The sequence below is a fragment of the Argentina anserina genome, chromosome 5 (genome assembly GCF_933775445.1).
Source record: "Argentina anserina chromosome 5, drPotAnse1.1, whole genome shotgun sequence".
Taxonomy (NCBI): Eukaryota; Viridiplantae; Streptophyta; class Magnoliopsida; order Rosales; family Rosaceae; genus Argentina; species Argentina anserina.
In genome coordinates this window covers 22,513,146-22,631,998 of record NC_065876.1, presented here as the reverse complement: position 1 = coordinate 22,631,998, position 118,853 = coordinate 22,513,146, and the positions used below count along the sequence as shown (strand labels likewise).

At 36.9% G+C, this 118,853-nt stretch overlaps 11 protein-coding genes, 2 long non-coding RNA genes and 2 pseudogenes across 29 annotated transcripts in view; 10 read left to right on the top strand and 5 right to left on the bottom strand.

Moving 5' to 3' along the window:
• Window positions 1–8,413: 8,413 nt before the first annotated feature.
• On the top strand, window positions 8,414–11,939 carry LOC126793321 (F-box only protein 8-like). Of its 2 annotated transcripts, none has more exons than XM_050519809.1 (2): window positions 8,414–8,633; window positions 10,312–11,939. In XM_050519809.1, exon 2 carries the CDS (start codon window positions 10,337–10,339, stop codon window positions 11,597–11,599), a length of 1,263 nt encoding a protein of 420 aa, XP_050375766.1. In that variant the 5' UTR covers window positions 8,414–8,633; window positions 10,312–10,336; the 3' UTR covers window positions 11,600–11,939. The 2 variants fall into 2 exon arrangements, with proteins under 2 accessions (XP_050375766.1, XP_050375765.1); XM_050519808.1 differs by having other exon boundaries at window positions 8,414–8,758.
• Window positions 11,940–20,959: 9,020 nt separating this feature from the next.
• Window positions 20,960–21,661, top strand: LOC126793332 (putative disease resistance protein RGA4). Its single transcript, XM_050519822.1, has 2 exons — window positions 20,960–21,295; window positions 21,383–21,661. Exons 1-2 carry the CDS (start codon window positions 20,993–20,995, stop codon window positions 21,473–21,475), a joined length of 396 nt encoding a protein of 131 aa, XP_050375779.1. The 5' UTR covers window positions 20,960–20,992; the 3' UTR covers window positions 21,476–21,661.
• Window positions 21,655–22,432, top strand: LOC126795752 (putative disease resistance protein RGA3; annotated as a pseudogene).
• Window positions 22,433–22,939: 507 nt separating this feature from the next.
• Window positions 22,940–25,561, top strand: LOC126793335 (uncharacterized). Of its 2 annotated transcripts, none has more exons than XR_007672052.1 (4): window positions 22,940–23,883; window positions 24,678–24,793; window positions 24,967–25,043; window positions 25,401–25,561. It is a non-coding gene; the product is annotated as an uncharacterized LOC126793335 (long non-coding RNA). The 2 variants fall into 2 exon arrangements; XR_007672051.1 differs by having other exon boundaries at window positions 24,678–24,797.
• A 7,920-nt stretch (window positions 25,562–33,481) lies between these two features.
• Window positions 33,482–38,130, top strand: LOC126793327 (probable RNA helicase SDE3). 4 transcript variants are annotated; one of them, XR_007672047.1, is made up of 6 exons: window positions 33,482–33,586; window positions 33,672–33,876; window positions 34,018–34,114; window positions 35,179–36,029; window positions 36,131–36,319; window positions 37,044–38,130. XR_007672047.1 is itself a non-coding variant. In XM_050519816.1 (5 exons), exons 4-5 carry the CDS (start codon window positions 36,149–36,151, stop codon window positions 37,656–37,658), a joined length of 786 nt encoding a protein of 261 aa, XP_050375773.1. In that variant the 5' UTR covers window positions 33,482–33,586; window positions 33,672–33,876; window positions 35,179–36,029; window positions 36,131–36,148; the 3' UTR covers window positions 37,659–38,130. The 4 variants fall into 4 exon arrangements, 3 of the variants coding, with proteins under 3 accessions (XP_050375773.1, XP_050375774.1, XP_050375772.1); XM_050519816.1 differs by lacking the exon at window positions 34,018–34,114; XM_050519815.1 differs by lacking the exons at window positions 33,482–33,586; window positions 33,672–33,876 and having other exon boundaries at window positions 33,889–34,114.
• A 504-nt stretch (window positions 38,131–38,634) lies between these two features.
• LOC126793315 (probable RNA helicase SDE3) lies at window positions 38,635–42,343 on the top strand. Of its 11 annotated transcripts, none has more exons than XM_050519790.1 (5): window positions 38,635–39,045; window positions 39,166–39,922; window positions 40,022–40,468; window positions 40,598–40,792; window positions 41,075–42,343. In XM_050519790.1, exons 2-5 carry the CDS (start codon window positions 39,203–39,205, stop codon window positions 42,056–42,058), a joined length of 2,346 nt encoding a protein of 781 aa, XP_050375747.1. In that variant the 5' UTR covers window positions 38,635–39,045; window positions 39,166–39,202; the 3' UTR covers window positions 42,059–42,343. The 11 variants fall into 11 exon arrangements, with proteins under 11 accessions (XP_050375747.1, XP_050375751.1, XP_050375749.1 ...); XM_050519794.1 differs by having other exon boundaries at window positions 38,635–39,670; window positions 39,797–39,922; XM_050519792.1 differs by having other exon boundaries at window positions 38,635–39,670; window positions 39,734–39,922.
• A 650-nt stretch (window positions 42,344–42,993) lies between these two features.
• LOC126793319 (probable alkaline/neutral invertase D) lies at window positions 42,994–48,797 on the bottom strand. Of its 2 annotated transcripts, none has more exons than XM_050519805.1 (5): window positions 48,650–48,797; window positions 47,850–48,271; window positions 47,113–47,544; window positions 45,493–46,051; window positions 42,994–43,506 (listed from the first exon to the last, which is right to left on the bottom strand). In XM_050519805.1, the coding sequence occupies exons 2-5, from the start codon at window positions 48,219–48,221 to the stop codon at window positions 43,211–43,213; spliced, it is 1,659 nt and encodes a 552-aa protein (XP_050375762.1). In that variant the 5' UTR covers window positions 48,222–48,271; window positions 48,650–48,797; the 3' UTR covers window positions 42,994–43,210. The 2 variants fall into 2 exon arrangements, with proteins under 2 accessions (XP_050375762.1, XP_050375761.1); XM_050519804.1 differs by having other exon boundaries at window positions 47,850–48,263; window positions 48,650–48,763.
• LOC126793336 (uncharacterized) lies at window positions 43,515–45,163 on the top strand. The gene is made up of 2 exons (XR_007672053.1): window positions 43,515–44,374; window positions 44,585–45,163. It is a non-coding gene; the product is annotated as an uncharacterized LOC126793336 (long non-coding RNA).
• Window positions 48,798–74,846: 26,049 nt separating the features above from the next.
• LOC126793325 (ankyrin repeat domain-containing protein EMB506, chloroplastic) lies at window positions 74,847–77,899 on the top strand. The gene is made up of 8 exons (XM_050519813.1): window positions 74,847–75,023; window positions 75,501–75,980; window positions 76,300–76,379; window positions 76,572–76,670; window positions 76,767–76,865; window positions 76,947–77,045; window positions 77,128–77,226; window positions 77,305–77,899. The coding sequence occupies exons 2-8, from the start codon at window positions 75,551–75,553 to the stop codon at window positions 77,407–77,409; spliced, it is 1,011 nt and encodes a 336-aa protein (XP_050375770.1). The 5' UTR covers window positions 74,847–75,023; window positions 75,501–75,550; the 3' UTR covers window positions 77,410–77,899.
• A 2,508-nt stretch (window positions 77,900–80,407) lies between these two features.
• Window positions 80,408–85,715, bottom strand: LOC126793323 (alpha-(1,4)-fucosyltransferase). The gene is given in 4 exon segments (XM_050519810.1): window positions 80,408–81,134; window positions 81,258–81,431; window positions 85,188–85,486; window positions 85,489–85,715. Coding segments are annotated over 4 exon segments (1,236 nt in total). The 5' UTR covers window positions 85,682–85,715; the 3' UTR covers window positions 80,408–80,564.
• Window positions 85,716–104,386: 18,671 nt separating this feature from the next.
• On the top strand, window positions 104,387–107,595 carry LOC126795751 (isoflavone 3'-hydroxylase-like; annotated as a pseudogene).
• Window positions 107,596–108,004: 409 nt separating this feature from the next.
• LOC126793331 (uncharacterized) lies at window positions 108,005–109,134 on the bottom strand. The gene is made up of 4 exons (XM_050519821.1): window positions 108,860–109,134; window positions 108,685–108,786; window positions 108,405–108,560; window positions 108,005–108,260 (listed from the first exon to the last, which is right to left on the bottom strand). Exons 1-4 carry the CDS (start codon window positions 109,091–109,093, stop codon window positions 108,222–108,224), a joined length of 531 nt encoding a protein of 176 aa, XP_050375778.1. The 5' UTR covers window positions 109,094–109,134; the 3' UTR covers window positions 108,005–108,221.
• A 476-nt stretch (window positions 109,135–109,610) lies between these two features.
• LOC126793320 (cytochrome P450 81Q32-like) lies at window positions 109,611–111,904 on the top strand. The gene is made up of 2 exons (XM_050519806.1): window positions 109,611–110,571; window positions 111,106–111,904. Exons 1-2 carry the CDS (start codon window positions 109,618–109,620, stop codon window positions 111,712–111,714), a joined length of 1,563 nt encoding a protein of 520 aa, XP_050375763.1. The 5' UTR covers window positions 109,611–109,617; the 3' UTR covers window positions 111,715–111,904.
• Window positions 111,905–114,924: 3,020 nt separating this feature from the next.
• On the bottom strand, window positions 114,925–116,162 carry LOC126795749 (protein ALP1-like). The gene is made up of 3 exons (XM_050522516.1): window positions 115,875–116,162; window positions 115,556–115,781; window positions 114,925–115,469 (listed from the first exon to the last, which is right to left on the bottom strand). Exons 1-3 carry the CDS (start codon window positions 116,160–116,162, stop codon window positions 114,925–114,927), a joined length of 1,059 nt encoding a protein of 352 aa, XP_050378473.1.
• Window positions 116,163–116,283: 121 nt separating this feature from the next.
• The window catches only part of LOC126795748 (uncharacterized), a 6,242-nt gene continuing 3,672 nt past the window's right edge, over window positions 116,284–118,853 (bottom strand). The window contains exons 2-6 of the mRNA XM_050522515.1: window positions 118,645–118,812; window positions 118,487–118,566; window positions 117,525–117,552; window positions 116,644–116,737; window positions 116,284–116,387 (exon numbers count right to left, since the gene is read on the bottom strand). Of these exons, the coding sequence (XP_050378472.1) occupies window positions 116,384–116,387; window positions 116,644–116,737; window positions 117,525–117,552; window positions 118,487–118,566; window positions 118,645–118,812 (374 nt within the window). The 3' untranslated portion in view covers window positions 116,284–116,383. The remainder of the gene's footprint in view (window positions 116,388–116,643; window positions 116,738–117,524; window positions 117,553–118,486; window positions 118,567–118,644; window positions 118,813–118,853) is intronic.

The following is a 118,853-nucleotide window of genomic DNA, read 5'->3' as shown; positions in this document are numbered from 1 at the left end:
AATACAAGAGCCTAGTTTAGCAATATCGCAATATTGTTTTAGGTTATAATATACAGTAACTATCTTCGGAAGCAAAGGTGGTGATGTTGTGAGGAGGCCATCTGCCATACCCAGCGGCGGCGGAGGTGAAGGATTAATGTCTTGGGTGTCCAAAAAGTAGTTGGGCTTGAGCTCCATATTGGTTATAGGCTAAAGCACGAATAATCAAGGGAAGCTATGGGGTTGGATGAAAAGAGTACAGGTTAGCCTCTTGTAAATTCTCAAGAGTTTGGCCGCGTTGGTGTTGGTGCTAGTCTTTGGCCGTGTCGGCACTTTCTTGGGGTGGTTGGACAAGAGTTTCTAGTAGGTTATTGATTTTGGTGGACTGAAAGGGGAATATTTCTTCTTGGATGTAATTTCGAACAGATACGAAACTAGTTTGCGTTTGCTGCTATGCATACTAGATAGGTCAAGAGCAGAGCTTGTCGTTCATGATTATTAACATGTTCTAGAGGCGGTGTGCAATGTGAAAGGGAGAGTGTGGCAAGTTGGCAGCAGTGGCATGCCTCAGATCAACTTCTTCTGAGTCAGGGCTTCCTGCCTTGTTTTGTCATAATTTTGAAGGATTGTGACTACCTCTTCGTGGTGGAACGATGGTATCATGGTAATGTGTTTGAAAGGTGACCGACGCTAGCGGTTGTTGGGCATAGATATGACCAAAGGCTTTATATATTTGGACTGGATCTAGGTGGCATGTCCGTGGAGGTTCGTTTGTGCCTAAGTTTGTTATTAATGTGCATGAAAACATATAGTAAATATACATATGCTATGTGTCATTATGAGTATGCTCACAAACCTCTTGCCTACTTGGAAATTATAGCGGAGGGATATGTAATAGTTATTTTGGTCATTGTCTCTCATTTTAATAAATCAAGTGGTCTTATTAAAGTATCATTTGTTCTAGCGGCATATTTTTCCTTCCATACTTTGGAGGTTATGAGTTGTATATCTAATAAAATAATGAATTTTTTTAAAGAAAAACCATATCAGAAAGTAATACCAAGGTATTGTCGGATATGCATTAACTTTTTTCAGAACTAGAAACGCCCGTCTTTTCACAATTAATTTGTCTTTTAAAAGATACAAAATCAGTCCATTTTCCAGATATACTTTTTTCTAGAATATGCCTATAAATTGAATACTACATACTCATTGCAGTGTCAAGAACCGAATACCAGAAGGGTTTGATAACGTATCAAAACCCCATCTAATCCACAATTTGGCAAGAAAATTGCAAGTTATTACTCTATTTTCAAAATATTGAGATGATTGTTGTTAGCTTAAATTTTATATATTTATCAAAATTTGGTAATTCAGTTAGATCGAGAATGGTGATAGTTTAGGACACGCTTGAAAGCCAAAATGAAGAGGATTTGCATAACATCAATGAAAGAAGAAATGAGGCTTCTCAAAAATTGGATCAATGATCTACCATAGTATGATTATATGTATTGGTAATCCTTGGTATACTATTTATAATCATTGTTCCTCTAATCAATAATAATTTCTTTAGAAAAACTTAGATCTCTCTCTCTCCACAACTCTAGCTTTAGTGCCAACAATAACATGGCAATAGTCCTCCAATAGAGACATCCGATACTTGAATTTACACTGTAATGCATTGGGTTTTGATACAGATTTGATCCATATCTTTCTTTTTACAAGAAATAGTTCCATTAACCAACTAGAAGACACGTACATCATAAGTTGTCTTGCACCTAGATAAAGAAATGTGGTAACAAAGCCACCGATACAAATCCAACCCTATGACATGCACCTTCATTATAGATTACACACATAAATCTAAACTCCCAATGATGAATCAAGCGTTCTATTAAACCCTTATAGAAGATATTACCGTTACCTATGAGCTCAATTAGTGTGCAACAAGTAATATTCAGAGTAAAATAAATGGACTCACCCCCGCATAGCTTAGGTGAGAAACACTAAGATTTACGCGACCCCTTTACCCTTGTCAGGGCTAACCTTCTTACCAACCGACCCGGAGAAGAGCTATACCCACGGGGCCAAAGGGCCCGGTTTCATACTTGGTTTGGACACTTTGTTCTTACTCCCCAACAAACACCAACTTTTCTTCTTCTGCATGTCTTGTTCATTTTTGGATTTTGGATGGATTATCAGCTCAGAAGCATTTGAATGAATAAAGTTATGTCGCTAATGTGTTTGTGTTTGACCACATAATTAGAACCAACGAATTAAAATTAAACCCAAATTTTCTCGATTTTCATCATCTTACATAATCTTTCGTTTGCTTTTGAATTTACTAGTTTTTTTAAAAGTCGATTTATATCATCTTATTCAAGCAAATGTTTCATTTTCCTACATGGGTTGTTTTGCAATTAGGACGGAGCAAAAAAACTATAGTTGCTCCTTGAAGAAGTTGGTATTTCATCCCAAATGGACGTGAACAAACCAGAGATGTCATTACAACAGCTCAGACGTTCAGTGGTATGTCAATTTCATTGCAATCTGTACACCCCACATCCACAAGCCGGCATAACTTAATATTGTTACAACAACCTAGGGATATTACATGAATGATGACTATTGTATGTACTAGAGTCCAATATTCTGATCTCTATATTTGCTCGTCTATCTTACAGGACCAATGTTTAGTAGAATATAAGTTTTGCTTGAATTGCTAGATGATTAGATGGAACATGCAAGGTTTGAAGATAAAAAAAATTTCTATATACATGTTACAATTCCAATTGTATGTATATATCAACTCCAACAAAATTGATTTACTAGAATATGTTTTGCTACATAGATGGAACAGAGTGTTTGATGGTTATAAACATGTGTTTACAATTCAGTTTTATGTAACAACTCCAGTTTACCAGTTATGTTTTACCTTGTCCAAAAAATGAAACTCCAATTATGTTCATTGATGCTTCAATCTAATTAGTGACAGTTGGAATGCATGTACACTTATCAAACGTAAAATTGTAATTATACTACAGTTTTGAAAAGACTAAAGTCTTTCTTTCTACATCGATCCATGATACTAGAAAAAAAAAACTTTTAACAACATGCAATGTTATAAAATGTAATTGACAACATTCAACACATGTTTTAGATGTTAAAGTCGTCGTTAAAAGTTTAAAAGGTTTTAACAACGTGCATTGTACGTTGTAGAAATTAAGTCATGCACGTTATTGTAGTTTTTTTTACAACACACACTCTTCATTGTAGTAAGTTTTCAACCACGTGCGTTGTACTTTTTAACAACATAATCTGCATATTGTTTAAAAAAATTGACAACATGCACCATGTAGCTAGGTTGTGTTTTTTAACGAATATTCGTGTATGCCTTGTCAGCTACCGTCCTCTAAAAGAAGATGATGCGGTGAATATATATTCTTGCCCTCCAAGCCACAATGTGCCATGATTCAATATGATTCTATGACACCTGATTCTTAGTTCTGAAACCAAAAATAATAATTTTATGTTAGCAAAGATTAGTTAATTATCTAGCACAAAAAAAGAAGTAAAGAATGCTTATATATTACTCAGTGTGTCTATCATTTCATCTTCATCCCACACTGGATAACCCTAATGATAGAGTAATCTCTGTAATATGCAAGGACCTTCTGGTTTTACACTCCACGGACACAAATTTTTATTCCAATAACATGTGAGATCCATTTTGTAAATGTAGATATCAAAATAGTGAAAGTGTGACGGCTAGGCCATAGAGCAGTAAAACTGTGTTGTCCCCCAAATGTTGGGGTAGAAACGGAATTCAAAACAATTGTGGTACAAGAGTACTTAGGTTGCAAGATCGCTGTCTGATCCCTTGATTTTACAATGAAGGGTTAGGTTCATATTGTTTGACAACTCGTTAGTGATGCGAATATGTGTTTTTACTTCAGACATGGTTAGAACCATCAAAACAAACACCACTGGTAGGAAGCATATGTACTTCTGAGAAGAACGAAGCCATGTCTACTGCAACATGTTGTTTAAAGTGGAGGAGTTTAGATATACATGCTTTTACATAAAGAGTGCTTGTAGATTTACCTCATAGGAGATTAATTAAGTAGACCACTTTCTCAAGATAAAAAGAGTGTTTACCTATTAGTCTCATGGAGGTTAATTAAGTAGACCACTTTCTTAGTGTAATCTTCGAGCTTGGTACTCTTACTTTTCACAATTTATATTTCTATCAAATTCTTTATATAGAATTTCTATTGGAGTGTAAATATCAATCTCTCATCGAGATTTCTAGTACTATACTCTCTACCGTAATTATCCATGTAGTACTGCAAAGAGGTGACCCTATGTTTCTCAACTTGATATTCTCGGATAAGAACATTTTTAAAATAAGAAATAAATATATATTAAATATAAATACTACTTTTCTAAGTTAAAGAAATTATTGATTACGTTTTTTTAATATTACTGCGAAGTATATTCCACCATAATACAAATTAATAATTGAAAAGTAAGTCAGGGTTTTGAATCCTAAATCAATTGCCTCCGGATGAAGCATGACTCGTTGTTCTCCCTATGCGCCTCGGTGTTTCCTAACATATAACACATGATAACTTAACAATTCATGCTTAATTGACTTTTTTTTTGCTTTTATCCAATATATAACTAAGTAGAAAACCCAAAGTAGAAAACAGTCTTCTATTGGCTTACCCCATTTTTTTAATACCATATTTGCAAAGTCAGCTCCCAATCCTAGTGTCTCTGCATTGTCTAGCAACCTCCAATAGACTATGGGGTGCTGGAGCCATATAACATGTTTAACAATATGTTTTTTGTAGTGCTTTTAAAATATAACAACTAGATGCGTTGTTAAGTACTTTTATCTTCTAAAAGTATTTAAAAATGCAACATACGTTTTGATGATAATTGAATAAGCACAAAAAAATAGGATAAGAACACACAAGATATATGACTAAAGTGCAAAAACTTTAATGAGGAAAAAAAAAAGGCAATGTGGCTTGTAAGTGAATGTCACTTCCTTCAATAACAAAAACAATTTACTGGCATTCAACACAACAAGTTCGTCTAACAACATAATAGGTTATAACACAATTATCATGATTGGGACTAACAAGAATAGTTGGGACAACAAACATCCATCTCGTTCGATATCCGTATAAGTGGATAACCATCGAAGATTGTTGAAGTGACTAAAACCTGCAAAATTTAGAGCGTTGAAGACAAAGAAATCGTTGGGGTTGCCCTTTTTTTATATAATATAATGCCAGCATACTTGATGTTAAGGAAATATATTTTACAAGAAGATTTGCTAGAGATTTCTTGTAAAAACACTAGCCTCGCTCAGTTTATAATGAGACTCTTTCAATATTTTTTTAGTCCATGTCTTTTTTTCATTATGCACATAAAAGAGGAGCCGCATAAGGTGAAAATCTCATGTACGGTTCTGGAACGGAGATTCTTTGAATTGAATGACGACCGTAACATATGTCAGCTCAATCCGAAGGAAATTATGTGGAAGCTTTACAAAATTATTATGTAGCTATGCGACTGAAAATTTATCATTATAATCGAAGTTAACACAACTAGATTACAAGAAGTAATGACCTAATACTATACACACAACAAGATTTGATTATGGCTCTTCATCACAACCTCAACCTCTTTGCTTGATCTTTTGACAATTGACACATGTTGTTCTCTCCAAGACTCAATCACTCTTCATCTCTTTGTGATATCATAGATGTCAACACTCTCACAAGCAAGACTGGATACAAATGAGTATGATGCAAATGTACATAACACAAACTCAGATATGTGGAATACATTCAATTGTCAAGAACCCTAGAACACTTAGCTATATATATATATATTCCCTATCAAGAGTGAAGCTTTACTCTGAAATTATATAGTGAAGTTCCAATTTTGGCACCCTTTTCGGTCAAACTTTTTCACCATAAGCAATTCAATATTTAGGTATGTTATTCAAGATCATCTTTACAAAATTTCATCTAATTCGGACATCGCTAAGGTATTGAAATTAGATTAAATCAATCAATAAATTATAATTGTTCAACGTGAACCGTTCATATAAATCTCAATTTTAAAAACTCAAACAATTGTCAAATTAGATGAAACTTTATAGAGATGATCTTGAATAACATATCTAAATATTAAATCACTTATAGTGAAAAAATTTGACCGAAAAGTGTGCCAAAATTGGAAGTTCACTATGTATCAGAGTGAACAAGATCCACCCATCTCGGACTCCCCCATAATAGGAAATCTAATCACACTAAACTTTTTTGAAAACATTTGTCAATAAAAAAGAATTAGTACAAATCTTGTTTAATCAAAGAAAAAGACTAACATAAATCCAAACAGCTAACACTTTAGTGTCAATCAAACCTTATCATACCAAAATTGAACTCAATCAAATAACTTATTTAAGGACTAGATAATATTTGAAAAACTTTCCAACAAACTTATCTTTACCTAAACAAGTCTTAAGCTGACTCCTAAATGATATTAACTACATGAATGCAAGTGAGAATATACCTTTCCTAGAAAGAGTGACACGCATGGCATCTGAGCTCCTTGAGTTTTGCAGGTAACTTAGGACTCCTGAGTTGACTATGAATGCATGCCAAATACCTTTATCTTCTCTCTTAGAGCATAGTTTTAGACAACAGTATTCAACTGTAATTCCCTAGAACACTAAAACAGTGCACTTCATCTCACAACTTAGAGCATAGTTTACAAATATGATATTTCTATGACCGTACCTTTTGATTTACAAGATGGCTTTCTTTATGATATAGATTACAGACCAAGAAATGAAGATTGTCATGCATGCACCAACTTCCTATTTGATATCAAAACTGTTGTTCTTCACAGCTAAAGGTGGTTTAACTACTAAAGTTGGAGTTCATCCAATCTGATGTACATTAGCACATCTTACGGGTATGGGGATATAGATATTCATGAGTAGGTTGAATGTAAAGGTATATAGAAGTTACATTTTGTTATATTGTAATGTTTCAAGATTAAGCAATTGTATGCTAAAATGTCAAATTAGAGTAGTAAACTGTAAACGAATCGAAAAGCCAAATAACTTAATTTGAAGGGTATTTGAAGGGCACCTACAGGTATTCTTTCTAATTCACAATTTTTATATCTCATGAAGTCATGTTATTATTTTTCTCCGAGGAGTTAGTTGTTAATTTGTTAGGTAATATATGATTTTGTTAATTTGTCCAGGTGGCATGGAGAAATGATATCTGATTTGAATTTGTGTTCATCATTTGTAGGACGGAATATATATCAGCGTGATTTTTCACCACAGGAAATTTGATATGCATTTGACTGATTGAAATAGCCTCAACCAATCCAATGTGTGCACAGTTTGGGATCAAAATATGATTACTATTTATTCATCGTATTTCTTACTTTGTGGTTTCAAAGGCTATATATTCAAAATTTCATATTCCATTTGTAATTTCATGCTGACAGCAATTTGATTAATTGGGGTTTAGAAGCATTTTATGTCATCTAAACTTACGTTGGGCTCCTTGAAGGTAAATATGGTGCAAATCCAAAGTTAAACTCATCGTTTCATAGCTTGGTGCTTTGATCGAACTATATTGCTTGGAATTGGAAATTATATTGTTGCATGTATATTTTACTTTGCATTTATTAAAATTTTAGAATATGAGACTTGACAAATGTATTCAGTGGGATTCACAGGATTCAAATGCTAGTGGCTTGTCATTCATCTAACTAGGCCTATATAGACAATTAATTAGACATGCATGGCTATATAGGCCTATCTAAACTCTTCTTTCCACATCCCTCCCGGCCCTCTCTTTAATTTGTGTCATTGTTTCCATGTTTGGCCACAGAGAAGTGCAATAAATATGTAATGCAGTATTCAAGAAAGTATATCGAATCTGTGTAACTCTTTCAAAAGGAATAAAACACACCATTAATCAAATCCGAGCTAGTAATAAAAGTTCTCCTTAAAGGAGTAAATTTTGTAGCTGTAGGTAATTAAGTAGGGAGGGGTAAATTGAATGGGTTGAAAAATGGAATTAGTTTACTCATCTTATTACACTATGATAATTACATCGTGATTATGATGACAATGATAATTAAATAATACCCGATAACTATTGAATGTTAATTATTTAATCACCTCTTATATGTTGGAAACTCATAACGTGTTTTTTTCAACAATATATAGTTTCTTTGATAGAAATAAACTTACAAACACACACATACATACAACTACAAACAAAACTCACCAAACTGATCAAACTAGGAGGAATAGAATATGCCATATTGCCCTACAAATCAAAACTCAGGTATACCATACATGAGAGAAAGAGACCAAGGCAACTCCAGGGTTATGTTTGTCAAACCAAAAAGAGAGAGAGAGAGAACTGGAGAAAGAGGTGAAAATGGAGTCAGGTCAATCGTCAACCATTTTTCGCGATTGAGATGAAGATAAAGATAATGGCTTTGGATACAACGGAGCCGGAGCCGGCCTTCATTTGTTGTTATTGGGATTCCAAAAAGGAGCTAACTTTCTACTCTCCGAGTTGTCTCATCATCACCAGGTTCAATCTTTACTCTCCAGCTTGCTTTCTTCCTCATTTCAGTTTCATCTTTAGCGTTCAAAAAGGCCTCGATCAGTGCTTCATATCAATCACTCCGTCGGTCGTTGTGTTCTTCTATCAGCTGGGTAAATTTTCAATCTCTCATCCAATTTTTGGTTACGATGATGATGATGATTCCGTTTCAAAATTTCTCTCGGGCCTATCGAAATTGCTTCAGCTCCGTGGCTACAATTTTAGAGATACCCTCGTTTCTTTGCTTTAGGTCAGGCCATAATATTCGAGCTGAAGCAATTTGAATTCTGAGTTGATATGTGAGGTCATATATAGTATACTGAATTCGTATTAGTTTTGTGTTCAGCTCTGTCTTATGTGTTATTGATCTTTTGGTGTGGAACAACACTGACGTGTTTTCTGTTGTTTTTGGATTCAACTAGTAAATCTATGTAATAAGCTATATAAAAAATGGCATGAATTAGTCTTAAAATTAGATTTAAGGGGCCAAATTCATAATTGGTGGTAGTGGCTTGGTTGAAAGAAGGCTGATTATAGTCACGTTACACACATCTTCTCAACACTAGTTGTTTAACAACAAATGAACCTGATACATTTTACTAAACACAGAAAGTTAATGCCTAGCTCATTTATGTGATATAATTGTTACGAAATATTACATTAGGTAACAGAGTATCTAATGTTCTGTAACTACCTTTTAATTGTTTAGTCTTCGTTGTTCATATGAAGGAAATGCTCTGTATACATTGCCTTAGATGAAAAAAAAAATTGTGTTTGTGGACAATTGTGTTATTTTGCCAGCTCCAGGGGGAAAGTATCGGCTGTGTTTATGTACTTGCTTAAGTTGAAATATTCGTAAGCATTTGTGCATGGAGTGATAGTTGGATTTACAACTGTCCCTAATTTTTTTATTATATGTGCATGCGATAAATTTTGTCGAGAGCAGAGGAATTTCTTTCTTTTGAGGTGGTCCTATTGGAGTACATTTCTACTAACTTGGTACATAACATGGAAAGTCATAGACTGTTTTAGGTGTTACCCATCTACTCTTTTTGTTGTACCTGCTGAATGCATTTCAAGTTTCAAGGATTTCAGTTATTGTATCATCCGACTGTTCTCTTGATATCTTTTAGTTTGATAACTCAGGTTCAATATTGGTTATTAAGTCATGTGTCCAATGTCTTATTTATATGAAATGGAACTCAGAGTGACTGACAAGGTTTATGCCATTCTGTTATTCCTTGACGAAATTAAAGTGTTATTGCTATGCCACCCTTGTACGGTTGTACCAAATCAGAACTTTTTGATCCTACCAGTTCAGTGGTCCTTTACTAAAAAATGATAGATCAGTTTATATATGGGTTAAGAACTTGATTTAGAGCTAAATGATGCAAAGTTTTTGATATTTTAAGTTATGTTAAAATCAGTGAGGGGCTTTTTGTGACCACTCAAACTTGGTCACTAACTACATTTAGTGGCCATATATCCTACTTTTAGTGACCACTGACATGGTCACTAATGACCATACTTGTTGTAGATTCAATGATACTTTTGTGAAGTAGAATTAACTCTTGTGTATCATTTCCCCGTATTTAGGCTTCTGTATCCCTATTTCTCTCTTCACCTGAAAACCGGAAGGTTTGTAACGTCATCAATTTATCTGCAGGTTTTAAGACCTTAAGCTGAACTTGATGATGGCTAAATCAATAGATGGTGAGAAGGGACGCTTGTTGAGGCTAGTGGAGGAAAGATTATTGAGCAGGAAAACAGAGAATGAGAAAAAACTACCCCAAGAAACACATATCCCTTATCTCCCTAAAGATTGCATTTCAAGCATCCTTGTACGACTTCCTATTGAATCTCTTCAGAGGTCAAGTTTTGTGTGCAAGCCTTGGTATAGCATAATTAAAAACCCCAAATTCATTGATGCTCATTTCCAGCGGTCTGAATCTGTTTTGATTTTTCTATTGCCAATATGGGAAAGGTCATATTCTTTTTCCATGGCATCTGCTCCAGAACAGAATCCAAACACTGTCTTAGTTGAATCAAAACTTCTACCACCAAATTGTATCCCTACTTTCAGCAACCTGTCCCTAAACTCTACAAAATTTTCTGTTCAGTTTCTTGCAATAAAAAATGGTAAGGCTGAGATAGGAGGGTACAGTTTAAGTTGCTTGGGAAGTATCAGAGCCACATGCAATGGTCTAATTTTGCTTGATAATAAAGTTAAGACGGGTGGACTTGTGGTGATGAATCCTGTGACCAGGAAGCTGATTGCACTCCCTCTAGGTACCTTACATCGTCCATATAATGAATCTTATGGTTTTGCATTGAGTGATGTAACGGGTGAATATAAAATAGTCCATTTGTTTCGGGATGATTTGGGGTTTGTCAGCTGTGAGATTTTGAGTCTTTGGGAAAAAGTATGGAAAGAGGTGAATGGCCCTTCATTTGGGCTCTTTGGTTGGTTTGGATATGCACCTATTTCGGCAATCGGAGCTTTGCACTGGATTCCTCAGGTTGATCGGAGCGATTACATTGTTTCTGTGGAAGTACACAAGGAACTGTTTCACCAAATACCACTCCCCAGAAGTTGCAGAACTCATGACAGGATTATTGAAATGGCAGGTGCATTGGGTTTTGTCATTCATCAGGATATAAACTGCATTGACATCTGGATGTTGAAGGGTCTCTACGGGGAAGTCTGGACAAAGTATCACAGTATCACAGTGGGTTCTGTTATAGACATGATTCCTTATTTCACTTTGAGGATCAAGGGAGATATTATTTTTAAGAGAGACGAAGATGGCTCGCTATATGCTTATGACTTTCAGCAGCAAGACTTGACAAAGGTTGAGATAGTAAGGAATTGCATGCTAACCTCTTCTGCATGCCTACCTCATGTCAACAGCCTCATATCTTGGATGGATGAAAGTTCGGACATGCACGAATGACTTTGACTTTGTCAGCTGCATTTGGACAGATTGTATGCGACAGATCTCAAGCTATTATTCCTTTTCTAATTTTACACTGTCAATAGGTGATAGATAAGATAGTAGACATTAATCCTAATGCTTCATTTTAGATGGATTTGGCTATAGGCTCTTTGATGATGAATTGATAGGCTTCAATAAGTGATATATTGTCCCTCAGGAATTGAAGAAGCAAACTCTGCTATATTTTCTGTGAGATAGCTAGGAGTTTTTTTAGTTGTAAATAGGTTCCTGCCTGTTTTTTTTTTTAATTTGCTATGCATAAATAAATGTGTGCTCCCTTTATCCAGGCTTTTTTATTTATTCTTTTCTTGTATTATTTTATTTACACAGAAAGAAATGGATGAAATAGAGCATAGATAGGTTAGACTTTAAAGTTTAAACAATGCTTGATCTGTACAGAAAGTGCTGAACGGTCTTGATACGAGTCATACGACTTTGTTATAAAAATAAGGAAATAGTGTTTGGACTAATGTGAATAAAAGTTAGAGAATTTATTTGATTAATGTGCAGTGAAAGTAACGTAAATCATGGTGTCCTTAATTACCAGATTGTCGTGTTTTATTATCATGCAGTGAAGTCAAGAAAATTGAGCTAATTATATTTTTCTCAAGTTAAAAGATTGTTGCCATGGATAGCTTTTTTTAACAGAATTGCCTCAGGGTCTATAGACTTGAATAAGGTGATTATATTGCTTGATATTGATATTTGATCTTGATACAAGTCTAGCTATTTATAGGAAATGAATTGGATAATTGCATTGTTGTTAGCACTATCTCTAATGATGAATCTAGCTGTTCTACCACCATGAGTAACATGTTTGTTGCTTTACACAGCTCACACACAGCTCACTCATGCTAACACTCCCCCTCAAGTTGGTGCATATACATCAACCATGCCCAACTTGCAAAGTAAGTCATAAAAACCCTTCTTGGACACTAATTTGGTGAGTATATCCGCAAGTTGCTCTTCTGTAGGAAAAATGGAAAGCAAATGATCTTAGCGTCTAACTTCTCTTTTATAAAGTGACGATCAATCTCTACATGTTTTGTACGATCATGCTGCACAGGATTCTGTGAAATATCAATAGCTGCATTGTTGTCACAGTACAACTGTATAGCACACTTAGGTTTAACACCCAAATTTTGTAGCAAATTCCTAAGCCACAACAACTCGCACACTCTTTGAGCCATACCTCTGTATTCTGCTTCAGCACTAGATCGAGTTACCACATTTTGTTTCTTACTCCTCCACGTAACAAGATTACCTCCAAAAAGGTAAAATACCCTGATGTGGACCTCCGATCTGTAATATTTCCAGCCCAGTCTGCATCTGTGAAGCCACAAACCTCAAAGATATTGTTGTGATTAGAAAACATTACTCCTCTCTCCGGAGCTGACTTCAAGTACCTCAAGATCCTTACAACAACATCCATGTGGTCCTCACTGGGATTATGCATGAACTGACTTACTACACTTACTACATACGCAATATCTGGTCTGGTATGTGATAGATAAATCAGGCGTCCAACTAGTCTCTGATAACGAGGTTTGTCAGTAGGGACTTGATCTGGATACTCTGCTAACCGATAGTTCTGCTCAATAGGAGTATCAATGGGAGTGCAGTCCAACATACATGTCTCTGTTAGTAGATTAAGGATGTACTTCTTCTGACACAGATAGATACCATTACTTCCCTGGGCTACTTCAATGCCTAAGAAGTACTTGAGTGTACCTAGGTCCTTCATCTCAAACTTTGTGGCAAGCTGTTTCTGTAATCTATCCACCTCAACAGTATCATTCCCAGTAACTACCATATCATCAACATATATAATTAGGGTTGTTACATTCCCTTGTTGATGTTTGAGAAACAACGTGTGGTATGAATTACTTTGTCTGTAGCCAATTTTCTTCATGAATTGTGAGAATCTTTTAAGACCATACAAAGACTTTCTCAATCTGCATACGGAGTTACTTGAGGAAGCGGCCATATATCCAGGCGGAAGATCCATGTATACTTCCTCTGTTAGTTCTCTATGAAGGAATGCATTCTTAACATCAAACTGCCTAAGTGGCCAGTTCAAGTTAGCAGCGACAGAGAGCAATACCCGGATAGTGTTCATCTTTGCAACATGTGCAAATGTCTCATCATAGTCTATATCATATGTTTGGGTGAACCCCTTCGCTACTAAGCGTGCTTTATACCGGCTTACTGACCCATCTAGATTATGTTTCACTGTAAACACCCAACGACATCCTACAGTCTTCTTGCCATATGGTGGAGGTACAAGCTCCCAAGTATTGTTCTTTTGTAATGTTTCAATCTCTTCCTCCATTGCTTTCCTCCATTTTGGATCTCTCAATGCATCCTGCACTTTATTAGGTACTGATACAGTAGATATTTGATTCACAAATGACTCATATGACTTAGATAATCTTTTGGTAGATATAAAATTTACCACCGGATACTTGGCTTTAGTCTGAAGGGTAGGTTCATATTTTTTTGTTGGTTGTCCCCGAGTAAACCTATTTGGCAAAACATATTTTCTACTATTAGCCCTAATAGAATGACTAACCTCAGATGAGTGATCTTCTGGACCAGGAGAGCATTGATCAGGGGTATAAACAGTGGTACGGGAGACATGAGGGGCAGTTGTGTTGTCACCTTCTGGTGCCTCAATCTCTTGAGTGACGACCTCCGGTGGTGCCTGTGTGGCTGACACATTGGTAATCTCAACGGAACCTGTTACCGTATCGACTGGCTCACTTGTCTCCCCCTCTCCATGATACAGCTCTTCAAAATATGAATTCTCCCCCTGAAGAGCAGTATCAGAAGAGGAAAAATAACTCATGTCCTCAAAAAAGGTAATATCCATAGTGACATAGTACTTCCGAGTAAGGGGATGATAGCACCGGTACCCTTTCTGATGTCCTCTGTACCCAACAAACACACATTTAACTGCCTAGGCATCCAACTTAGAACGCTGATATTGTGGAAGATGAACAAAATCAACACAACCGAAAACACGGGCATGAAGATTATGAAAAGAGGGTAATGAGACATGAGATGCAAGCACCTCATAGGGAATTTTCTCCTGAAGGACACGAGATGGAAGACGATTAATAAGGTGGGCGAAAGTAATGACAGCATCACCCCAAAGGTATTTAGGCATGTGTGCACCAAAAAGAATACATCGAGCCATATCAAGTAAATGACTATTTTTTCTTTCAGAAACCCCATTTTGCTCAGGTGTGTAAGGACATGTTGTTTGATGACCAATCCCGTGTGTGTTAAAGAACTCTTGAAAGACATGATTCACATATTCCCCCCCCCCCCATTATCAAAACGAAAAACTCGAATTGTGCCATTATATTGTGTTTGGACAGAGGTATGGAAGGCACGAAAACCTGGAAAAACCTCATCTTTATTTTTAAGAAGAAAAATCCATGAAAGACGTGTGCAATCATCAATAAATGACACAAAATATCGCATTCCTGATACAGTAGACTCTTTAGAGGGTCCCCAAACATCATAATGGATTAATTCAAAAAGAAGAAAACTTTTAGTAGAAGTACTAGGGGAATAAGTAGATCGATGACTCTTGCCCAAAACACATGTCTCACAACATAAACAAGACTCGTCCACACTAATAAATAAAGTAGGCATGGATTTTTTCATAATACTAAAAGATGGATGCCCTAAGCAACGATGTCATAACCAAACTTCACTTAGCTTGTCAGAAGTGGAGAGTAAAGCGGTATGAGACTGTCCCCCTAGTTTTTCCCCTGCGTATATCAGATCCAGATGAAATAACCGGCCCCTCAGATACCCCCGACCAATTACCCGTCCGGTGAGAAGATCCTGAAATATCACATACATAGGAAAAAAGGTCACAGACCAATGAGCGTCAGCGTTCAATTGGGGAACAGATATCAAATGATGAGATAAAGCAGGTACATAGAGTACATTGTGAAGCTCTATGGTGGGAGTAATACGAACAGACCATGTCCCTAACAAGGGGAATGCCTCACCATTAGCATTAGTAACATAGGGTACGGGTGGAGGGGACAGTACGGTAAAATAAGATTTGTCATAAGTCATATGATCAGATGCACCAGAATCAATAATCCATGTATCAAAACTAACAGAGTGAGAAATATTGAAAGTCATACCAATTTGACCACGGCCAACGACCGAGGCTATAGGTGCTCCTCCAGCAGTATGATGATCATGCCCAACCACACCAAAGATATCGGGTTCTGGAACTAATTCAAGAGCTGCTTTTGCCCGGGGAAGATAATTAGGCCTCTTAGGCCTAAGGTGTGGATATAATTTCCAACAGGTCGCATGAGCATAGTTAGTATCATGGCAATAAGAGCAAGGAGGACGAGGTTGATTCCCGAAACCTGGTGGTGGTCCTCGTCAGTGAAGGGGAGCAGAAGTTGCTTATGGAAGGGGTGGTGCCGGAGATCGAGCATGAACAGTGAAACTGGAAACGACAGCTGGTGCCTGAAGAATTCTCTCCTGCTGAGACTCATCCCTTCGGATATAGGTGAAAGCGATGAGTAGGCTAGGTGGTTCGGTCATTCGGAGTAATTCGCCTTTCGCACTGGTATGCTTTGCATCAAGACCCTTTAGGAAATGGTGAACTCGTTCAAGCTCCTTCTCTTTTTGGTACCAAACAATATCCTCTTGATTTTTTATCATGCAAGGACGTTTCACATCAATCTCAGCCCAAATATTCTTTAGTTTGGTGAAATAGTGCGCCACCGGTTGCCCATCCTGGTGTATTGTCAAAGCTGTGCACATTAATTCATGAACCTGTATGAAATCAGAATCATTAGTATATAAGCCGGCCAGTGTCTCCCATAATGCCTGCGCAGTGGTACATGCCTCCACCAGATCAACTATCTCATCATTCATAGCTTTCCACAAGACAGACATAACAAGTCCATCATCGTCGTCCCATTTATTATAGGCAACAATATCCTCAGGACTAGGAGCCTTAGTGACGCTGGTGACATGTCCCATCTTGTGCATGCCTCGAAGATGAGCAGCCATAAGTCGTTTTCATTTACGGAAATTGGTTCCGTTGAGTTTGGCGCCTTCAAATGAACCACTGTCAGAACCTTTGACAGATACTTCAAAGGTCGGAACATCAGGGAGCTGAGAACCCTTCGCTTCGTGTCCATAACCCATTGAAAATGAAACAATGTAAAAAATCAGGGAGTAGACAGCAAAAAACACACAAGAAATGGAGAACAATCTGTCGCCAGTGCACTTGCACTGTCGGTGAGTATGCACTGATTGAAGCTAGCCGACCGGGTCGGGTTGGGTTGACCGGGTCGGGTTGAGTTGACCGGGTTGGGTCGGATCTAGACGGGTCGGGTCGGATCCGGGTTAAATTTGTCCGGGTCGAAATGGTCAAATCGGGCCGGGTCGAAATGTTTCTGGGCCGGGTCGGGTTGAAATTTGACCCGGGTGGTATTTAAGGTTGAATCTCCGACAAAATTCCCACACCCTTCCGAAAAATTCCTAAACCCCTCTTGCTTCTGTAGCAGCGGTGGAACGGCGACGTCGGGTTGACTGCGGATCGATGAGCGCCGGTGTGAGCAGCGGTGACGGAGCAGCGGTGTGAGCAGCGGTGATGGCGACTTCGGGCCGAGTGCGGAGGGCAGCGACTTCAAGCCGAGCGCGGAGGGCAGCGACTTCGGGCCGAGCGTGGAGGGCAGCGACTGAAGGTCGATGAGCGAGGGGCAGCGGAAGGTTGACGGCGACGTCGAGAGGCGCCGGAGTGCGGCGGTGAGCACGAGAGGACGACGGCCGGGAGAAAAAAAAAAAAAAAAAGGAAAAGAACAGAGCGTTCTTGCTCTGATACCAACTTGAATAAGATGATTATATTGCTTGATATTGATATTTGATATTGATACAAGTCTAGCTATTTATAGGAAATGAATTGGACAATTGCATTGCTGTCAGGGCCGGCCCTGAGATTTCCAGGGCTCGAAGCGACGAGGAAAATTGGGGCCTCTTGTCAAAAAAAATTGAAACAATAAAACATAGCAATAAAAATTTCAATAATAATAAAATGCTATAATATTTGAAACAAAAATATAAAAGTTACAAATATCAGTACATTTTTACTCAAAAATTGCCCTTGCATTTTTAGAAGCAAAAGTGTCAATTAAGTACGAACACTCAAGCTTTTCCGCCAACTCCTTTTCAATCGATAACATAGCCAAATCATTCAGTCTTTCTTGAGACATAGTTGATCGAAGATAAGATTTGATCAACTTTAACTTCGAAAAACTCCTCTTAGCACATGCAACAGTAACAAGTATGGTTAATAAAAGTTTGTAAGCAATCCAAGCATGTAATAACTGCTATCTTTACTCATTTCAAAGTGCTTACAAATTGTTGTTCTACATAATGTAAGATGTAGTTGCATCATAACTGTTAGTAAAGTAATATAACAACAAATATAAATACAAGTAATTATTGTATTATATTGTAAAATTGCTCAGGTAATACATTGTCTCAACCAATAAGGTTTTGTATTGACTTACATTGTCAATATCTTTTGTCCACAAAGTCAAAAGATATTGACTTACTGATATCCTTGAAAGATCAATACATTCTTAGAGGGGTCTCACACATAGAAGATTGTTAAATTTTCCTACTGATGCTAAAGAAAATCAGCACTAGATACATACAAGAAAGATAGAAATGACAGTTACGACACACATTACATTACCCAAGACACAGTCTGATCTTCACTCAAGCCAATGGTCCTCTTGTAGTTGCTCCAAAACTCCAATAACTGAAACAAAATCACCATTTTCTTTGTATACATATATAAATCAGCAAAGCATATTCATAATCAAGCTAAGCTATATACTTGATGAAATGAGCCAATTCAGATCTACTTTCTTAAATCAAGATCTAAATTGATACCGCAAAGAAAATTAGATCCTAAACTATTACAAGCACGCACTAACCTTTTGTTTTGGGGACTTGGCGTGGCTATCCAGCAACGAGACTTGGGTACCATGACAATTTCTCTCCAATCTCACATAGATAAAAACTGTCAACAATTACTAGTGATCTAAATTAAAATTAATAAATAGAAACCCTAACCCCCAATTTCACATTCTAATAACTCAGACCCAAATTAAATATCTCAACTCTTAAAGTTTTTATTATCTAACGAAATTGAAATTAGACTAAAATTGAGAGGATGGATAAATAGACTGTCGCTGAGGTAGAGAAGACTCATAATAAGACATAGGTTTCTAACACTAAGATTGGGAGTATAAACTGTGAAAGCTAGATGATAGATAAGAGAAAGTTTGAAAAAGCAAGAGAACTCACCTAGAGGAATGCTTGGATGAAGAACGAAGACTGATGAGAAAAGATCTAGGAGACTGAATGGATCCTAAAAAATAGTTTTGATTTACAAAGGTGAGAGAAGTGGCGCTCTAAATTTGAAATCTCGTTCTTTATTGTGGTATTTTGAAGTCCGGCCCTTCTTTTTTTTCATAGCGTTTACCGTAAAAAACGTTGTCACAGTTTATTTTTCTGACCCAATTTTTTTTTTTAATTATGTGTATATGATTAAGGGGGCCCTTAAAATCAGGGGCCTAAAGTTGTTGCTTTAGTGGCTTTAGCCCAAAGCCGGCCTTGATGGCTATTAGCATCATCTTTATTGATGAATCTAGTTGTTCTAGCACCATGAGTAACATGTTTGTTGCTTTACACAGCTCACTCACAGCTCACTCACGCTAACATACAATTGCTCTCACTTATGTACATTGCATTCCTCTTCTGTAGCAGTTTACGGGAACCAATCACTCCTGGAAATGCAATCACCCATTCCAATATAGTATTTATGCGACTGTTGTTTTGCTAAAGTATTTATGTGTTAATCGCTTTAAATGGTTTCATCGGTAACTCTAGTTGGGGAGATGCCAGGATCCTCTGAAGGCCTGAAAACCAAAGAGGCAAAGAATCATAACTCCCCATTTCGTTGTGTGCATGGAAGAAATGAGGAGGGAGCAAAAACCTGTATTCTGCCCTCTTCTATATAAATTAGTCAAAGCATTTAGCACTTCAGAGACAACTAAATTACCTTCACCCCTACTTAGCTATGAAACTGAGTTCAGGGTTATTGGTGAACCGCTTGCTAGTTTACAATGTCTGGAAGGGCACTTATTGAGCTGAAGGGTACAGGGATTGGTTGTTATATTTTCTTCGGTACTGTCATCTTTTGTTTATTTTTCCAGGTGGGGAAAAGATTCTGATTCTGATTAACACATTCTATGCAAGACGGATAATGTATCAGACAGGCTTTCACCGTAACGGAAATTTGGTATGCATTTGAATGAACTGGCCCTTAATTCAATTCGTTATCAGCATCTTAAGCAATTCAATGTGTATGTAATACTCGAGCTTGAAATTATGCTCCTTCTAGTGAAACTAAATTTGACTAGGTTTGGTACCTAAATGGGATTTCTAAGCAGATTATACAACTGCATCCTAACAAAAACATATGGAGCCCAATAACTGCTGTTACTGTGGCTCTAATTAGACTGTGGTCAAGGTCCATTGTATTAAGCTACAACTGTGTTGTCAGGTTCATGTTGAAATCTCAGTATCTCAAGCTTGATAAGTGTTTTACTGGGATAAGGGGCGTGAAGATGCAAAATCAGTTGACGTTAAATTGTGGTTCAGTAACTGGAGCACAAGACTTTGGTTAGTGTCGACTGGTCTTTGTTCCTTATAACTGAGTGGTGACTGGTGAACTACTCAGTTATAAATTACCAAGGAATGTGACATTATATGCAGACGACTTTTCATGTGGGAGAGCTAATATTCATTTGAACAAAGAATGAAAAACTCAAATCATATAAGTGAATTCTGATGCACAAAATTGGCTATTCTTTACTGGCATACTCTGAGATTATGTTCTTTCATTTATTCTTTTAAACAATGAAATTCAAATGCTTCCATGCATTATTGCAATGCATTTGCAACAGTTGCAGATGCATGATTGGATTGTAAGGTCGATCACCTGTAAAGAGTGTAGATAACTAAGATAAGAAGTTTGTATCCATCTTTCTTTCTTTCGGTGCTGAGTGGTGCTTTCTTTCTTCATGATCGCAATAATTATATGGCCATACTCGTAATGCTTTTTTGGAACAAATAATTTATGCACTTTCATAAGTCCCTACCTCATCTTTAATATAAAATTGGACACCATATATCATTGTTAGAAGAGGTCAGCGCACACGCATCCAGAAATTTCATATTCAGCTCTCTTCTCTTTCAGTTATAACTAAGCTCTAACAGTGGAAAATGGCCGAGGCACTCATCTATGTGCTTTTGGAGCAATTGGCTTCAGTAGTGTATCAACACACAAATGAAGCAGTGAAGCTGGTCTTGAATGCTGACCAAGATGTCAAAAGTTTCAGCAGCAACCTCAAAACCATCCAGGCAGTGCTCGAGGATGCAGAGAAGAAACAAGTGATGGAGGCTAAGGTGGCAGACTGGTTGGAGAAGATTAAAGATGTATCGTATGAAATGGACGATGTGCTAGATGAGTGGAACACTGAGCTTCTCAAACAACAAGTGAAGGAGGAAGCAGATACCAAGAAGAAGGTATGTCTCCCCATGCCCTCCAGTTGCTTCTGTTTTGGCCAAGTCAATAAGGTCATTCATAATCATACTTTTGCGAAAAGTATAAAGGAACTGAATGAGAAGTTAACTTCGATAGCGGCTGACAGAGAATTATATAGCTTTCATCATTCCGCTATAGTTGGCCTGATGATCAACAACTAATTCAACGACAGAAGACTTCATCTTTGGTCGATATATCTAAGATATTTGGCCGAGATGAAGAAAAATAGATGTTCTTGAGCAAGTTGTTGAGAGAGAGTAACTAAGATGAGGGAAGATTCCTTGTCATCCCTATTGTAGGGATGAGGGGATGGGGAAAACAACTTTTGCCCAATTAGCCTTTAACCAACGAAAAAGTTAGAGCACATTTTGATAAAAAAGTATGGGTTTGTGTCTCAGATCCATTTGATGAGATTAAGATTGCCAAAGCGATCTTTGAGAGTTTAGGTGGAGTCCAAAGCAGTTCAAATGAACTAGAAACTCTACTTCTTTGTATAAGGTCAAATGTTGAGCATAAGAAATTTCTCCTTGTCCCAGATGATGTGTGGACTGAAGACCAAAGAAAGTGGGAAAATTTGAAACTACCAGAAATAATGCAAAGTTGTGCAAACAATACTAGTAACCACACAAAAACAAGGGGTTGCTAAAATGATGAGAGCAACCAATAGCATAGTCCATTTAGACAAGTTGAGTGATAGGGATTCTTTAGCATTGTTCAAGAACATTGTATTTTGGGATGGAGAAGAAGGCGACACTATTGGGTTAGAAGCTATTAGTGAGGACCTTGTGAAAAAAGTGTAAAGGTTTGCCTCTTGCTGTAAAGACTCTAGGTAGTCTATTGTGATTTAAAAAAAAACAATAGGGGAATGGCAGGGTGTTCTAAATAGTGAGATATGGGAATTAGAAGAATTAGAGGAAAAGGTTTTCCAACCACTATTACTAAGTTATTATGATTTAACGCCTCCAGATAGAAGATGTCTTTTGTATTGTGCAATATTTCCCAAAGATTATAAGTTACAAAAAGATAATCTGATTGAGCTTTGGATGTCACAAGATTATCTCAATTTAAGGGGGAAAAAGAAAAGAGAAGTGTTGGTGAGAATTATTTTAAGAGCCTAGCGTTGCGGTCTTTCTTTCAAGATTTTAAGAGAGCTGAGATGTGATATGCTTATGATTGCTCATATCAAAATGATGTTTATAGTTGCAAAATGCATGATATTGTGCATGATTTTGTACAATTCCTCAGTAAAAGAGAATGCATACACTACTATTTTTCTCAAAAAAAAAAAAAAAGAAGAGAGAATGCATTACTATGGGTGGCAATCGAAGAATGGAGGAATGGAATGATAAGGTTCGTCATTTGTCCTTAACAAATGTACAATATGGGCCACTTTCATTTCATGCATCAGTCAATTGCAAACATATGCGTACCCTCACAGTCCTTGATTCAAGATTTACAACCATAAGTTCAGGTACAATTTTGCAAATGAAATGTCTGAGCACATTAAATTTGAAGGGTAACAAACTCGTGGGACTTCTAGAAGAGATTGGTGAACTGATTCATTTGAGATATCTGGATTTGTCTAATAGTCGGGTTCTCGAAGTATTACCGGAAGCTGTGTGTGATTGTATAATCTACAAACTTTTGATCTTAGACTGTGCTCAAAACTTGAGATACTACCCCAAGCAATGGGAAAGTTGATCAACTTGAAGCATCTCTATGTTTTGGGTTGTAATGAGCTGAGGTACATACCGAAAAGGATTGAGAGTTTGAAAAGTCTGCAAGCACTAGACTGGTTTGATACATATGGAAGGGAGGATGGTGAAGCACTGAAATTAGGAGATCTGGGAATCATCGACCACCTTCAGGGGAGCCTTAAAATAGCAGGATTGGGGAATAAAAATGATGATGCGAGTGAGATGGAGAAAGCACAGCTGGAGAATAAGGAGCACCTCTCTGAATTGGTAGCAATTTTCAAGAGAGATGAATATGGAGATCAGAGACATCTTGATTCAGAAATAGTGAAAGCAATGCAACCTCATTCAAATTTGGAATCTTATCCTTTGTGAATTGCCAAATTGGCACCACTGACTCTCTATATTGGATAAACTCTTTACACAGTTTGAGACTAGTTGATCTCCATGGGTGGAGGTTTTCTGAAGTTTTGCCTCCTCTTGGAAAGTTGGTATCACTTGAAGTTCTAAAGATAGGGGACATGTCGAAAGTGAAAAATGCGGGAGTTGAATTTCTAGGAAGACAAGAATGAATTATATTCCCAAGTTGAAGCGACTCTCTTTTAGTGGCATGTACAAGTGGGAAGAGTGGGAAGGAATTACAAAGGTGGATTCTTCTGAGATCACAATCATGCCACGCCTTTCTGAGTTGGAAATTGATTGTTGTCCAAAGCTCAAGGCATTGCCAGACTTCCTCTACAAGATAACAGCACTGCATACTTTGACGATCTTATTTTCTCCAATTCTGGAAAGAAAATACAAAAATGAAGTTGGGAAGGAGTGGCACAACATATCTCACATCTCAAACCTCATAATTAGATGACTCAATTGAACAGGTATCCAACATGATGAACACATCCTCTGCAGGAGGCATCTTCATCCTTGCATGTATTTCTGCTTCTCCTTATTTAGCTTGGAATTTTGATTATCTCTGTTTGTTTGCGGCATATTATTTTTCCTTCCACTTTTCCTTTCTTGAGCATTGATCTGCTCCATGTCGTTATTTGGCCTACTTACTTTGGCAATGTCCGTAAGAAATATGAATCTCTTATTTGAAAAGGCATCCTGTGCTCTCACTTAAAGGGTGTCTTTAGGTTCTTCGTCAAGAACTTTCAAAATGGAGTTTTGGAGGGCTTCTTCATTAAATATTTATAATGGCATGAAACAGGAGCATCTTACATATGCAAAGGGTGTCTTTAGGTTCTTCGTCAAGAACTTTCAAAATGGAGTTTTGGAGGGCTTCTTAATTAAATATTTATAATGGCATGAAACAGGAGCATCTTACATATGCAAAGAGTTAAGGATTATGTGGTAGGCTGGTAGCTAGAAAGTGGAGTAGACCTCTTACATATATACCATGTGTAGAATCCAATTTGGCTGCTATCTGAAATTTCGATTGATATATTGGATATTCATTCAGTAAAAGACTGCTACTATCTGTGCACAGATCATAAGTCATGTCCAATTTGTAACTAGTCAATGAAGCACTACATTGTGTAGTCTTCGCATCTCCTTGACCTTTTTTTAAGTTTCAATACATCTCCTGGAACCAGTGTTAATGTGTGTTTTTATCTTTTGTATTCTTTTACTTATAAATGTTCTTATGTTCCTTCTTATATCATATCTTCAGCCGGAAATCAATTTATCCGACAGAGAATCACGCTAAGTGAGTTACACTTAAGGATCCGATTGAAGCTCCGAGGACTAGAAATGTCATTCGAGTTTTCAAGCTGATGACATCTCTAAGTAGGTATATATGCTTGCTAGATAAACCTCAATATCATTCTTCTGCTTTCCATCTCCATTAGATCAAATCTTTATTTATATCTTGTACTAATTCCTAATAGAGAGATGAAATTCAAAATTTTAACCATATACTGTTCCAGCTGATTGATATTGAGATTGTTTGTTCTTCTCAGCGAATACCTGACTGATTAAACTAGTGAAGAAGTTCATCCAATCTGATGTTCTATTGCAACATCTTGAGGATATGGAGGTACGTACGGACTATTCTTCAGTACCTCAAATTTTTCAAGGATATATGTAGCTGTGGCATTGTTTTATATTGTTATGTTTTGAGATTGAACAAGGCATTGCATGCTGAAAGGTCAAATAAATTAATGCAGTAAACGAACGGAAAGGCTAGGCTATATAACTTGGTTGAAAGCCACCTACAGTCTTGGGTGAACTACTTGCTAATAATTCACAAACTTTATATCTCATACTTTCATTAATTTTATCGGCCTCTTGCTGTACAGGAGGAGGTTGTACGCCAATAATATTATCTGGTATTTTTATTTTGTTCAGGTGGAAAAATGAATCTGATATTGATGAACACGTACATTTGACGCAGGATGGAATATGTATCAGGCAGACTTTCACCACGTACAGAGGAAATTTGATATTTATTTGACTAAATGAAGTGGTCTTAACTCAATATGTTATCAGTATCTTAAGGTATTCATACTTTTGAATTTCTACTCCATTTTTTAAGTTAATATTGTTTGCACGTACAGTTTGCGACTATAATATGATTAATTATTTAGTCACTGTATCTTCTTACTTTATGGTTTTTGAGGCCTACATATTCAAATTACAGATTATATTTAAACTTTGGGGCCTGAAGCTTTTGTGTAATGCATGCTGACAGGAATTTGACTAGTAATTGGGGATTTGAAGCATTTTCTGCCATTTGTATCTTAACAAAACCCTGGGATTTGGTGCTTGTCCAACTAGACAGTTCAAAGCCTGCCCCCTCAACTTTGATGGCTTACTTGAAGGTAAATACATAGTTCAGAACCAAAGGACTCTGTTGTGTTAAGCTACACCCGAACACAGTTCGGTGCTTTGATTGAACTACATTGCTTATAATGGAAGTTATATTGCTGCATATAGATATTAATTAGCAAGATATGTTTAAAATTTAGTGTATGAAGCTTTACACATGTATTTTAGTGGGATCGGCAGGATTCTATTGGACCAGGGAGTTGTTTCCTTGTTAAACTTCGAAATCAATAGCTTTTCATTCCTCTAGCAAGACCTAAATATTTATATGCCTGTTAATTATGGAAAGAAAGGCATGTAAGAAATTATTTATATTTAGTCCTTGGTTGCCAGTTTACAAAGTTTTGTACCTTAGTTTGTACAGTAGATACATATATAAGATATCATATCAACTGTAAGCCTTTGGTAATATGTAGGCCTGGTTTTCATACCATCTGGTGTCTTTAAACAAGAAAAAAGAAAATCATGGCCTAATTATGTTTTGTAATCTCGTTTTTTGCCGCTCCTTCCCATTCCAGCTCTGACATAATCATTACTTGAAAAGAATAACAGTGTCTCGAAAGATTTGTTAAGATTTTTAATGCCGCTGCATATTTGGTTTGGATTATTGTCTCTTCGTTTCACTTTATCTTCTTAGTTCAGTTGGGGAAATGAATGTTATTATGATGAACACGAATTATGCAGGGTTATGTATAACATGGTCTTTTACCATAAAGGAAATTTGAAATAATGAAGTAGCCATTAATTAGCTAAACTAGGTACATGTTACTGGTTGCACCACATTCTGTAGTCTTAGCATTTCAATGAAATTCAATACGTCTCCTTGAAATGGGGTCTTAGCATCTTATTTTAGGCTTTTTGTCTTATCTCTCTTATAACTAATCTTCCTTGTGTCATATCTGAACCTCGAAATGCAGATATCCGACAGAGAATTGCGCTAATTGAGTTGCACTTAAAAACCCCATTGAAGATTTGAGGACTACAAGTCTCATTCTGGTTTTCTAGCTGATGGATCTCCCTGAATTGGTATATATATATATATATGCTTGTGATAGGGTCAATCCCTCCCTATTGGAGGTGTGAAAACTATGTGATGTTCACATGAGTAAATCAAGCACACCTATTACTTTGGTGACCTATTAATTGGTGGAGTTGGTTTTGTTGAAACTTAGAGCAACCTTTGTTGAAGGTAAGAAACAAATCTACAACCTTATGGTGGTAGGTGGTTGATTTGTTTGACAAAGAAAGAAGAATGCATTGATGAGCATGTCAACATTGAGCATGGATCAAGGAAGAATATTGACTTTGCTTCCATGCATGTTACATGCAAATGCATGAATTGCACAAAGATGTTTGCCTATATAAAGGCATGAGAAGTGGTGCAATAAATATAGAAGAACAATAAGGGAGAGATCATCTTGTGTGTGATCAAGAGTGAGAGATAGAGAGAAAACTCCAAGTAGAGAGTTTTGTGTGTGTAGCAAAATAAAGTGTGTGAGAGTGTATCCCTTCAAGTGTGAGTCTTGAAGTAGTATTTCTCTCGGTGTAACCTTTCTTCGTATAGTAGAGGTTCTTTATTGTTGTTACCCGTAGACGTAGGTAATTTTCCGAACCACGTTAAATCCCAGTGTTCTCTTTCATTTTATTTTCGCTTGTGGTTGTGAGTTATTTCGATTTCCATTCTTCAGTTCATTCTTCCGCATTCCCTAACAGTGGTATCAGAGCTTCTGGTTCTGACTGGGAGCTGCTAGAATGGAAGGATCACGGAGTACCATGATCAGACTCAACCACTCCAACTGGATTACCTGGAAGCCGAGAATGGAGGATATTCTCTATTGCAAAGATTTGCATGAGCCGATCGAGGGAGACGATGCCAAGCCAAGTGAGATCTCACCAGCAATTTGGACGAAGATGAACCGCAAAGCCATCGGTCATATTCGTGAATGGGTGGACGATAGTGTGTTTCACCATGTTGCCAATGAAACCAATGCGCATGAGCTTTGGTTGAAGCTGGAGTCCTTATTTGAGAAAAAGACTACTGCCAAGAAAGCTTTTCTCATTAAAGAGCTCGTCAACATGAAGTATCGGGGAGGCGTTCGAGTGACCGAGCACCTCAACAACTTTCAAAGTGTACTCAATCAATTAGCCACGATGAGCATGAAGATTGATGATGAGTTACAAGCGTTGCTGCTGCTCGGGTCGTTACCAGATAGCTGGGAGACATTTGTTGTCACTGTAAGTAACTCTGCTCCAAATGGTGTATTATCTATGGAAAATATTAAAGATAATATGTTGAACGAAGAAACAAGGAGTTCTTCATCAAGTTCAGAAAATGGTCAATTCTTCATTGCGGAGAGGAGAGGAAGGAGCAAGAGCAAAGGACCCAGAGGTCACGAAAGGAGTATGAGCAAATCTAGAACAAGGTTCAACGGAAAGTGTCATCATTGTGGTCTTCCAGGCCACATGAAGAAAAATTGTAACAAATTGAAGCGGGAATTCAAAGAAGCTAGAGAAGACGCTACTCATCAACAAAAGGAGGACACAAACAATGTTGCTGCTGCGGTGTCTCATGATGAGTGTGAGTTCTTGTCACTTGGAGGTGAATGTCTACTAGTTGATAATCCTGGAGTTCAATGGATCATTGATTCCGGAGCCTCGTTTCATGTCACCTCTCACGTAGAGTTCTTCACTACGTACAAAGCAGGTGACTTTGGTAAAGTGAAGATGGGCAATGACAGCTACTTCAATATTGCTGGGATTGGAGATATTTGCTTACAGACAAATGTGGGCTGTCAATTATTGTTGAAAGATGTGAGACATGTTCCTGGTCTACGTCTCAATCTTATGTCAACTGGTGTACTTGATCGACAAGGCTTTCATCATCATGGTGGTGATGGAAAGTGGAAGCTTACCAAGGGATCTCTTGTAGTTGCCAAAGGAAAAATGTGTTGCACACTCTACAAGACCTATGGAAAGATATGCAAGAGTGAGTTGAATGCAGTTGAGGAATCTTCTCCAAGTTTGTGGCATAGACGTCTTGGCCACATGAGTGAGAAATGACTGCAGTTGTTGGCAAAGAAGTCACTAATTCCTGTTACCAAAGGTAACTCACTAGACTCTTGTGATTATTGTTTATATGGCAAGCATAAGAAAATTAGTTTTTCAAAGACTTTCACTAGGAAAGAAAATATTCTAGATCTTGTACATTCAGATGTGTGTGGCCCGATAGAAGAAGAATCATTAGGTATGCATAAGTATTTTGTTACTTATATTGATGATGCTTCACGAAAGGTTTGGGTGTATTTGTTGGAATCCAAAGACCAGGTGTTCCAGACATTTACAATTTTCCACACTATGGTGGAAAGGGAGACTGGAAGAAAATTGAAGTGTCTTCGTAGTGATAATGGCGGAGAGTACATAGCGCACGAATTTAGAGATTATTGTGCAAAGCATGGCATCAGACATGAGAAGACAGTTCCTGGCACCCCTCAACATAATGGCGTAGCAGAGCGGATGAATCGTACCATTATGGAGAAAGTCAGATGCATGTTGAAGATGGCAAAATTATCAAAAGAATTTTGGGGAGAAGCTGTGAAGACTGCGTGCTACCTAATCAACAGAGCACCGTGTGTACCTTTGGAATTTAAGACTCCAAATGAAGTCTGGACCGGGAAAGATGCATCCTACTCACATTTAAGAGTATTTGGATGTAAAGCATTCGCACATGTATCCAAGGAGCATAGAAAAAAGCTGGATGACAAGGCGTCACCATGCATATTTGTCGGCTATGGTGAAGAAGAGTTTGGCTACCGGTTGTGGAATCCAAAGACGAAGAAATTCATAAGAAGCAGAGATGTGGTGTTCCATGAAGACCAATCTATTGCAGATTTCGACAAAGAGGTACTACCAAATGCAACAAGTGATAGTCGCATTTATGATTCACCATTACAGCATGAATACAACGTTGGGCTGCAAGGTGATAGAATTGAAAATGTACCTAACACGGGAGATGTTGAAGTCGAAGATGAAGGGGAGTTTGATCAGGGGGAGCAACATGTGAATAATCAAGTAGCTGTTCGTAGAAGCACCAGGAGGCAAATTCCATCCACCAAGTATCCATCATCTCAATATATTTTGGTGACTAATGATGGAGATGATCCTTATGCAAATTACATCCTTTTGACCAGTGACGGAGAGCCTGAAAGTTACATGGAAGCAAAGATTCATCAAGACCACGACAAATGGAGGCTAGCCATGGAGTTTGAGATGGAGTCTTTACTAAAGAACGGCACCTATGAGTTGATGAAGCTTCCTAAAGGCCGAAAAGCACTCAAGAACAAGTGGGTGTTCAAGTTAAAGCGAGATGAGAATGAGAAACTGACAAAATTCAAGGCTCGCTTAGTTGTCAAAGGATTCAGCCAGAAAGAAGGAATTGATTTTGATGAGATTTTCTCACCTGTTGTCAAGATGACTTCGATTAGAGTCATTTTGGGCATGGCTGCGAGCATGGATCTAGAGGTGGAGCAGATGGATGTGAAGACTGCATTTGTTCATGGTGATTTAGATGAAGAAATATATATGGAGCAACCAGAAGGCTTCGAAGTCAATGGAAAGGAGCATATGGTTTGCAAGTTGAAGAAAAGCCTATACGGATTGAAGCAAGCACCAAGACAATGGTATAAGAAGTTTGACTCTTTTATGGTGAGTCATGGGTGCAAAAGAACGTCAGCAGATCCGTGTGTTTATATTCAACAACCCGCTGGAGGTAATTTTATCATCTTACTACTTTATGTAGATGATATGTTAATTGTTGGCAAAGATATTGCTATGATTCAGCAGTTAAAGGCAGATTTATCAAAGTCCTTTGATATGAAGGATTTAGGACCAGCCAAGCAGATTTTGGGCATGGAGATTGCCCGTGATCGTGGGAACAAGAAATTGTGGTTATCACAAGAAAAGTACATTGAGAAGGTACTAGAGCGTTTCCACATGGAGAAAGCAAAACCAGTTGCTACTCCACTTGCTAGTCACATGAAGCTCAGCTCAAAGCAGAGTCCTACGAGTCAGAAGGAGGAGAAAGAAATGGCAACAATGCCATATGCCTCAGCAGTAGGGAGCTTGATGTACGCGATGGTTTGTACTAGACCAGACATAACACATGCAGTTGGTGTTGTTAGCAGATTCTTATCTAATCCAGGCAAGGAGCACTGGAATGCTGTCAAGTGGATTCTGAGATACTTGCGAGGAACCTCAAAGATGAGTCTATGCTTTGGAAGTAGCAAGTCTGAACTAGTTGGCTACACAGATGCAGACATGGCCGGGGATATTGACACGAGAAAGTCCACATCCGGATACCTGATCACGTTTTCAGGGGGAGCTGTCTCGTGGCAGTCAAAGCTACAAAAATGTGTTGCTTTGTCAACTACAGAAGCAGAGTATATTGCAGCTACGGAAGCGTGCAAAGATATTTTGTGGTTAAAGAGATTCCTACAGGAATTGGGTCATACACAACAAGAGTTTGTCTTGCATTGTGACAGTCAAAGCGCGATTCACTTGAGCAAGAATTCGAGTTTTCACTCGAGGTCAAAACACATTGATGTGAGGTATCACTGGATACGTGATGTGCTGGAAGCTAAGGAAATGTTGCTGAAGAAAATTCATACAGACAAGAACAGTTCAGATATGATGACGAAGTCTCTACCGAAGGAGAAGTTCGAGTTCTGCAGAAGCGCGTCTGGAATGGCGCATCCCTCCATCTAAGTCGGGAGGGGGAGATTGATAGGGTCAATCCCTCCCTAATGGAGGTGTGAAAACTATGTGATGTTCACATGAGTAAATCAAGCACACCTATTACTTTGGTGACCTATTAATTGGTGGAGTTGGTTTTGTTGAAACTTAGAGCAACCTTTGTTGAAGGTAAGAAACAAATCTACAACCTTATGGTGGTAGGTGGTTGATTTGTTTGACAAAGAAAGAAGAATGCATTGATGAGCATGCCAACATTGAGCATGGATCAAGGAAGAAGATTGACTTTGCTTCCATGCATGTTACATGAAAATGCATGAATTGCACAAAGATGTTTGCCTATATAAAGGCATGAGAAGTGGTGCAATAAATATAGAAGAACAATAAGGGAGAGATCATCTTGTGTGTGATCAAGAGTGAGAGATAGAGAGAACTCCAAGTAGAGAGTTTTGTGTGTGTAGCAAAATAAAGTGTGTGAGAGTGTATCCCTTCAAGTGTGAGTCTTGAAGTAGTATTTCTCTCAGTGTAACCTTTCTTCGTATAGTGGAGGATCTTTATTGTTGTTACCCGTGGACGTAGGCACTTTGCCGAACCACGTTAAATCCCGGTGTTCTCTTTCATTTTATTTTCGCTTGTGGTTGTGAGTTATTTCGATTTCCATTCTTCAGTTCATTCTTCCGCATTCCCTAACAGCTTGCTGGATACACCTCTATCATTCGTCTGCTTTCTCTCCATTAGATCAGATCTTTGTTCATATCTCGTATATACTTCTTATGCCGATCAGCCCTTCTTTCATTTCTGCTGCTTACAGTGATGAATGATTGGAATCAACAGACACATTACTTAACCAATATAATGTACAAAAGATCTACAATGCATGTAAATTGACTCGGTAGTCCTGAACTGATACAAGTTCAAAGATTTCCATCCCCTCAAATCAGAGAGTAAAAGATACATAATAATGTATCTGGAGACTGGAATTACAAGATTTCATATACCATATTAGAGTTTCAACATTTCATAATCAATCACCTAAAATTGCTGCTTCATTCCAGTGACAACTAAATCAGAAAAAACCAATAATAGGAGTATGAATAAACTGTGCACTCTGAAATGATATATATTACTGCACTTAAAATCAACAAAGGGAAAACCCCATAACTTTTTCATCAACATTTTGGATATCTAGAAAGTGTTTGAATTCTTCATGAGAAACCAAGCCACAGTGAGATTATGTAAAAAAAAAAGTGGCAATAGATGTTGCCAAACAAAAGCTGTTTACGCAATGAAGCCATAAAGTTACAAAAACACAATTGTGAAGGAGGATAAAAAAGAAGAGGGATATGATGATATAAATGATCAAAAAATGCATATAACACAAGCAAAGCCGGGAAGATTTAAGAAGGACACAAAGCTTGAGGTACCTAATGAGAAAGCTTGGGAGTCTTAAAATACTGAAAAGAGTGAGTCAATGATCGGTTCTCATTCATTTCCCAGAAGAAGGTGCAATCTGCTAGCTTTGCAGCCAAATGGAGCTAGTTTCTTTTGTCTTTTCTTATATATACATGGTCATCAACAAATGTATATATATTCTGGTTCGATTATGTATGTATGCATCTACGTACAGAACCCATCAGCCATCTTCAGGAATTGATAATTAAGCAGTAGCTGTGAATAAGGACATAAGTGAATCTTCTTCTTAACCTTATTATACTCCCGTGGAGCCCTGCACTCAAATTAAAGATTAAAGTTTCATCAACTCGTCCTCCTTGTTATTATTACATCTTGTGACTGCTTACCACCCACAATACAACAAAAGAGGTGAGCCAACTCCACTCTGGTACTTCTTTCCTTCGTTTCTTATAGATTTTTGTAATTATCGCTTTGGACCCTTTTCATATATCACTCTTTCGGTGCGAATGTGCTGCACTGGATCATTGAACCAGCAGGGTTTCTGTTTCCTATCATTCTAGCAATTAAGGACATGAGAATGATAAGATGAGTCATACTGTATGTTTTTTCTATCTTAAATTCTCAGTCTCTAGTACTGTTACTGTTCTACAATAAATTATACGTTTGTCAATGATCATTACAGAGAATTTCAAGGAATCAGTTATACGTATAACAAGAGTCCTCTCAAAGTCTTCTTAAACAGTGACTTTGCGTTTATATATCAATTATCAAGTCATGGTCTTTGTTCACTGTTTGGGAAGGGAGATGGAACCATCAGCATAATTTATATCAGCATATGACTCTACCTATCTCTCAATAATGATCGCTCATTGGCTCAACAATCTCAGGTACATTCTTGTTTATCTTGATCTCCTTCTAAATTCCCCTTTGTTAATTTTCCTTTGCTTTTGTGGTCATGAACTTCATATTTTTGATCTATTTGCATGCAGTCAACTTACTTTTTTTTTTATGCTATTGCTTTGTTTGAGGACTGATGAATGGTTGGTACTTAGTGAAATGATCGAGGCGCAGATTTCTTTTGTTATAAGCTTGAAAACTAATCGGCGACAGCACACATCAGTTTAGGTACTAGCTCATTCTCTCATTTCTAGGGAACTCTGGCTTGAAATTTCTCTTCAATCAAACAAAAAAATATCAAATAAAAGTAAAGACTGGATCGTTTGTTAACTTTTTCTGATCAATTGTGTATTCAACAGCTAAAAGAGTTTGTTTTCCTTAACTAGCTTGATTTGTCTCATCATATGCATGTAATTACTTTGACATCAGATAGAGCTTAACTGTCGAATAATGAGTATAATTAATCTCTGTGCATTGCAAATCTAAGTTTAGTTTTTCCTTTTTTTGTAAATCCTTAATTTACTTGACTTATAACCTGTGTATGTATGTGATGTAATATAGATAAGCAATATAGAATATTGGATCCTCAGAATGAGGTTTTCTTACAACTTTGTTTTCAATTCATCTCCCTTTCATTGAATGTGTGTTCATGTTGGAGATTTTGTGAATATAGGTATGTGGGTAGTGATCATTTGAAAGAGTTTAATGCTTCAAGGCACGTTGTAGCAACGCTATCTTTCAGACTATATTTGCCCCTACTACTTGTGTGCAAAGGGGTTGATGCAAATAAGCCTTGTGGATACAATGAAACCTAGCAACTGGCTAATGTTGATCAGCGTCTTGCACTTACAAAGATCAACCTAACACTCGATTGAAGATTTTACAAGGGGCTCAAGGTTGCTAGAAACTATATCTGCAGATGTATAGTTTCCAGATTTTGTTTTGAGAAAAGAGATTGAAATAGACTATCAGAAGGAGAGTAAAAGAAAGGAACACGGTGTTATTTTTTTGTTCTCATATGCAAAGAAGTATCCCTATATATATATAGGATTAGTCATACATTTTCAAACAACTAACAGACTTGTACTTTCAGTCATAACTCTTCACCAAGAGTCATCTATAATTAAATTGAATTTGCATTCAAAATAATTGACATACAATTGCAACAGGTTTGAGAAACATATCAAATATACAAGACACCTCTTGATTGAATAGATGTCTATCCACCGTTTCAATACTTCCCCTCTTTTCTTTTATATTTTTAAAATCTTTCTAACAGTTCATTCATACAGGAACAAGCACCACCTGAAGTGTCAATTAAACCCCCAACATCTTCATCTAAACCACCTAAATCCTCTCTTTTTTTTTCCCAAATTGAAACCACCTTCATCAGCTTCCTCCCCTAAGGGAAACAATCAAAAGGGGAAGGCAATTTTTGTTTGGATTGAAAAGCGCGCAGGTTTCATCTGAATCATCTGCATCCCCATCATTTACTTCTAGGCCACCCCCATCTCCCTCTCCCCTTGAGCTCCCATAGTCCTTGGAACCCTGTCTTTCTGCTTCTTCCTCAAAGTTAAAGAGAAGAAACCGACGCAAAAGGAAAAAAACTTGAGTGTTGAGAAGGTCTTACCTACTTATCCATCCCCAGCATTCCTAGAACCCCAACTGGTAATTCACTCTCCACCACCTCCATTTTCCCCATCTTCATCAGAATCACCACCATTGTCACCTAAGCTGCCTTCAGCCTCATCTCACTCGTATATAAGTGATCAACATGTGAAGACAAATTATTCATGGATTGAAAAGGGCTCATCTAATCCATCTCCATCATCACTGCCATCTGCATTGGTGAGTATTTCTGTGCTGCCTCAGTCTTCCCCTAGTCAGCATTCTTCGTTTTCATCATCTGGATCACCTCCATCATCAACTAAGCTGCCTCCAACCTTTAAGGCATGATCGGCGGGGGAAGTCACACTATTCTTTGGTTCAAAAGAGCTCATTACCTATATACAAGGTTCCCAAAGACATTAAAGCTTTGATCAAGAAAGATATCGTGCCTAAAGTTCTTAACCAGCCACTGTCTCCCTTAACCTATAAGAACTACTTTGCTGCTCTCTTATATGCTGAGAAGGTCTACTTGGAGGTATGCTTTAATTGTTCCCTTCCCTTTTTGAGTTGGTGCCTTCAGAAAGGAGCCGGTGTTCCAAGTCGATCTCTTGATTCTGCTGATTTTATTTGGTTCAGAAATGGAAAAATTATCAAATGTTGCATGTGACATTGAGTTTGGAAGAAGCAATTATAAAGGTCAAAAAGAAGAATAAAAAAAACTTTGTAATGTTAGAATTGGATTCCGTTCCTCAGAGACGCCCATTTCTTTTGTCAAGGGACTTTGTTTATGCACGACCTTCGGGTAGTGATGTTCAACCATTTGAGGTAAGCTCTGTAAAATTCATGCATTTATATGAGGTACTGGGTAATTGATTATATATTGTACCATGCTCTATCATTATGCTACAATTTCCTCTTATATCATACATACTTCTATATGGTATGTAAGTCCAGGTAAGAAGGCGCATGTAGTAAGCTTTCATGTGTAATGCTGCTGCAACAATATTTCCCTTCATATATTCAGTAAAACGTAGCAATGTTTTAAAATGCGAAAACGTACCCCAATGCGTTTTTTTAAGAGTCTTAAAACTTGAGGCACATAAAACGTAAGCCTTATGTTATAAAAAAATTAGTAGTAAAATGTGTAAATATATAATTATACACATACAAAAAGAACAAATATACATAAAAACTTACTAATTTATTGCATTTAGATATAATGAAATTCATAATCCAAACGTTTTAGATAGTTTTCATCAAATTAAACACAGTATATAAATAAATATAAAAATATACCTAAAAATATTATTTTCTAAAACGTAGTAAAATACCTGAAAAATGTAGCATAAAGCGTAAAAAGCTTAAGCGTTTTAAGCCTTAGTGCCCAGATCAGAAAACATAAGCGTTATGTAAGTAACCTTAAGTTTTTTAAGCCTCATACGAACCTTGAGGTGAGTTTTTTAAAACATTGGTACGTAGTACGTGTTTATGTAGAAGGATCTAGTTGTTTCCTGTTATAAGCAATACTATGCTGCTGTATTTTACTCAGGGAATTCTCTACCGTGTGGTGAGGGGCAGTCATGTATTAGTTGATTTTGGACATGAATTTCATTATCAGCGTGATGCGAAACACAGATATGACATCAGCTTCTCATATTACAGGCTCTGCTTTAAAAGAGCTCATGCTGCTATCCTAGCTGCATCATATCCTTTGTCCCAGAACTACCTCTTTCCTGATTGTGTTCCAGAAAAGACCATCATTCCCAAAGGTTCATCATCCACGTCGGAAAAGCGTTCCACCAATCATGAACTTGATGCAGTTCAAAAGGCTGCAGTTAGACAGATTTTAGGCCGGTCTGGTTCGCCACCCTACATTATACAGGGCCAAGGCTGCGTGAATTATGCGAGAAAGACTGAACGTAACAGGTATAAACTATCAAGCACAGGAGAGGTTGTTCGAGAAGCAGCATTGCAAATCTATAGAAGTTCCCCAGATGATCGTATTCTCATATGTGCCCCCTTAAACAGCACATGTGATGGGTTTATGATTAGTTTAAAGAATGTAATTCCAGAGTGTGACATGTATCGAACCAATGCTGCATTTAGAGAGGTAAATGAGGCTGATCTTCTCCACGTTTGTTACCAGCTTTCGGCTACAGAGTGAAGGCCTATCTTGTGGACATTTCAGCCATATTTTTCTAGTGGATGCTGCCTTGGCTACTGAGCCAGAGACGATGATACCTCTTGCTAATTTCGCTAATGAAAGCACGGCTGTTATAGTAACAGGTGCAACCTATCATCCAACAAATCGGATGCAATCTGGTATGGCCAGGACCAAAGGACTGAAGATATCATACTTTCAAAGGCTCAGCAAGATGACAATAAAATGAGATGACACCTTCATTTCCAGTTGTGCATGTGTTATGGGCCTTATGGCAACATCAACGTATATGGAGCTTACTGTGCTGCTCCAATCCTGATTGCTCTTTGAACTTTTGAGTTGCGTAAACATTATTGGTCTTGTTTAATTCGCCAACATTTTCTATCTTGGGATTGTGTAAATATGAAATTCAACACAAGTGAAGGAAACTAAACTCTGCGTGATTATAAATTCGACTGTGATCTTTTTTGTGATGCATGATGTGTTGTTCCAAGTCACAGAAAGGGCATATTTTCCACGTAGCTAGATTCATCATCGGCCATAGACAGCTGATCTAGTACCCTACAGCATGTGTAGTCCTAGTGATTTGTTCTGCCTTTTAGTCCTCTTAACTCTTAAGAGTTAAGAAAAGGACCCTGTTTCTCGTTCTCCCTTTACTACTTTACCAGTCACTACTCACTACTCACTGTGCATGTAGTTGCATTCTAAATTTCTAATAAACTGTTGTAAGTACACAGACTATCAAACAAAATCATACCGATTGCATTCAATAAACACATAACAAAAAACAATTAATATTAGAAAAGAACAATCATCGTTGCATACTTATCTTCTGTGATTCTCTCTAAATTTTTTATCTATAGGGCAAGATTATGAATAGCTCGTGTCTTAGAGAGGTCACAGGGATCACGTATATATATAGAGCAGAAGTAATAGAGCCCTCCTCATAAGAGGTTGATGAATCCAATTACAACTGGTTCACTATATCTTTATCAGACGTTTATTCTTAGTTGTTAAGTAAATAGATTTCCTATCATGTAAGTGAGATTCTATCACAAACATAATTAACAAGGATAAGGAGTCATACTTTATCTCGACTACTCATTCTGTGAGCAATAACAAGTTGTAGTATGTAGATGAATTGTCATGTTCAAACTCAATCTTACAAAAACACCCTACTGTGGTTTTTCTTTTTTTTCTTGAAAAGCAAGCATTACTTATTAGAGCGAGTAGTAGTCCACTAGCGAGTAGAAAAGCTTAGTTGGTGAACAGTCGTTGGCGCTAGTCAACGAGGTCTTGGTCTTCTCTGTTCCTCTCTTCATCTTTTTATCAATTTGTTGTGTCACCCTTCGACACTGATCGATCTGTCTGGTCCTCCTCTGCAATCATCGTTAGATTCTTGAGTTCCATTTCTACTAAATTTTGCAACAGTTTACCCGATCTGCTTTGAACTAGAAACAGTAGAAAGGGTTTGGATTGATTAGCTTGTTTGTTCTGAATTTGATCACAGTCACAGGAGAGAGCAGACTCAGTAGAGTGATCAAGAAATGTCGGGCTGTTTTGAATTTCTGAGATGCCTTCTTTGCTGTGCCGATGAGCCTGATTGTATACGATCTTCGTCCCATTATACAAGAAAGCATGTTCATATTGATACCGCTGATGATGAAGAAGCTTCATTTGCCCCTTCCCGTTATTATACGGACAGTCCTAGGATCAGCCATTTGCCTACTTCATCAACTTCAACTTCAACTTCAACTTCATTTCAGCCTCACTACCACTATGGTGATTTTTTTCCTTCTCTGCTTCGTTCACCTTATTCATCTCTCGCCTCCACTTATAAACCCCCACCAGTATCTCAACATTTTCCATCTTATACTACATCATCTACTATTAAACCATCTTCATCATCCCCTAAGAAGGCACCACAATCTTCGTCTCTATCTTCTCCGAAGGTTACACCATCTTCACCATCCCCTAAGAAGCCACCACTATCTTCGTCTCTATCTTCTCCGAAGGTTACACCATCTTCATCATCCCCTAAGAAGGCACCACAATCTTCGTCTCTATCTTCTCCGAAGGTTACACCATCTTCACCATCCCCTAAGAAGCCACCACTATCTTCGTCTCTATCTTCTCCGAAGGTTACACCATCTTCATCATCCCCTAAGAAGCCACCACAATTTTCGTCTCTATCTTCTCCGAAGATTACACCATCTTCATCATCCCCTAAGAAGCCACCACTATCTTCGTCTCTATCTTCTCTGAAGGTTACACCATCTTCATCATCCCTTAAGAAGCCACCACAATCTTCGTCTTCATCATCCCTTAAGAAGCCACCACAATCTTCGTCTCTATCTTCTCCGAAGGTTACACCATCTTCATCATCCCCTAAGAAACCACCACAATCTTCGTCTCTATCTTCTCCGAAGGTTACACCATCTTCATCATCCCCTAAGAAGCCACCACAATCTTCGTCTCTATCTTCTCCGAAGGTTACACCATCTTCATCATCCCCTAAGAAACCACCACAATCTTCGTCTCTATCTTCTCCGAAGGTCCCTCCTGTCTATAAGTCAATCTTATCCCCAGCCTCCTCCTCCTCAAATGTTACAACTCAACACCAACGAGACGGCAAGAAAACAGCTTATGTGTGTGTTGAAGAGGATTCCTTACCTGTATTCATGATTCCGGAGGATATCAAAGCCTTGATCAAGGACGAAATTGTGCCCAAAGTTCTCAATAACCCTTTGTCTCCCAAAACATACAAGGATTACTTTGCTGCTCTCTTATATACTGAAGATTTCTATACGGAGGTACCCTGATTACTAGATGCATAAATCACCTTGACAATAGCTACATTGTCTTGATCTGGTTATTATGTGATTCTATGCATGTTGTTTGCTGTCTTAACTAATTTAGTGCTGCATTTTTTTCGCCTTCAGAAATGGAGTGATTTCCTATTGGAAGATGTGACATTGGAGTTGGATGAAACTGCAATTTATAAGAATAAGAAAAAGGAAGACAAAACCTTTGTAGCATTTGAGCTTGAGTCTGTTCGTGAGAAACGGCCGTACCTCTTATCACGGGACTTGGTCTTTGCACGACCAGTTGGTAAGAGTACTGCGGAGCCCTTTCAGGTAAACTCTGAACATCTATTTATGCCCCTTAGTATATTTTTGCTGGATTCTGTTGATCGATCACTATAGTTCTACTTCACGAGTTCTACTTCACCAAGTCCTGTCATTTCTAATTTATCATTCAGATTATCAAGTAGAATGATAATCATGAATTAGCTGCACCTACTCTAGATTTTCAACAACAACAGAAATGGGTTATGGCCTTATAGGCTTCAAGTAGTGTACTAATTGAAATCAGTTATATAACCACATTATCATCATAATGATCTTATTTTCATGCAGGGTTTCATTTATCGGAGTGTTAGGAGCAAACGCGTTTTAGTAGAATTTGAAGATGGCTTTTATTCTAAACATCATTCCAACACAAAATACGATGTCAGCTTCTCATTCAATAGAGTTTGTTTGAAACGTGCCCACCAAGCTGTTAAAGATGCATCGGATGCCTTGTTTCAGAACTTCCTCTTCCCTGACTGTGACTCACGAGCGAGCATTTCTACTGCACCACCTCTGCTTTCTACTACTTGTCATGAGCTGGATCAAGATCAACGTTCTGCGGTCGGACATATCTTAAGGAGTCATGGCTCACCACCTTATGTAGTAACTGGTCCAGTCTGCGTACCTGAAGGCAAATCTTTTGCATACTTGGGAGAACCTTCGAGAACTGGAGTGGTTGTTAGTGAAGCAGTATACCAGTTATATCTGAAGTCATCAAAGCATCGGATTATTATCTGTGCGCCTACTAACAGTTGCTGTGATGTGTTGATGAGAAGCTTGGTGAAGGTGATTCCAGAGTCTACTATGTTCCGTGCCAATTCTGCATTCCGTGAGAAAGATGAGGTACCTGAGGATACTCTCCGCTCATCTCTTTACAAACAGTCTTGTTTTTCTTGTCCTCCCATAAAGAAACTCAAGAAATACAGGGTGATTTTCTCAACTTTCATGAGTAGTTTTCGACTACATGATAAAGGCATAGCAGCTGGGCATTTTAGCCATATCTTTCTAGTGGATGCTTCATCTGCTATTGAACCAGAAACATTGGTAGCTCTGACCAACTTTGCAGACAAGACTACTAGTGTTGTAGTTACTGGTAGACCTGGATATAGTCCGCGCAGAGTTCGGTCTGACATTGCAAGGAAGAAGGGACTCCAGGTTTCGTACTTTGAAAGAATTTGTAAGCGCAGCCCCTATAGAAGCCTCAGCCCAATGTTCATCACACAATTAGACCTGAAAAAGTCAGACTCAGAGTACCAAGCAAGAACTTCCTGAAATTCTGTTGGTTGCTCATGAATACACGCAAGAATAATCAGCTTTGAAGTGCTGCAGATGGTTTTCATGTAAACGATATCTGTAGATATCTTGTGTGCAAAACAAACAAACAAACAAAAACTCCTTTTGCAAAAACACAATGGCAATGAGCTGTTTCCTGTTTGTATCACTTGGTTGATGATCTGAATAGACTGCTTATGAAACACACGAGACCACAATATTCCCTTATAGATTTTTCTATATCATAACAAGTAAAGCTCAACAATTGAAGCTAGAAAAAGCAAATTGTAAATCGAAAGTAGTTCGGCAATCCGTTTAGTAACAGCAAACTTGACACTGAAAGTTATGCAGCAAACCCTGCAAGACTCACCCCAAGTCCCAACACAAGTTTTGCTTCTGGCAGCCATCAATAGATAAATATTTGTGAGCATCAGTACTTGCTCCCCAACCTTATATTTATTACAACTAAAACAAGCTTCTAAACTAAGAGCATCCCAGATAGCTTCAATTTATATCGGTCAAGGGAAATGAGTTTTTTATTTTCAACTCTTCCAAAACCTGCCCCCACTTTAGAGATGGTTGAGATTTGAGAACTCAGAAAAGAGAAACAATCCCACTACACAAATTGCTGGAAGTTAGACCTTTCCATTTGAAACATAACAAAGTTCTACAATATTAGGTCTTGTTTTAACATTACCACTTTCCAATTCAAGGATTCTAGACGATGACAAATAGCATGTCACCTGACAAAGTAGCCAAGATAATAAGAAAACTACTTGAAATCACTGAAACTGACTATATGACATAGATAATATCAATCCAGACTGCTCATATGTAAAGCAAAAGATAAGCTTCATTTCAGCCTGTGTAGGGCTCATTACCTGTGAGCACATAGAAGTGGCGTAGGCCATCGCAATCAAAATTTGAATTAGAAATAGACCAAATGTATCTTTTATTTGAAAGTAAAAAACTAGTCTCAGCAAATGCTATTGTACACAAAACCATATTGTCAATCAAGCCTACAAGGATTGAAACCTCCAAAGAATGTGTGGCGTTTGCAATGAAATAACAAGTATCTCTCACCTTTTACCTTTCCTCTATTCTTTTCTTTTTCTTGGCTACTTTCCTCTCTAGCTTTATTTGATGAACTTTTCAGCATGTCCACGATGATGATCTCCTAATTACAGGTTTCATTTGCTTGTCCTCTTCCAGTGAGATCATACCCAAATGCGATGGATCTTCTAGCATCATCTTTGCAACCAAATATCCAGCTATTGACCATGTCTGGTACTTCCTTGCCTGTTTGCCAATATATCTCCCTAGCTTCCCATCATAATATTCTGGCCAAGAATCTTTTAGCAGACGACTCTCAGCAAGCTCAATTGCTTTCCTTGCGATTTGTGGTCGTCCCGTCTTAATGCAGGCAGCCGTTAGCATCCATAAAAGCACTGCACGAATGTGAAAGGGAAAAAAAAAGTTCCAACAAAGAAAAAACCAGCAGTCAAGAAATATTTAATGAAAACCTTCCAAAATGAGGAGCAAAACAATCAAAACACCCAAAGAAATAAGATTGTAATGCCAGGAACTTGCATGATGTTTACATGGAAAGATATGAGATAAAACAAATAGGGGAAGAGATTACAGAATTAAAGAACATTGGTTTTTTTTTTTCTAAAGAAAAACTCCTGAGGTTGAAAGAAAGTTCCCTGCCGCCAAGCTGAGCTAAAAAAGAGGGTATACATCGTATGACTAAACTATGACCAAGTGGTTCAACTAGAAGGATGCAGTTTTACTGAACATGACTATTATATACATGCTTAACAGTAGACACTAGAAAGCTAACCCATACACTATCTGAAAAGGGGAGAATGTGAGATCATCTCTTAGTACACTAGCAAAGATATGATGTTGATAATTGAAACAATATATGGTTTTACTGTTGTCAAACAAATATAACCAGTAAATTAGCAACGATCAAACCAGGTTTCTGATTCTTAGCATGTATCCAACAAGGAAAGCTCTAACGAACATATTTAGAAAGGATCTGGTACCCATATAGAAATAAAATTTGAACAATCACAATGCAACCCTGCTTGGAAAAGAAATTCAACTTTTTTTAACTATGAGAAATCAACTAATAGTCTGGCTGTTTCATTTGCAAATAAATATTTTCCTTATCAAAATCACAAAAACAGAAGTGATTTTCAGACTTCAAATGTGAAATTTTGAGCATATGTTTTAACAACAACTCTTAAAGACTAGCTTCAAAATGAAATATTAATATTATCAACTTACTTGTGAACCAGTTTACTGTAGGTGTATCAACAACCCATACGAAAAGATGGTGGATCACTAATGTTTTATACTAAATAATTGCATTTAAAAGCATTTTGCCTAAATCAACATTAAGTATCACCAAGGCCATAATTATACTGCTTCAGATAATGCCAAAAAAAAAGGCTTAAAGACTAGCTTCAAAATGAAATATTAATATTATCAACTTACTTGTGAACCAGTTTACTGTAGGTATATCAACAACCCATACGAAAAGATGGTGGATCACTAATGTTTTATACTAAATAATTGCATTTAAAAGCATTTTGCCTAAATCAACATTAAGTATCACCAAGGCCATAATTATACTGCTTCAGATAATGCCAAAAAAAAAGGCTGGGTCCCAATATCAATCCTTCTTAAATAATAATAAATAAATAAATAACCTAAAATAAAAACACTAGACCCCAATATTAATCCATCATGAAAAACAAAACCTTAAAAAAAATTCACCCCAGGAAATAAGCTAGCAGGAGATGATGAAAACCAACACTTTATGTCAAGTCAGCTACAAGCAACACTTCAAAAGTTCAAATGCATCGAGTAAAAGTAAAAAGCAGAAAAGCATAAACTGGCAGAGGAAGGGTACAAGGAGGAGAAAATCATGTTTAGAAAAGATTTACACTTTTACAGGCACCAAATTAGTAGATTTTTTCTCATTCCTGAATCTTAGGCAAGCAATCTTTTAATTATGATTTGTGACAACAAGAAAGGTCGTGTAAAACTCCAGAAAGAAGGAAAAAAGTTTTAAAAAAAAACATGATTAATTTTTTTTTTTTAAATCTGATCATATGCAACTCAAAGATTCAGAGTAGACAACAAAAAAAATTATTTGATGCTAAAAGTCAAAATCTTTAAACAGACAAACTTCTATAATCTGAACCAGACAGAAAGCCCACATGGGATTTCTTGGTTGCATACAGCTTTTACTGGCAATGTTAATTCATATATCACTTATTTTTTCCTCCATATAGGTTTTACAGGCAATACTTATTCACATATCAGTTCTTTTCCACCCTTAGAATAAGGTCACATTCTTTCTATGCATCATCCATATTAAGTTTATACAAATGATATGTCAAGAGAAGAGGGGAACAAACCTGGCCAAGACCCTCCATTATGGTAACTCCATCTGGTATTCTTAGGATCACAACCAGTAACAATTCGCCACTCATGACTTTCAATTGCTGGATAAGCAATTTTCAGAGGCATTTCTCCCACCAACTCTTCCCAGCGAGCTTCAATAAGATCCATTATAGCTATTGATTGCTCTGGGGTCGCGAGAGAAGATAGAATTGCAATACAATTACCCAGAGCAAACCATCTAAAATCCATCCTTGCAGGACTCACATTGCCAATAAAGTAGCCACCCCGTGTGGGCATAAAATCAAATACCCAGTCTGGGATGGAATCAGGAATGACATTGAACTTATTTACTGCAGTATGTGAGTACTCTTCAGTCTTATAACGGTATATGTCATTTAATTGTTGGAAATCTAGCCAGAAGTAACCTCGCATGTGGTAACTCAAGGCATGCAAACGCTTTGAAATTCGGTCTATAAATTCTTTTCCTTCTGTATCTGGTTTTAGCAATGCACAAGCACATCTGAGCGCCATAAAGAACAGAGCTTGAATCTCAATAGGATAACCATATATTCCCTGTAAAAATAATCCATTAATTAGAACATTTAGATGAGAAAGTATATCAAAATTACACTGACGAATAAAGTCCTCTGGCGGAGAGCAGAAATAAAATAACTATGTACCACACAAAAGTAAAGAGTAAAAGACATATATACATGAACGGTGCAAAGATTTATACAACTCAATATTTTTATTCAGTAATTCCTTATTAGCTTTTGTATCTTTCTATATATGTCCATTATAAATGTCAACCTAATTAATGTCCAGGAATTGCAAGTTTATGTTTTTAACAGACAGTTCCACCAATTTCTATATACAAGATACTCCATGAACTAAAAGATTAAGCACAATTTTTTTAATCTCATTTCTACATAAATGCTGGTCCCAAAGATACTAATCACATATTGGTCTTCACTTTGATCTGTAAAGCTATTGTATCTTAGCTAATGCACCAAGTTGGTTAAGCACTTCTATCAACCAACCTATGGCCTACAACTTTAGAATCATGCCCAAAATCATTCTGGGATGAGGTTTCTGGAGGTATCATTGTAGTGAGTTTAATGTTTTTTTTCATGTTTACAGTAGAAAGGAAGGTGTGAATTCAGGGACTCCATTTCTAAAGCATTTGTGGTAACACTGCAGTTATTACCTTACATAGTAATAGAACTGACAATATCAAATTATAAAATTAGATGTGTGCTTGAACATTGAAAAGTAAATGAAACTTTAAGTTGGCATAAATGTGGATATCATTCTCAAACAAAGAAAGATATAACGAGACCTACTATGACCTCTTCTTGATGATATTTCGATGCACGACAATAGTTGACCAAGTTCTTCAATCAAAACTACCAGCAATAAACGATGCTGGCCAATATATTAGGAAAGTAAACAAAAGAGTTTTGCAAAAAGATTGATATGGTTATGGCCAACAGATTAAAATATTAACTTCATCCTGACTTCCACATTATAGGAAAATTCGTATTAAATCTGTATTAGCTGAAGGCCACTAATGTTTAGTATGCCAATTAGCAAATTGCTTGTAAGGTGCTTGTGACAATTAAATGCAAACTTACCATTCTACGATCAATCATAGAGCATCCATCAGCACAAAGCAAAGTTGGGAATGTGTCAAAGCCTTCTGACAGACATAGAGTCAATATAAGCTTCATGCCCTTTTGACAATCTTCTGTTTCCGCCAGAGATAAATCTCCTGTTGACTTTGTATATGCACGGAGCAATATAATCCACCAGAAACCAGAGTCAACCGGTGCAACTCGTCCAATTGCACTCTCACCAAAATCTGCATGGATAGTATCTGTCTTCCTAACAGGGTCATGAAGAACTTTGAAACTTGCTGGCATAGCACCTTCTCCAAGCTTGAACCTGTCTATTCTTTTTTCCCACCCTTGAAGCTGAAGCGTCTTCAAGAGAAAGTTTTTCACTATCTCAGGCTCACCATTCATTAGGAAAGCCAGAGCACTTGGTACAAAGTCACGCACAAAAACCTACACACAACAACATAACATATCAAGATGTACTCCCATTTATATCTAGTCTTCATGCCAAACACGTTTCCAATCTTTCCTTTTCACTTCCATAACAAGAAAAATAATAGCAGAGCTTATGCAAAACTGTAACGAAGCACGAGTACTATAAGCCCCAATATTCATGGGCTTCATCAGTCATGGAAAAACTGATTTAACACGATTCTACATATCATTACTGCATGATATTGATATGTACATAAAAAAAAATAGCATTGGCAATACATTAAACTTCACAACATACAGTGGAATAAAAAGGCCTAAACCTGATCATAGTTCAACACTTCCTCCGAGGCGTGATCATAAGCAGCAATAGTCCCCACCGGCTGGTTCCGGAAGAACACCAGAGAGCGCCGGAGAGCTTCCCACGCCTCGGCAACCATGGGATGAGGCTCAAACGAGTTGCGAGTGGACGAGGCAGGCGTGTCGAAACCGGACCTCCCTCCCGGCGAATACGAGCTGTCAAAGTTGTCCAATCCAGCTCTGGCGAGGCCAATGGAGAGCTCACTGAGTGACCTCTCGTCAAAGGACCTCTCCCTCTTGATATTGAGCCTCGGCTTGTCAAGCAGCCTCGACAGATCGTAGTCGTCCATGTCCGAGATGGAGCAATGCGAGCTCACATTTCGTAGTCCCTCCATTTCTTCTCTTCTTCAAAACGCTCTAATGGCTTTTTAACAGATCTGAGTTCCTACCAGACACAACGTACCAAACTATCAGGTAAAAAAAATTACAGAGAGTTTTTACAGCTCCAGTAATTCAGAAGCAGACAAGGCGATGAGAATCCGTTTTTTTTACTGCGGTTACTAATTTCAGTGCCAAAAAGATTTGGATTGTTTATAATAGTAGGAAACAAAAATGAAAGATTAAAGAAATGTAAAAGCGTAGATCAAGATCGACGAGAATGGAGCAACGCATTCAATCGGAAGCTCCAACCGGCGTTAATGGAGGTACCGATGGATCAGAAGATCGACAAATCCGTGGCAGAGTCCAGATCTGAACCTCGTTGCCGGAAAAAAAAAAGGCACGTTACAGTTTGAGAGAAGCGGGAGAGTTGCAGAGCGCGAACCTGAGAGAGAGGGAGATAGGGAAAAGGACGAGAATTTCCGGCGGTGAGATCGGTCAGTGGCCGGCAACGTCGCCGGGAGCTGGTCGCCGGGGAACTGGAGACCGGAAGAGGAGGGGGAGAGGGAAAAGGAAGAAGAAGAGAAAAAGAGAGCACTGGTAGAACTACTCCTATTTATAGGCAGAGCAGTAGGAGAAGCGAGCAACGGCCAGGAATAAAATAAATTTTAATATTAAAAGTTACCAAATTGGTTGACGAAGAACCGCTCAGGCTAGTTTATCACCACTTCGTTAAATTTGTACCCGATCATACATGAGTATCAATCGAACTTATAATGAGAAAAAACTATCAATTGAACTTATAATGAGGAAAAGCAAATAATCTATTGGTAAGAATGGTTAATATAATATATCATTGAGCTTAAATTCAACAACGATTAACTATATACTGATCAGTTCAATTTATGTTGAATCGTACATATTGTCAGTTGCTTCTATACTCAACTGTCCAGTAGCTGGATTTGAAACACTAGTAAGTAGCTGGATTTGAAACGCTAGTAACTATAAAACAATTATACACGTGGTCATTTAATTTTGTATCCAACAGTGCGTTTAAAACAGTTGATTATGTACTCAATCGTGATTTCGTATTCAATCGTGTACAATTATAATTGAAATGAGGTTTTGTAAGCCATTTACAACAAACATCATTTATCTTCTTTTCTGTCTTTGGATAAATTTATCTTCCATTTTTAGATTTAAATGTAACCATAGTTTATGTACATTTTGAGATATGATTAATTGACTACCGGAATATGACTCCCGAGTGTTGTTTCGTTTTACCAGCAATAGGCTGTGAGAGAGCACGAGGGGATTGACAGGGTGGACAAAACGACGCCGTCGTCAGAGTCGGACTCAGCATTGGATTTTCCAGTGGAACCAAGCAGGCCACTTTTCAACTTGTTTTGTCCGTTTGATCTCTTCTACCGATCCCACTGGTACATATTTTAAACCCCACGCGGCGCGTGGGTACAAATAAAGTAAAAAATAATGCAAATATAATAAAAAATCTGGGAAATAAATATTCAAAGTAATTGCGGGTAGGTGGGAATTTGACTATTGGAGGAAATTTTTGCGACCGACCTTTTTCTCCTCCTAGTGGTTTTTTGGTTTGCAATTGCATCGTGTTCAATGCCTTTGAATATAGCAACTCATTTTGGACTGCCAAGATTCTTGGGATTTTTTTGAACTTTTACAAAGAATACATTGTATATACTCCTTTTTTTTTCTTTCTAAATTTGATCGAATTGGACCAGAATTTTTAGCAAAATTCACTTCATAATACAAAACCAATTACACATTCAAGGATAGGATTGTTATATAGTTCAAATTAAATTACAAAGATTTTCTTCTAAAAGAGATTTGATGTACAATAGCTATTTAATTGTGTTCAATATGTGACAACCAAATGAACAAACACGATACTATTAAAAGTTATATTGTCATAATTTTATTTTTTATATTGTTATAATATTATATTACGTGATCAAAATCGGATAAACTGAAAACTTACATAAATAATAAACGATTCTAATCTTGTAGTTAATTATCGAGTGTGTAGAGCCCACGTACATAAATTAGCAACTTAACATCATCATAACGAAAAATTTATCTCTATAGAGCATTATTCGTATATCTCATGTCATTTAAATAAATACGAAGTAAGAAAAAACAAAGGATGATCTTGCATGTCAGTCATGTACATTTATTCAATCTAGAGAAAACCAGAAGAAGCAAAAGAGGTCATCCTCCAACTCTTTAATGTAAGCAATCTCTTCATCAAAATTCTTCTATTTCGTATATAGTTTTCTTCACCAATATAACTATCCAAGAGTCCTCTACGACACTGCATGAACATCACCCTACCTTAGCTTTCCTTTTGTATAGGTGTTTATCCGGGTGTATTTCTATCTGATCAAACATAAATATATATAACTTGGAGGAGTACTCTTAATGAGTTCCATTAAGTAATCGAGAAAATCAAGGGAGGGGACACGCTGATGTAAGATGTGCCTCCAAGGCTCCAATCTTGACGATCTTCCATGTTGTCATTGCTTACAAGATAGGGTAATGTGGTAAGGTAGCTAACCTGGTTGGGAGGGTGGAGAAGGGTTTCAATCCAATTGAATCTCCCATATCTAAATCCAAATCCTAAATAGATATATAGATCGAATTATTAATAGGAAGGCGTGGTAGCAACGTTACATTAAATATACATGTACCATTACTTGTCCATCTTCTTATATGATGCATCACTTCATTTTCAAAAAAATATGATGCACCACTTTACTTATCAAATTAGTAGGTGGTGGTCCTCGTCGTGGTACATGAGGTTCCATTATTAATGTATGTTACTTGCATTCATATGAATGAATAATTAACATTGTAGTCACAGATGCACATCAACCGTGACAATTAATTAACTATCAGATCGACCAGCCCTGATTGATTATTGGATTGTGAAGGGGAGCTACCTACATGAAAGAAGGTGTCTAAACAACAGACGAATGTAAACCTCATCTCAAATTATCTCTATCTACTTTAGATTTTTTTTTCCTGATAAGTATCTACTTTAGATATCAAAAGGTGAGTTTATCAAAAGAATTCGCTATTATATTATCCGCTAGAATGTCAACAAAGAGAGACAATTAAGATTAGTAATTCGTCCCTTTTGGGAAATTCTTCAAATTATGCATGACATAAAGAAAAGTGGAGACAGTTTCGATGAAATAGCCAAATTTTGCTGCTAATGCATGCTCCCTTGCGAGTTGCGACATATGGTCAAAATTATCATGGCTCCTCTCTTGTGAGACAAATTTGCCTAGTTCAGTTTGAGATGTTGCGCGAAGTTTGACATCTTTTAGAGCAGATTGCTCTAGAGGTGTATTCTTGCAATTTAGTCTTTTCACAATAAAAAAAAATAAAAATTGATAGTAATTTTGAGAAAAAACAAGTCCTAATTAGCTTTGGTATATACATAAGGATTAAATATTTGTGACACCTTATACTTTAGGTGTAAAAACAGTTGTGTCCTTCTATTTTCAAATTTAATCTGTATATCATTTAACTCTTATTTTTTAACAGTTTTGTCCATTCCGTTAGTTGACCGTTAAAAATTCCGTTAAGCCGTTAAAATGTCTATAATACCCCCAATTCAAATCATATTTTTTTCTTTTTTTTCTTATGCCTTTTTTATTTTCTCTTTTGGTCTTTCTTTTTGTCTTTCTTGTTTTTAAATTTCATTCATCATGTGTGCTATGAAATATATATAATTGTAATCAACACACATTATCAAATTAATTGTAAACATCTTATAATCAATTGGATAATGCCTAAAATGACATGTGAGTGTCAATACTCAAATCCAGTTAGAAACTTCATTTATATTATGATGCTCTACAAACATATTTTGATTATTTTCTATAATGCTAAGACAAAAAAGACTTCTAATATCATATCCATACTTTGATGCAAAAATAGTTTCAAATTATTTATTTCCAACTTGATTTTAAGCAATTGTCATTAATTCTCCTCTTTTTTACAATTAATTTAATAATTTGTGTTGATTACAATTATATATATTTGATAGCACATATGATGAATTAAATTTAAAAACAAGAAAAACCAAAAGAGAAAATAAAAAATACATAAGAAAAGAAAGAAAAAAAATTGATTTGAATTGAGAGTATTCTAGGCATTTTAACGGCTTAACGGATTTTTTTGACGGTCAACTAACGGAATTAACTAAACTGTTAAAAAAAAGACATAACTGTTAAAAAATAAGAATTAAATGATAGACAGATTTAATTTGAAAGTAGAAGGAAAAAACTGTTTTTACACCTAAAATATAGGGTGTCATAAGTATTTAATCATATACATAACTACTGCAAATACTTTATGTCTGTAAACTTGTATAATAGAATGCAATTACAACTAGTGACTCACTCTAATAGACCGGTTTCAAAGTTTTTAACCGTGTTCAATTCTTTAGGGGTAACTCATCCAGACGGACTAGATTGTTGTATAGAAAATGTAAACCTCTAGCATATACTACATGAATATTCTTCTTCTCTTTGAACTCCTTGCTCAAAAGAGAAATTTTCCTACTACTCTTGAAGGAATAAAGAGAAAAAGCGTGTAAGCCAAGAAAAAGAAAATAGAAAGCTGAAACCTCTTATGCTCTCCAAAGGGAAGGGTTTCTGTTTTTGGCCTTTGAATAAGGTGGGCCCCACGATCAGGTGTTTTGTCGTTTTCTGGAAGGTATACAAAGGGTCACGTACCTAACCTTACGTGCGAATACATGCAAGTTGTACCAAAAAGGTAACAAATAAGAGTGATGGGGAAAAGTTATAAGTCAAATGAGTAAAAAGGTAAAAGTGAAACATAGTTACCAGAAGTAAAGAAGGGCGTGTGGGTCACGGCGGTGGGGCAGGCGACGGTTTATTAAACACAGTTCGAAGCATGTGGTCAACGAATCGACGTGGACACAGGCTGTCTGAACCGGAATTTGTTCTGGATAATGTTTATAATTACTTTTAATTCTGATAAACATGACGTCATCTTGTGATTTTCTGAAAATATTAAATAATTAATGGAGGGTGAAGCCAAAAACTATCAGGAGGGACCTGGGACGTCCAATCTCTCTTCTTTTAAAGCTTCATGAACGTTAGCTTCATATTTATATCAATCAACAAGCACGTAATCCCATTAATTCCTATCAACAAGCACACATGTTTATCAGAAAATCACACTTAAGGCTAGAGTCCACAATGTTAAGTTTTAACAAATTTTGTCAAGCTACATTAAATGTATACTGAAAATTATATCAACAAAACAAATGTTCGTTCAATTTTTTCTTGAATGATCATAGAATCTTGAATTGTTGTGTCGAATTGGATGAAATTATATTAAATATGCATCCATAAGATTCATTTTCACCCAATTAGAGCTAAATCAACCCACCCGAAACTAGGACATGTCAAGTTAAGTTATATAAACTGTATCAAAGTTGTATCACTTAAACTTATATTCATGCATTTTGTTTTAAATTAATGTTGAGTTCAGGGGACTCTCCATGTTAAGCTGTAACCAGAGACCAAACTAGAAATGAAATTGAAGTAAAGTTTGATAGAAGAGTCCATGTTAAGCTGTAACCAGAGACAAAACTAGAAATGAAATTAAAGTAAAGTTTGAGAGAAGATTCGTACTACAATTTACACCAAAGTTGTTGAATTTAGAATCATTTTCTTTATTAATTACTAAATTAGACCATAAACAGAGTTAAAAATGAAAACTCAGGTCAAAATAGAAGGATGCATGAGCTTTTTCATATATTCTATTATAGGGATTTTTTGATGCATGCTAATGATGCTATGCACCAAGTTTTTCCTTTAGTTTGTGCCAAAAAAAAGTTTTTCCTTTAGTTGTAAAATAAGTTATTAAAGGAATAATACTGTCCTTAATGTTGTAACTGAGTTTTATAAAATTGTAATTTTTATTACCAACTTAAGTCGTTAAAGTAGTGATATTAGTGTTGAAAGTGGCAGTAATCGAGTCTTTAAAATTGGAGTTACAAGTTTGAGGACTCGATTACTATTTTTAAGACTAATAATACTACCTTAATTATTCAAGTTGGCAAATAAATTTTACAGCTTTATCAACTGTCACGCCCGGTTTTTAAAGGAATTTGTTTCGAAGTGTAAGCTAAAAAGAAAATAAACTAAATAAATTATAAATAGAATATGACACATTCTTAAAGAAATTGACTTCTCGTTTCATTACAGGGATACATACAAAGTTACATAAAACTCAAAAGTACTAAGGGTGCTTACACACCTACAACACTAACTAACTCTCATTCTTTCAACCACTAATCTTCACGGTTCACAACTTAAACCTGCAAAATTATAGAGGAGTGAGCACAACCTGCGGCTTAGTAGGGAGCTATTCATTTCCAACAAAAGATAATCAAACAATCATTATATGATACATGTATATATGCACGTTCTACTCCAGTTAATCCACATGGAATAATACATTGAGCATACATGTCTCATACCATGTATTTTAACCAAGAAGGTGACTCAGGGCACTCAACCACATGAACTGACTTCCACCAAATAACAATATCTTAGCCATCTTTTGCTAGTTATCTTGCCCATTCCCCTTTCTCCGGCTTCGAATTACTCTTTTACATTCTATACTAATTGCGCAATAACCATGGGCATACATGGGTGCATGGTACCTGTTGAGGTTGTGGACTCAACTACGCAAAAGATCAATACCATATTACTTTCACCACCCTTATCCTTCACATGTCTTTGCATATAATGATGCATTACTAGATCGTTCAAATGTGTATGCATCGATATTCAACCAAACAAGCAACAAGCAACACACATATCAACCAAGATATATTCACACAATACAAGTCAATAGAGGTTTCCCAGATCCCCCTACCTTTGCCAAGCAATTGTAAATGCACATGTTCATGCATAAACAGTAAATATCTAAGCACAAACCACATATTACACATCCTATCTATAAGTACACAGTTCATTTTTAAACACACAGCTCATATGATGGCTCAAGTACATACTAAACTATGATTATGAAAGTAATACTTACTGTTCCTGTTACTAGCTTCAACCTTATTTGACATGCTAAATAACTAACCAAAGTAGATATACAATTGACACAAAAAACTGTTTTGACTATGCCACAAATTATGTTGGAAAATTAAGAATGTCTAAATTCATTTTGTAATCATAATGAACAAGTTTGATAATGTGAAGCTACTGAAATCAGAAGAAACAAATAGTCATACAAATGCAGTTATTACTAATGTAGACCCTTAAATTCGAAATATCAAGACTATATATAGAAATATCTTTTTCAAGAGACGATCACTAAAATGTCTATTGCAACTTATCTGAAGACACCAACATTAGTAGCCTAACTGAAACATACAGTCTTCAGTAAAAATGCAGCTGGTTCAAAAATGTAGAAAAGCTAATATACTGAATTTTCCTGAAACTGATCTTCAAATTTGAAAAATTTATCTTAATCTACAGAAATCTTTTTGAAAGAGATTCCAGTTTTGAAATAAAGATTAAGATGTCTACTAGAACTTTTGTGAAGACAAAAAATCCAAATACCAAACCAAAATGCATAGTTTTCAACAACAAAGTGACTGGGTCCAAAACTCGGAATAACTGTCCTGCAGTATTTATTGATGCATATCCTTAACTTTAGAAAAACCATAACTAAATCTAGAAAACTATTTTTAAAGCTATTCTAACTCTAAAATGATCATTAGAATGTCTACTACATGTTTTATGAAGACACTAACTTCAAATAACCAACAGAGTTATAACAAATTTAAGATAATATAAAACTGGATATAAAACTTGAAAACTGTTTTGTAGAATGCAGCAACACAACTTTGAAAAATCATAACTTAATCTAGAAAGCTTCTTTTCACGAGATTCTAACTCTCAAATGATCTTTGACATGTTAGCTACAAATTTTATGAAGAAAGAAACTCCAAATAATGAACCAGAATGTACAATTTTCACCGAAAAAAACTGCAGGGCTCAAAACTCAGAAAAGCTGATTTCCAAAATGCAGTCCTATGCTTTTAGACTCAAAACTTGACTACCGAATTTCAAAATGAAATTGCATCAAATTACACAGAATCAAACAATATATATAAGCTTTTAATCATGCAAATGGTTACTGAAACAAATACCAAAATCGATCAAAGTATATGGTTTCCTCAAGATCAAAAGATTAAAAAAAACAGAAATTTCCCAAATGAATGTTGCAATCAGTTCATACCAAGTTTAAGGGTCTTAATCTACAATATGAACATACAATTGATCATATAGGGTCCCTAGTCATTCTAAATTCTTATTCAATAAAACAAATGAATAATCATAAGCCAATAATAACCTTAGAAGTGATAAGGACACCCAAATTTACAGAACAATATTGCTGAATGATCTTAATATGCTTCTGTGCTTGCAATATATTTGGAAATATGTTGGATATGAACTGAACATAACAACAAATATAAGATTCAAAATAGCTGCTAGGAGGATAAATTCACATTTGAATGTCAAAACTCATGGATTATGTTTCTGATTCTAATCTTGGTTCTTCTGACTTCTATCTCATCTCTCCCTCACTCAACCTCACTCACGTTCTGTTTCTATTGCTCTATGGGTAACTCAAGAAACCATATGGAAAACCATAATGATCTCAACCTATTTATAGGGTTCTGAAAAGGGGATAAAACGTGGAGTCGAAGACAAGATGAAAGAAGCGAAATGGAATTGTACAACTGAAATCTTACCCATTAGAAATCTCTAAGATTCCAGCTCCTCCTTGATGGTTTCAAAGAATCTTCAATTCAGAACTTGCTTCCCAAGTTTTTGGACACCTCCTGCTTAATCACGACGGTTACTAGGAATTTTTGGAAAAAGTCTAAGATGGCTGTTGATTTCTATGGCGGTTGGAGAATGGTTTCACGCTGGAAAATATTGGAGGAGACAAGGCGGTAGAGAGAAAGCAAGGAAGAAGAAGACGACAGTGAAGAGGAAGAAGAAGAAGAAGAAGAAGAAGAAGAAGAAGAGGACGACGATGGTGATGAAGGAAAATACGACAATATACTTTCTTCTACGACAACAGTGTTTTAATATCTCATTTGGGCTTGGGTATGGTATTGGGTTATGAGTCTGGGCTCTTGACTAGAATTCCTAAACCCCACATAAATAAAAATAAAAAGGTAAATAACAAATAATTTAGCATAGTACAATATATAATTATAAGCACTCACATATATATATATATATATATAAGAATATATCTATTTAAATTTCGAGTGGTTACATCAACCCAGTTACAATATTGAGGACAATATTATTATTTCAGTGACTTATTTTAGTGATTTTACAACTTTAGAATAAAGTTGTCGTCGTCATTGAGTGATTTGGGCGTCCTCTCTAAGATGTCGCGTGTCTCTATTCTTCGATTAATATACCGATTTAGGCATGCTTTAATCTATTTGGGGCATAAATTGGTTGTCATTATTTGTTTAAATCTATCAAGACATAGTGTTATTTTCTATGAAGCACGAACACGGCTTCTGGGGTCATATTGCGTGTCCGACACGGACACAGACACGCGAATTCACTTTGGACACGACCCGGACACACAAGTATCTGAATCGGACACGCGAATATCCGCGAGTATCTAAATCGGACGCGCGAATATCCGCATCAGACACGCAGACACGCACCAACTCATGATAAAAGTGAAAATACTTATGGTGAGATTTGAACCTTAGCCATCTAATGCACCCAACAACTCATTAATCATTATAACAGATTCAATTTATGTTATATTTATGCACACTTTAATATATATAAGGAGAGAAACTCGTGATAAAAATAAGAATGCTTGTGGTGAGATTCGAACTTTGGTCATCCAAGGTACTTATCAAGTCTTTAGCCATTCCAACAAGTTATGTTTTCATTATTTTAATGCACACTTTGACATATATATACATCTAAATATTTTCAAATTTATAAATTAATTTTTTAAATAAATAAATATATTAAAATAATATTTAATTAACGTGTCCATCATAGTTAGGGTGGTTAGGTTAAAAAGACACATGTCATTCATATATGTGGGTGTGGAATTAAGGGTGGGGAGCAAATTTACTTCCGTATTTGGAGGCTTAACGATGTTTAACGGGGTTGGATTGAACTATGGGTCCGCAAAATTAGATAAATACTCTTGCTTCTAATGATGAGGAAATGTGACATCGATCGATGGTGTTTGGTTCATTTGTGTCCTTAATATTTATAGATGAAAATTAAAATCTATTAAAAATGCTTCATGGCTGCAAAAAGGTTGAATTGTTTAGGTACTAGCTTCTTGTCATCTTCGTCCCCACACGGGTAATCGTTACATTCTTAAAAAAAAAACTCTTTAAAATAAGATGTTATTATCGCGCCTTTGTTTACTTCATCTAATCCAAACTATTTATCTTTTGTGAAATATTTGACAAAAAAAACGCCAACATTCTCTAACGTTAATACATTATAAATTTAATTTATATAAAAGTTGAAACTCATCTCTATATATTAAAGCAATTTGCCATACGTAACCGTCAAACACATGTTTCCTATACTACCCTTGATTTAGTAATATGATTATATTTTTAAATAATGGGTAAGAAAGTAAATTTGAAACAATGAAACCACTTTCTCCTACAAATTCTCTAAAAAAATGAATATAAGATATGATGCACACGTTCAAACAACAGTAAAAGAAGTTGGTTTATGAGCAGTAAAACTAGTAAGCATGTCCTTTTGCATGTGTCTTCATACGTGCGAGAATGATAGTTTATTAATTAAAGCAATTCCTCATATGGAACTGTCAAACCGAAAAATACCATAATTATCCTTAATGAATTAAAGCTCCAAAATATTTTAAAATATTAGACATGGTTACAATTGTAAAGCAAAAAATAAAAAATATATAAAACAGTAGATAAAGTCCTCCCACTTACCCACTACCTATAACCATAACTCCTCTATCATTTTTCTTCTTTATTTTTTTTTCAAAAGTAAATTAGCACGTGAGTAGGGCATGTAAAGAGACTAGTATTTATAAATAGTAATATTAAAAGGTTTGTTCCAATGTTTTTTTATGTCAATCTCATCAATTCAAAGAAAAAAACCAATAAAGAGAAACCTGAGAAAGTATATAATGTCTTCATTGATCAAGGACGGAAAGAAGAAATCAAAGACAACAACATCATCAAATCCACCTACATCAATCTCATGGCAAGAGAGGAAGAACTTTGCAGACAAGGAGGCAGACATTCTCGAAAAGAAGATACAAGATCTGAAAACATGGGTACGTATATCATGCTAATCAAAAAAATATTTGAAACACAGTAAATTATAGATTTTACCAAAAATCAAAAGAATTTTAATTATTTGTAATGAATATCTAAATTATTCTTAACTTGAAGTCATCTTTGAGGAGTAGTATTTCAGTCTTTATACAATGTATTTGCAGAAGTCATAACAAAAACGTAAATGAAATATGGTCAAACAAACGTTAATCTACATAATTAACCAATCAGTTGTAACTTGTAACAATATTGACTGAATGAGTAATGTTTTAATTATTTAATTGACCTACTGAATACCACAATGAAGATAGAACATAATATATATTTTTATTATTTAAGAACATCTCCTATGACTTCACTATGATTTCTCTATAGCGAAGCAAAAAATAGCTCTATGTTTCAAAAACACTTTAATGCTCAAACTTTAGTTTTTTGTTTTTTGAATGGAACTCTTTAGTTTACCTTATTGTAATTTAACTTTTATGTAAATTTTACATCTTTATATTTTGTACAGACCAATATGATTGAATCCTTAAATAAAGAACAATTAAAGGAATATTTGGAAAATAGACCCAGTGAGCTGAAAACTGTGAAGATCCAAAAAAGCGTTCTACGACATACAGTAAGAATATCTCAATTTTAGTGTTTTTTTAAACAATATTATCATAGGTTGATTATTTCATAACAAAAATCATCATATTGATATGTGTGGATATATAATGCAGATCCAAAGAGTAGAAAAGCCTAAATGCTCGATCTCTAATGGAATTATGGCTTCTGTTTGGAAGTTTCACGAGGAAGAGAGACACTAAAGTTAAAAGAATTGTCATAGTTTCATATATGAAATAATGAGTGAGGGTTGAGTTAGTTGAGTCAGGTCATAAGGTGGTTATGTTTAATTTAATTTTATATTGAGTAGTTTTTTTTTTGTTCTTTTCTTTCATGCTAAATAATGTACTATGTTGAATAAAAAAACAAAATATAGGAGGTTATTGATTTCAAATTATTCAAGTTTGATTGGCAAATCCTATTTATATTATAATATTTTGCTATCAGCTTGGTCTTGAAGACCTAGAATACCATATAAAAGATGAAGAGAGACCCTATGTCTGTAGCATGGCGGCGGCTCAATCTAGCCCTAGGGTTCTGCTCGGCTCAAACCTTCATCGAGATTCGAGACTCCTTCCTCTCACGTCGCCTCCCAGATGCTTTCCAAGAGAGTTTGCTTTGCTCATGACAAACTTAGGGCTTGGTCGGAGCTCTTTTAAGTCAATTTGTTCTTTGTGTCGGTAACCATTTGGAGACCGACGGGTTTGATCTACCGGTCTTTCGCTGAAGGTTGTTCTCTACTGTTTGTTGGTAGGGGAAGATGATTTAGAGTCTTTGTTTTGAGGATGTGAGTTGCAATGGGTGGTAAACTCTTTGTTGTGTAATAATATTTTCTTATGCCAACTAAGGTTTGGAGGCGAACTTATTTCTTCAACATGTGTGGTAAACTCTTTGTTGTCTCCGACTCCTTTGGAGCGACCTAGGAATTAAGGCAAAACCTAAGGTTTCAATGTTATGAAATTCATCTATTTTAGGTGCACGAGTTTGGCACATGTTCTGTTAATTAAAAATGTCAGTTAGTTAAAGTAAGTCTATTAGGAGTGGTAATTGAGATTAGTAGTTGACCAGTGTTTCTCTGACACGTAGTAGATTTGTTAGATCTGAGTTGGTACAAAGGGACACAGCTGTAGCTCTTATCATCATCTATGAAATATCAATCAGTATCTTATTTTCAATTTTCTCTCTACATTTTATTTTTTTATCTGAATTAAGGGTTTCATCCATAATATCTGGTATCAGAGCCACTGATCATGATGAATTTGAAGCAGAAGGGGGGCAAACCCTCTTCGCCGAGGAGCATCACAGAGGAGGTGACGGTTTTCGAGGACTTGATGCAGTTCGAATTTGAGCTCCAAGCTCACCATAACGAGACTAACACTAAGCTTGATGAAACCAACGCCAAGATCATCGACCTGAATTCCATGATGCAAACCCAGTTCCAGCAATTTCAAATGATGTTGATAGAGGGGTTACAGATGCAGGGCCAACTCTCACATACGGGTGGCATCGCTCAAACTCCATCCGAAAGGAGTGGTGGTAATGGAGGGTGGTTCAACAACATCGTCGACTATGGCATGTGCCGAGGGTAATTTTTCACCTGGCTTGCTTGTGGATCATACTAGTGATAAAAATGAAATGCATGATGTTGATGATTTGATGGATCTGGCCATAATGGGTCAGAGTAAGGAATTGATTGTTAGACCAAAACTCAACGTTCCTAAGGTGTTAGGTGTAGGAGGAGATGTATTGCCTAATTTTTCAATTAGTGGAGGTGGTGATTCTAAGTTTCAGATTGCGCAGTTTTTTCCAATGGGGGGTATGCATAATTTTGATCCACATCAATATATGTCTAGTGTCTCATACTCTATGTCTTTTGCTATGCCTATGTTTGGTAGTTACTCACATGTCATGCCTACGCAACCTCATTCATTTAACACTCTAGGTTCACCAACACATAAGAATCATTGGGCCACTACCATAGCCAGACAAAACTCATTCAACAAGACTCCATATCACACAAATGTTAATATTGCCTTGCCACCAAAGCCTACCCCTATTAAAGCACAAACCACTCAGACCACAACAGTTACTACTCAGCCTATTTCATCTCACGGCCATCCTACACAACCTAACAGCCCAAATGCCACACTCTATCAGCAACAAATGCCATTTCAATATTTCACTCCATATTTTATCCCACAACCCACTGTAACACATGTGGATCCCAATCTTCCAACAATGAAGCAAATGCGACTAGAGTTTGGATTTTTTAGTGGGGGTGATCCAGTGGAGTGGTTAAATAAAGCTGAGCAATATTTTGATTTTTATCAAATTCCAGAAGATAGAAAATTGTCAATTGCAATTACGCATTTAACAGACAAGGCTTCAGAAATGTAGTACATGTTCAAACATGAATTTCCCAGCACTTGGCAAGGATTGTCTAAGTTATTAATGAGAGAGTTTAGTATTTATTATTGCTCAGAGTACTAAGTTGCAGTTGCTAGGATGAGTCAATCAGGTTAAGTGGAGGAGTATATGGAGCATTTTACTAAAATGTCAAGGAGAGCACTTAGATTTTCTGTAGATCTACTCTTGTCTTGTTTCATTAAAGGGTTAAAAGAAGAAATCCGAACTGTGGTTCATGCTATGAAACTTAGGACTTTGTATGAAGCTTGTCACCTAGCTTGTTTGTTTGAGAAAGGAGCGAGGAGTAACATGAAGTTTGGCCAGCTTAAGGGAACTACAGCTCATAATAGCGGCACTTATAAGTCATCAACAACTTTTTCACATGGCCCTGTCTAGGCAATTAGTACAACCAACAAGTTTAAGCCTCAAGTGGTTAAAATAATAGGAGAATTAATTGACTGAGGCTGAGTTTGAAGCTAGGAAGGTAAATGGTCAATGTTATTGGTGTGCTGAGCCTTTCAATAGAAGACATAACTGTAGCAAAAAGGGTTAACTAATGAACCTGGAAATCATACCTGATGAAAGAGAGACAGTGGAAGAAGGAGACGGTTCCCAACTTGTTGAATCTCCACCATTAATGGATCTTGAAGAGTCCTTAATTAGATTGCAAGCTGATGTGGGTAGTAATTCTCACACTATGCAGTTGAAAGGGGTTATGAATGGTAGAGTGGTACATGTATTAATAGACTTAGGAGCTACACATAACTTCATCCATCCAAGCCTCCTAAAAGGAAGCAAGGTCATAGTACATCACTTTGCTCCTATGAGTGTAGCAATGGCCAGTGGTGCTCGGGCTAAAACACAGGGTGAAACGAAATTGTCACTCAAGCTGCAAGAGTTTGAGTTTGAACATGATTTCTTTGTGCTTCTAGTTAATGGATGTGGAGTTGTGCTAGGAACAATATGGCTCAAGACTCTAGGTGATATTGTTTGGAACTTTGAATTAATGAAAATGAGATTCAATGTGCATGAGAAAGACCATAAATTGCACGAGATGACAACCACTTAAGCTACGATGATTAGTTGCAATGCTATGACAAGGTTGATTAGGAAAGAGAAAGAAGCCCTACTATTACAAGTTTAGCCATTAGACAGTACACCTACAAACCAAGCTATTAAGCCTCAAATACAGCATTGTTGGACAAGTATGAGGATTTATTCAAGCCTCTAACATCATTACCACCTAAAATATAGCAAGATCATTGCATTGAGCTATTTCCTAACACAGCCCCAACCAGTGTGTGGCCATACATATACCATCACTTCTAAAAATCTGAGATTGAGAAAATTGTGCAAGAGTTGCTTGACAATGGTGTAATCAGGCCAAGTAAAAGTCCATATTCTTCTCATGTGCTGTTGGTTAAGAAAAAAGATGGAACATGGAGGATGTGTGTTGATTATCGTTCACTTAATGCTGCAACAGTCAAGGACAATTACCCCATTCTAGTAGTTGATAAGTTGCTTGATGAGGTGAGTGGAGCACATATTTTTTCAAAACTTGATCTTAGGTTAGGTTATCATCAAATTAGAATGAACCTTGCATATATAAACAAGACTGCATTTAGGACTCACAATGGCCATTATGAGTTTTTGGTCATGCCATTTGGGCTTACTAATGCTCCTATAACATTTCAGTCAGTAATGAATGAGGTTCTGAGAGGGCTATTGAGGCAAGGAGTTCTTGTTTTCTTTGATGACATATTGATATATAGCAGAAGTTTAGAGGATCATGTGGCTATGTTGGAGAAGTTATTTTTATTGCTACAGCAAAATGAACTTAAAATTAAGTTGAGCAAGTATAGTTTTGGTGTTGACTCAGTGGAGTACTTAGAGCATGTAATTAGTGAGGCAGGTGTGTCTATTGATCCTAAAAAATTTGAGTGCATTAGAGATTGGAAGAAATCTGCAACCCTTAAAGGACTGAGAGGTTTTCTAGGATTGGTTGGGTATTACATGAAGTATGTAAAACATTTTGGGCTAATTGCTAAGCCTCTAACAAATATGTTGAAGTTGGGTGGATTTCAGTGGGTGGAAGAGTCAGAGAGCTTTTGAAACATTGAAGCATGCATTGATGAACACCCCAATACTTGCTCTGCCAAATTTTTCTAAAGAATTTTATGTTGTGTGTGACACATTAGGTGTAGGCATTGAAGCTGTGTTATCTCAAGAAGGGCATCCCATAGCTTATTTGAGCAAGGCTCTTGCACCAAGGCATATAGCTCTGTCAGTATATGATAAGGAAATGATGGCAGTGGTTTTTGCAATACAACACCCTACTTGCTTGGCAATTACTTAAAAATCTATACTGACCACAAGACCATTCAATATTTTTTAGAGCAGAAAATTCAAACCCGAACTCAACAAAAGTGGCTCTTAAAGTTAGCAGGGTATAACTACTCCATATACTACAAGCCTAGTAAACATAATGCAGCCTCATATGCTTTATCAAGGAAGGAGAATTTAGAATCAGATGTGAAAGAAGTCAACAATAAGTATGTGGCTTTGCAGACAACTATTGGTATTTCTTATCCAGTTTATAGTTTTATTCAGGAATAACAACATGCTTGTTTAAATGATGATGAAGCTAAAGAGATTATTACCAAGCTGCAAACAGATAATTCACAATGTCCAAAATGTGAGTTGAACAATAATCAATTGTTATACAAGGGCACGGTTTATGTTCCAAAGAGTGATAAGTGGAGAAGCAAAATCACTGGTGAATTTCACAATGGCTACAATGGTGGTCATGCTGGGAGACTGAGAACTATGACGAGAGTGGCTAGAGCGTTTGCATGGCCTGAAATGTCCACTGATGTTAAGTTGTATGTTTCAACTTGTCACATTTGCCAACAGAACCACTATGAGACCATACTTCCCGAGGGCTGCTTCAACCTAATACTATCCCTGACAAGGCTTGGACATGCATATCACTTGATTTTGTGGAAGGGTTGCCATAATGATAAAACAATGATAATGGTGGTTATAAATAGGTTCACCAATTTTGCTCACTTCCTACCCATGTCTCATCCTTATACTGCTTCCATGGTAGTGCAACAGTTTGTTGAAGGGATTTACAAGTTGCCTGAATCCATTATTTCAGATAGGGATCCCATATTTATTAACTCCTTTTGGACCACTTTCTTTGAGTTGTAGGGAACTACACTCAGTAAAAGTTCAACTTACCACCCACAGACTGATGGCCAGACAGAAAATCTCAATCGAACTTTGGAACAATTTTTGATGTGTGTGTGTGTGGAGAAAGACCTTACTCTTGGGCTGAAGCTCTTCCTTGGGCATAATTCGGGTACAACATTTCACTCAGCTATTAGTATGACACCATTTCAGGCCTTATATGGGTATGAACCTCGAGTGGTTAGTGCATATGTACCTAGGTCTATTGATGTGGAAGTTGTAGATCAACAATTGAGAAGTATAGATCAGTTGTTAGTTGTTATAAAGAGAAATTTGGCAATTGCACATGCTAGAATGAAGCATTTTTATGACAAGAGGCATAGATAAAGAGAATTTTCTCAAGGTGTTTGGGTTTATTTAAAAATTCAACCATACATGCAATAATCAGTTAAGAAGAGACTATTTAACAAGCTATCACCAAGGTATTATGGGCCTTATCAGATTGAGAAAATAATTGGCAAAGTGGCATACATGTTGATTCTTCCTCCCACGTCAAAGGTACACCCAATATTTCATGTATCTTTGTTGAAGATGACGTTTGGTAATGTAGCAGTGGTGGCAGCTCATTTACCTCCAGATCTAGACCCCTACAATCCTTGATGGCACCCTACAAAGATATTGGCTAGGGGAATGTTCAAAAAGTGACCAATAGTTGATTCAATGGATTGGCACTACTGAAGAGGAAGCCACTTGGGAAGAAGCTGATGAACTCATGAAATGCTTTTTGGATTTCAAAGCTTATGGACAAGCTTTTATTTAAGGGGGCAGTAATGTTATGAAATTCATCTATTTTAGGTGCACAAGCTTGACACATGTTATGTTAATTAAACATCTCAGTTAGTTAAATTAAGTCTGTTAGGAGTGGTAATTGAGATTAGTAGTTGACCAGTGTCTCTCTGACACGTAGTAGAGTTGTCAGATCTGAGTTTGTACAAAGGGACGCAACTGTAGGTCTTATCATCATCTATGAAATATCAATCAGTATCTTATTTTCAATTTATCTCTCTGTATTTTCTTTTTTTAATCTGAATTAAGGGTTTCATCCTTAATATTCAATAGGTAGTTTCACTCCTTTCTCAAGTAGGATATTAGTCGTGGCGTTTTGACACAGTGGTGTGAAGACTGTGTTTGGCAGATATATTGAAGATCTTGGCATGGACCATAATGGATGCGAGAAGGTCTAGTTTAATGGCTTCTCTATCTGTGTTGAGAGTTTTAGAGTCCAAACTATAGCAACGATGCTAGTTAATGGCGTAAATTGTAGGGTCGAACGCGGGGGTGTTGCTTTCAATGGTGTCAGAGATATGTTTTAGGATGGTGGCACTGATATTTTGTCTTCCGTTTCTTGTTGGTGGTCTCAACGTTGATTGAGAGGGGTTGGATTGCAAATGTGCACGTTTGATGGTTCTAAAGACATGGATGTCAGAAGTAAAGGCATTAGCAAGAAAAGATGAGAGACCTTGGACAAGATTGGGAGTTGGCCTGGAAATTGGGTCTGAAACCCGTGAACCCGCCTGATACCCGCACGATGAAACACACACGAAACCCGTCCAATAACGAAATTGTGTTATGCGAGCCCGGACCAATTAAAACCCATTAGCTTCCGTGCCGTGCCATGATTTTTCATGGAATCCGTTTACAACCCATAAACTGACTTAACTAAAACATAAAAAAATTCTCTCCATATATCTTCGTTTTCCAAGCCGTAACCCAAACCTCTTCACCGATCTCTCTCTTCCAACTCGTGTTTTTGTGATTTTTTTTCCCATCGTAACAATCAATCGCTGGAACAATGGTGGTTTAGAGCTTCTAGGGCCAAAGTTTTTTGAGAGAATAAGATTGACAAGGTAATCATCTCATATTCTTCCTCTTCCTCTTCTGCTTTGTCTTCTCTCACGGGTGGTATGTGATGTTTGGTTTATGACCCCTGATCTGTTATGGATAAATCTGATTGTGGGGTGTGGTGTCTTTTTGTATTCTGGGTTTTCTCTAATCAACTAGGATTCATAGCTAACCCATTTCACATTCCACTACAATTCTATAAACTTGAAGATTTATCATATACATTATAGCCATTCAATTTGCTATTATTATGTCAGTACCACTGGAAAGTTGTTAAATTTTGATAGCTTGTGAGCTGTGTATATATGTAATCATATAATGTATAATGTGATTTTAAGCTGTGAATCCCTGTGAGAACTAAAATTGTTAACGACAATATTGTTGAATTGGTGTCATTTGGTGGTGATGGATTGATACTGTGATTGATGTGGGGGATAAGACTAGGGTGATTACACTTTTCCTTGGCTCTACGAGAAAAGATTGCCGACTATCTGATTGACAAGAACTAGCATAGAAAGTGCTATAGTAGTTGGTTGACTAAGCATTCATCTAGGTTCCACATGATTTGTTTCCTTGCATAGTCGATAATATTTGCATAACTTATTTCTACTAGGCTTGAAAGCTTTTTTGGTGAGAAGATTAATGCCTAGATTGAGAAAATACATATAGTTTTTGGATGGACTTCATTATAATCTAATTGTGCTTATTTGCAGGTATTTATGTTGATGAGAAAGATGTAAAGAAATTGTTACTGGGTTCATTCTTACTCTGCTTGAGAGTTTGGATGTTCATGAGGGTATTGGAATTGTTAAGGTGAGTGTCGACTGCGCTATTTGCATTTCTTGTGAATGATGGTGTTCAATGTTTATAATAGATGATATAAAGATGTGAATCAACATTGCTTACATGAAAACTAACTTGTTTTTTTATTGAACTGACTACTGACTACTTACTACTCAGTCCATCTTGGTTCCTACATGAACTATTGTAGTCTTGTTCCTACTTGTTCTTAGGAATATAGTATTTTTTTTCTAATTTCAAAAAATATACATTGTGTTTTCTTCTGCTACTAATGCACTGAGTTTGGTTTTGCTAAGTTTTATGTTGCTATCCATGTTTATTTGATTTTATTTGTTGTATTAACTATTCTACTGATGTAGTAATCAGAACTGCATATTGGTTTGAGATCATATCATGCATTTTAAGTCATTGTACATTTAAACGTGTCAGAGAGATAACTTGTTCATTCTAATAGTAACTATGGATGTAAGCTACAACCCCCACATGCATCAACACATAAATATAGTTTTTTTTGGCAATAACACGTAAATATAGTTATTGAGTCGACTTGGAATTGTAGTTAGCTATTAAACATCTGATTACATGTTTTCTTATCCAGTCCCATGTTTTACATTTTGCTCTTACAACTGTATATACTTTGGAACTGTAGATGAGTGTGAATGATGAGTCCCATAATTTTTCCATGGATGAAGAAGGAGGAGTTAGTTTACCAAGCAGTAATGAGGTGCGAGATGTGTCAACTAGGAAGTAGAGGGCGAGGACATTTGTGGTTTGGACAACGTTTGAGGACTTTGATGAGGGTCCCGATCAAGGGAGACGTGCCAAATGCAAAAAGTGCGGAACCATACTCAAATGTGACTCAGGAACAGGTACGGGTAGTATTTTGCGTCACCATAATAAATGTAGTACTAGTGATGTTGTCTCACCACAGTCTTCCACACGTTCTGATTCATTTAGTATTGATAGATTCAAAGAGTTGGTGATTGAGGCAATTGTTAGACATGATTTGCCATTTAGTTTTGTTGAGTATGAGGGTATTAGAGATGTGTTTCAGTATATATCTCCTGAACTTACACTCCCCAGTAGAAACACTATTAAGGCTCATGTCTTAAAGATGTATGATAGTGAAAAAGTGAAGCTTAAGAATTTGCTGAGTTCAGCTAAAGAAAGAATTAGTTTGATTGTTGATTTGTGGACCTCTATAGTTACTGATGAGTATTTGACTATTACTACACACTTTGTGAATTCAGAATAGAGATTAGAAAAAAAGATTATTAATTTTTGTCATATGCCTCCTCCTCACAATGGTGTTGCATTAGCTGATAAGGTATTTACCTTGATTGGAGAGTGGGGAATTAAAGAGAAGTTGTTTTCAATTACATTAGATAATGCAACAACCAACGACTCTTTTGTTGAGAAGTTAAAGATGAGATTGAATTTCAGAGGCTTGCTTTTAGTAGATGACAAATTTTTTCATGTTAGATGTTGTGCAGACATCTTGAATTTGATAGTTCAAGATGGACTGAAAGAGATTCATCCCTCTGTCACAAAGATACAAGAAGGCATCAAGTATCTAAAGGGTTCAGAAGTTAGAAAACAAAGGTTTCTACATGTGTTTCACAAGTTGGTTTGGGAGGAAGCAGAAGGGGATTGAGACAAGATATGTCAACAAGGTGGAATTCAACCTATTTGATGCTTGATGGTGCTCTCTATTATTGTAGTGCATTGATGAACTGGGCAATAAGTGACAGTTCTTTCAAGTGGTGTTCTTCAGATGAGGAGTGAGATAAGATTGAGAAAATAAATAAGTTTCTAGGGGAATTTTATGAAGTAACAGTGTTGTTTTCTGGAACAAAGTACCCTACATCAAACTTATTTTTCCCGAAGGTATTAGTTGTTCAACACAGTATACAGGAAGTCATTGCTAGTGAAGATTCTTTTCTGAGACTGATGGGAAAAGAGATGGATATGAAGTTTAAGAAATATTGGTCAGATTATAGCCTGATTTTGGGGATTGCAGTGGTGATGGATCCTCGTTTTAAAATGGAGTTTGTTGAATGGGCTTATGAAAAGCTCTATGGTCAAGGATCTTCACAATTGAAGGCTTTTACTGACACTTTATCTTCTTTGTTTGGTGCATACAAAGAAACCTCCACTCACCAAAGTTCTAGTTACCATATTCATGAGAGCTCGTCTCAAATACAAGTATGATTAATTAATAGAATTATGATCAAGTAATTAATTAATAGAATTATTTTGAGACTAATCTTGGTTAGTATGATTTTCTTAGAGTATTAAACGTCAAATTGCTCTATTACAGGAATTTGATGCCCGTTACAAGAGCGGTCAGAGTTCGAGTTTGAAGACTGAACTGAGCAAGTATTTGGATGAAGTAAGACTCGATAATTTGGTAGACTTGGATGTACTTGCTTGGTGGAAGATGGAGCGACACCAATAACCAATCCTTTCTCAGATGGCTCGTGATGTGTTGACCATTCTTGTCTCCAATGTTGCATCTGAGTCGACTTTTAGCATTGGCGATTGACTTCTAGATGAGTACCGAAGCTCTTTGTTGCCTAAGACAGTACAAGCTTAGTTATGTACTCGAGATTGGATTTTCGGGAAGAAGAAAGGTAAATGGAGAATAATTTAGTTTGGTTTCACTAGTTTGATCTTTATGTTATATTTATAATTATTATTTGCTAATATTTCAGAATAAGAGAAAACATGACATTGATGTGAAAGATGGGGAGAAGACATATTAGTTTACAGTGCATCTTCCATGTTCTCAATTAGTTTGTTGTTGCACTTATAATTTTATAAATAGACACTTGAGTTCGACAAGGTTAATTATAATGTATCTTATATATTTTCAATTAGTTCGATGTTTCACGTAAAAATAGGTACTTGAATTCAAACACGTAGCACAATTGTAATGTTATTTTGATTATTTTTATGAGCACCATTAGAAAGGAACCATTACAAAATTGAAGACTCCATAATCAAAAAAATTATAAATAAATTCAAATCATAAATAAAAATAATTTTATTCTTAAAGAGTTGTGTAGAAAGAAATAAAAATCATAAATAAATAAAATCATGTCGGATTTTTGAAAAAAAAAACTTCGCAGGTTAACGGGTCCCAACGGGCAGCACGGAAACCTGTCGTGCTTAACCCGCCTAACCCGTTAAACATAAACGGGTTCTTAGCGTGCCGGCCCGCCAAAAACACCCACGAGCCGGCACGAACTCGCACGATTGCCGGGCCTAATTGGGAGGCTCTCACTGGTTTCCAAATGCCATCTTCAACAAGAGAATTAATAAGATTGGATAATTTCTCCTATATATGAAAACACTTTTTTTTTTGTTACAAGCAAGGCTCAAAGAGCCTAAACAAAGCGGAAAGAAAAACTAAAAACTAGCTAGAGCACGAAACTCTCCTAGCCCTAGTAACAGCAGCAAGATCATCTATGTAGAACTGGGCAGCATGAACCAGAGGGTTATCAAAAACAACAAAACCCTTAGCATGATTAAGACTCATTTTAGCCAGAGAATCAGCCGTCATATTTGCTTCCCTGAATATGTGGATAATAGAGGTAGCATTCATGGACTTCATGAGAGCTTTGCACCTCTGCAACAACGACCCAAGAGGGTGTAAAGAGAAATCATCATTTAAGAGCAATTGAACAAGGATAGCCGAGTCAGATTCCACCTCAAGATTGTGGATATGAAGACTATTTGCAAGTTTCAGACCAAAGAATAAACCCCAAGTTTCAGCTTCCATAATCTCACCAGTGCCAACATTTACTTGAAAACCATTGATCCAATTATCATGATGATCTCTGATGACACCCCCTGCACCAATCCTACCAGCAGGAGAGATTCTGGAACCATCAATGTTAAGCTTGTATAAATTTTCACCATGCATTGTCCAAGCAACAAAATTTGTAACTGTAGACAATATCCACATGATTCTTTGCAGCAGCATTATACCATTCATCAACATAACTTAAAATAACACTTTTGGGAACAAGGGAAATGTGAAAATCAAGGTCAAAAACATGCTTGTTTCGCCATTTCCATATAAACCAACAGATAAAGATGAACAAGCTACACCATTGGACATTTCTCTGGACTAAGCTATGACACTAAGTTGAGCCAAAATCCAACCATCCCAGTCTAAATGAAAGGAGTTAGTAATAGTACCGGGTTTAGTAAACTCACTCCAAATGGCTGCAGATCTGGGGCAGTCCCGAAAGAGATGAAACAGAGTTTCATCCTTCAAATTGCAAATAGGGCATGTTTTGAGAGTAGTGAATCCTCTTATGGCTCTTTGGACATTGGTAAGCAATTTTTATGCAACATTGACCAACATAAGGTTTTGATTTTAGGAGGAATGCATAAATTCCACATAGAGCTCCATAAAGAATTCTGCTCATTAGAGAAATCAAAACCAATATTATAGGCACATTTTACAGAAAATTTTCCATTAGATGAAACACTCCATATTCTGGTATCTTTGCCGTACTCCTCATAGCCAATAGGGATATTAATAAGATCAGAAAGAACAAATTCAGGGACAAGAGTTGCCAAGAGATTTTCATTCCATCCACAATGTCATTCTAGAAAGTAGAAATCGGAGCAGTAATATCGATAATAGCATGAGGAATGGCATGATGATATAAAGCGTTAGAATAAAGCCAAGCATCAGTCCAAAAGTGAATAGATTTACCATCACCAATGCGCCACTTAATCCCTCTTTTAAGAATAGTAGCCCCAAACATAATGCTTCTCCAAGTGTGAGAACAATCAGTAGGCATTTTATAATCATCATCGATAATATTAGAACCTTTGAGATATTTTTGAGTATAAATGGAATTCCAAAGACCACCATCATTTTGAAACATCCTCCAACCAGCCTTAGTTAACATAGCTTGATTCATATCAGAGGTCATCTTAATCCCTAAGCCACCAATCTGTTTAGGTTGACACAAAGTATCCCAATTGACCAAGTGGACCTTTTTTTTCCATGGTATCACCCCAAATAAAATCTATGTTCAGTTTGTCAATCTTATCACATAGACTCAAAGGAAACTTAGTTGTTTGCATAGCATAAATTGGTATGGAAGAAGTTACAGATTGCACAAGAGTGAGTCTTCCAGCCATGCTAAGGTTTTTACTCATCCAACTCACAAGTCTATTATGAATTTTGTCAAAGATGCCAGCATAAGTATGTTTGTCGACCCTTGAGTGAATAAGAGGCATACCAAGGTACTTGCCGAGATCACTAGTTAAGGGAGAACAACAAATGCTACTAATTTCAGAAGCAAGATGTTTGCTAGTATTAGGAGAGCAAAAAATGAGGGATTTTTCATAGCTTATGGCTTGTCCAGATAGGGAACAAAACTGATCCAGACATGTCTTTAAGATAGAAGCTTGAGAACAAGAGGCTTGAACAAACAACTTTAGATCATCTGCAAAGAAAAGATGTGATACATTTGGCCCTGATTGTGAAGCACTAACAGCCTTCCAAAAACCAAGCTCCACATTAGATTGGATGAGATGCGACAACTTTTCCATGCACAAGACAAAAATGTAAGGGGAAAGAGGATCCCCTTGTCTAATCCCTCTTTGAGCATATAAAGAATCAGTTAGCTCATCATTAATACATATTTGAAAGCTTGTAGAAGTAATACAGTGCATGATTAACTTCAGAAGAGAAGGGGGAATCTTAGCTTCATAGAGGACCAGTTCGATGAAGCTCCAACTCAACCTGTCATAAGCTTTTGACAAGTCTACCTTCCAAGCAAAGAATCCAAGCTTTCCAGCGGATTTCTTAAATTTAAAGAGAAGCTCCTGAGCAATCATAACATTATCCGAAATATGTCTTCTAGGCACATAGCTCACTTGGTTAGGGCTGACAAGTTGCTGCATCAAAGGTCTAATCTGAGCCACAATAATTTTAGAAATCACTTTGTAAATAGTAGTGCATAAACTAATAGGTCTGAAATTAGTCATATGTTGTGGCCCATCAATCTTGGAAATGAGAGCAATGAGAGTGTGATTCAAACCATTCGGAATTTTACAAGAAATAAAAGCTTCATGCACAATTCTGAAAATTTCACCCGAACAAAACTTCCAATGATTCTGATAAAAAATGGTAGGAAACCATAGAGAGAGCAATAAGATATTTTATAAAAGAACAAGTTTAGTATTCTTTTATTTTTAGTAAAAAACAAATCAGGTTGTGAGACTGCGAGTGTGTATAAGTAAGAGTCAAAGATAAAACTCAATTCTCACGGGCTGTGTTCAATCTGCACTTCGCTCTCCTTCCTTCTTCCTCTGTGTCTCCAGATTTTATGAATCTCTGAGACAGTCTCTCCTTCCCTTTAGCTCTTTCCCTCTCTGCTTCACGACTTCACTTCCCCGAAAGCCACCGCCGCCCAGCACCTCCGATTTTCCATTACTCTCCAAGGTAACCTGCCCCCACTTTGATACTAGTTTAAAGAGTGTGTTTTGATTGAGCGGTGATGAATTTCAAGTGGGTATGTTCTGATGCTATGTTATGCTCTCAAGTACTCTGTTTTTCCAGTTCAATATAATCAAATTCTTCACCCCAAATACTCTGTTTTTACCAGTAAATAATTTCTGCCAATTTTCTTGATGCTTTTGGGTATCTTTGTTTGATGTTTTCTGTTTCTGAAGGTAAACAAGTAATCTTTGTTTGGCAGAAAGTATAATACTCCCAAGTACTGGGTCTACTTATTTTCACATTCATGTTTAAGCAACTAGTAAGAGATTCTCGAATTTCACACTAAGAATTGTCTACCAATGTTGTTCAAGAGGTTCTGGGTATATTTTCATATATGACAAAATCCTAGTTGTGATTTATTATTGAAATCTTTTTGTTTGGAAGCACAATCCCTTTTGTGAATTTGGGTATCTTTTGCAGACTCTCAGAGAGTGGCTACTTCAATCAGAGCAATAAACTCCGCGAGGCAAATGGGCATGGTTTCAATCCCAGCATTCTCAGCCGTACAGGCAATGTCGATACCCAGAGATTATCATTTCTTTGCGATTGTGAACTCCTTGAAGGCCAAGGGGAAGAGTTATCGATTAGAAATGCTTAGTAATACCAATGTCCTGAAAGCATATAGTATAGGGAGTGGCAGCTTTAGCTCCCCTGACAAGCATTCAAAGTTTAGGAATTTTTTGGTTGAGTCAAATCAAGCATCTTCATTACAGTTTCATGTGGGAACTTGGGAGGATCTTGACAATGGCAGTGGGAGTGAATCTGAGGAGGAGGAAGAGGAAAATGACTTGGGTTTCCAAAGTGAATGGGAAGATGACAAAGAACATAGAGCTCTAGGTGCTAATGCTGGTGGTGTTGAGGAGTCGACAACAGATAAGTATGATGAGCAACTTGTGAAAGGTATGTAATTGTGTTTTAAAATCTATTTGGTTTATCAGTATAATTGAAACTTGATGAGAGAAGAAACCGAATTCCCCCAATTATATACAGGATTTATGAAACATTGCTGATTTGTAGACTTACAAGAGCATTTTCTGGACTTCTTACCTTGCAATATTGGCAAATTTCTTCCTGCATTTGCATCATTAGCTTTGATTTGCACTGTACTTTCCTGGTCTTGTAAATGCATGGTTGACATATGTCTTCTTCCAATGTAATACCGCATTTTATGGTACCAAAATTTTTATGTACATCTTATTAGTATCTCTGGTTATTGCAGAGGTAGAACAGCTCTTGGAGGTAGAAGAAAGGGCAATTTTGCAAAAGCATGCAACTCCCCACATAAATACACTATCAACTGTAATTTTTTTCGTTTTTAAATTTCAATGCTCTCAAGTATGTCTGTAGTTGCAGAAATTATTACTAAACCTTGATGTCGCTCACGGAATGAATTGATTATGCAACTGTTAATAACAAGTGTATATATATCTAATAAGAGGTTGGGTTACCTTTGCATTTCCACTTATGGCATCATGTACCTTTGTTATGCAGTCAAATTGGAGCCCACTACATACTGTTGCACTATCTGGGCAGGTTAATTTCATGGACAAGCTACTTCAAGATGGTGTGGATATTAATGTTTTTGATAAAGTGAGTCTTATGTTGACCTAATCCATCATATTTGTCTCCTGTTTGATCACACCATGCGATACCTGTTACTGAAGCACAGATGATTTGGTAAAATAGGATGGTTTAACTGCCCTTCATACTGCAATCATTGGCAAAAAAGAAGCTGTTATTAATCATCTTCTTAGAAAAGGTGCAAGTCCTCATGTCAGAGATCGGGTAGGAAGAGATTTAATCAATATCTCCTGTTTGCTGGTTTGTTTTTGTTCAGTCAGTTTTCTAATCTTTACCTTGTATTAGGATGGCGCTACACCGCTCCATTATGCAGTTCACGTAGGCACCAAGCGAATTGTGAAGTTATTGATCAAATACAAAGTTGACGTCAACATTGCAGATAATGTGAGTTCTATGTAATTTAGAAAATTTAATTTTTTGTTTATCTTCTCTTCTTATTACAGACAGTCACATGCTCGCATTTCAGGACGGATGGACGCCGTTGCACATTGCTGTGCAAAGTAGAAACAGAGATATTGTGAAAATTTTGTTAGTCAATGGTGCGGATAAGAGTAGAAGAAATAAGGTAAGATGAACGCAGCATTTTCTACTTTCTGTAATTTCTGTACAAGTGAATTTACCATAGGTGCTCACTATATTTCAGGATGGCCGAACTCCCATTGATCTGGGCTTATGTTATGGGAAAGACTTCAAGTCCTATGACCTCACCAAGTTACTGAAGATAGTAGCAATGGACAGAGAGTTTTGAGTCCAAAGTTGCGTCATTTAAAAAGCTGAGTAAATTTGCGATTGCATGTCTTTAGTATTCGGTCCATGTTCATAATTCCGACATCCAAGATGGGTTTATGAACTAATTTACTCTAGTTTCCTCTCATTGTCTTATTTGTCTAGACTAAGGGAAAGTTAAAATAGGTGTAAAATATTAATGAAGGGGAGAGATAAGAAAATTGGGGGAATGCACAGAAAAAAGAGTTATCTACGTCTCAATATGTAGTGTAAAGACTACAAAAGATAAAAAAACATGTTTGATGAAGTGCTTGAGATCCTTTGATTTCTGCGTTAATCTGTCTGATAGTATGTAAATTGTTAGTATAATCTATCCCAGCCCTGCCGTATAAACCACAGTTTTTATTTATTGATAAGCCATGTACCCTTATGTTTGCTTTATTAAAAGCTTATGTAAAGTGTGTGGTGGGATGCTGAGTGAGGTTGGTGTATTAAAATCGAACTTTTAGTTATGAGTCTGTTTAGTTGGAAGCGTCATTCTTTGTTATGTTGGAGCACGATTTTCCTTTTGGATTTAAGAGGTAGTTTTGTTTCTGTAGTGTCAACTTGGGTTTGAAACTCCAGTTTGTGCATCTGGGAAGCTTACTTTATGACCTTTCTTTTGTTAAGGAACTGTGGTCCTAGTTCAGATTACCAGCTTCTGTCATCTGTTACCACAGAAGCTCCAGTAATGTGCGATCATCCTATTATGCATTTCTTAACATGAAGCATCTTCATGTCCAAGCAATTTTGCAGGAGATTTTAACTGGAGTTGCAAACTTTTAATTGTTCTTTTCCCATAGGCACTACTTTAAACTAGTTCTGACTGAAATACATGTTATAAACTAGAAGATCAGAGTATGGAGATTGTAGGAGCAATCTGGTTGTGTTGCGGCAAAGGTTGGCAATGATTGTGATTCTGTAGCAGTAGAATGAGGCTAAGGGAAGGCTGATAATTTGACTGTTTTTCACTTGGAGCGGTTTGAGGTTTCTCAGTGTCCTCACTTATATTAGGGTTGCAGTATAATTTGATTCCAGGGAGACTCTAAGGCTTAGACTTAGGAAGGGTGGTCTTGACGAGCATAGCTGCTGCGGGCTCGATTGTTGTTTTCTGGTGAGAATATATGCTCCCAGAGGAATCATTGGGGTTGTGAATTTTCTGTGGCATTGGTTTTGATCATTCCAAAGCTTTTGGCTGTTTCGCGTTTGTTCTTCCTTGGATTCAGGAACTTGATAACTTACATCTTGCAGAAAATCTCTTTTCGCCGGCTGTTGTCTTTTAGAAAATGTAGAGTCTGTATTTAGGTGTTTAGTACCAAGTTGCTTTACAGTCACCTCAAGCAGATCAAACGTTCTTAATGATTCTAAAATAAGGGATGATGAGTTGCATCATTGCAACTGATTGACAGTAGGCTTGGTAAATCTTGTATATCCCAGGATAACGGAGGTTGAGGGGTTAGACAGAATCTTGGAATGTCAGTCGTTTACCGGCCTTGGTTTCTGTGCATTCTGTTTGCACATGGTACGGCCGGAGATTGTAGATCCTGAAAAGTGGCTCTGATATAGACTGAGCACAGCTGCTGCTCTTTCGAAGCGGATGATTCGAGTTTAGCATGCTGCTTGCTTGCGGTAAGCAAACAAAGAAGTGCATATAGTTGTTTTAGGAAATTGATGAGTCTATTGAATAGACAACATTTAAAACCACGGGCGCTTCCACAACTTCATGCAAAACCACTCAATATTCAACAATGGAGAAACCCAAGAAATACACCACCCAGGTATAAATACATTGCATTCTCATTACGAGATTGCCATTCTGTTGGAGAAAGAAATGAACAACTCAGGGATTATGGTTTGGCTATTCGTACTCCATCTTCTGCTTCAGGCTGCCCTTTTGAAATTGATGTTGGGTTGCTTGCTCCAAATTTGGTAGGCGAGGAAGAATTGTGTGGTGCATGGCATTGTGCCGCACGCCATTGTGGGCAGTCCACATTTGTAGGCAATTGCATAGGGATGCAAGGGTGCAGCGTGCACTGATGCGGGACCAAGCTGAAGAGGACAAGGTGACGAGTAAAGGTGCCAAACAAGCAAGCAAGCGAGGTGATTTTGAAGCAAGGGCAGCCTGTTTATGCTCATCCTTCGTTGTGCAAGTTGAGAAGTAACAAGGGTGGAACATCCAAGACTCAGATATCCGGGGGTTCAATTAAACCTGGATAGGGGACAGTTTTCAAGTGCAGATGTCCGCACCGTGCGGATTCCACGATTTCGGCGACGCTCAACGACGGCACGGAAGGTGTCGGCCGTCACTCCTTCCCTTCCGGCGCTCTTGTCTGTGCCGGCCGGAGCTGCAGTGCCAATCCACGGTGGCCGAAATCTCAAAATTTATGCATGGTGCCGATAAACTTGAATTCTAAAAATTTCGGGATTCGGATCGCCGTGGGCTGGCACTACAACTCCGGCCAGCACAGACATGAGCGCTGGGGGGAGTGTGGCTGGCACCTACCGCGCCGTTGTTGCACGTCGTCGGTCGTTGGAATTGTGGAATCTGCACGGTGCGGGCGTCCGCACCTGAAACGGATTGTTTAGTTCTCCAATTTTGATCCTATATAGGGTAACTGTTTGGGACGCTACCACATTACGAATGTGGATATGGAGATGATTCATGAGGTGCAAGCAATAATGGTTGGGAATTGTGTTGTTATACACCGATCTTGATGAGAACCTAGCCAAGGTATATACAAGGGTTGGAAACATTTAATAAGGGTGAGACAAAGCACAGGGCGTGCTTGACACGAGTTTCATGATTGTTCTCTAAAGGAACTTAAAAGGAGAGATCAGAGTGAGGAGTGTATGCACAAGGTGAATCAACCTCGCTTCCGTAACAGTTAGTGTGTGCGGTTTGTGCGTCAAGAGTTGAGGTCTTAATCGAGCTAAAAATCCGCGATTGAGGTGCAAAGTACCCTCTTGCATATCTCCAACCCTGATAAAAAGACATCATAATTCCATTGATCAAGCATAACCCTAAATCAGGTTGGACGCTGTACATGTAACATTTCTGAGTTATATACGATTTACGCAACCATAATACTGGATGCATAAGCAGAAGTATCAATTAGACAGAATAGATCAAAAATTCCACTACACTCTTGCATATCTCCCACCTTTTCTCCCAACTGCCTCGCAAAGTCTGCAAGGCAATGTGTCAAGGCTCAATGCACGAGTTTTTCCATAGTTTCCTAATATGCCGCATCTTCTCCATGCATGATACTCGGCATAAGCAACAGGGTCATCAGCAAGGGCCTTTACATAAGAAGCCAACTCCTCCAGGTTGCTGAATTTACTGCCATCTATAATAGAATGGGGAGGGACAAAGTCCCACACATTAGGGGCACCAAAGTAGATAGGAACTGCACCAGAATCTAGAGCATAGAATAGCTTCTCCGTTACATAACTCTCCGTCATTGTGTTCTCAATAGCTAGAACAAACTTATAGTTAGACATAGCACAGTGTAAATGGTCCCACCATTTTTGGGGGCCATTACCAGCACCACTGGCACACTCCGGGTAGATAGAAAGGGCCATGTCTAAACCACCGACATTATTCAAGCACTTGCCGAATGAATGGCTTGGTAGTAAGCTGAGCAGCCTCTTGGCAAGCTTATTTCTTTGAGGCAGACAACGTGAGGATGACCAATAGACAAGTGTATCCTTCACAAGAAAGATCCCAAATTAAGTTGTAATGCTAGTGATATGTAAGTTGAGAGTGTACATGGTGCAGCAGAAGATGAAAGAAGAGAAAAGTATGAACACCATAGATGAGTAACTACTTACATTGTTTTTAGAAGGAGATACATGATAATTCCGACCATTGTGAAAGAGTGCTCCAGCATAGGTAGCCTGAACATCATCTTTGGCATGATAACTTATATACAAATCCTCAACACCAGATCGCTTCCTGCCAGCCTCAAGATCCATGTACACACGAAGTGGATCTCCAGGGCGTCTCTGTCAAAAGAAATGATAAATGGAATGAAATAGATTGTAAAGAGGAATATATGAATACATATTACATAGGTAATGCTCAGGTAAGAAATGTGTTTAGGCTGCTCCCATACAATCGGTTTACGTTCTAACGCTACTTCATAATTGAAGAGCAGCTACAAATTAAGCGCAGATTCAATTGAAGCCCGAAACACAAGTCTTCCCCACACTAAGACAGTAGTCAATTTTGTACCATGAGCTAAACACAAAGACTATCCTATTAAAGATCCAAAAAAGACTTTATTTGGTCCAACTAATAAACAAGCAGCTTAAATGAAACAAAAGCAGTATTAAAAGCAAGACAGACACAAAATTCAGCAATTAAATACAAGGAGAACAATGAATTTGCTAGATGAGCCAAAACATACCCTCTTTAACCAAAGAAGCTGAATAATGAAAGAATTAAAGTCAGGGGAGCATCCTTAAATGTTAATAATTTGATACCAACAAATCCACGAAGAAGCAATAAACTTAATCCTCTTCCTTCGACCCTAGAGCAAAAAGACCTCTAACTCTTGAAAATTACTTCATTTCATTTCCTATATTTACGTTACGGCCTCCGACAAGCTAAAGCAGGCACCAAGAGCGGCCTGATTTCATAAATTTAGCTCGTTTCTCTCTGCTTCGTTTTTTATAAAGGGTTCCACTGTAGCCATGCGGATTCTTCCATGTTTGTTCGCTGACGTCATGGTCGTTGCCTCATCCTTCTTTTATACGTTGACGACAACATTTTCACCGGGAATGGTTCTTCTCTTTTATTTTATTTCATCAAGGTAGCTTGCTTACTTAGTGCTACACCACTTGGAGAGTCATGATGGTATTAATTCAAAGGAGATCAGTTCTCAGGGCTCTTCCAAACAGATGCCAACTTCACAATTCGTTGGCACTACCCATTCTGCACCAAGGGCCCAAACCTGCCGAATCATCTGCTCCAAACCATTGTCATGAATGAACAACAGAAACAGGCCCAACTCAACAAAGACTAACAATTGCTCGCAACGCAAGCCAAATGATGCAGGAGAACCTGCTCTAGGGTTTATTCAAGGATTGGGGAACTACTAGCATCACACCAGTAGGTTTCTAGGCATCACACCACAGAATTTAGGCATCACAGCTAGAGGGGCTAAAACTCTATAACTCTTAGGATTAAGTACTCCATCAGATTCCCTAATAATACAGCAAATCCTAATAAGAAAGAAATCATAAAACTTGCCCAAAACTGGACTTAAGATATTCTGCTCGCATTCTTCAACACACTGTGATTCCCTAGTCCTGTTTGAATCAAAGCCTAATCTGTAAGTTCTCTTGGTGACGAGATGATGCCCCTTTACTGCACTGAGAGCACTCATCGTTGCATCTTGTCCACAAATAGCAAAAACATTCTTAATGCTCAATGGTTTTTTTATTCAAGGATCTTGCATCATAAGTCTGACTTCCTACATGGTGAAATCTACTTTCTACATAGAAAACACTATGTAAAGTACTATGAATTAAGCACAAACATACAGTCTACCTAAATCATAAAAACACTTATTTCACTGATATTCCGCGCAGCAGGTCAATGAGGTTGAGCTCAAATTTAAGCTTTTATAGCACCAAAATAGAGATGCAGTAAATGATATAGACAAGGGAGAAAAAGAAGATGACATATTACAAACTGAACTCAATAATCAAGTGTGCCGAGATTACATCACAATGGCCAAATAATTTTTGAACAACTGTAAAACAACTTACCACTTATTTGAAGACAAACACTATAAGGATGTACATACTCTAATAATGAATGATAGGACATAATTTCTTGTCTATATTAAAGACAAGATGGACATAAAGAGCATGCTACTTTCGAATCCAATCTATCACAATGATTATTGTGATAAGTGCTTGCGTTCATGAGTATACTGTATGTAATCCAAACAGTACAGCTATTGGTCAGTTGGTTATATTTGATCAAACAAGCTCCACTGGCAAAGTGGATTTAGCTACGCGGGGTTGAGATAAGCTCCTCTTCTATCGGTTATGTATAGACTATAACTACATATTAGATAACTAATATTAGAACCCCTTTGATTACATCCTGAACTCATCAAGTAATATGGGATCAGGAGCCGATTATGACCTATCAAATTTTCAGCAATAAGTCCTAATGTTAAAAACACATCATAGACTCATAGGCAACTGATCAGACTGCAATTGCCCATAGGGTGTTGACAGAGAAATGAAACAGTAATATATTTCTCTAGTGATACAAGCTCTTCACTGATTCTTTCCTTGTGCAGCAACATTACTCTTCAGTGACAAAGTAAGAGGAGTCACTACTTCTCCAAGTGCATAAATAAGGGTAAAAAGCTTACGAAAGGTTTGTTAAATGCAGAGATCCATTTATTCTTAAGTAGCTGGCTTGATCTCTACAGTACTTTCATGACCAGTTTCATAGGGTCTTGGTATTGCCTGAACCTCCCGGAGGAGACTCAGCTCAGAATATAAAGGGAGTGCAAGTGCCTGCAAGATCTATTGTGGTATGTTATGATGTTAAATTGAATAACTCATAGCTATATGTCATCAAAATCCGGTCAGTACACGTTCAGGATTCCAGAAAGTTCCATATGTTGTCCAACAGATGGCTAAAGCACAGACACCCACAATTATAACAGCAGTGACAATTCACCCAAACACCTTAGTTACTACAGATTCATCAATGGCATTTTTCACTCTGATGGCACCACCAAATGAACATCTTGCTGACTACTTTAGCATTAGGGCCCCTATTGTGGATCAGATACTAAATCACAATCACAATCCCAACCAATGACTCGTGCTGTTGGAATCTCATAGAAGACTCGTTAAAAAACTAAGCAGCATGCTGCAAGAGAACTTAAGAGAGTAGAGGAAAGGAGGGAAAGGAAGATTCCAACACAAAGCCTTCCAAGTGCAGTTGCCCTCTATTCTAGCCCAGGCATGCTTAAAACTATTGATGTATTAACTTCCTTCTTCATGGGAAAGGTTTAGGCCTGCGATCCCCTCCCGATAAGGCTTGCAGAAAGGGGTAAAGACAAATCAAACAAGTGAGAAAAGTCACCTAGGACGCACAAGCTCTCTCTTGGTTCATTCCTTTTAAGGCTTCTCATCACACTTAGTTTTCTGTGAGGTATCCCTACTGTTCAATGGCAAATTAAAAAGAGAAACCTTATTATCCTAGTGAATTCAGGAAAAAACACCAATGGAAGGTTTATAAAACTCAAAGACCTTTGTTTGCTAGAATCTTGAAAAGGCTGGTGTGTTTTATTCTGGATTGTCAGAAGCAATCGGAGATTCTTGATTACTTCCTGCAAGAATAGATACTGGAGTACCCTATCACCTTTCTGATGATTAAACCCTAAATGACACTATCACTCAGCACAATAACCACGGCACACCGACTCACTGTCCTGAAATCTTTCATACAGAACCAATCAAGTAAAAAACATGGACCAAAGCACCTCAATATATAATCCAAAGTAAATCTATAGTAAAACAACATGCTTATTACTCTTAACTGATCAAAACACTCATTGAAATCTATTTAAATTGGCCTACGACCACAAATTTCAAACACCATTCAACTGCATTCTAGTTAGATCTTCAACACATGATCTCCAGAACAACACCAAACTAAACCATAAAAAAAACAGAGAGAAATGTCACATCTTGAAATGCAAAGGCAGAAACTTTAGAGAGTACCTGGGGTGGAGGAGTAGAAGTCTCAAACAACAAAGCATCAGGCTTGTCAGCAAGAACAGGCGATTTAGTCCACAAACAGCTCAACCCACATGAACAGGAATACAGATTGTCCAGGTTATCAGGAATCCAAGTCCAGCCTTTGACCAAAACGCTGACATGCTCCATCTGGGTCTTCTTCTTCTCGCACTCAGATGGCTGCTGTAGAGAAGAAGATGAAGAAGAAGACACGTTTTGGGAAGCCAAAGACTTGTGCTTTTCTGTGAAACGAGGACAACCCACATGAGAGTCCCATTTTCTAAGGAGGAGATGAGATCGGTGAATGGGTCAGGGGCGTAGTTGGTGAGAGAGAGAGAAGGGTCCTGGCGGTCGACGATTGGGGGGATAGGTGAGGTGGAGAGAGACGGAAATTCGAGGAAGCTACACAGGAAGAGGAGGAGGAATGCGCCACCCAACATGAAGACGATGCTGACAGAATTGAAGGGCTTCAATGGCATCTCTCCCTCTTTCTCTCTGAAAAGGAGGAGAAGAAGAAGAGAGGGAGGAGGAGGAGGAGAAGGAGCATGGAACAAACAGGTCTGTTCAAGTTTTGACAAAGCAGCCACAACAGCAGCAGTTAAAGTCTTTCAGTCAATCAGTCTACGTTTGAAATTTGGGTGTTTATTGTTTTTTTAATATATTTGGTCCGGCGGAGGTTGGGCGGATTTGGTCCATTGTATTGATCAAGTGTGAATTTGAGTTGATGACATTGTGTTGGTACTTGTTTGGCAAAGTGAGGCATTCCTATGGATAACTTAGGAGGTAGGTAGTGGTGAACTTTATGATCTAGATCATATCAAGCCTATCGAGTTGGGATGAGTCAAATTGGAAGCACCTGTTGCTTATTGTCAAAACTTAGAAGTTAGAAGTGAACTTCCGTCTTGTTCTTGAATTATTTTATCTCATATGGTTCAAGTTGAGGTTAAGGTTAGGTACATTTGGTCCATTGTATGATTTGTATCCATGAAGTGTGAATTACGGAAACATTTTAAAGGTATTTGTATGGCAAATTTAGGCTTTTCTAAATTGATAACAGTTATTATTTTTTAAATGTCATACGACTTCGAAACTAAATGGGAATAAAAATACAACGGTAAGCCACGACAGTCATTATATTACCTTCCACCACCACCACTATTTAGACATAATTAAGAAATATAAGCAAAATAAGGTGTAGAAACAGAAATTGTGAGATATGATACATAAGATAAACTTTATATGTATACTGATATCACTTATTCAGAAACCTAATCTTATAAGCTAATCTTATAAACTAATCTAGATATGAGCTAATCTTATAATAATATGAAAATTAAATTTAGTTTTTGCCCTTGGAGCGAGGGCTAGCAGAAGCCCCATGACATTATAGTCTAACATTGCCTACCTCAACACAAGCAGCTTTGTCTTTGTCCTACTTCTTATCCTCACTATACTCAAAGAGCTGAGATGGGCACCAAAATTCCATTTTCGTTCTCCCGTATACCAAGAGCTCGGATTGTGAGAGATAGACTGGGAGTCTTAACCATATTCTTGGAAGGAGAAGCACACTTGATATTGCTTGCGGTAATAAATTTAGTTTATTCAAGGAGGAAGATAGGGAGACTAGTTGAGCTTTCTTAAAAGTATTGAGGATTATGTTGCCATCATTAGAGTTCGGTTAAGGATCAATTCATAGTTGTAGAACGAGAATATGAAAACAAATGAGAATGCAGACATGTGTATAAATAAAATGTAATTTATTGATAATCAAGCGCGATGTTACAATCTTTGTGAACTCCTCTGATTTTATCTCCGTATGTAATTTGGCTCAAGGGTGACATGCACTTGATGTTGAGAATTTGAGTTTTGATTTGGATTTAATGAAGAACGAGTGATTTGGTAGCTTGATGATTCTTCGTGGACTTGAGTTTTGATTTGGATTTGATGAAGAACGAGCGATTTGATAGCTTGATGATTCTTCGTGGACTTGAGTTTAGATTTGGATTTGATGAAGAACGAGCGATTTGGTAGCTTGATGATTCTTCGTGGACTTGAGTTTGGATTTGGATTTAATGAAGAATGAGCGATTTGATAGCTTGATGATTCTTCGTGAACTTGGGTTTGGATTTGGATTTGATGAAGTACGAGCGATTTGGTAGCTTGATGATTCTTCGTAGACTTGGGTTTGGATTTGAATTTGATGAAGAACGAGCGATTTGGTAGCTTGATGATTTTTCGTGGACTTGTGAGACTTCGGGATTTCTCGAGAATGATCTTGCTCAAGTGATTTTATCTCTTCTTCTCTAGTCCACTCTCTTCATGTTGGAAGGGGTATTTATAGTGTCAAGACTTCTATTTTATAAAATGTTTTAATGACACTAGAATAATAATATTTCTTTAATCATATAATTAAATCAATATGTATTTTCTGATTAATTTAAAATTAATTATTGTCATAACTAAATTAAACATAAAATAATTGATTTAATTATAACCGTTAAAATTTTTATTCAAGCATCCTTTTGTTAAAAAAAAAAATTTAGTACCACAAAATTAGCAATCTTCCTTTTATTTACCTATATATCAAGCATTTCAAGTCAGCTTACCAAACTTTTCATAATTTCAAGTCAGCTTACCAAACTTTTCATAAACCGTACCAAGAACATGCAAGACCAAATTTCAGTCCTTATTTATGCTAATATAAGACAATAGAGTTCTCATATTTCAACATCGTCTACCTGTACCAATTTCATGGTCTCTACTCTGTACCAACCACTACCCTGTTGAATATAAAGGCATAAATCAACTCAGTATATTGTATACTTATTCTTAAAATTCTCATTTTCTGTGAAAGTCAGAGACCTAGAAGAACATAACTATGTTCAAACATCATGCACACTAGGGGGCTTTGCATATGAAAAGGCATAGTAGGGTTTCACAATGGTGTTCCATGCTTTAAATAAAAAACAATCCATGTTCTTATCCTATAGCATAATAATACTTCACTTCGAACTATCTACACATATGTCATTACCAAGTTACTAGATATAGGGGTGTTAATTGAAAACCGAAAACCGAAAAAAAAACGAACCATAACCGAAGAAAAAAAAACCGCACCAAACCGCAAAAAAACCGTACCAAACCAAAAGATTTGGTGTGATTTTGGTTTCGGATGTTTGGAAACCGAAACCGAACCGAAAAACCGAATATATATATATATTATAAAGAAAGTATATTATTTATAGATATATTTAATATACATAATTAAATATGTTATCGATCGAGACCCAAACTTTATCAAAATTCGGTGAATTTTTTACCATATCTGTATTTATATATGCTGATCACATCCGACGGTCGAAATTTAATAATTTGAATTATAGATATTGGAACCACAACATGTCTACAAATGTGGTATAACTTGTTTAGTGGTCTTTTTGCAAATGTATGCATTTGTGAAGCAACTATATCTTATAAATAGAATTTTGCAAATCTGTCCGCATGATGCGTTACGTATAGTGAAATATGGTTATGGTAAAAAAATCACATATTTTCGATAACGTTTGTGTCCCGATCGAGGCGGTCAACCCTTTTTACGCTTATTATCCCCTATGGGCCTATGGGTAGCCTTATTCCTGGAAGGTAAAATTTTTAAAAATTTTACACGAGCTGCTACATCACATATATGTGAGAGTGTGTGCATGAAAAAATCCACCAAAACTAGTCAAGAAGGAGGGGGTAAGAACAAATTCACTTAATTAGATGAAATTAAGTTAATTTTGACCACATCGATCGAGACCCAAATTTTATCAAAATTAGATAAATTTTTTACCATATCCGTATTTAAATATGCTGATAACATCTGACGGTCAAAATTTAATATTTTGAATTTTAGACATTGGAACCACAATATGCCTACTAATGTAGTACAACTTGTTTAGTGGCTTTTTGTAAAATGTATGCATTTGTGAAACAACTATATATTATAAATATAATTTTGTAAATCTGTCCCCATGATGCTTTACGTATAGTGAAATATGGTTATGGTAAAAAAATCACATATTTTCGATAACGTTTGTGTCCCGATCAAGGTGGTCAACCCTTTTTTACGCTTATTATCCCCTATGGGCCTATGGGTAGCCCTATCCCTGGAAGGTAAAATTTTTGAAAATTTTACACGAGCTGCTACATCACATATATGTGAGAGTGTGTGCGTGAAAGAATCCACCAAAACTAGTCAAGAAGGAGGGGGTAAGAACGAATTCACACTTAATTAGATGAAATTAAGTTAATGTTGACCACATCGATCGAGTCCCAAATTTTATCAAAATTAGATGAATTTTTTACCATATCCGTATTTAAATATGTTGATCACATCTGCCGGTCAAAATTTAATATTTTGAATTTTAGACATTAGAACCACAACATGCCTACTAATGTGGTATAACTTGCTAGTATGTCCCTTACATCTATTGGGTTTTGTAATGCTATATTGTTATATGAACCATATTTTAGACTAATATATTGTTTTGTGAAATTCTGAATCATATTAATTGCATATAATGTTATAGGCAATTGTGAACCAGATTTTGCACAATCATTTTTAAGTGTATTGTATGTGAAATCATGTGTTAATTTCATGAAGGTTGTTTTTGCAAGATTTAGGTCATGGAGCTTGCTGCTTTTGTTGCTGATCTATATTACCTTGGTTGCCAGCAACTCCCCTGCAATGTTGTTATATGTTGTTGTTGTTGTTGTTATATGTTCATACTGTTCTAGGTTTTCGTTGCTTTTATTTCTCTTTTCGGAAACTGTTATGTGGCATTGTGGGTTGCCGTTTTTCATTACTTTCCTTTTCTTTTCAGAAACTGGTATGTAATATGAGACGTTTCTACTTTCTAGACTTGTTCTTTTTATTTCATTAAGAATCAAGTAGATAGACAAGGAAAGAAACTCCGATTTTCTTTATAAAATAACCGAAAGAAAAACCGATATAAACCAGAGAAAAACCAAACCGAACACAATTAGTTTTTTTTTTAAAAAGTGAAAAACCAAACCGAACCAAACCGAATAAATAGAACGGTTTGATGTTCGGTATCACCTATAAACCGCACCATTCACACCGATTAATACCCCTAACTAGATACACAGTCAATCAGAGAAGCAACAAAGTTAAAAGTGGTGGAAACAAGCTTACTCTAAAAAGAGTGTGAACATGCAATCATGCTAAGATGCCATGCCAAATCCCCTTTCATATCAACATGCTTGGGATATGCAATTGCTGCTGTAACATTGTATGCTACCAGGTTTAAAATTTCATCTTCAAGCATTGATGATCGAACCTGGGGCAAGAGGATGAACCAATTATGAAGAAGATTGTGAAAAGCTATAATCAACTAATCATCTTTCATGATTCAACGATTTTTTAAAAAAAGTTCAACTATGTCATTAACTATGGTACTGTACAAGTATACTTCTAAATCAAGCGTCAAGCTATTCTAATTACTCAGGCATGTCGCATCCCTACTTCAATATCAAGCACTAAACCCCATTAACCACTGCTTTGATTAAATCATATTTGCCTTCTTCTTCCCATAGCTTGAGACTTTACATTTCCTAAAACTATTTCTCTTTACACTCGAGTCATGTTCTTACAAATTTGAACCTTTCTCCCAAGGAATATTATATCATTTACTGTATATGATTTCAGCAGCAAGTTTCTCACTGTTGCAGCAAGTTTCTCACTGCTGCAGCAAATAATATAGCTAATCTTTGTTGTTAATCTTTATAATCGTTGTTGGATCAGTTTGCTAATACCCCTATTTTGCAACCATTTCAACATCGACTCAGCATAATCTTATTGTTGTCCCATTTTAAGCATTACATACCCTTCCACTAAATCTTACCAAGCAGCCAACTCAAGCATTTTCACATCAATGGTTATAAGTACAAGCTCATCATACTTTTGCAAATGATATTCATTGCCAGGAAAACATGTTGATCAAGCTACTGCACTTGGGAGTTGACGATTTGATTTATGTCATTATCTTTACCATCAGCTCATCCATCCTAAGCTTTTTAGTCTCATACTCATGCATCAAGCTGATCCACCTGAGAACAAAACAATAAAGGATCCACATCAAGCAAAACAACTTATCTTACATACCATAACAAACATCAAGTTATACCAATGCAAAATCTAGATTTTCAAAACACCACAATCGATTTCTTTCTCGAAAATCAGGCATGTATACCATTTAGATCAATTGTCCAACTTAATATAGGTTTATACCAGAAATCAATAAGCACCTTTACTCTCATAATCAAACTTTTTCCATTTGCATCAATTCAGGCTACCATTTTACATCCAACACCAAAGCCAATCAACAACAAGCAACTTTTTGAAGAACCATTATTTAGATCACTAATAGATCTCAATGCCAGCATATTTATATCAGGCTCACACATGCTAAGATTACAATCTTAATTTGACAATTAGCCTTTCAAGCATAGAAAAGAACAACATCAAACACAATTCATGCATGAAGACAGAAGCAACCAAGCAAATTCAACTAAGCATCATGCAACTCAAGCAATGCCCCAAGCAATTCAAGCATTTCAAAATCGAATAAAATAAAATTCACTGCCGGAACCAGGCCAAGACTACACATGCCTATTCATGATTAAGTTGCTAGTCATGCAAGTCATCACTCATCCCAAGTATTCAAAAGTACCAAGTTATACTGAAGCCTTAATAACATGCAAAGGAAAGATAGAGGAGACTCGTATACTAGAGGTTCTGACATGCTTGATAGGATGCTACAAAGTCTCTTGAAATACCAAGCTTAAGCCTCAATTCAAGCCTATGCATCATATGTTGATCCTGTAATTTATTTCATGCTTACTGCTATTAATATTTGCATCAGCATATTAGCTTCCTTGCAGCTGTGAAATCAGTTTGCTGCCGGGAATAGAGTCGATGTTCAAATTCCTTCACACAGAAATCAAAGCTCGAACATATCAATTTGATTCAAGCATATATAGGAGAAACACAATCAAATTCAGAGAATAAAGCAAACAAAGTATTACTCAAGTAAGAAGCATTTATTCAAGTTCCAAGCCTCCATGTGCTACCAATTAGTTTAAGACATTCAAGCATATGATCCTCAAACCCAAATTGTATACCATCATGTCTTCAATACCTAACCTCCTCACAAAATACTTTCATTTCCTTAAAACCAAGCATCAAGTGACATCCATATATTCCTCCCATGTTTTGTTTATCCAACGAAAATTCCAACCATTTTTCATAATTCTTGATTTTATTCACTCAATATTATCAACCAAATAGCCAAGCAAATCATTGAGCTTATACTAAAACAAAATCAACATCGGTTCATGCAGTACTAGCAGCTACAAATCCAATGCAAATCTAACAATTCCTACATGTGCCAAGCTAGGGGTTAGTCGAAAAGTAATTCAATTAGATCAAAGCTTCTCTATTATGTAATCAAGCAAAAACTCTTGACTTTGTGAGCACATTACATTAATGTTCATGCATATCTACAATATTGTTTTGTTGCTGTGCTACATGCAAATTATTGGTTTTACTTGAAGGAATATGAACTTGGGGGTTTGGGGAAAGACAATTCACCATGAGAAGCATAGGCCCTTGGTCCATTGATTCATTGGAAATTATGAACTATGAGTTCATGCTTCCAAGAATTACATTGCGAGATATGACAATGTTCTAACCACTATATCTTGAGCCAACCTACACATTTATTATTGTATGGTCCACCATTACCACTATATGTTAAGTAATCATTGTAAGGCACTACAAAGCTCATGCTGAAGCTCAAATATATCTCTATGATGCCAAGCTTGTGCTTATGCTAGGCTCTGATGTTCAAGCTAAGCGCAAACTCAAATCTATCCATACAATGCCAAACTCACACTCATGCCATGTCATGCTCGAGCCAAACGGATCCATGACCAAGAGTATCATATAAACAAGCTAATGTCAAGCAAACAATATATACTTAAAAACAAGCTTATGTCAAGCAAAAATATCATATAAGCATACAAGCACTAATCATAGCAAGCCTTTCTCTAAGATCGGGTATCCAATAAAGAACTAACAAGAAGCATAGAAAGGAAAATCAGTCCAAACTCTAATCTTGCAAAACTTTATTGGCATTGAAAACCCAAGTTAAAGTCATGCCAAGCAAATAACATACTTCTTAATGCTAGTAACTCTCAAACTCTCCAAGCTAACAATCTCATCATTCTCATGCCAGTTCAAATAACTTGCAAGCATCTTTTGGAAGATTAATGCAACTCTAAGAAAGTTTACTAGTGTTCGTATTATATATGTTCATACGTGGGGGCTGTGCTGCTGGATTTGTTGCCGGGTCAAAAGGTTTGCTGTCAAATTTTCTATTATATATGCTGCTCTTGTAAAAGAACATCAAAGAAGTAAGTAGTGGTCATTCAATCAACATGCTCCATTGATTTGGAACTAATGTTCTTCTCAAAGTGAAATGTCATGCTAGTAAGCCTTCATACTGATGCATAAGATTTTGTAAGAATCTTACAAGTATGTAAAGCGAATTCAAAATATCAAAGCCAAGTAAAGGATTGTCATATGAAGCGAAGAATATAAGTGAGGTGGTCACAAGCTCAAATTATCTGAATACATGCCTCATACATGCTCAACATTAACAATCGGTATGCAAACCTAAGCAAGCAAGCAAACATTGTGCAAGCTTATTCTCTTACCGAACCAATTTTCTTAGAAGACCACAGATTAATCAAAGACATATATGCATGGAAGGCCTGACAAGGGTATTCGAAGTATTGGATAGCCAAACGCTGCTGTAAAAGCACTACGTCTTGCTACCATGTTACATTATCAATGGTGTTTTCTATACCGTTATATGACAATCATCTTTCATAATTTGTTTACCAAGATGGTATCCTATAACAAGCTATCTTCCATACCAAAACTTCTCTAAACTACCTATCATACTAGCCAACCCATGCTTTGATTCTTTATTATATTGTTCATAACAAATTTCAATATTCAAAACTGTCTTTATTCCTAGCGACGAATACTTCTGATATACCATTTGTGCAAGCTTATGTTCACATTGCACCCCTTTACCATCGACCACATAACTCCACCTAAACCTATAAGCAACCATCATGTCAAGCTAATGTTAGAACACCAAATTCATATGCCAATCCAATTAAAACCAAGAGAACTACGCCAATCATACCACTTCTCTCTTTGAAACTCATGCATTATCTATGTCCAATGAATCGTGTCAAACCAAAGAACAACCAAAGCCATTCATTTTCATGCTAACATGTTCTCCTTTAGTTATTGGGATAATCATGCAGCTGCTAACTTAGGCATATAGAGCCTTATGTTTTAAAACATGCCCAAACAAAGCCAACTCAAGCCAAGCCAAGCAAAGAAATTTCTCATAATATCGAAGCTAATCAAGCAAGATCTCAGCCACAAAAGCTAAATCAAGCACAAGACAAACAAACTCAAGCAATAAAATTATTGTCTTAGAAAACCAATCAAGCAATGCAAAGCTAAACTACAAAGCCGACGGAAATCAAGGCCAAGGAAAATTATTGATATGAATCTCAATAACATAGTTCAAGCCAAGCTAAGAAGCTCTACGTGTACTAAGTCAACCAATGTCATGCTTTGTTATTCTTTATCATCGTCGATTTCAATTGACAAGCAATCAAGATGCAATACCCATAGTCACATATGACCAATAAATGGTTGTGATTAATGAGCAAAACTCCAATCCCAGTAGCAAGCTCAAAAGGTTAACACCAGAAGAAAAGACCAACTGATGTTTGAATCGTGTTCGAAGATCACAATTTAAAGAATCAAGAGCAAACATATTTCACGAAAGGAATTCTAAAAGTGATGCCTACCTGATCACAAAGCCGCAATTTAACCCACTGTGCTTATTACCAGTGGATAATCAATGTCAGCCACAATTAACATAACCATTCACATCAGCAAACTGATGATGCCAAAAACCCAAATATGATGCAACACAGCCAGGATGATTCCCACTATTAGGATCGCCAAAATAGAAGAATGGAGAAAGACATGGAAACCAGATGAAAGAGATGCATATACCAAGAAATAGAGTTTGATTCAAGAAGCCTATGAAACAATCTATCTTATCTCTTTCTCGATCTCAGACGGATATTCTAATTAGGCAGTCTTCAGTTACTTTACCAAAGGCTCGATGCAATCAAACTACTAGAAGCCCAGCAAAGTAATTCCATAGAGCATATAGTTGAACTATTCAAAGAAAGACTATTACCAATGTCAATGAGATGAAGAAACATGTCTGCCAAGTATGACTAAGAGATGACGCTTCATGCTAGTGTACTACACTCATCTAAGTTATGGCCCTAATATTAGGCCTAATGCATTTTTCGAGCCCGATTCATATTTATACGTTAAATACGCTCGTAATCATCAAGCCATGCACATGGACCCAAGCCATATTCATATACTTGGGGCTTACAAGAATGGGTGTGGTGTGGAAGGTAACAGAAATGTATAAGGCATGTTATTAGGTTTAGACTCGTAGGTAATTTTGGGCTTGAGACCAGAATTCATGTTCGACGGCCTAAATCTTATTACGGGTAAAGAAGAAGAGAAAAGCACAGGCTCAAATCCTTCATAACCAATTAAAAAGCAAAGCCCACATAAAATCTCATATATAAGCATATTCCCAGCATCAAAATTAGATTTCATCCAAATATGTCCCAACAGCATATTTCAAACTCAAACCTATTCTGTCATGAAATCTTCATAGATGTTTCACAACCTCTAAACAAATATTCATTATCAAGTATGATACATGTTTTTAACAAAGTCATGCCTTTACCCAATAGTCTAAGCACTAAACCCAGATTCTTTTAGCTGCTGGGACAGTTTATAAATACCTTATGCTATGCTAAACAAAAGGATAGGCATACAAGGGGTGAGCTAGTAAGCATTCTAGCACACTTCTTCTTTCCATGCTCCATCTCCCTTAGTTTTCCATCCTTTCTAAATCACCTCAATCCCAAATCCCTTCTTCCACAAGCCAAAACCTCCTTAGCACCATTGTTATAATCTCTTCTTCTGAAACTCATGCTTTATCAGCTCCCACGCCACACTTTTTGTTAAGCCCTTTATTGACAGTAATATGAGTCTTATACTGACTGCAATACAAGCTGTGTCAGGCCACTACTGGGAACAATGTGTAGAGGAGCTGCTGGGACAGACACAACAACAAACTTCCTAGGATTCATTGTATTTCGAGGCTTTGAGCCTAGTCTTCGCTTACTCACACAAAAGGTGGTCAATTTTAGACTTGGCCATGCTAATATCACTGCCGTACAACCTCTTACAATATTATATCCGTGGGCATAAATAATAATATTAATAGAAATCACTAATGTATAATCCTTCGGGATTCACAATGTACATGCATTATGGAATGGAGATATCATTTTACGATTCTATCTAATTACTCTAAAGAATTCGGGTTTATTTACGATGCTTATGGCTTATACCTCATTGGCACATTTTGTAATAAGAGCCAACAAGAGACCATCAAACCCTCATACATTTAAATATTTGTGTCAACGACTTTTTCATGTGAAATGAATAAGTGAGATTACAGTTGGCTTTCTTTACATTATCTCTAATGATTGCAGATGTAACCGAGTATTAGAGAAGTTTATATGTCAATTTAGCAAGTATATATGCAACTGCTAAATTGAAATCCCTCACGTCAAAAGAAAATGAATTTCGGGATCTTGACATATTTGGGCTTTGACATGACTCATTAGGACCCTAAGTTGTGATATGTGTATCTGTATATTTAAGAAATTATATTTATACACTCATGTTATGGATAAAAATAGAAGCAAGAATAAAAGAAACAAAGAACTGTAACAATCATAGAAATATAATTTTATGGAGGAATTGAAAAAATTTCATCCTCATATTTCCTAGCCCCTCCTGAGACTGAATTGTGAAATGTTTGATGCATAAGTATATGCACTAACTCTATATTACGCTTCTTATGTCCATTGTAATTACGTATGTAGAGCTAATCATTCAAAGTCTATCAACTAAAGAAATAAGGATTGAGACCATCATTTGCAAGGACACGTGCATTCTCATTATGTTCATACTATACATTGAATCCAATGAAAATTATGTGAATTGATTCAACTAATTTGCGGACACCTTAAATATTTTATGATGTTGGTTGATGTGTCAACACGCTGGTCATGTGCCATCACACCATTCACTACTAAAACAAATGTTGTTTATATTAAATACAAACCCACTTGGTCTCGTAGAAAATGACTACAGTAAGTCTTAATAGTGGTAATGCGTACCAATATTTCCTTTTAGGGTAATGTAATTTTTACAAATATTCACGTATGCCCAGCCATCACCATCATCATTGTAAACGAAATTACAATCAATGATATCGAATGATTGAAACACTTGAGCTCGCCAGGATTGACAGAGATCTACAATCCTTGAGCCCAACCAGATTAACCTATGTGCCAAATTGCGACGCCATATCACATAATGGTAAAACCAATTAATGTGAATAAGTATTTTTATTGGAGACGAGCATCTAAATAGTCCGCCATATCGCAACCTTGACATGCGATCTCTTTTTCCGCTAGATATGCGGAATGTCACTTTAATGAGACAAGCTTCCCGTCGTTAGCAGGAGATAAGAGCAAAGAATGTTCAAGTGGAACGACATGAATTGTCGTGGTTTGTCCCCACGGTGTCTCATCTTGATCCCCACTATTGCACAAAGTGACAAGATCACAAATATCAGCTGTAAATATTCTTGCAAGGATAGATGTCCTAAGAAGAGGGTATGACACCGCCCAAGAGAAATTGGGCACATAATGACGCCATAAAGTGGCATAAATGGTGTCACCGGCTGTGGCTCTCCAAGGAAGGAAGAGAGGGAGACCACCTTAAGTTTGATATATACTCGATCAAAGGAAGAAAGCGAGTTTGACACAATTAGATCCATTGATCCATAGTCTCAAATCTACCTCATGAAAATTTCTGGTATTTTGGTTATCACTGGGAGACGCCTCAGATTTTAGAACAAATCCTTGAATACATAGAGATCTCTACAAATACAAAGCACATGAGGATGTAGGATATTGAGTCTTGATATCGAACCATACTTTGTTGAGAAATACCAACGTAGTAATTTTGGCCTAATGGAAAGAAGCGATCTAGCATGAACTAAGGTTCACTAACAAAGAGATAGGTATTTGGGCAGGTGAAGCCGACACCGCAAGTGTAAACTCTATCAAATGTATTTGTTAGGATGCGTATGATAAATAAGAGTTTAGACTCACCTTAGGACGCAAAATCTCTCACTAACGCACTGAAATCGACTACGAGGAGATATTCATTTGTAATAGACCACAATGAGATATTCTTGTAATGGATGTCATTGCACTCCACTACTTTATCAGTTTGGTAGTTTCCAAAAAACTGACAAATTGAGCTTATGAATGTTGTAATAAGATATCTCTATGGGGATCAAAATTAAGAGATATACATAAAAGTCATAAAATAGACTTTATCGACCCAAGAAATTATTCTAGACCACAAAGCGTTATAAAAGGAATTGAAAAGTTCACGAAGTAAATACTTGTTTTGGAATAGAGATCAAATAAATTATGTCATTGCGTATTCAATATGGATTTGCTATTGCATATTGCACTAAAAAGGTGTCACTATTCCAAATCCTAAGTCGAGAATGAAAATGATTTTTGGGAAGACACAGTCTCGAAATGGATATCGAGAAATGTAATATTGATGATTAACTATCAATCGGCTTTAAGCACTCTAAAGGTTAAAAGTGAGACTTCTATAAAATCTCATAATCAGTCAAAAGCTTTAAAGAGAGATCATTTTTCGTCTAAATGAAAGATGACGAATAAGTATTGGGAAACGAGATTCCATATACAAGTGCAAAAACGCATTACTACACTTAACAGAATATGCAAGACCTCGACCTCTCATTCCTTATATAGTTATGTGCCCACGCAACATCAATACCTAAAAATTTAGGCTTATTTAGTCCATATACAGAAAAGAAAATGACATGGTGAGAATGAATACCATCCACGTTATCGTTAGATATGCTTAAAGTAAATATGCAGAAGATATCAAAGCTCCCATGATCATGTAAAGATCAGGGGGAGGTGCAGACATCAGGGGGAGTCTAGCACATATATGTTAATCTCAAATGTAAAATGTGTGTTGTGCTCTTTTCCCCTTCGACCAAGGTTTATTTTTCTCCCACTGGGTTTTGTTACTTGACAAGGTTTTTAATGAGGCAACACTCTATGTGCCATTATATCTTTAACTCGGCACAAGGGGGAGTATTAAAGGAAAAACACCATTAGTGTGCCTTTGTTAAAGTAAATAACAAAATGAGTTAATGACGTTTATGATTAACGGACATAACAGATCAATCAACAATTATGTGGCCTTAATTACCAATGTAATGACTATTTAATTCTATTGTAATCGTGACCCCTATATAAAAAGAAATATCAATGAAATGAGTAGACCATTCTATTTTCCCTAGAACCTAAGTTGCACGGATACAGACACGAGTGTCTGTATTGGACACGATTCGATACGCGGACACGCCAAATGAAATTTTTGTTGGACACAGACACGTTTTGGACACGTTAATTAAATATTATTTTAAATATATACCTAATTTAAAAAAAACCAGAAGATATAGGGGCTGCTGAAGAAGAGAAATCCAGTGATGAAGAGCTGAGTGAAGATGAATATGTCTCCAATGATGATGAGGGTGTTGCAGGCAAAGTTGATCCCTAGGTGCTTAATATATAGTTGGCCTAATTTACTGGCCATTGTACTTGTACATTATAATTGTGCTTATGCATTGAAATTAGACCAAACCAAACCGGAGGGTTTACAAAAAATTTCATGTCCTTATGTTATTGACTTATTGTGTAATTAATAAACTATGCTTTAATAATTTGCTTCATGCATTGAAATTAGACCAAACAAAACCCGAGGGTTTACAAAAAATTTCATGTCCTTATGCTATTGACTTATTGTGTAATTAATCAACTATGCTTTAATATTTTGCTTCAAGTTATCTTCTGATACTTAAATGCAGACACAAATTCTCCTACATATTTCCATTATAAGCCAAACTACTGGAGACCTCAGTAGTATTATAGCTCAATGCACAGCTATGTTTTATGATGTTAACTCCACCGAACCTAACACTTCTCAACCCCCGAAACAAGTTGGATCCAATTATTTGTGAAATGATCTCAACCTGAGCTTAAATTTGTTTTAGCTTTGCGTATGTGTAGAAGAACATGTATCACTAGTTCACTACTATGAATCACTATTCAATCATCACCCATAAAATCCATAATTGATTAAAAGAAAGTGAAGAAACTGATTTGAAACTCCGAACTCCATAACTCTATTCAATCACCACCCTTAAATCCATAATTGATTACACCCATAACTCAATTCATCACAAATCAAAAAATTATTTAGTTCTTCATTCAATCAACAAAACTAGAATAAGAAGAACAAAAAGGAGAGAGTTTGGACTTACCTTACTGAAGAGATTGTCGCTAGTGGTGGTGGCGACAAGAGGAAGAGCCTTGGCGGCGGCAACGACGGTGGGGACGAAGTGGTCTGGGTTGGAGTTTCGTTGGCTGCGTGAGAGGGACTGAGAGCAATGAGGCAAGGGGGCAAGACTGCAGGAGCAATCTCGCAGTTTAGGTCCAAAACAATTTGATGGCAAAAATACCCCTCGTCTCCTCTTTAATTTTATGTCCAGTTGGACATGCGCGTGTCCCTTTCGTATTGAGGTGTGTGCGAGCCGTGTCCAATTCCAATTCGGGTGTCGGCGTGTATTGGGGCGTGTCTGTGTGCGTGTCTGCGTTAGACACGCAATACGCCACTCCAGGGGCATGTCCGTGCAACATAGCCTAGAACAAAGAGAACTTTATCTGATCAATTATGTACTATATTTGACAAGAAATTATTATATAACTATTAGCCTACAGTCAAATGTAGTAATTTGAGGTGAAACAATCGTAGAGAATTACTAAAAATATACTTTATATATATTACAGTTGGGAACTGAAATGGAGGTTAGGTCATCACGCCTTATATACATATGATACATTAAACATGAGATTACATGAGTGAGTTAGAACCACTAGAGGATTTATTAGGTATTTTTTTTCACTATTTTCATCATCTCCTTATAAAGAATAATCATTAAATTAGAGCTCTAAATATACTAAATAAAATTAAATTAATAATTAAATACGTAAATATTATTGGCTAAAACAAGTATCATTATAACTGACTAAAATAACAAGTAACTTACAACTTAATAATACTATTATACTTACCAACAAGGAAGAGAAAAAAATATCAACAAAGCATCACTCACTAATATACTTGGTACTTCTCTCAACAAAAAATAAATAAATTTGGAACTTGATACTAATATATTTGGAACTAGGAAAAGAAAGGAGTAGTGGTGCACAATGCCTTACGTCGATCATGGATTTATAGTGTTTTAATTTGAAAAGTAGATAAAAATGAATTTTAGGTAAATATTGAAAGGTAGAAAAAGATCAATTATTACTATATGTTGGACTATTTGGAGAATATGAGGGCCTGACATGTGGCGATATTATGAAAATATCAGGAGATTTCAAAAGTTTCGAAATATATCAGAACATTTCAAAAACTTTCCACTGAGAAATGTATGGTATATAAGTGATATATACATAGGCTAAAAAATGGAAAGTTTCGCCAAAATAATATCGAGCAAAGTTTCGATATTTCAATCATTGGCCGCCAATGACTAAAAAATCAGTAATCGAAGGTTCAAAAAATAGAAATTTCGAAAAACATTGATGTGGATAAAATTTTCGACAAAAATGCATAATATATGTACATATATTTGAACATGAAGTCATGTAATAAGTTGGCTTACAACAAAGATGGCAATGGTGATGTGGTTTTGTTACGCCGACCAAGGTTCGAAACACCTTGAAAACGTAATCTGCCCCCATTTCCCCAAATTTTAAAGCAAACATGGCAAGTTAGGCCCATCTTGGGTAGTGAGACCACGCAATTAGCCCTCATTCCCCCAATTTTAAAGCAAGTACGGCGAGTTGGGCCCATCTTGAGCAATGGAACCACACGAGATATCAGATATTTCGTCAAAATATCCGATATTTCCTATAATATCGCGATATTCCAATTCTTTCTGATGAAATTTTAGTGGTGAGTAAAGAAGGTATCGGAAATATGAGAAAACACAAATTTCGCAGATATTTCGGCGAAATTCTTGATTTTTTAGTCATTGTTGGCCGCAATGCTTGCAAATTGCTTTCTTTTCCTCTCTGATCACTTGCACTTCAAAGTTCTCTCATACTACTGCTTTCCTCTTTCTTGTGCTTCAGACAATTTGTTCTACATGCTCATTATCAGCATAGCTATACTCTTCCATATTGCAAGACTGAAATAAATTCTTACATGGAATTTGAGGAGATATAGAATTACCATGGTGACATATAAAGAAATTTAGTTCGCCACCGTGCAAGACTCCACTCTAGATACAAATAAAATGAAAGGAAAACCCCTCAAACAATTATTTCCCAACAGAAAAGAGTTGCACAAAATCTTGAAAACCAACATAGGACATGACACTAATACAATGTCAATGACAAATGACATAAATCTTAAAAAAGACTGTGAACAGTTTCACCAATTATATTTTCTACAAATGATCAATCAAGGTCATTATGAATGCTTACCCCTCTTCCTTTATTTCTTCTTCCAAATTATAAGCCAACATGATACACCCAGCAAAACTAGCACACAAGTTATTGAGATAAATGCTATGAGCATTACTATTTTCTTCTTCTGGTTGGCATTGTAGAAGAACATTTAATGTTTAAAAGTCAGACATTAGTCAAATGTTATAACTGTCACACATAGTTATTTACATCTTTCACCTGTCTCACATTAGTCACTAATTGAATCTCATTACTCATAGAAGAAAACCAAACTTGAATTGAGACTTTTTCTCACCACTTAGCATATCGTGAAACCACTAACTGTAGTTCACCAAACAACTAATGAACAAACCAACAAATCCAAAACCAATTAGGTACTAGAGAAACATCCTTGACAACATAACATGCATGTGTTGATAGATATAATTCACTACATTATCCTTATGCTTTTAAAATAGCACCACAACATAGATATAAAACCCGATCACAACTCACTGGTAGTATTATAAAAATCCTATAATTATATGCTATTGACAACCTAATACAAAGTCTAAATGCAAAAACATAACATTCATTTTCTAGACAATCAATAAACAAAAAGAAAACACATTGCAAAGTGTTTTAGAACTAGCAACAATTGGGTAGCATTCAAATTTGGAGCTAAACAACAATTCGTGTTCTAAACATAATCAAACAAGCAACTTACATCATAATCAATTCAAATGAAAGTAATTTGAACTAGATCAGATTCCTAATGGGTTGGAAAACAAAATACAAGAACTCACCCTCATTAGAATATACTGGGGTATCTCTCCTTTATTCAAGAGCGGCAGAGAGTAGTCAGCAACAACAATGAGGACCTGGATGTTATGCAGTGATCTCTCCTCATAAGCCAACATGAAGATGGCTTTGACCTCTACTTTCTTGGTGAGTTTTAACACAAACCCAAATTCATAGCAACTTAGATTGATACAAAACCAAGACGAACCCAATAACTCATAAGCCAATGAGGATTAAAATGAGATATAAACGAAGCTGTGGCGTTGAATTACATAATATAATTCTTATTTAATCACTTCAATATAAAACGGGTACATGAAACATGAAACATTACAGACCCCAATTCCTTCATAAGATTACAAATGGGGAAAACACCACCATCTTATCCCCAACCGAATAGGTCATGAAAGACCCATCTTCATAACTATCTAAACAAACAGGTTTCAAGATAACATGCAACCCAACGAAGTTGAAACATGCACAAGAGAAATTTAAACGAAGTCCTTACTTTTAAGAAATCTAAGTACGAGCTCGAAGCTTGGAGGCGAGATGAGAAATCCAAGTTGACGCCAGAAATAGGTACTGGTTGGCAGAGACTAAATGTATTTAAGGTGTCGGAGATGAATTTCGGTGAAGTAGGAGATGAATGGGAGCTAACTGCGCTTTTGGGTATTTGGGTGAGATTCTTTACCCGTGGGTATCACCCATGCCCATCAATTTCACCCGTGGGTAATTTTTAAAATACCCATTACCCACCCATGGGTATTTTAGATTACCCATTACCCAAAAAAAATAATACTCAACACATATTTTACCCATGGGTTTTAATGACAACCTTAATTTGGTCCATTGTATTGATTTTTGATCAAGTGTGAAGTTGATTTGATGACATTTCATTGGTACTTGTTTGTCAACTTGGAGAATTCTGAGATTGATAACTTAGAAGGTAGGTAGTGGTGAACTACTTATTGTCAAAACTTAGAAGTTAAAAGTGAACTTCTCTCTTATTATATATACGGTTTGCTCACGGGTAGTTTTGAATTATTTTATCTCATATGGTTCAGGTTGAGGCTAAGGTTAGGTAAATTTGGTCCATTGTATCCATGAAGTGTGATTTTATATTTGAGCAGAGGCGGATCCAGGAATTAAATTTCGTCTAGGCTAATTCACCCCCTCGTCAATGTTGTTTTGGTATTAAAATGATATTTCAATACAATCTTGAACCCTATTTTATTTGGAGGGAGAAATATAATAAGATAAGAAAACAAGTAAATGCAAGCTAATCGAAAGTAGGAAAACAAAGGGAGAAATTTTAGGAGAAGAAATAATAAAAAGAGAAGAAAAATTGAAGGGAGAAAAGAAAACAAAGAAGAAATAAGAAGATAATTGAATGCATGATTCGAACCCAGGAGGACGTGGTGGAGGGTCCATGTTAAGTATGAATGCAATAAGCCAACTGAGATGATAGAACTGCTATTGTTATGTGTACAAATAAACTTTCGATTATTTTTCTCTGGGTTGTAGCCTAAGTTGCCATCTGAATAGATCCGCCCATGTATTTGAGGAACATTTTTAAGGTATTTGTATGGCAAATTTAGGCTTTCATTAATTGATATTATTTTTTAAATCAAATGTCATATGACTTTGAAACTAAATGGGAATAAAAATCCAACAGTAAGCCACAATAGCCATTACATAACCTTCCCTCACCACCTTTTATACATAATTAAGAAACGGTGAGATGTGATTAATAAAATAAACATTTATGTATATTAATATCACTTAGTCTAAAACCTATAATCTACTAAATTGCTTGAGTGTAAATATAAGCTAATTTTATAATAATAGGAAAATTAAAAAAAAATTGCTCTTGGAGTGAGGGCTAGCAGAAGCCTCATGACATTATAGTCCAACATTGCCTACCACATCACATAGCTAAGATATTTTCCGCTTTGGGTCCACTGACCCATAATGTGCAGCAAAAAACGCGTCTCACTATGGAAAGTTGACCCTGCTCATAAAAGCATAGCTTCCACTCTCCTTCGGGTGATGTGAGATTCGTGACCTACCTACCTGCTAGGTTCTTTGCTAGGCGTCACTATCCACCCCCCTTAAGGGGACGATGTCCTTGTTGCACACTTCCAGCCGTGGACATGTTTTGATACCATATGTAACAGCCCAGTCCACATAGCTAATATGTTGTTCGCTTTGGACTGGCCCACACAATTTTGTTCCTGAGATCACACCCCAAAATGCGTCTCACTATAGGAAGCTAATTCTGCTCATATAAACATAACTTCCACTCTTCCATCAGCGATGTGAGACGAGCGTGCTAGCTTCCTAGCCAGGGCGTCACAAATGAGGATCAGGTTCTTATCATTAAAGTCCAGTTCAGGATCAATAGGCACTAAAGCTAAGAATTTTGTGCCCGACTGAGGCTCTTCCACAAGAACATACCGTATGATCATCGGCTTGCGGAGCTTTGTTTTGGGTTCAAAGAGATTTCAAACCAATGATGAAGGAGTGGAAGATGATCATTCACCACAAAACAAAAAAGTACCTTCTTGCAAACTAACTCTCGGCAACTTTGAGAGTATGAATGGTAGGGCAGCCCCATCTCCCCATTTGAAACAGTGTTCTCCTTCAAGTAAAATCAGATTACACTTCCAGCAAACACCAGCAACTGATTAAAGTACTTGATCTCCTCAACCACGCCTTCAATAATTTTAAGCGTTTTCTTTAGGTAAAATAGGTGGTTATTGGTTAAGAGGGTGTGAAACCTTAATTATAACCTGTTTTATTGCTCATAGTTATTTCATCCCATATGTTAAAGTATTCGGCCACAGAAGCCACGTTTCTGGTGTACACGAGTTTCCACAGAGCCGGAGAGATACCCTGAATCGTGACCCATAAATAGAGAACAACCATTGGAATGGAGTTAGGGTTTTAAAGGGCCATCGTATTCCCGCACAACCATCGGAGCTCTGTTGTAATACCACGGTCCACCCCAAAAGATAGAGTTTCGATCTGTTATAATTCTTTTTGAAATTTGACTAATTAACTACTCTTTTTCCCCAGGTATTGGTACAGGCGGGCACTGACACATCAGCGGTGGCTCTAGAATGGATTATGTCTAATCTTCTCAACCATCCTCATGTGTTGAACAAGGCTAGACTCGAAATGGTCTCTCATCTCGGTCCAAATCGATTGGTGGATGAACCCGATGTCACCAAATTGCCATACTTGCAAAGCATTATTTCTGAAACCCTCCGGCTTCATCCGCCACCGCTTTTGGTGCCCCATTTTTCATCCGAAGATTGCACCATTGGTGGGTTCGACGTGCCTCGTGACACTACGGTAATGGGTTAATGCATGGGCAATACATAGAGACCCGGAGTTATGGGATGATCCTGAAAGCTTTAAGCCGGAGAGGTTCAAAAGTAGGGAAAGTGAGTCTTACAAGTTCCTGCCCTTTAGACTGGGAAGAAGGGCTTGTCCTGGAATGGATCTTGCCCAACGTGAAGTTGGCCTAACTTTAGGTACGTTGATTCAATGCTTTGATTGGGAGAGACTAGATGATGAAAACGTTGATATGACCGAAGGCAAAGGAGTCACCAATCCGAAAGCTGTGCCATTGGAGGCTTTGTGTAGAGCACGTCCAATTGTGAACAAAATTTTTACTTGAGGTGTAGGTAAACATTCAAACTCTAGCTGTTGAACAAGTAAATTTAGATTGTATTTGTACATGCCCAATATATATAGGGTTGGTAAAGATATAAAATATCGTAGTTTGATTTGTTATTTCTTGTGAGTTTTCCGTTTATATATGGCAATTCAAGCTCTACGAGTTTACGTCGTCTCCTGGCGACCACTACAGCTGAAGTAACTCTTAAGTTGGTGTGTAGAACCGAAAATTATTCAGTGCACTGGGTGATCTCAACTCTCACGTCGTATAAGGTTTGTGAGCAAATAAAAGTCGCAGTGAGGTAGTAATCTTGGAGATCGCTTCGTTTGATTAGAATCTTTGAGAGTTTGAGCATGGTAACTGGTTAAGTCATTTAGAGACAAGTTTGTCTACTACGGAAATGGATGATAACACAATAATAGTAAATAGGTGCACATCTTCGCAGGCTAATTTTTTATGTCCAAGATAAAGATCTTGAAGCTTCCCTCAAATTCAAACTTATCTAGTCCTCATCGAAAAAAAACTTATCTAGTTATTGACAGTGAGCTATGACAATGAGTCCAGGACAACATTTCATTTTCATTAAAAAAAAAAGGTACATTGATATACAACACAGGTAACAGCTTTCAGTTCTCGCTTCGATTTGGCTTTGAAGAAATGAAGACCTGGTGATCATGTAGAACAAAGAAACATGGTACAATTAAAATAAGGAACATTCCCACTTCTACAATTTCCATTACACTTAATTCTTGTCAGTTACAAACTTACAATCACTAATAATGATAATAGGAATGACTCTAAATCCATACCATATCTTCATCAGTCTTGGGAATCCAGTCATTTGTTGCCGGATTGCTTCTGAAACCACTCGGCACTATACCAATTGAACCACCATGAATTCCAGTTAACTGTATATCATAGCTTCCCTCTTCTTCCCTCTCCACCCTTATAAACCCAGTTCCAGTCTGTCCATGATCATATCCAGACTCAAATCAAACCTTCATAACCAAACCCCTCTACAAATATTTTGGAATATAAAATAAAATAAAATAGAATCAGAGAGCAGTTGACAGTTGGATAATAACATACCATGTGATGCTGTTTGTCAATAGAATTCAGTTCCTTGTAATATTGGGTGTCCACAAACTCATCTTGTACCATGGTGTTAGCTCCCTCATCTGAGATTATGACCTGTAAGATCAAAACTCCATTAACTACAGAATCCTTAAAAAAGAAAACGACGAGTCGGAGACTGGTTGCTGACATGGGACTGAGACTGTAAAGTTCGAAGCTTGTGAAGCTCAGGAATGTTGGGTTGGTCAACGACGGAGAGAGCTGGAGTTGGGGAATCGGGTTCGCTTCGATTCGGCTTGATGGGTCGCTTTGGGGCTGCAGAGTCGAACTGAGCTTTGATCTGGTTGGCGATCCTGAGCTGTTCGTCGGCATCCAACACTTGGTCGCTCCGACTTGGCTTCGTCACCGTCCACTGACCCACCATCTTGTGCTAGATTATTTGCTTTACTTTCGTGTTCTTGATGGGCTCTTTTGTTACATGTTGTCCTGTATATAAAGCAAGGCAGGAAGGCGGTAATTCAAAACCATGGGCTGATTGGAGTACTTGTAAGTCGATACCGGTTGCACTAGTTTGGTCATTTGCATTTTACCCTGATGGCAAGAGAGAATAAAATGGTATCAATAATTAAAAGGTTTTTCTTGAATATAATCATAAGTTATAAGAAACTTCAAATCATAAGAAACTAACTGAACAATTAGTATTCTTTTCGTGTTTTGTTTTCTTTTTAATTTGATCCATCGAAGAAGACAATCGAAGCTACATACACAAATACATAGAAAGAAGGTACTTGCCTAATACCAGACGGAAAATTTTACTATGAATCACTCCATTATATGGAGTCTATTTAGTATGTTAGTACAAAAAAGAGTCGGTTAAAAAATTGACCACAAAATATAACCAGAAACACAGTAAACACCGCTCAGACTTGAGGCTATATATGTAACTCCATGCATAAGTATACACGCACCTCCAACATATCAACCAAGAAGGATTTCATGGAGGGTGTTTTGTTCTATGCATCTCTGTCCCTCATCTTCATCCTCTCAATCACATTCAAATTCTTTTTTCGAACTAAACACCGCTACACGAACCTTCCACCAAGCCCACCTTCTCTTCCAGTTCTCGGCCATCTCCATCTCCTTAGCCCCACAGTCCATCGAACCTTCCACCAACTCTCACAGAAATATGGCCCTGTTGTTTCCCTCTGGTTTGGCTCACGTCGTGTGGTTGTAGTTTCTTCATCCTCAGTAGCTGAAGAATGTTTTGCCAAAAACGATATCGTTCTGGCAAACCGTCCTCGCTTCATGCTCACAGGCAAGCACATAGGCTACAACTACACCACTGTGGTGGAGTCTCCATATGGGGATCACTGGCGCAACCTGCGCCGCATTGGTGCTACGGAGATCTACTCTACCAGTAGGCTCAACATGTTCTCCAGCGTCAGGAAGGAAGAAGTCAAGCAATTGCTGTTTAAACTCTCACAAAACTCACGTGAAGATTTCACAAAGGTGCACTTTAGAAACATGCTATCTGAGATGACCTTCAACATCGTGATGACGATGGTGGCAGGGAAGAGGTTTCATGGGGATGACGTTTCGGACAAAGAACAGGCCAAACGGTTCAGAGATCTCATGAGGGAGGCTTTCACATATGGTGGAGTAACAAACCCCTCAGACTTTGTGCCTATGTTCAAATGGTTTGGGAGTGGCGGATTCGAGAAGAAGGTAATCAACTTGGGTAAGAGGATAGATGCTTTCTTACAAGGTTTAATTGATGAGCAGCATATAAGTAAAACCACATCAAGTCAAGGTGAAGCAAGTACAATGATCCACCATTTACTTTCTATGCAAGAAACGGAACCCGAATACTACACCGACGAAATCATCAAAGGGCACATACTGGTTAGTACAATTAATAATTCAATCTCTGCATCACGGCAAAAACCAACTGTGATACTTAATTATTTGTTATCAAATCAATAGAATTTTCAACAACTCCCTAGGCTCCAGAAAATATTTGCCGACTTTCATTGGCCTGTGTTCAAATTCCAGCCAAGTGAGAACAAACTTCAATAGCTGGCTACACATCACTTTCACACAAAACACAACAACAAAGAAATGATAAACAATGGATTAAGTATTCCAACATCGTAACTTGTTATTTTTCTATTCCATAATGCCCTGGCTTTCCAAAATACAAATGTACAAAAACAGTTAACCCCTGAATAGGAAACTTTGTCCTTAATCAGTAATTTCAAGGCAAAAATACGTACAATACAAGACTTAGCCTGCAAAATCAATTAATAATTTTCCAGGATTAGGTCAGGATAGACTGTTAGGGAATGCCAATACCAACTTCTATATAATTAGTTGTTCTCTTAGTCTTATATACGGCTATACTCTATATTACAATCTAATTTTTACAATGATATTCAGGTCATGCTTTTGGCAGGCACTGATTCCTCATCCTTGACACTGGAATGGGCCATGTCCAATCTGCTCAACCATCCTGAGGTGCTAAAAACTGCTAGAGCTGAAATTGATGCTGAGTTTGGACAAGAACGCTTAATAGAAGAAGCAGATATCTTCAAATTACCATACCTACAAGGTATCATGTCAGAGACCTTCCGCCTGTACCCTACAGCCCCTTTACTAGTACCACATTACTCATCTGAGGACTGCACCATTGGAGGGTTCGATGTGCTATGTGACACGATAGTAATGATCAATGCATGGGCCATACATAGAGATCCGACGTTGTGGGACGATCCTGAAAGCTTCAAGCCTGAAAGGTATGTAAATGGTGGGGATGATTCTCACAAGCTCATGCCATTTGGACAGGGAAGAAGGGCGTGCCCGGGAGCAGCCTTGGCCCAACGTGTGCTTGGCTTGTCTTTGGGATCATTGATTCAATGTTATGAGTGGGAAAGAACTAATGAGATGAAGGTTGATATGACTGAAGGTAAAGGACTCACAATGCCTAAAGCTGTACCATTGGAGGCTATGTGTAAAGCACGCCCAATTGTGAACAAGATTTTCTCATAGATGAATATGCAGGTTCAGCAATACATAATTAGAGTACTATAAACTGAAAGTCTTGTAATATATCAAGAACTTGTAACCACAAGTGTTATATTATCAGTGTGCCAATTGATCATCAGGTTTACCTAAGACTCAAGAACAACCTAGTGTTGAGCAAAAATGTGTAAAGAATGTACTCAACATAATTTCGTCTACTTCAGACAAGCTTTGGAGATCGAAACCATTGACTGACTTGTTGGTTTGGGTTTTGGCCAACAAGTAAATTCTGGCAACCGGTTGGGGTTCTAGAGCATTATCATATGAGATATATCAACGATATCATCGTTAGTCAAGGCCAAATATGTGGCGAAGCTAGTGGTGACATCTTCCAAGGTAGAGGACATGGTGAAAAAGATTGATAGAGGAAGGATGATAGGAAATATGAATAGATAGGGGACAAAAACGCTAAACAACGTATTATAGAGGCACATGTGGAAACCCTAATAGCAGCGGAGCGCCTATAATTTGGGTTCTTATAGCAACCCTAAATTGATAACATATAGGGCACGTTTGTTACCCCGGACTATCTAATTCCGGATTAAGTCTTTGCTTAATCCCGGACTGTGCTGACTCGGATTAGGGTACAGTAATTTCTGACCCATGTTTGGTGCAGTCTCGGACTAACGAACAGAACTAGCAAAATAATCCAGTCTCATGTTTGACGAACCACCAGATTAAATAATTTTTATTACTGAAATCTTGTTGGGGCCTTGTGCCACCATGTATGTAATGAGAAGTTCATATGTCATTTCATGTATATCATAAAATGCCTGGCTGGAGGAGTGAGTAAGTGAGTTGTCTTCTGATATTGGTATGGCATTTATCCCAGAATTATATATTCCTAGGCATGACATGCATGCCTTAACCAGCTCATGTGACCACCCTTCTGTGAGTTCTATCTACTACTGCTGCTTTTGTATTGGAATATATAGGAGGCTACGTGCTCTTTATCCTTCTTCACTCTTTTCTATTTGCATCTCTCTGTTTCTTCTTCCTGATTCACATCTCATTCCGTAGCCATGTCTGCTGAGACTACTAATGTTGTATCTGTACCTACTGCTGAAGATAATCAGGTATTTGACACAGCTAAATTAATTTCGACAGCTTTGATTATGTTGTATATGTTGCTCTTTCTTTAGTTTTGGTTAGAGACTGTGTGCAGCATCTTATGTAGTTATATAGCAGTTAATTTTAACCTGTTTACGCAGTGTATCTATTTTACTTGTGGAATAAGTATATATGCTCAAACTGTCTGTAGTTTTGCAACTAGTTGAAGCCTGATCAGTTGCCGAATACATCTTACTTTTGGCTGAAGTGCTTAAATTTCCTAAATCTGATTCTGCTTGGCATATATTTATGTATGATGATCATATATATATAGTCACTACGTTCAACCTTAATTGTGTTTTGCTGCTACACATTCAATTATTCATATGGGGAAATCAAATTCTGTAATACAAAATATGTTTGATGATTCAATTGCTAATAACAATGTGTCAACCAACTGAACCGGTTGCAAATGTGCCAGAGGGGGAGAAACCATCAGTTAAAGCAGTTGAAGAGGAGAAAATAGCAATTGAAGCAGTTGAGAAGGAGGTGGAAAAGACACAAACTATTGAAGCAATTGAAAATGAAGAAGCAGAGGAGGCACACACTAGTGAAGCAGTAGCTGAGAATGAACCAGAGAAGACAGAAGTTATTGAAGATGACAAGAATAAATCAGAGGAAGTAATAGCAATTGAAGCTGTTGACAACGAAGCAGACAGCACACCTGTAATACAAGTCCACCCCTAAAAGTTGAATTCTCATTTAGCATTTTTACATGTCAAGCAAGTTAAAAGACATGAATGCTTATCTAACAATACAAAAGGAGCTCAACTAACTTGTTTCGGTGGTTTGTCCCCCAAAATGTGTACAGTCAGAAACTAAGTGCATCTAAAATCAGCCCTTGCAGCAGCAACATCAACATTAGCAAGCATTTTGTCAACATATCTTTTCCTCGCTTCACCACGCAAGGAAATGAACGCAGAAATACGTTGTTGCTTCTCTAAGATATATTCCACGGCTTTAATTTGGTCATCAATAGAAAGTCCCATATCCTCAAGTTCCTTAGCAATATCATGTCGGTCTTCATTACCTTTCATTATGGCATCTGTAACCATTTGCATTCTTTTTCCAGATTCAGCAAACAAATTATCCAATGCAAGCATGACTCGATCCTCATCATTCTTTTTCCTCTTTTTTTTACTGACTTGGGACTGCTGGCTACATTCCTTGTTTATTGACATGGGACTTGTGTCATTATCAAGATCTACACCATCACCATTGTTGCTATGATCCTCCACCATTTCAGCAGGGACTTCAGCTGCACTACCATTTGCACGATCCTTCCCAAAGATGTTGGCTAGTCTCTCAAACAAGGGATACGATTTGTTTCTCCAACCTGCTGCATTTTTGTTGTTCTATGGCATAGGAAGAAAATGAAACAACCAATGAGCAGCCATGAAAATCAGTAAGAAACCAAATGAAACAAGTTATATCATTCAATGGCCAATCATGCATAAACATCATTACCTTCACATAATTCTCCCACACTTCATTACTATCAACTTCCACACACTTTTTAACATCATTCCATGCAAATCCACTCTTGTTTATCATGTCATAGATGATGCTATAATCCTTCTTAAGTTTCTTCAACTTTGATTCTATGTGTGGACTAACCTTCAAATTGGAATTAGGACATAAATCATTAAGAGCATGCTCTATTTTCATCATTGTACCAGATTTGAACGTTCCCGTTTCACAACGTTGTCCACCAGCAATAATTGCATCAAGTATGTTCAACAAAGATTCATCTTCAAAGCTGGTCCATTTGCGCCTTTTTTGGTGTTTAGAGTTTTCACCACCACCTTCCATACTGAGCACACATACAATAACTAACCATATCAGCAAATAAGCAAGACAAAGCAAACACATAACTATAGCAGCAAATAATTGAGAACTCAGCAAATCAGTCAAATAAAACAATCAGCAAATAATTCAAACTATGTCTACAATGTCATAATCAATAATTCAAGATATAAACAACATTTGCAAACATAAAAAATCCATCACATAAATAACTAATACGTTCTACAATGTCATAGACACAACAACAGCTCTTGCTACAATCTAATCCCTTGCTTCCCTAGCAGCTTTGTCATCTATTGCAGCTCTTCTATTCCTTGTTCTATTTTCTTCAACTTCAGCAGCTCTTGCAAGGGCCCTAGCAACCCTTCTTCTTGTCCACTGATTGTACATACTTAAAGCTATTTCATTCCTCCATGCAGTCCACTGATCAGAGGACTCAACGTTGTCAATTATATTGACATCTTCCCCGTTTTGCGTCTCAATAGGAAATACTGCATTCTCCAGTGGGTCCACAGACATTTCTCTCCTAATCAAATTGTGTAAAAGACAACAAGCTGTAATTATACGACATTGTGTCTTTATTGGATAAAATGAATGACTTCTTAGTATTGCCCATCTTCCTTTCAGCATTCCAAAACAACGTTCTATCACATTTCTTGCCTTTGAATGCTTCATGTTAAAGTATTCCACATGATCCCTAGGCAAATTTCCACCATCCCATTCTGATAAATGATACCTTGTTCCTCTATATGGTGCAAGAAATCCCTCACCATTCGTATAACCACCATCTACAAGGTAATAATAACCTAATAGCCACAATATAAATTCTATTAGTGTGAGTCAAGGGAAGGAAACAATCTGAATTTTTTTTTTCTAAACCTAATAGCCTTACCGGTGGGAACTCTTAATCCATTAGGCCTAGTGACTGCATCATGAAGAACCCTAGAGTCAGATGCCGACCCCTCCCAACCCGGTAAAACAAATATGAATTGCAAATCACGAGAACAAACAGCCAACACATTTGTAGCAACTTCACCCTTTCTTGTTCGATATCTTGGCTTGTCATTTGTAGGCACACGTACTCTAATATAAGTCCCATCCAGTGCCCCCAAGCAATTCTATTAAAACAAAAGTAAGTTTATGAACTGCATTGACACAAAGTATAATTCATGCTTGAACAAAAAAACAGTGGAGCCCTATAATAAACAAACCTTAAAACACTTCCATCGAGGATCTGTGCATTCAGCAAGAACCGGATCGGGTACCCTCAACAAACTCCCTTGCAATCGTAAGACACCTTGTAACACTGAATTGAAGTACCTACTAACTGTCTCTCCAGATCTATAAAATCTACCTCTAATCGTACGATTTTTCACATGATGGGCAAGTGTATGTACAAAACAACACACTTGCTCTTCCACTGACACCAAACCATCATTTTTAATCCTCCCATCTGTGCGCAACAATTCACACAATAGACCAAAACACCTTCTATCCATTCTCAATTCGTTTACACACTCACTGTCACTATTACCTATGATACTATCTAAATAAGTCAAACGTGTTTGATGTCTTATCAATGAACGATTATTTAAGGCATGTGTTTCAGCATGCCTTCTCCTCAAATTAAACAACAGTAGCACAAGCATAGTGCAAGCACACATGGTTTGTAGGTGCCACAACTCCACCAATAAGAGCAACAAAATTTTTCTTCGATCCATTATCTATTAATATTCACAGGAACATAATAATCAATGAACTATTCACATAAAAAGGAACATAATAATCTATTCCTAATCATTACTGATAGAATAATTACCCCACTGACTAATTACAACAGTGGAGCATTCAAGACTTCAAATTTTATAATTTTTGATGTAAAAACCTGTAGTTTGTAGAATTAAACCATACAAACCATATCCAGTAGTTATATATAGCTCTTAAAGCAAGCATAGTATTCGAAATGCATCCAGTAGTTACCTTCTTAGCTTCTTGTCTTTGTCTGAAATGCACAAAATCCCTCTGTTTTTGTTTTGTGCCTTCTTTCTGCTGCTGCTGAGATTGGTGGTAACACCTGTCAAAGAGGTATTTATACATAGCCCAATCAGTATCCACAATCTGAAGTTCTTGATACAAGACATATTTATACATTGCTGAAATTAATTTTTAATCAATGAATAGAATTGGCAAACTGAATTTCTTGTTTCAAATTTCCAAAAACCTTCACTGAAATGAAGACCAACTAAAACTGAATCTCAGGAGCAGGACCAATCTATTTATATAATCCAACAGAACAAAAATAAAAATTAAATGTAAAGCCAAATTAAGAATGAAAAATCTGTTTGTTTCCTTTCTATAAGGTGATTATATCATGCATTTGCAGCTAGGATCAACTGATATACTGAAGCAAGTACCAGCTTCTAGCTCTATTATTTTTTCTGGGGTGTTCCACTTATTAAAGAAAAAAAACAACAAATAACAAGGGCATTTGTTTTCTATAACCTGTGGGGGGTAATTTGATATGTACTATACGTTTCATTGGCCCTTCAATTTTTGTGGGACTGACAACTATACTACTGCTACAATTTGTCTTCTCTAACTCCTCCCCAAAATAGAAAATATCATTAATTTTTGGCATCTGTATAATGTATTGTTGTTCTGTGCTTCTGTACAATGTATTACTGCTCTGTGGTACAAGAAGAAACTTCTGCACCTTGCTCATAACCCATCTTAGTTATATAATTCTAATTTACACAAAATAAAAAAATATAGAGAATAGACTATTTTTATTTAGAGCTAACTAAAAAGCAGTTATTAGGGTTTAGACTTCCATTGTTTGAGAATAGTTCCATAATTCTTACTAGTAATCATGCTGCCAAAGGCATTTTCCTGCAACAGCAAAAACACCTTGCTATATGATTTTGCCTTTGGAACCTTATAAAACCACAATCATTTATGCAAGCCTTATTTGGGATATGTCCTTTTAAAAAAAATTCTTTTGCTGTTTTCTGGATATTTTCAGCTCTAGTGTTTCAACATGTTTGAAGAATGATTCCCAAACAGTAGGTGCTCATTGGATTCATCCATATATAACACAGACCATGATTAAACTATTTTACTTTCAATATTGTTCATTCTCAAGACAACTTTGTCAAAGTCCTGTCAACTTGTACCATGTTTGATTCATATTCCATGGGGGGAATTGTTTGGATTATACATCCTTATAACTTTTAGAAATCAAGAGCACATCCCATGGTTTATGATAATGATTTTGATGCAGGAACCAAATATGAATTAGACTGCTAAATTAAATTGGGAGTTTATCATTATTTAGTTCTGTTTTTGTCTTTGTATATTCCTGCTGTTTTGGATCTTCATTATCATTTATCTATGCTTTTATTGGACTGGTTGTTACCTAGAGTCTTTGTAGACAAATTTTTCAGTTAATTTCCAGTAGCATATAAAGAGTTTCTTTGGGAGTATTTAGCCCAGCACTCAAATAGATCATTCCTGCCTAATCTTATAGCTTTTACGTCTATGCTATTGTTTGTTTCTATAATATTGATCAATGGAAGTCATTATCTATACACTTTCCAAATGTTGATACTCTTAGCACAAATCAAAAATATATATGATAACCTTATGTAAAAGTTCTGGCTTATTTAAGAGTCGGTTAACAATTAACCTCTGCAGTCTAGGAATGCTCCAGCAGTTAGTTTAGCAAATCATAACCCAAATCAGAAACCAAATTATAACCCAAATCTGAAGCCAAATCATAACCAGATCAAACATTTCCAATGGAAGATAAAGATTAAGAACTAACCGGAGATGAGTCAACGATGGTACCAAGCAACTGGATCGGACGACGATGCACAGGATGAAGGACCACAAGTGCTCGGGGATCTGCCAAGAAATAGATGAATCAGTTTCTATGATAATCCAGATGATACAGAGAGAGAGAGCGAAAGAGTGAGAGAGAACCTGGTGAGAAAAATGATCTAGACGACGTGAGAGTGATCCAGAGTGAGGAGGCGAGGCGAGGAGGATCCAGAGTGAGGAGGCGAAGCAAGCCGAATCCCGAGTGAGGAGGCGAAGCAAGCCGGATCCCGAGTGAGGAGGCGAGGCGAGCCCAGGCAAGGTGAGGGCGATCTAGACTGAGGAGGAGATGAGGCAGTGGCGAGGAGAGAATG

Excerpts from the sequence above, each read along its gene's own strand:
- LOC126795749 (XM_050522516.1), bottom strand. The coding sequence starts at position 116,162 with ATGGATAGAAGGTGTTTTGGTCTATTGTGTGAATTGTTGCGCACAGAT. Across the intron at positions 115,782-115,874 it reads CTCGATGGAAGTGTTTTAAG|AATTGCTTGGGGGCACTGGA; the intron begins GTTTGTTTATTA and ends TTGTTTTAATAG. Across the intron at positions 115,470-115,555 it reads TGGATTAAGAGTTCCCACCG|GTTATTATTACCTTGTAGAT; the intron begins GTAAGGCTATTA and ends TGTGGCTATTAG.
- LOC126793331 (XM_050519821.1), bottom strand. The coding sequence starts at position 109,093 with ATGGTGGGTCAGTGGACGGTGACGAAGCCAAGTCGGAGCGACCAAGTG. Across the intron at positions 108,787-108,859 it reads CTTTACAGTCTCAGTCCCAT|GTCATAATCTCAGATGAGGG; the intron begins GTCAGCAACCAG and ends TTGATCTTACAG. Across the intron at positions 108,561-108,684 it reads TTGACAAACAGCATCACATG|ACTGGAACTGGGTTTATAAG; the intron begins GTATGTTATTAT and ends GATCATGGACAG.
- LOC126793321 (XM_050519809.1), top strand. The coding sequence starts at position 10,337 with ATGATGGCTAAATCAATAGATGGTGAGAAGGGACGCTTGTTGAGGCTA.
- LOC126793320 (XM_050519806.1), top strand. The coding sequence starts at position 109,618 with ATGCATAAGTATACACGCACCTCCAACATATCAACCAAGAAGGATTTC. Across the intron at positions 110,572-111,105 it reads TCATCAAAGGGCACATACTG|GTCATGCTTTTGGCAGGCAC; the intron begins GTTAGTACAATT and ends AATGATATTCAG.
- LOC126793319 (XM_050519805.1), bottom strand. The coding sequence starts at position 48,221 with ATGGAGGGACTACGAAATGTGAGCTCGCATTGCTCCATCTCGGACATG. Across the intron at positions 47,545-47,849 it reads AAGTGTTGAACTATGATCAG|GTTTTTGTGCGTGACTTTGT; the intron begins GTTTAGGCCTTT and ends TGTTGTGTGTAG. Across the intron at positions 43,507-45,492 it reads TAATGGAGGGTCTTGGCCAG|TGCTTTTATGGATGCTAACG; the intron begins GTTTGTTCCCCT and ends ACATTCGTGCAG.
- LOC126793332 (XM_050519822.1), top strand. The coding sequence starts at position 20,993 with ATGGCCGAGGCACTCATCTATGTGCTTTTGGAGCAATTGGCTTCAGTA. Across the intron at positions 21,296-21,382 it reads AAGCAGATACCAAGAAGAAG|GAACTGAATGAGAAGTTAAC; the intron begins GTATGTCTCCCC and ends AAAAGTATAAAG.
- LOC126793315 (XM_050519790.1), top strand. The coding sequence starts at position 39,203 with ATGTCGGGCTGTTTTGAATTTCTGAGATGCCTTCTTTGCTGTGCCGAT. Across the intron at positions 40,469-40,597 it reads CTGAAGATTTCTATACGGAG|AAATGGAGTGATTTCCTATT; the intron begins GTACCCTGATTA and ends TTTCGCCTTCAG. Across the intron at positions 40,793-41,074 it reads GTACTGCGGAGCCCTTTCAG|GGTTTCATTTATCGGAGTGT; the intron begins GTAAACTCTGAA and ends ATTTTCATGCAG.
- LOC126793327 (XM_050519816.1), top strand. The coding sequence starts at position 36,149 with ATGTTGCATGTGACATTGAGTTTGGAAGAAGCAATTATAAAGGTCAAA. Across the intron at positions 36,320-37,043 it reads GTGATGTTCAACCATTTGAG|GGAATTCTCTACCGTGTGGT; the intron begins GTAAGCTCTGTA and ends TATTTTACTCAG.
- LOC126793325 (XM_050519813.1), top strand. The coding sequence starts at position 75,551 with ATGGGCATGGTTTCAATCCCAGCATTCTCAGCCGTACAGGCAATGTCG. Across the intron at positions 76,380-76,571 it reads ACATAAATACACTATCAACT|TCAAATTGGAGCCCACTACA; the intron begins GTAATTTTTTTC and ends TTTGTTATGCAG. Across the intron at positions 76,866-76,946 it reads GTCCTCATGTCAGAGATCGG|GATGGCGCTACACCGCTCCA; the intron begins GTAGGAAGAGAT and ends ACCTTGTATTAG.